Below are 144,179 nucleotides of genomic sequence, written 5' to 3' on the forward strand. Positions count from 1 at the left end.
CAAGAATACACACACTTGCCGATAGTAACGATTTCATAGTTGCAACTCACCAGACATAAAATCTCACGTAAATTGCATGATCAAATGTGGTTTTCATATAAAACTAATATAAAAGATGATTGATGTCATCATCTGGCTCTCTTGGCAAACCCGGAATAAAACAATGTAAGTGAAATTTTAACTGAGATGATGCTTTAGACCAGTGTTTCCCAACCCTGTTCCTGGAGGCACACCAACAGTACATATTTTGGATGTCTCCCTTTTCTGACCCATTAACTTCAGGTGTTGGAGTCTCTTCTGATGTCATGATAAGTTGATTCAGGTGTGTTTGATTAGGGAGAGGTTGAAAATGTGTACTGTTGGTGTGCCTTCAGGAACAGGGTTGGGAAACACTGCTTTAGACATAGTACAAGTCGATATTATTTGTCAAAATTTATCTACAAAAACATGCACCATCCAGTTGGTGAAGTTTGCTTTCTCTCATTGGCTGTGGATATCCAGTAAGAGGTTATCTAACCAAGAGTGATGAGAATTGTAATTGGCGAGACTCCAAGCAGTAAAATAATTAAGACAACACCAGACTTTAGAGGAATTTATGCAAAAAAAAATCTGATAATTGAAGTGTGCAAATCAGGCCAGAAATAGAGCTTAAAATCTTCAAGTGTGTATCAAGCCAAAATCTGGAGCCAATCAAAATGCTGACGTTTTATAAGGATCATGGATAGATTAAAAAATAAATCCGCATGAACTGAGCTGTTTAATCCAAGTCATCTGAAGAGAGACGATCACTTGATTGGATGAACAGATTTATATTCACATATAAACATTGATCAGCAAACATATACAGAAGAATAACAGTGCATGAGTGACTCATGAGAATGGGCATCATTAGTTCTTACAGTTGCTTTAATGTGGAGCGTGAAATGCAAGGATAAACTTGATTGGTTCTCACACGTTAAGCAAGCATGGTGAGCTTCTGTGATTAAATCCGAATGCTGTAAACATTGTTCACGGTAAACACTGTTTATATGTAAATAAAAGTCTAAATGATATCAGATAAAGCAATCATGTCTTTTCAGAAGAATTGGATTAAACTGCTTAATGCACATGGATTTATTTTTTGATCTGTTACAAATGTTTTAAAACATCATTTTTGGTAAACACTGTCAAAAGAGAAATTGAATCTACTCAGATTTGATTGAACCCTCTGACGAATTTGCAATAATAATTATTTTAACATAATCAACATATGTGATTTATTTACATCAGATACAGATAGTTTAGGTTACTGGAATGTTCACTCTATTCTTCTAGAGATCGCTATTCTTCTTGAACAGCCTCTTATTTTCATGGGAGAATTAACCTGTTGTAAATCCAGCAGCTGTAATTTCTCCACTTCAGCGTAGTCTAACATGGTGGCACCCATCATGGATCAAATAATATCGCACATAGCAAAATTTCTCTGGCCCAGCTCTGGCCCACAAAATTAGCTTTTGCATGGCCCACTAGCCGCAGTGAATTACGGTACATGACTGGACCAAGTCTAGCTTCCAGACAAGGGCCAAACATGGACCATATCTGGACCAAATTACAGCCAATTTAATAACCCATAACTAGGCATGAACTGGGCCAGATATGTTGGTGTGTCACAACAGCGATGAAATTGATAAATTCATTGTAAGAAAAAAATGAGGACGACGTAAAATATATCAATGAAAATGATTATTCAGCATAGCAGTCTCAAAGTATACAGCAGCACCCTGGATTCAGAATGAACCCTGAACATTTTTAAACTCAAACCTTCTATACTGTTTTATATGTTGCTTTTAGACTTGCCTTTAGATGTTAATGAAGTTGCTCCTTGGCTGTTGACACAGCTGTTCTCTCTATCTCTCTATGTTAATGCAGTTTCCACACTATTTATGAGATGGTTCTCCCACATACTCCTTCCCCATTCTACAATTGCTACCATTTGCCCAAGATGTAGTCACATCAAACAATGCAGAGACAACAAACTGTTGACTTATCTTTTCTCTCATAATTCAACCCTTTTGAGAAATGAGCATCAGCACACCATTTAGAGTGGAAGTTGGGTTGAGTCAGATTTTTTACACCATGAAGCATTGTGCTTTAGCCATGCTATGGGCGTGCTTTTTCTTAAAGCAACCTGATTGGTAGAATTTTTTTTCTTTATTCAAAAATAATAAAAATGTATTTTAAGTGTGGGTCAAAATAAGCCAAACTTACATGGCCCACATATCAATTATTAACAACTGGGCCAAATACTACATTTTACATCTGGCCCAAGTCTTGTGTGCCCCCTTAAAGACGGTGCCACCTCTGCCAAACCCGGGCCATGTTTGGCCCACAGGCTGTATGCCAGTGCGGAATGAATGCCTGCTGTGCCAGCTTTATGCCAAATCTGGGCCAGAATTCTTTGCTACCTGGGATATGATCACTACTAAGATGTTTAAACCACAAAATACATGTTCTTTCACATATTTGACAAATGGGGTCGGTGGTTTGTCACATGATACAATTCGAAGATACGTGTTTTAAATAATGGTCACTTTAAAAAAGGCATGCATGGGGGTCAGCGAGAGATTTACATGTAAAAGGGTTCAGTCAATGTGACTTGAGTGCAGCTGAGCTCCTGTCCAAGTTTAATTCCACATGTGTGGATGTTTTAGATTCAGTGGCTCCTATTAGATTTTTTAAACCCAAACCTAAATCAGTGCCCTGGATTGATGACAATATACGCTATTTAAGGCAGATTAGCAGAAGAGCAGAGCGTCAGTGGAAAAGGATAAGTTCCAAATTTCCTTATACTAAAAGATTCACTGTTTAGATTTCAAAAGGAAATGAGATTAGCAAAATCAAGGTATTTTGCGGCAATTATTGACACATATTACCATAGACCAAAAACTCTTTTTACCATTTTTAATAATGTTGTAAATCCAACTGTTGGTGTTCTCCCAGATGGGTCAAAAACAAGGTGTGATGAGTTTCTCTAATTTTTTTTATTAATAAGATAATAAGATCAGAAATATTAGACTGGGGATTTCACCATCTGTTTCTGATCCTTCTGTTGGTTCGGTGTGCTCTACTGTCTTTAGCCAGTCTGAACAAATTTCTTTACACAGCTTAAAGAAATAGTGTGTAAGTCAAAGCTGTCTGGTTCTTACTTAGCTATAATTTTACATTTATATTTGTTTTTTTTATCTGTTTTGATTTGTACTGTGCAGCACATTGGTCAACCTCTGGTTGTGTTGAATAGTGCTATATAAATACAAGTGACATTGACAAAAAATTGACATTTATTTTACTCGTGTTCAGAAGATCATCAAATGTCTTTGGGTTTGGACTGATATGAGGATGAATAAATGAATAGAGCTAACCAACAATAGGTCAACTTTGGGCGTCAAATAATGGCAGTAAAGTGATACTGCAAACTTGAGACTATCCTGTTGCATATGCAATAAGGTCAGATACAAAAACATTTTCGATATTCATTTTTGCTGCATGTCTATAAAATACTGACAGCAGTTTTTGACACCAACAGGGGTTTCTGCTTGTGCATGTTTTCAGTAAATCTGGCCCTCTTTCCATTTGCATCACTACCTTATAAACATTTCTGAACAAAAATGCAGCAAAGTCGTACATCTCTTTTATTTTGAATTCATAATTCTGTAAGTCTATCTTTCTGATTCAGTACTCCCACCCGTCTGGCCTGATTTCACGTTATACATTTCACATATCAGGTTTGTTAAAGTGAAATTTCACACTCTCACGTGTAGCTTATTCTGTTTGGCTCTGAAGTAGCATCAACACGTGAGGGAAAGAAGCTATTCTGAGAGGGTGAAGAGAAGAAGAAAAAGAAGAGAGAGAGAGAGACTGCGTCCCCAAAGATATCTCGGCTTCCCTGTAGCACAGAGAGAGAGATGAGCGGAGAATCATGTTTATTTTATAAGGCTCACGCTCTCTCTTTTATGTGTGTATGTGTGTGTGTGTGTTTGTGCGAGAGCAACAGTAACTTTGAAAAGGCGCTGAGCATTTGGAAGTAGAGGAGAGAAGAGGGCAAATGATGTTGTTGGTATCGTGCTGCCTGTGGTGTTTTTGGATTGGGATATTGAAGGCTCAAACAAATAATCTAATCTTTTTTCACAAAACACAGCTCAAGTTTCATTTCACATGAAGCACAGCTCAAATTTTATTTCACACGGATATGGAAGAGCATGACTCAACATTTATGTGAAATGATGTGAGAAACAGGAACATTAATCTCCAGAACCCTTTATTAGAAATAACTATGACTAGTCATGATTCTGTCTATTTCATTTCCATTAGCTAGAGACAGATAATTCCCCACATAATAGAAAGTGATCTCCTATTTCAGTTGATTCAATGATATTAAGTAGAAAACAAATTGAAACTTTCAGTTTTTATTTTCTGTATAAGGTATAGAAGCCTTATAGGAGCTTCAGTAGAGATCTTAGCAATATTTTGGCCACATTCTTAAATAAGATATGAGATTTCAAAGGGAGCACAATGCAGCTAAATTTGGTTGTCCGTTCACCTTTTTTTTTAGACACACAGTTGATAATTTATGGGAGTGATAATTGCATTCAGAAACTAAATTATGTATTGATTCATCATTGTTGCTAGATCTTACTAATAAATAGCTAATACGAACAAACCAATACTAAACTTAAACCCAAACACTATCTCCCGATTTCACAGACAAGGCTTAAGGCTAGTCCTATAGATAAATTGCTTGTTTGAACTGTCTTAACTAAAACGTGCAATGAAATATCTATAAAATACATTAGTGCCATTGTTTTGCATTTTCATAGAAGCTACTTAAATACACAAATTTAACTAATAAGCGTTAGTCCTGTATGTAAAGCCAGGTTTATATAAATAAATGGGACATCAAAAACATACATAAATATTACCTTTATAAACAGTACCATTTAAGATGCCTTATAAGCATCACTTTTGAGTGCATGGCAACATGTCAGATCCTTCTCTGTAAAGAAGCAAAACTCAACACCTCTATTGAAGATGATTTGGGCCCAATCGCAATTCTACCCTATAGCCCTTACCCTTACCACTACCCCTTGTTTTGTGCGTTCATGTGAAGGGGTAGGGGTGTCCCAATTCTCTTTAACCTGAAGGCATAAGGCTAAGGGGAAGAGCTAGATAGCATTTGAAACAGAGATTTTTCAGGACCACACTTGAAACCAAGGGTGAGAAAAAATCTCAAAATACACCATCTACAACGGCAGCATGGCTGCACACGGAAGTCAGAAGATGCACAAATTAGTATTTTTTGTCATCATCAACATTTTTACAACAAACAAGCTTATGTTTTAATATATTCATAACCGCGTTCATTTTTTACAATCATGCTTTAAAAAAAGGATTATAAAAAATGCTAAATTTGTCTATCTATAATCTGTAATAATAACTCCTGCATAGCAGTCCCACAACATACTTTCACATTTGACACTCGATGAGACTCGAATACCCTGTCAGAAAACTAGTGGTTGGGAATGAGCTTTTTACAGTGTCTGGTGTAACTTTAATGTTGTTTTTTCATGAGTTTACATGAATATGGCCACGATGAAAATCCACAGTACAGTTACGACCTTATTGCCACATTATATCGTTATGATAACATAATATCATTGCCTTTAGTGATATCCTGAAGATAAATACCAAAAAATAACTCAACTGGAAGAACTACAGCAGTCGCCATCATTGATCTCATATGAAGCAAGGTATGCTGTTCCGTTTCCTAGGGGTAAATTTGAAGCCGGTCTCCTTCACACTCTGTTTCAAGGGCCAAGGGGTAGGGGTAAAAAAATAGAATTTGGATTGGGCCTTAGTTAAAATCGTAGACTGAGACCATATGTTTTTGCTTTCTGCAATCTTACTTGGCTCAAATAGAAGATACAGTACAAATTCGTTTTTGAGTTGTACAACCCTCATATTAATTCGATGCAGAAATCTATAATACCTTGAAGTGAGATTCATGAGAGTTGATCATAATTGACATTAAATACATTGACGTTGTGTGTTAGTTTATGTCAAAATGCCGAGTTATTTTGCATACAGAAAGAGAGATGTTTCTTGAGCAGCGTTTGTTTGGCTTCTACCCTTTGTGCCTGACAGACTTAATTCATATGACTGTTTGGCCAGTGAGCTGATGAATAAGCTACTCTATAAATAATAAATGCCCTCTGCTACACTGTGCTTTGATTTCTAAATATATGTATACTTTTAATTGATTAAAGGTACAATCCAGTAGCAGTGATATTGGTCTTTGCAGAGGTTTTGATGATTAAAGGTATAGGGCCCTATCGTACACCCAGTGCAATATTGCAAAATTTGTTGCTGTTTTCAGACCAATGCAACAGCAATTTCATGTTTGCACCACTTTGTAGACTCATGACACTTTTCTTAAGACACACAGGATTTACTACAATACACAAATATCTTTACATATGAAAAAAATAAAGGATTAACATAATCTACATAAATATAAAAAACATTGCCTTCATGCTTCATCTCTGGGGGCTTTTTCAGTTTATTCATGACAATTTGCATTTGTATAATGTTATTATTAGTAGCAGTATTGTTTATTATATGCATATTTATATTTGTTTTAATAAAAACAAGTTTAGATTTGTCCACCTGTCGGGTTTTGGAGATGTAAGCATCACCATATGGGGGCTTAAGAATAGGACGTGTGTTTGGATATAATATTTTTTGACCTCATTTCGTTATTATTGTTCATGTTATTCATTTGCTGGAAATTAGAACTGATTAAGAAATAGTTGAGAAACAAGTCTTTGCGCTTAACTAATGAAATTAAATGTGTAGACTAATGGATGTCTTCAGTGGAGTGTGTTTCCACTGTTTCCTTACTCCACGAAAGTGCTGTAAAGAAGCTGAATGGAGGAGGCTTATTCTTTAATCTTGTGCTGGCAGATGGTCTCTTTAGCTGTTTTCTCGTTCCACTTACAAAGTCCGCCATGTAAATAGCAAATGTGCCATCACAGGACGCAACTGACTCTTAAAGGGAATGGGAGATGAGACTCTGATTGGTTTAATTCACGCTATGCTCAAAACACACCCATAACTCATGAAGAGAATAAGCACAACCCTGTTAGACCATGCACCAAGGAACAGAGTGTATTTTTCTGTCCTTAAAATAGCAATAGTGGATTCGGACGACCTTATTGCCTTTGTGCCATGCGCTTAGATCGTTAAAATCGAGCCCATACTCTAAAATCTGCATTTTAATGGGCAGTCAACCCAGAATGTGTGTGTCATTGTGTTACTCAAATGCATGCATTATTGTAAATCTACAAATGTCCACCCAGTATTCAACAATATATTGTTTTTATACAATGTTAATCTAAATATCACAATCGACCAGGAAATTTTGCCTAATTCTCTGACTTTTGGATGCTTGAAAATGCTTGTTTTTTGTGTGCATATATCATGGAGGGGCTGGTTATATTGTATGAGACTCAATCTGAAGTATTGCCAGCTATGAAATGCATGTAATAATCTTATTTTCCAACAGCAGTTTATTCTTTGGTGGCTTCTTGCACTTTGCAGGGCATTTTGGGGTTTTATTGGGCAGAGCAGACAGCAAGATCAGTGATATGCATAAAATGAATACCTCTTTTGTCCAGGATGAAAGACGGTTTTCTTTCTTTCTTTCATTCTCAGGTTGGATCTTGAATGAAAGGATCCAGTCTGTTATACTGAATCAGACCACTCTCACAGTCAAGATGGGAAATGCATTTCTCCTTATCTATAATTTGTGAAATTGCCTCTGTCTGCCGTTTTATCTTTTCTTCATCTGAAAAAAAGAAGAAGAAATATTTTTCTTTTGTGTGTGTGCATGAGATTCAGATATCTTTGATGTTGGTTTGGAGCTGTGAGTCATATGGGCTTCTCAGGTTTTGTCCATCCACACTAATCAAGCAAATGACCACTGTGATTTCACTAAATTCTTCTGCCAGCTGTGTTTGCAGATGAATAAAATTAGTCACAATACACAGTGCCAGGCTAGTTGAAAACTGTCAGTTCATAAATAACACTCACTCACTCATCTAATTAATTAATGCCTGACAGTTTAGTCAGTGTTTTTTAAATAGCCTGTTCTCTTAAAAATGATTGCTTCAACATAAAGTTGGATGAAATATACACAACCTATAGATTTGCAATAACAGTTTGAATTTGTTTACATTTTTACTCGTGTGTTTTCGTGATTTTACTTTATTTGTTTGTGAATGTGTTTATAGTTTTATTGTTTTAATTTGAGCTTTTTGATGAACTGAATTTAAATGAATTAAACATTTTCTAAATTTAATATTCTACCTTTTGTTAGTTAAAGAGAGAGTCCACCCGAAATTCACTCATCATCCCCTTTTTTTCCCCAGACCGGTTTGAGTTTCTTTCTTTGTTGGACACAAGGAAGATGTACTGGATAATTAAATAAAATTGCCATCGACTTCAAAAGTATGTTTTGTTTCTATTGTGGATATCAATGGCTGTTTGTTTTCTAACATTATTCAGTATACCTTGTTTGTGTTTTCCAACAGGAGAAGATTCCTAAAAGGCCTTAACACTTGTGTGCTGTTGGGGATGTTTTCATCCACTCTGGGGTAATTTTGGCCAAAATATTTTCTGTGTCTCAGCTTACAGAATGATTTTTGGTGGACAGATCTTACTCTGACACATATTTTGAGAAATTTTTTTGATTTATTTATTTATTTTTAAACTCAACAATACACTGAGCAAATTTACTACCTTTTGTTTTGTTAGGGATTAAAACATCCACTAATTTAAACTTCTGTAAAAATGCATCCACATAAATATTTTTTTCAATATTTTTTTGCACAAATCTGTTAATTGACCTCAGTCCTGATCAAAACTACTGAAATGCTTAGAAAATTACTGCATTTTAACTATTTAATTGCCAAATTCATAAAAGATGTCACTGATTTGGTGGAAAAAAACACCAAAATTGCGTATTTTCAATATAAAAGTGTAATTGGGGACTGGATTTTTTTACCTCTTATTAAAGTCTTGGACTGTGAAACAACATTCCAGTTGATCGCATTGATTTTGGTTAATTTTTCATTTTTCTTTCCCTAATTACTGCTGGTGGCTGTTTTTTGCCACATTGACTTCCATTATAACCACATTTTTTAAATTAAAAAAACCATGACACCCATATAATCATGCATTTTGATTGGTTGGTGGTTTTCTCTGTTGGGAAGAGGTCAAATTAGTAATTTTTACTGTTGATAATCAGGTGGGACCATTAACTCTTTAGAAAGGCCTGTGCAAAAAAAAAAAAAAAAAAAACTTAGTTTCTAGATTTTAATGGAGTATAACAGCAAAATTAAAGTGTGTGTAAAGGGACTTAGCCGAAAGAAAAATGAATAAAGTGTGTGTATGTGTGTCTGAGAGTGTGAGAGTGACCTTTACACACTTACCTTGATGTGTCTGAGAAAATCAAAATATACATCTCAGCTCTCAGAACTACATGGAGTAAACAAAAACAAAGACTGTGTATTTATGCACCATCAAATGTGGTTATAATGGAAGTCAATAGGGCCAAAAGAAAATTAGGGAGAAAAATTGAAAATCTAACAATGCATCAATGCCAATGTTGTTACTAATCGTTCATTTGTCCAAGACTGTGATAAAACGTTAAAAAAAACACTCCACAATTACATCTTATATTCGTCATTTTGTGTGTGTGTTTTTTTCACCACATCAGTAACATCATTTGTGAACTTGGCAATTAAAGAGTTAAAATCTTGTAATTTTCTGAGCAATTTGGTAGCTTTTTTCAGGACTTAGGTTGATTAACCAAAAACATTTGAAAGAAATAGTTATCTGATGCATTTTTTCAGCAGTTTAATTCAGTGGATGTTTTCATCCCGAACATAACAAAAGGGTAGTAAATTTGAACCGTGCACAGGGTTATTTAAAAATATTATTATATTGTAATTACACTCCTGTTTTTGATCCAGTGACTTAAAAGTTGGCATAAACATTTAATATATGCATTAATTTCTTTAGTAATCAAAACCCATACTTGTTCACAAATGGTACTGGAATGCATTTTGTGAATTGTATTCATTATTAATACAGTTTGTGATTTAATCAATCAATGCATTTATTGTAATTCCAAAAAACCTAAATGTTCGTTCATATTTATTTCACAAATTAACATATTTAAGCAATTTATTCAGTTTACTATTTACCAACATATTTAAACCACAAAAAAAATCATCCATCTTCAATCTTCCATTGATTGTGTTGAAACGTTCTCAGCCTCCTCATATTCTTACAACTGACTCAGAAGGACAAGCAGACGATGCGTCTCTCATCATCACATCTTTAACATCGGAAAAATCGATTCTCCCCATCATCGTCATCATCATTATCATCTTCCTTCCCCTTTCTCCGCCATCCAAGATGACGAACCTGTTGACTCATTCACCCCTTTGCTCATTCACAAACAATGCTTGACCAGGAAACGCGGACAGGTATAGGAGAAACACAGAGAGTGAGTCAGACGAGCACTGCAGCGGTTTCCCTCCGAGAGCATTAAAACAAACCCATTCCAATCCATCAAGCCTTCATTCATCCTTCGCCCCATCCTTCCATTCACACAATCAGAGCAGCGGAGAGGAGGAGGAGGAGGGATGGAGGAGCAAGAGAGGAGAGAGACCTGCAAATTTTGCTGATTTATATTTAACAGTGTTTAAAATAGAGGTTTTTCTTGCTGCCTTAAACTAGTGTAATGTGCTCTTTAATGCTACACTGTACAGGCCTGTGTATTTTTATTGGAGCATAAAGTGTTTTTAATATTGTGTTGGTGGCAGAGATGCTCTGATCAATCGGCCGGAGATCGATATCGGCCGATAATAACATTTCATGACTTGATCAGTACTCGCTGATCTGGTCAATCTCATGAACCGATCACAAGTGTTTGTGTTAGTTTGAAATGAGCAAAATGTTTGAATGGTTTTGCTTGTATTTAGTTACTTTTATATATAAGAACTGAAAGAACATCTGTGTTTTTGACAATATTGCAAGTTCACTTAAACCTGGCTGGAAAATTCTGTAAATAAAACATTAAAAAAATAAATTTTTTAACATGAATATTTAATATAACTTCTTTTAATATAATTATTGCAATAAACTGTAGTTTAAAGGCCTGTTTCCTTTTAGTAAAGAAGTAATGGATTTATAGGTGTGCATTTTAACTTCCTATGCATCAAATATGCACTGCAATTGTTTTCTCCATTGAGACATGTTTAATATGTCTTCTTCCATAATTTGCAGTGTTTCCAAATTGCATTGTTAGTAATTTTTCTAAATGTTTTTTTATTTGTTTTATTTTTTTTTCTGTAAAGCTGCTTCTGACCATGACATGTTTACATCTAAATGGCTATAAGATGAGTTTTAGTGTAGTTCATTTATCTCTATTTTTTAAGCTAGAGTGTTTTGCTGTTCTGTTTTAGTGTGGTTTGTTGTCATCGTTTTGGTGAATGTCTGTTTATAAGATAAAAAAGCAAGCCTTCTTATGAAAATAAAATATACTGTAGACTTGAAAACAAATTTATTCTTTTTCAAATATTTCCTAAGTGCTGTTTATTAGAAAGAAGAATCAACACCTTTTTAAACATAATAGTTTTAATAACTCATTTCTATAAAGTAATTGCTTTTGTCTTTGCCATGATGACAGTACTTAATATTTTGTATCGTTTTGCAAAATACTAGTATTTGCAATTTAAGGGCTTTATTAATTAATTAATTAGGTTATTAGGCAAGTCATTGAACAACAGTGGTTTGTTCTGTAGCCGGAAAAAACCCTTACTCTTTTCTATCTAAAACGTGCTGTTAATAAAAGAAATACATCTTCTTTTAATGCGTTTTGTCTCCTTTCATTTATAAATATTGTAATAAATTGTGGTTTTCTTATCCTATATTGCAGAATCGATGATTTCGTTATATCATTATCGTAGGCAAAATATCATGATAATATCATATCGTGAGCTTACCTGTGATTCCCACCCCTAGTGCATTGCATATAAAAACACATGCACACTCAATCAAATCCATTCAAACACACATTCCAATCATGCTCAAGCATCCTCATATCTTTGTAAGCCAAAGATGGATGTTAGATCATAAAAGAGCAGAAGTCTGTGTGTGTGTGTGTGTGTGTGTGTGTGTGTGTGTGTGTGTGTGTTGAAGGTCATTTTGAAGGGCAGTGGAATGTTATCAGCACTGGCTTTAATGCCAGGAAGACTTTCTTGACTTATGTAAGGTTGTACAATGGCATTCCACACACTGGACAATGATTGACCACTAAGCCTTCAGGAAACAATGAAGGGTCTGTGTGTGTGTGTGTAATATCCTCTGCATTCTTAACCTGATGCCACAAAACTGCAGGGAAGAGAAAGTAGGTTAAAATCCCACTTCAGGCTTTAAAATCTACAGATCTGACAGGTTTCAAGGAACTGCAAGAACGACGTGCCTGTGCGAGAAAAAGCGAGAGAGTTGTCGAAAAGATGTTCACCTCTGTCATTCATTATGCCATTAACATTACCATTAACTGTTCTCATTATTGGACAGTTTAGCCCTTTTTCATGAAAAGGCCGCCTGTGGAACGGCTGATTTAGAGTGACTTTGGACCAATCAGCTGCGAGACTGAGGTGTGTTTCTCTTTTTTTTCGGTAGTGAGAATCCAGGCCGGGTCCTTTGGGATCTCTGCTCATATCCAATTCACTTTAACACAAGCCGTCCTTTCTGCTCTGTCTCAAATTTATTGTTTTCATCTCTCTGACTCATCTCTCTCTCTCTCTCTCTCTCTCTCTCTCTCTCTCTCTCTCTCTCTCTCTCTCTCTCCTCTCTCTCTCTCTCTCTCTCTCTCTCTCTCTCTCTCTCTCTCTCTCTCTCTGCCTTTCTATCTTGGTTAAATATTCCCTTTGTACGGTCTTGTCTGGGTTGTGAGTGACTCCTTGTCATCAGTCATAAGCCAGTGGATGTATTTCCACAAATGAGCGTTGAAACGAGTCCAGCTGCAATCCTCTTACAGTCAACTGCTGTTATCTAGTTTACAAAAAGTTGCACATTCGCTGTATACTGCGTGCAAATCACATTTCAAAGTTCTGGCATGTTTACAGTAAAAATCTGTAAGAAAAATAGTAAAGTTGCAACAGATATTAAAGAAATAGCTGACCCAATAATGGATGGAAACCAGAGAACTGTTGGTGTGTTAAAGTCCTCCTGGAATGTAAATATCAAAATTACTTGGTGCAAGATGGTAATTTACTGGTCATTTCAAGTAATTTACCACCGTCGCATATGGAATGTTTTCTCAATAACTCTTCTTTAAGTGTGCTGTATGTAAGTTTTTGACTTTTCAAAGCATAAAAATGCCATAATATGTTGCCAGATATTTAAGAAACATGCCAAGTGAACATACTTGTTTATCTGAAAAACAATGCTAAAGTCAGATATTCTGTTTTGAAAATGTGTGTTACGTGCTGGACTATCTGTCTCTGTTTTGGTCTCTTTAATCGGCCCAATGCCAGTTTAGCCAATAATATTTCAGCACCCTGGGTTGCTTTGGTGGAAAACCACGTCTTTTATTCATTCAGTCAGGAAGGCTCTCAAAGCATGTGCCCTTGACCAAAATGCGAGCTCCGGTGGATAGTAGCAGACTCCGAAATGAGCCGCAGATTCAGAGTTCCACATGAGGTGATTATTAATTAGCAAATAATATAAATATTATGAGCGTAAACATTAGGTGAGCAGGTTACATTGTAACCGCGTGTCCTAACAGCATGCTACGTGATGAGAGTGATAAGCAATTTGGTTGTTTGCCCCAAACAAAATACAGTAAAAATTTAAATACTGATATTCAGAAGCACAGAATAGTGCACTCACTGCACTTCAGTGAAATGTTAAGGTTTACAATTTAATTTATACATATTACACTTTAACAATATAAATGTAAATGCTGAATCACCTTATATATGTTGGTTTACACTGAGTCACAGTTCTGAAGTTCAATTTTAAACAGTTTATTTTATTTTCAAGATCTGAGGTGAACTATCTGCTTTCAGTAGTATGGAAATAAATGTCATGTAAATGGTATCAAAACTCACATTATTAGCATTTAACTCTGAATAAAGCACATGAGGTGTACCTGAGGTGATCAGTTTATCCTGTTGTTCACCTGTGAGAAATAGTAGCCATTTCTACAATAGAAATTTCAGGTGTTGGTTAGGACAAAAACTGTATGGAAAATATTTCTTCTATCGCGTGCTGTTTCTTTTTAGTTAGAAAACGGTTTCAAATCAGCCTTAGGCTCGATAGCCAGGCACACTCACGTCAATCTGGCAACCTGCTGTTGCGTTGACTCGTCAGTGGAGGAGCCAAGTGAAAGTGTGTGTTTTAATCAAAGAGTGCAATACCTAGTTCAACCACTGGATGTCAAACCTACGTACTGCACCTTTAAGTGTTTCCTGTTTATGACTATACGGTGGAATTCATATCAATTCAACTTGTAAATACAATCTGTCCAGCTTGAGTTGAACACATCTTATACTGCCAATGCTTCTGCTTGTTTTTAAGCATAAATCTCCTTAAACAGCATCGTTGTTTTAACATATCTTTGACTTCTAATGTAACTTATATTTTATATTAGCCTTATAAAAAGCTTATAACATAGTTTTGACTTATAACATTAGTTTCATCCATTTAGCTTGGCATTTTTACTCAGTTTTATTTGTAATAATGTTTTAATTTCTTAGACCTCAGTGTATCATTAGGAGCCAAGAGGATAAATTTGATAAATATATTATAAGTAAATAATATTTAATTAGTAAAATATTATATTTTTTTACTCAAGTTTACAGATATCAACTATATGTATTTAACTAATAATCAAACCAGTTAAATGAGTGGTTTTAGTGTGAAGTACTTGAAATGCAAACACTGATTTCATAAATAGTCTTTTAAAGAAATTAGTTATTTAAATTAAATTAATTTAGCTTAAATATATTTAGCTTAAAAATAATTAATCAAGCTTAAATATACTATTTTTGAATCCAATGAATGAAGTTTTGTGTGATATTAATTATAATCTAAACTGAGACAATGACAGTTGAAGAGTGGAAAATCCTAGATGCATTTTTCAATATGACATTAAAGCTAAACTGTGAAAAGCTTAATATGGACTATACCAAAGTAATGGGATTCTCCTCGCAATATCCCTCCTGCTTAAAATCAGTCATAGTTTCCTTCCTTCCTTCCTTCTTTCTGTCTTATCTTGTTCTTTGACCTTTTCCGAAATGCTGAGCAGTTTAGGGATTTACAAAAGACATACACATGCCCTGACAGGCAAGTGTGTGTATGAGAGAGAGAGAGAGAGAGAGAGAGAGAGAGTGAGAGAGAGAGAAAAGGACAGATAAGAGAAGGTAAGGACTGTGCTGCAGCATATGTCTGTGTCTTTACCTCATGTCATATTTGACATGGTCACTTTCACGGTCTGCAGCATGAAATGCACTCAAACACACATGGTCTTCATTTCATGCAGGCTGTTGTTGTGTCAGTCAGGCCATAATCAGTCTGTCCCTCAATCATTCTGTCCATGTGCAGAGAATGTGAAAGTCAGACAAACAATCCTCCTGATGCTCACTGAGATAAAACAGCTGCTGTACGCATATGCTGACATTTAAGCCTGTCCAATTCTCTTCAAAATGGCTTTGAATGAGTGTCAATGGATTTTTATATTTGGAAAAGGCATCTAATCATGCCACTAATGTAAAGAATGTAGTATTATGTCAGGAAATATTTGGACATGCTTGCATTTGTGGGATCAAATAGGATGAGTAAACATTTTAACTTTAAGTTTTTATTTTAGTAGTTGTGTAGTATTATTATAGCATTTTGTAAATATAAATTTTTATAATGTATACTAATATATTAAATATTTATTTTAAAATATATTTTTTATTGATATTTGGAGGGAGGGGGTAATTTGTTGTTGTTTTTTTATGTTATTCATTCTGTATTTATATTTCAATATATTTTAGGTTTATTATTTAATTGCTGGGTGACGCAGTGGCGCAGTAGGTAGTGCTGTTGCCTCACAGCAAGAAGGTCGCTGGGTCGAACCTCGGCTGGGTCAGTTGGCGTTTCTGTGTGGAGTTTGCATGTTCTCCCTGCGTTTGCGTGGGCTTCCTGCGGGTGCTCCGGTTTCCCCCACAGTCTAAAGACATGCGGTACAGGTAAATTGGGATGGCTAAATTGTCCGTAGTGGTGTGAGTGAGTGTGTATGGATGTTTCCCAGAGACGGGTTGCAGCTGGAAGGGCATCCGCTGCATAAAACATGTGCTGGATAAGTTGGCGGTCCATTCCGCTGTGGCAACCCTGGATTAATAAAGGGACTAAGCTGAAAAGAAAATGAATGAATGAATATTTAATTGCTGAGAATATATATATATAATTTTAGATTATATTATTATAATCAAAAACAACATGTTCAGTGTTGGGTTCCAGATGGTAAGATGGAGGAGGCATTGAAGATGAATCCAAAGAATCTTGATGAACTCCTGCAAGAACCCTTTACTTGCCATTTCTAGATGAGTTTATTATGAAGTTATTTGAGCCATTGCAGAGATGTATGGATGCAGTCCTCTAAGCTCATGGGAGTCATACACAATATTAATTATTTTTCCACTGCACCATGACTTTATATTCTATACTGTACAGTATTTCTGTTAAGTGACAAGACTTTTGTCTGAGCAAAGTCAGACCTTACTGTCCTAATTAAATAATCAAAATTCAAGGCATGATCCTATTTTATTTTGGTAAAATAGGCATAATCTAGAGCCCTTTGCCTTTCATATAAGCTACTTCTGATACCAAATGATCAACTAGAAGTCAAGTTATTATTTGTTGTCCCTAAAACTTGGATAAGCAACAAGACTTTTGTCAGGTAGTGTTTGTAAAATAGTCAGATTTATAACAGCGAATTTGTTCAGATAATCCTTTTTTCATATGTTACATGATAAAATTAATTCTAATGGTTTTTTTGTTTGAGAGATATTTTGCTGATGCATAATAGGATTCATTCTAGTGGATTGGTTTATATTTAGGTCTTCTATGTAATAGGTAGAAAACTGGTTTATTCTAATGAATCCTTATCCAGTCTTTGAATAAACCTTTAGAAAAGTCTGATTTATTTTACTATAATTTATTCTTTCTGCCCTTTCTTAGTGTTGTATGTATAATTCATTTTAGTAAATGAGTTTGTCCTAAATTGTTACAAAATCTGATTAGTTCTTTATTGAGTAGAATAATTCAGATTACTTTTTAAAACGGGTTGTTAATAACAAGGGTTTCTGAATTTAGACATTTAGAGATTTACAGTAGATGAATATATGTACAAGTTATTAATAGCAACCTGTACATATATTCATCTGTTGTAAATCTCTGTTCAGAGTTAATACAACCATATAATGTTCATAGTATATCCATCTGTAAATATCACCATAGTTTTTCTAAAATTGCACTTTATAAATTATAACTCCTGGTTAGACCTAAACTGCATTTCGTTGCCTTGTACATGTACATGTGTAATGGCAATAAAGTTGAATCTAATCTAATCTAATCTGAAATCTATTTATATGTGTCTTTAGTATTGCTATACCCTTAGTATATTGCAGAACTCCTAAGTATACTATACTATATCTTACCTACTTGACTGCAAGTTTAATATTTTATTATTTAAAGAAACATTTTAAGTCTGCCCTTTTAAAAGTCACCATAGCCTGTCAAAAGGAGAAATTTAGAAATCGAGTCAAGTCTTGCACCCCTGTATTTGGAACAGCAAGTCAGTCTTTACACCCTTAAAGAATGTGAGAATAAAATTTGTGTGTGTGCATATGTGAGTGTCAAACACACACAAACACATTGCTTTCACAGATGCCCCAGTCGAAGCCTCATGATGCGTCTCAGCTCTTTCACTCCCACACTCGTCTCGTTTTTACCGCACAAGTCAGAGGAACACTGAATCCTGGGAGATTCAGGATCTTAATTACTCATCATACTTGAAAATCTGACACGCTGACACATACTGGCTGTTCAGCTAAAGATACCGCCCGTTTAATCACGCTAGGTGCGCTAAACAGTATGTATTGTCTATTTTGAGGGGTGCCAATGCATGCTCAAATTGGCGGATATTTGTGGGGTAGAAATTACATTTCTCATTTGCTTTCCTGTCAACAGCCTTGAATCCTTTCTATTGCAACCATTTATATACTACACACACACACACACTGAGCCAATGCATCAGTCATAGCTACTCCTCCCACTCCACCTGTCAACCTTTCATCCATGCCATCTCTTTTTCTTTTTCTCCCTGTCTGAGAGATATGGACCAGATTTACTAAACAACTCAAATTAATGCAATTCCACAATCCCAGTAGTGATCAGTGACACTGTAAAAATCCATTAGTGTACTTGACTTTTTAAAAAAGTGATTAAACCTGTTTTTTAGGCCAATGTTTGAGTAATAAAAGTGAGAAAACTGTTGACTCAAAATCATAATTAAAAGAGCTATGTGCATAATTATAAGTCAACTTAACAGTTCCAAATTACAACAGGTTTACTCACTTTTTACATATAGTAACTAATTGCTTTTTACTAGGATGCTCCGATCAGGATTTTTGCAGCCGATACGGAGTACCGATTCTTTATCTTGGTGATCGGTCGATACTGAATAACGATTCAAGCTTCATAATGCAAAAGCGCATTTTCCCTCTAAGTATGATACTTAAGTGGAGATCTCTCCTTATCTAAGAGAATAAATTAAGGATGCAGCATATAATCCCTTAAACACATCTCTTAAAACCGTTTAGGTGTGAGCATGTCATAACCAGAAGCAGCTTTACAGAAAATATTAAATAAAACAGCTCAAGCAGCTCAAAACCCTGAATATACAATGGATGCAACATACTGTAAACTGAGGTCGCTCCACATCTGTATTATAGCTGCAATCGCTCACACTTGTAAACTCGTAAACAAACACTTGCGATCGGTTCATGAGATCGGCCAGATTGGCGAGTACTGATCGAGTCATATATGTGATTATCGGCCGATACCGATATTCGGCCGATTGATCGGAGCATCTCTACTTTTTGCTGTGTAATAATAAAGTGGAGGTTTATGAACATTAGGGCTGCATAATATATAATTTCAGAATTGATATCGCAATATTATCATTTCGCAATAGGCACATTCAGAGTATACGCAATGTTGAGTCCGGATTATAATCGATCATTTCGAAGTGTTTTTTGAGGCCTGTGTGAGAGTTTTTAAAAGCAATAAGCCATAAGAAACTGTACTGTTTGCAACTTTTAAAAATATATTACCGAGCAATTTTATTGAATTGTTTTAAAACGAAGACTATGCAGTATTATTTTACATTTGATTATTCAATTACTGGATACCTAAATACAGTGCCACTACTATTTATTTCATTTGTATTTATCTTATGCTTGTAGATTGATATTTAATATTTTAGGCACTCCCCTACAGAATTATCCCAATCAATCTAAAATTTTAAATTCTTTCCAAGTTTATGTCCAATTCCTCTAGTGAAATTGTATTCATATTGCAATATACTGTATATCACAGAATAAGAAATATTGCAATGTTAGATTTTTCCAATATCATGCAGCCCTAATGAACATGACGCGGCACCTCATTTCCATAATCACCAACGCAATTACCCAAGAGCAGTTGAGTTAAAATTAATGTGAAAATAACAATGTCTAGTGGAGAAAATTCTCTTCTCTATTTCCTGTTCCTCCTCCCACACCAACTTCCACAGAATGTCAAGCACAAATGAAACCAAAGGGTTAGTTCACCCCAAAAGAAACATTCTGTTATCATTTACTCACCCTCATGTGGTTTCAAAACCATAACAACACTTTCCTTTATTTTGAGACACTAATGAAATGTTAAATTAAAATTTCTGTCCTCCCTGTGAAAATCCCTGGAAGCAGTAAACCAGGGGCTTTCAACATATTTCAATCTCTAATTTAGTCAAATTTTTAGTATGCAGTTTCTATGTAACTAGTATGCGAATCTAATTTGTATTTATTTGTATTATTTTAAATATGTAATCGTGCATATTGTACTTATTATCTCATTTAGTGACTTATTTAATCATTTTAGAATTTTATTCTTTTTGGATTATTTTAATCTTACAAACTCAAAAAATGACTTTTGCAGCTTGTTTAACTACTTATTTAAATTGAACTGAATCAACAAATTTCTCCCACTTTTGGGTAGACAACTTAATTGTTTTATGTTCAATCACTTAAAATTGTAAAAGCGATTAAGTTACTCTAATCAATTTGTGTTGCATGAAGGATTTGTGTGGCATTTTTGTAGATTATTTTAATTTTATTTTATTTATGAAATTAACTATTGATATTAATAACTATTGATATTTTTATTTAGTTTTACTTTTTTTTTATTTAACTCTATCTGACTCTCTAATTTTCCAACACACACACACTACACTATTCATCCAGACCGCAAGAATACACACCAGAAGAATACACAAGAATACACACACTTGCCGATAGTAACGATTTCATAGTTGCAACTCACCAGACATAAAATCTCACGTAAATTGCATGATCAAATGTGGTTTTCATATAAAACTAATATAAAAGATGATTGATGTCATCATCTGGCTCTCTTGGCAAACCCGGAATAAAACAATGTAAGTGAAATTTTAACTGAGATGATGCTTTAGACCAGTGTTTCCCAACCCTGTTCCTGGAGGCCACACCAACAGTACATATTTGGATGTCTCCCTTTTCTGACCCATTAACTTCAGGTGTTGGAGTCTCTTCTGATGTCATGATAAGTTGATTCAGGTGTGTTTGATTAGGGAGAGGTTGAAAATGTGTACTGTTGGTGTGCCTTCAGGAACAGGGTTGGGAAACACTGCTTTAGACATAGTACAAGTCGATATTATTTGTCAAAATTTATCTACAAAAACATGCCACCATCCAGTTGGTGAAGTTTGCTTTCTCTCATTGGCTGTGGATATCCAGTAAGAGGTTATCTAACCAAGAGTGATTGAGAATTGTAATTGGCGAGACTCCAAGCAGTAAAATAATTAAGACAACACCAGACTTTAGAGGAATTTATGCAAAAAAAAATCTGATAATTGAAGTGTGCAAATCAGGCCAGAAATAGAGCTTAAAATCTTCAAGTGTGTATCAAGCCAAAATCTGGAGCCAATCAAAATGCTGACGTTTTATAAGGATCATGGATAGATTAAAAATAATCCGCATGAACTGAGCTGTTTAATCCAAGTCATCTGAAGAGAGACGATCACTTGATTGGATGAACAGATTTATATTCACATATAAACATTGATCAGCAAACATATACAGAAGAATAACAGTGCATGAGTGACTCATGAGAATGGGCATCATTAGTTCTTACAGTTGCTTTAATGTGGAGCGTGAAATGCAAGGATAAACTTGATTGGTTCTCACACGTTAAGCAAGCATGGTGAGCTTCTGTGATTAAATCCGAATGCTGTAAACATTGTTCACGGTAAACACTGTTTATATGTAAATAAAAGTCTAAATGATATCAGATAAAGCAATCATGTCTTTCAGAAGAATTGGATTAAACTGCTTAATGCACATGGATTTATTTTTTGATCTGTTACAAATGTTTTAAAACATCATTTTTGGTAAACACTGTCAAAAGAGAATTGAATCTACTCAGATTTGATTGAACCCTCTGACGAATTTGCAATAATAATTATTTTAACATAATCAACATATGTGATTTATTTACATCAGATACAGATAGTTTAGGTTACTGGAATGTTCACTCTATTCTTCTAGAGATCGCTATTCTTCTTGAACAGCCTCTTATTTTCATGGGAGAATTAACCTGTTGTAAATCCAGCAGCTGTAATTTCTCCACTTCAGCGTAGTCTAACATGGTGGCACCCATCATGGATCAAATAATATCGCACATAGCAAAATTTCTCTGGCCCAGCTCTGGCCCACAAAATTAGCTTTTGCATGGCCCACTAGCCGCAGTGAATTACGGTACATGACTGGACCAAGTCTAGCTTCCAGACAAGGGCCAAACATGGACCATATCTGGACCAAATTACAGCCAATTTAATAACCCATAACTAGGCATGAACTGGGCCAGATATGTTGGTGTGTCACAACAGCGATGAAATTGATAAATTCATTGTAAGAAAAAATGAGGACGACGTAAAATATATCAATGAAAATGATTATTCAGCATAGCAGTCTCAAAGTATACAGCAGCACCCTGGATTCAGAATGAACCCTGAACATTTTTAAACTCAAACCTTCTATACTGTTTTATATGTTGCTTTTAGACTTGCCTTTAGATGTTAATGAAGTTGCTCCTTGGCTGTTGACACAGCTGTTCTCTCTATCTCTCTATGTTAATGCAGTTTCCACACTATTTATGAGATGGTTCTCCCACATACTCCTTCCCCATTCTACAATTGCTACCATTTGCCCAAGATGTAGTCACATCAAACAATGCAGAGACAACAAACTGTTGACTTATCTTTTCTCTCATAATTCAACCCTTTTGAGAAATGAGCATCAGCACACCATTTAGAGTGGAAGTTGGGTTGAGTCAGATTTTTTACACCATGAAGCATTGTGCTTTAGCCATGCTATGGGCGTGCTTTTTCTTAAAGCAACCTGATTGGTAGAATTTTTTTTCTTTATTCAAAAATAATAAAATGTATTTTAAGTGTGGGTCAAAATAAGCCAAACTTACATGGCCCACATATCAATTATTAACAACTGGGCCAAATACTACATTTTACATCTGGCCCAAGTCTTGTGTGCCCCCTTAAAGACGGTGCCACCTCTGCCAAACCCGGGCCATGTTTGGCCCACAGGCTGTATGCCAGTGCGGAATGAATGCCTGCTGTGCCAGCTTTATGCCAAATCTGGGCCAGAATTCTTTGCTACCTGGGATATGATCACTACTAAGATGTTTAAACCACAAAATACATGTTCTTTCACATATTTGACAAATGGGGTCGGTGGTTTGTCACATGATACAATTCGAAGATACGTGTTTTAAATAATGGTCACTTTAAAAAAGGCATGCATGGGGGTCAGCGAGAGATTTACATGTAAAAGGGTTCAGTCAATGTGACTTGAGTGCAGCTGAGCTCCTGTCCAAGTTTAATTCCACATGTGTGGATGTTTTAGATTCAGTGGCTCCTATTAGATTTTTTTAAACCCAAACCTAAATCAGTGCCCTGGATTGATGACAATATACGCTATTTAAGGCAGATTAGCAGAAGAGCAGAGCGTCAGTGGAAAAGGATAAGTTCCAAATTTCCTTATACTAAAAGATTCACTGTTTAGATTTCAAAAGGAAATGAGATTAGCAAAATCAAGGTATTTTGCGGCAATTATTGACACATATTACCATAGACCAAAAACTCTTTTTACCATTTTTAATAATGTTGTAAATCCAACTGTTGGTGTTCTCCCAGATGGGTCAAAAACAAGGTGTGATGAGTTTCTCTAATTTTTTTTATTAATAAGATAATAAGATCAGAAATATTAGACTGGGGATTTCACCATCTGTTTCTGATCCTTCTGTTGGTTCGGTGTGCTCTACTGTCTTTAGCCAGTCTGAACAAATTTCTTTTACACAGCTTAAAGAAATAGTGTGTAAGTCAAAGCTGTCTGGTTCTTACTTAGCTATAATTTTACATTTATATTTGTTTTTTTTATCTGTTTTGATTTGTACTGTGCAGCACATTGGTCAACCTCTGGTTGTGTTGAATAGTGCTATATAAATACAAGTGACATTGACAAAAAAATTGACATTTATTTTTACTCGTGTTCAGAAGATCATCAAATGTCTTTGGGTTTGGACTGATATGAGGATGAATAAATGAATAGAGCTAAACCAACAATAGGTCAACTTTGGGCGTCAAATAATGGCAGTAAAGTGATACTGCAAACTTGAGACTATCCTGTTGCATATGCAATAAGGTCAGATACAAAAACATTTTCGATATTCATTTTTGCTGCATGTCTATAAAATACTGACAGCAGTTTTTGACACCAACAGGGGTTTCTGCTTGTGCATGTTTTCAGTAAATCTGGCCCTCTTTCCATTTGCATCACTACCTTATAAACATTTCTGAACAAAAATGCAGCAAAGTCGTACATCTCTTTTATTTTGAATTCATAATTCTGTAAGTCTATCTTTCTGATTCAGTACTCCCACCCGTCTGGCCTGATTTCACGTTATACATTTCACATATCAGGTTTGTTAAAGTGAAATTTCACACTCTCACGTGTAGCTTATTCTGTTTGGCTCTGAAGTAGCATCAACACGTGAGGGAAAGAAGCTATTCTGAGAGGGTGAAGAGAAGAAGAAAAAAGAAGAGAGAGAGAGAGACTGCGTCCCCAAAGATATCTCGGCTTCCCTGTAGCACAGAGAGAGAGATGAGCGGAGAATCATGTTTATTTTATAAGGCTCACGCTCTCTCTTTTATGTGTGTATGTGTGTGTGTGTGTTTGTGCGAGAGCAACAGTAACTTTGAAAAGGCGCTGAGCATTTGGAAGTAGAGGAGAGAAGAGGGCAAATGATGTTGTTGGTATCGTGCTGCCTGTGGTGTTTTTGGATTGGGATATTGAAGGCTCAAACAAATAATCTAATCTTTTTTCACAAAACACAGCTCAAGTTTCATTTCACATGAAGCACAGCTCAAATTTTATTTCACACGGATATGGAAGAGCATGACTCAACATTTATGTGAAATGATGTGAGAAACAGGAACATTAATCTCCAGAACCCTTTATTAGAAATAACTATGACTAGTCATGATTCTGTCTATTTCATTTCCATTAGCTAGAGACAGATAATTCCCCACATAATAGAAAGTGATCTCCTATTTCAGTTGATTCAATGATATTAAGTAGAAAACAAATTGAAACTTTCAGTTTTTTATTTTCTGTATAAGGTATAGAAGCCTTATAGGAGCTTCAGTAGAGATCTTAGCAATATTTTGGCCACATTCTTAAATAAGATATGAGATTTCAAAGGGAGCACAATGCAGCTAAATTTGGTTGTCCGTTCACCTTTTTTTTTAGACACACAGTTGATAAATTTATGGGAGTGATAATTGCATTCAGAAACTAAATTATGTATTGATTCATCATTGTTGCTAGATCTTACTAATAAATAGCTAATACGAACAAACCAATACTAAACTTAAACCCAAACACTATCTCCCGATTTCACAGACAAGGCTTAAGGCTAGTCCTATAGATTAAATTGCTTGTTTGAACTGTCTTAACTAAAACGTGCAATGAAATATCTATAAAATACATTAGTGCCATTGTTTTGCATTTTCATAGAAGCTACTTAAATACACAAATTTAACTAATAAGCGTTAGTCCTGTATGTAAAGCCAGGTTTATATAAATAAATGGGACATCAAAAACATACATAAATATTACCTTTATAAACAGTACCATTTAAGATGCCTTATAAGCATCACTTTTGAGTGCATGGCAACATGTCAGATCCTTCTCTGTAAAGAAGCAAAACTCAACACCTCTATTGAAGATGATTTGGGCCCAATCGCAATTCTACCCTATAGCCCTTACCCTTACCACTACCCCTTGTTTTGTGCGTTCATGTGAAGGGGTAGGGGTGTCCCAATTCTCTTTAACCTGAAGGCATAAGGCTAAGGGGAAGAGCTAGATAGCATTTGAAACAGAGATTTTTCAGGACCACACTTGAAACCAAGGGTGAGAAAAAATCTCAAAATACACCATCTACAACGGCAGCATGGCTGCACACGGAAGTCAGAAGATGCACAAATTAGTATTTTTTGTCATCATCAACATTTTTTACAACAAACAAGCTTATGTTTTAATATATTCATAACCGCGTTCATTTTTTACAATCATGCTTTAAAAAAAGGATTATAAAAAATGCTAAATTTGTCTATCTATAATCTGTAATAATAACTCCTGCATAGCAGTCCCACAACATACTTTCACATTTGACACTCGATGAGACTCGAATACCCTGTCAGAAAACTAGTGGTTGGGAATGAGCTTTTTACAGTGTCTGGTGTAACTTTAATGTTGTTTTTTCATGAGTTTACATGAATATGGCCACGATGAAAATCCACAGTACAGTTACGACCTTATTGCCACATTATATCGTTATGATAACATAATATCATTGCCTTTAGTGATATCCTGAAGATAAATACCAAAAATAACTCAACTGGAAGAACTACAGCAGTCGCCATCATTGATCTCATATGAAGCAAGGTATGCTGTTCCGTTTCCTAGGGGTAAATTTGAAGCCGGTCTCCTTCACACTCTGTTTCAAGGGCCAAGGGGTAGGGGTAAAAAATAGAATTTGGATTGGGCCTTAGTTAAAATCGTTAGACTGAGACCATATGTTTTTGCTTTCTGCAATCTTACTTGGCTCAAATAGAAGATACAGTACAAATTCGTTTTTGAGTTGTACAACCCTCATATTAATTCGATGCAGAAATCTATAATACCTTGAAGTGAGATTCATGAGAGTTGATCATAATTGACATTAAATACATTGACGTTGTGTGTTAGTTTATGTCAAAATGCCGAGTTATTTTGCATACAGAAAGAGAGATGTTTCTTGAGCAGCGTTTGTTTGGCTTCTACCCTTTGTGCCTGACAGACTTAATTCATATGACTGTTTGGCCAGTGAGCTGATGAATAAGCTACTCTATAAATAATAAATGCCCTCTGCTACACTGTGCTTTGATTTCTAAATATATGTATACTTTTAATTGATTAAAGGTACAATCCAGTAGCAGTGATATTTGGTCTTTGCAGAGGTTTTGATGATTAAAGGTATAGGGCCCTATCGTACACCCAGTGCAATATTGCAAAATTTGTTGCTGTTTTCAGACCAATGCAACAGCAATTTTCATGTTTTGCACCACTTTGTAGACTCATGACACTTTTCTTAAGACACACAGGATTTACTACAATACACAAATATCTTTACATATGAAAAAAATAAAGGATTAACATAATCTACATAAATATAAAAAACATTGCCTTCATGCTTCATCTCTGGGGGCTTTTTCAGTTTATTCATGACAATTTGCATTTGTATAATGTTATTATTAGTAGCAGTATTGTTTATTATATGCATATTTATATTTGTTTTAATAAAAACAAGTTTAGATTTGTCCACCTGTCGGGTTTTGGAGATGTAAGCATCACCATATGGGGCTTAAGAATAGGACGTGTGTTTGGATATAATATTTTTTGACCTCATTTCGTTATTATTGTTCATTTATTCATTTGCTGGAAATTAGAACTGATTAAGAAATAGTTGAGAAACAAGTCTTTGCGCTTAACTAATGAAATTAAATGTGTAGACTAATGGATGTCTTCAGTGGAGTGTGTTTCCACTGTTTCCTTACTCCACGAAAGTGCTGTAAAGAAGCTGAATGGAGGAGGCTTATTCTTTAATCTTGTGCTGCAGATGGTCTCTTTAGCTGTTTTCTCGTTCCACTTACAAAGTCCGCCATGTAAATAGCAAATGTGCCATCACAGGACGCAACTGACTCTTAAAGGGAATGGGAGATGAGACTCTGATTGGTTTAATTCACGCTATGCTCAAAACACACCCATAACTCATGAAGAGAATAAGCACAACCCTGTTAGACCATGCACCAAGGAACAGAGTGTATTTTTCTGTCCTTAAAATAGCAATAGTGGATTCGGACGACCTTATTGCCTTTGTGCCATGCGCTTAGATCGTTAAAATCGAGCCCATACTCTAAAATCTGCATTTTAATGGGCAGTCAACCCAGAATGTGTGTGTCATTGTGTTACTCAAATGCATGCATTATTGTAAATCTACAAATGTCCACCCAGTATTCAACAATATATTGTTTTTATACAATGTTAATCTAAATATCACAATCGACCAGGAAATTTTGCCTAATTCTCTGACTTTTGGATGCTTGAAAATGCTTGTTTTTTGTGTGCATATATCATGGAGGGGCTGGTTATATTGTATGAGACTCAATCTGAAGTATTGCCAGCTATGAAATGCATGTAATAATCTTATTTTCCAACAGCAGTTTATTCTTTGGTGGCTTCTTGCACTTTGCAGGGCATTTTGGGTTTTATTGGGCAGAGCAGACAGCAAGATCAGTGATATGCATAAAATGAATACCTCTTTTGTCCAGGATGAAAGACGGTTTTCTTTCTTTCTTTCATTCTCAGGTTGGATCTTGAATGAAAGGATCCAGTCTGTTATACTGAATCAGACCACTCTCACAGTCAAGATGGGAAATGCATTTTCTCCTTATCTATAATTTGTGAAATTGCCTCTGTCTGCCGTTTTATCTTTTCTTCATCTGAAAAAAAAGAAGAAAATATTTTTCTTTTTGTGTGTGTGCATGAGATTCAGATATCTTTGATGTTGGTTTGGAGCTGTGAGTCATATGGGCTTCTCAGGTTTTGTCATCCACACTAATCAAGCAAATGACCACTGTGATTTCACTAAATTCTTCTGCCAGCTGTGTTTGCAAGATGAATAAAATTAGTCACAATACACAGTGCCAGGCTAGTTGAAACTGTCAGTTCATAAATAACACTCACTCACTCATCTAATTAATTAATGCCTGACAGTTTAGTCAGTGTTTTTTAAATAGCCTGTTCTCTTAAAAATGATTGCTTCAACATAAAGTTGGATGAAATATACACAACCTATAGATTTGCAATAACAGTTTGAATTTGTTTACATTTTTACTCGTGTGTTTTCGTGATTTTACTTTATTTGTTTGTGAATGTGTTTATAGTTTTATTGTTTTAATTTGAGCTTTTTGATGAACTGAATTTAAATGAATTAAACATTTTCTAAATTTAATATTCTACCTTTTGTTAGTTAAAGAGATAGTCCACCCGAAAATTCACTCATCATCCCCTTTTTTTCCCCAGACCGGTTTGAGTTTCTTTCTTTTGTTGGACACAAAGGAAGATGTACTGGATAATTAAATAAAATTGCCATCGACTTCAAAAGTATGTTTTGTTTCTATTGTGGATATCAATGGCTGTTTTGTTTTCTAACATTATTCAGTATACCTTGTTTTGTGTTTTCCAACAGGAGAAGATTCCTAAAAGGCCTTAACACTTGTGTGCTGTTGGGGATGTTTTCATCCACTCTGGGGTAATTTTGGCCAAAATATTTTCTGTGTCTCAGCTTACAGAATGATTTTTGGTGACAGATCTTACTCTGACACATATTTTGAGAAATTTTTTTGATTTATTTATTTATTTTTTAAACTCAACAATACACTGAGCAAATTTACTACCTTTTGTTTTGTTAGGGATTAAAACATCCACTAATTTAAACTTCTGTAAAAATGCATCCACATAAATATTTTTTTCAATATTTTTTGCACAAATCTGTTAATTGACCTCAGTCCTGATCAAAACTACTGAAATGCTTAGAAAATTACTGCATTTTAACTATTTAATTGCCAAATTCATAAAAGATGTCACTGATTTGGTGGAAAAAACACACAAAATTGCGTATTTTCAATATAAAATGTAATTGGGGACTGGATTTTTTTTACCTCTTATTAAAGTCTTGGACATGTGAAACAACATTCCAGTTGATGCATTGATTTTGGTTAATTTTTCATTTTTCTTTCCCTAATTTACTGCTGGTGGCTGTTTTTGCCACATTGACTTCCATTATAACCACATTTTTTAAATTAAAAAACCATGACACCATATAATCATGCATTTTTGATTGTTGGTGGTTTTCTCTGTTGGGAAGAGGTCAAATTAGTAATTTTTACTGTTGATAATCAGGTGGGACCATTAACTCTTTAGAAAGGCCTGTGCAAAAAAAAAAAAAAAAAAACTTAGTTTCTAGATTTTAAATGGAGTATAACAGCAAATTAAAGTGTGTGTAAAGGGACTTAGCCGAAAAGAAAATGAATAAAGTGTGTGTATGTGTGTCTGAGAGTGTGAGAGTGACCTTTACACACTTACCTTGATGTGTCTGAGAAAATCAAAATATACATCTCAGCTCTCAGAACTACATGGAGTAAACAAAAACAAAGACTGTGTATTTATGCACCATCAAATGTGGTTATAATGGAAGTCAATAGGGCCAAAAGAAAATTAGGGAGAAAAATTGAAAATCTAACAATGCATCAATGCCAATGTTGTTACTAATCGTTCATTTGTCCAAGACTGTGATAAAACGTTAAAAAAACACTCCACAATTACATCTTATATTCGTCATTTTGTGTGTGTGTTTTTTTCACCACATCAGTAACATCATTTGTGAACTTGGCAATTAAAGAGTTAAAATCTTGTAATTTTCTGAGCAATTTGGTAGCTTTTTTCAGGACTTAGGTTGATTAACCAAAAACATTTGAAAGAAATATTTATCTGATGCATTTTTTTTCAGCAGTTTAATTCAGTGGATGTTTTCATCCCGAACATAACAAAAGGGTAGTAAATTTGAACCGTGCACAAGGGTTATTTAAAATATTATTATATTGTAATTACACTCCTGTTTTTGATCCAGTGACTTAAAAGTTGCATAAACATTTAATATATGCATTAATTTCTTTAGTAATCAAACCCATACTTGTTCACAAATGGTACTGGAATGCATTTTGTGAATTGTATTCATTATTAATACAGTTTGTGATTTAATCAATCAATGCATTTTATTGTAATTCCAAAAAACCTAAATGTTCGTTCATATTTATTTCACAAATTAACATATTTAAGCAATTTATTCAGTTTACTATTTACCAACATATTTAAACCACAAAAAAAATCATCCATCTTCAATCTTCCATTGATTGTGTTGAAACGTTCTCAGCCTCCTCATATTCTTACAACTGACTCAGAAGGACAAGCAGACGATGCGTCTCTTCATCATCACATCTTTAACATCGGAAAATCGATTCTCCCCATCATCGTCATCATCATTATCATCTTCCTTCCCCTTTCTCCGCCATCCAAGATGACGAACCTGTTGACTCATTCACCCCTTTGCTCATTCACAAACAATGCTTGACCAAGGGAAACGCGGACAGGTATAGGAGAAACACAGAGAGTGAGTCAGACGAGCACTGCAGCGGTTCCTCCGAGAGCATTAAAACACACCCATCCAATCCATCAGCCTTCATTCATCCTTCGCCCCATCCTTCCATTCACACAATCAGAGCAGCGGAGAGAAGGAGGGATGGAGAGAGCAAGAGAGGGAGAGAGACGCTGCGATAGAGAGAGCATCATCCACTGCTGCAGAAAACAGAGGGAGGGAAGGAGAGACTGAGAGCATTAGCAGCATCTCTCTTTCTCCGTCCGTCTCATTTTCTTTCTAATATACACATAGTGAGAGAGCTGCAGGGATATGCTGTGAAATCCAACAGCATCACCATCATCAGGACAGACTCGCAGCATCAGCGCTGATAATAATAATAACAGGCTGGAACCAGAGAGGACAACAGCACAGGTATGAGCACAGTCACAGGCGTATGTTAGATGTTGCAAGACTATTTGTTATGTTTTTTTAAAGCGTGTTGTTTTCTCCTGGTGGAAGACGTCACGCTGGGGTCCGCAGAGTGTGCGGGCCGGACAGAAGCCATTAGGCTGGTCCATAATGCAGAGAAGCAGAGTTTCTCCTTTAAGAAGTGCTCCGCTTTCCAGTTCGTCAAGAGGAAGGTAAGTGCGTGCGTGTGATGAACTTGTGAAAGTGTCATTCAGGTGAAGATGCTGGTGAACATGTTGTGATGAATTGGAAGGTGGATGAACTTAGTTTGAGTCAGGGATCGAGTGTGTCTTCTTTTTTACTTCAATGAAATTTGATTGACAGCTTTGAGAGTGCAGAATTCTAGCAGTTAAAAGTATTTCTTGCAATGTGTGTTTCATTTGATGATATAGGGGGAGTTGACGAATTGTATAAACAGTTTGTCAGGGTTTAATATGCTTATGTTTTTCTCCGACAGGGTTGTAATGATAGTATCCTAGGCAATAAGTTAATAATTATTTAAATAACAATTTAAAATTCTGTATATACTGTATATTTTGTGTGTATACTGTATTTTTCAAATATTTCCTGAGCATTGTTTAACAGAGCAGGAAAATTTTCACAGTATTTTAGTAATAGAAAGCAACTTATACATTTAAAAACTTTTACATTTATTTTAATAATAATAATAATAACAATAATAATAATAATAATTATTATTATTATTATTGAGGCAACGCAGTAGCGCAGTAGGTAGTGCTGTCGCCTCACAGCAAGAAGGTCGCTGGTTCGAGCCTCGGCTGGGTGAGTTGGCGTTTCTGTATAGAGTTTGCTTGTTCTCCCTGCGTTCGCGTGGGTTTCCTCCGGGTGCTCCGGTTTCTCCCACAGTCCAAAGACATGCAGTACAGGTGAATTGGGTAGGTTAAAATTGTCCATAGTGTATGAGTGTGTATGGATGTTTCCCAGAGATGGGTTGCAGCTGGAAGGGCATTCGCTGCGTAAAACATGTGCTGGATAAGTTGGTGGTTCATTCCACTGTGGCGACCCCGGATTAATAAAGGGACTGGGCTGAAAAGAAAATGAATTACTTGGGAATTTTTATAAGCCCCTTATGAATGACTTGTTTAATTACCTTACTAAGTTAACCTTCTGTCACGATCACCAGCGATCTAGCCCTTGTAGTTTGCTGAAAACACTCACTATCACTGAACTACAATTCTGCCACCGAACTGCACCACATTTCCCATCAGTCACCTTACTCACACACCAGTTCCGGATCACCACTGATTACGTACAGACAGCTGGAAGCTCACCATGGACTGATATCCTGGACTATTTTATACACCACACTGAGTCTTGTTATCCTGTAGCATTACAAAACGTTCTCATGTCTATCCTTGCCTTATTTCCTGACCCTTGCCTTGTTTCTCGATTATGTTGTTTTGCAACTTGTATTGATCTCTTTGCCTGTGACCATGATGATGATTTTGGATTTTCTTCATGATACTGTTTGTTCATGTTTTGACTAGTGTTGGGCAAAGCGAGGCTTCATGAAACACTGAAACAGTCAAACAAATGTGTCGAAGTTTCAAAACGTTTCGAAACCTGTCTGTACTGTACAGTAACACGTAGTGGTCATTTTCATGTATTGCTCTGCGACGGCTTCAGCAAAGAAACAGTTTAGCAGATTGAGGTATTAAACCCCACGTTGTAGAGTTGAGGCTTCAAGTGATTTTGTGATGCGGTGAGAGTTCCAGACTAGCATGCTGAGATAATGGGTTCGATTCCAGGGTGATGCAGGTATAGATGTTTGTTTTTAAAGGCTCTGTTTTTGTAACATGGTTTTTTTTAAACATTGGTCATTTGAATGAATAAATATGTCATGTTTTGGTCATAAAAAGTAACATTAAAATACATCGTCACAATTTCAGGTTATTTGTACAAGTCGGGATTTGAACTCAGGCCATTTTTTCTAACAAAGTTACTCTGTGCACACGGTCCATTAGGCTACATGAGATAGAGGTTTTTTCCAACCCTGTCAGTCAAACGCGGATTTGCCAGGTCTTGAAATGTTTCTGAAATGACTGATACTTTGAATTGCTTTAGTCACATGACCTGGTGGTTCGAACCACCATAGTCACGTGACCTGGGTGTTTCGAATCATGCTTCGGTGCAGTGTTTCGAAACACTTGCGCTTTAGGATCTCAACAGTGCCAAAACATCAGTTTCACGTCAGCCATCCCAAGTTTTGACCATTGCCTACATGAGTTAATAAACTGCATTTGGACCTAGCCTTTAAATCAAACTTTAAGCTGAATATTAGGATCTTGCATAATAGCTAGTAAAATATTATATACTGTCATCATGCCAAACACAAACATGTTTTTATTAGAAATTATTAAATAATAATATAGACATATACAGTTTTGTTTTATTAATTACAGCATTATGTACAGTGTGAAACATGGATATACTATTTTTAACATATTAATGTGCAAAGATGGTCTAAAGGTAGAAAATAGTACAAATGAGCAAACAGTTAAATATCAAATATGAACCTCAGCATTATTATTATTATTATTATTATTTTGAGATGTGTGTTTACACAATGTTCTGTTTGTGTCCTAAATGTGAGATTGACGCCAGACGTACATGCTAAAATTAGGGATATTTCTGGATTTAGTGTTTGCAATAAAATAAATAGTGTTCAGATTTGAATTGTGACCGTTGTATTGACCACTCTTGAGTGTTTACTTAAATCGAATGTATTTGTTTTGGTTATAGATGAGAAAGTGTGTGTGGTTTGGGATTCAGTCCAGACTCCCACACACACACATGCACACGCACACACACACACACACTGAGAGCAGATGGAGTGAAGGAGAGAGAGAGTGACTCAGTGAGATGGTTTTGTGGGATTATTATGAATTTCTGTGTACACCAAAACAAAGAGAGAAAGAATCTTCTGGAGAGCCAAGGTTGATGTTTGTCTTTTGTAGGTCAGCTCGCAGTGTTGTCTCGTACGTGTGTAGCATTAACACAACCCTGGTTTGGCTCCTGTGGGTTTGTTAACTTGAGCAGCACACACAAACACACACACACAAACTGGTGTTTTTCTCCAGCGACTGAAGTTTGATGGAAGTGTTGCTGAGTCATCAGTAGAGTCGGTGTGTTTGAAGGCCTTTATTGAGCTGCTGCTGCTTCACCGTTTGATTCCTGTAAGAAGTGATTCATTTGCCTGACAATATACATCATAACAATAACACACTCGCATGGCTGATGTGTTGAAGGAGAGCATGTCTGATGAAGATGACATGAGATGAGATGTCGTGTGTGTGTCGTGTGTGTGCTGTTAAATATCTGGTGTAATTTTGCACTTGCTTGTTAACTAAAAAACTTGCACTTTTATTTGATTAGTAAAACTCTGTAAAATCAATCAATGTAACATGAGAATGTACTGACTACATGAAGTATTCAGTTGAAGTCAGAATTATTAGCCGTCCTGAATTATTAGGCCCCCTTTATTTATTTTTTCCACAATTCCTGTTTAACGGAGAGCAGATTTAACACATTTCTAAACATAATAATTTTGATAACTCATTTCTAATAACTGATTTATTTTGTCTTTGCCATGATGACAGTAAATAATATTTGACTAGATATTTTTCAAGACACTAGAATTTAGCTTAAAGTGACATTTAAAGGCTTAACTAGGTTAACTAAGCAAGTTAGGGTAATTAGGCAAGTTATTGTATAGCGATGGTTTGTTCTGTAGACTATCGAAACAAATATAACTAAAGAGGGCTAATAATATTGACTTTAAAATGGTGTTTAAAAAAATTAAAAACTGCATTTTGTTCTAGTCGAAATAAAGCAAATAAGACTTTCTCCAGGAGAAAAAATATTATCGGAAATACTGTTAAAATTTCTTTGCCCCATTAACTATCACTTGAGAAGTACAAGAGGGCAAACAATTTTGACTTCAACTGTATTTTTATAGTATAATGCTTATGTTTAGAATGTTATTTGTAACATTTGTTAGATGTTTGTATATTTATTTGGGTTTATTTTTGCTTTTTTAAAATAAAATTACTTACTGAAATATTGTAGTTTATGCAAAAATATGTTTAGATGTTAGGCCTTCTTAGATTTGTAAAAAATCTGTCCTTCGCTATGGCCTTCGGTCACAGGATATTTATTAACTGTCTGTTCCTAAAGTGTGGACTGAGATGTGAAAAAAGGCTTTTAAATACGCAGCACCTTTTCCATGGAATAATCTACAAACAAAGTTGCAGTTTAAAGAATTGATTTCACTAAATGCTTTTAAAAACAGTATAAATGATTTAGAAATTGAAACACAGGCTTGTAGATGTTTTGAATAGTTTGCTTGTCAATGTGTGATTCATGTTAACTGTTTAACAATAGTTTTTTCTTTTTTGTTTGTTGTCTGTTAGACCCATGTGACAATAATAATAATAATATATTTATATAACAATGAATGAATCTTGTATTTATATAGTTTATGAACATTTAGTTTACTTTAGCACTGTTTGTCTACTAAAATTACATTAATTTAACATGAACAAACAATTACATTTGATGTTATAATTTAAATATTCAAATAATGTAACAATATATTTTTTTATTTGTTTATACATTTGTTTTTTTCTATTGCTTCATCCATTTTTTTTTTTACCTGATATTGATGTTATTTCTTATTGTTTGTTTATGTTTGTGAGTTGCATCCAGGAAAAGTGCCATACAAATAAAATGTATTATTATTATTATTATTATTATTATTATTATTATTTTATAGCTTATAATTTCCTTACCCCTTTATTTTTTTTAGTTTTATTTTAGTTTACAACTTAAGTTTTATTTAAAACAGAAACTCAGTAGTGCTGGAGGAAATGTGGAGTACACTTAGCAAACCATTTTCACATCTTTTGCAGTTACTGGCAGGATGTAAAACAAATAATACAAAATATTTTTTTGTGATGGAATGGACTTCTCTTTTACAACAATTTACCTGGGGAATATTGTAAATATAAAAAATATAATAATAAAAAATATAAAAATATAAAAATAATATTTATATTTAATAATATTAAATAATATATTGGGAATATATTATTATTTTAGTGGTAAAAGAAAAGTATTTATTGAAAATATTTCTAGCAACCTGTAAGAAAACTGTAACTCGAAAGTGGCTAAAACTCAAAGCCCTTACAAAAATCTGAATGGTTGCATATTGTATGTAATGTTTAAAATATGGAGACTTTTTCTTTAAAACTACAACTTGACAAATACCTGCAATACTGGGAGAAATTGACTATACGTATGTCTTTACACAGAGTAAACTGATCTTTATATGTATTTGTTCATGTGACTTGTAGGGAAATATGTAACCAATATTGTGGTATATGTTTTATGGGTTTTTTTTTATTTATATTTGTATTTTTTCTTTTTCTTCTTTAGGAAAAAAAAGGTATATACGACTGAATATCAATATATCATCATATTAAGATAAATATCGTGTGAGAAAAAATAAACTAAACATTATAAATGAAAAATAAATTATATATATACATATATTCATTTATTTATTTAACTATTATTCTATCATAATTATTAAACTAAAATTACTTGGACTTTTAGTTGTTCAAATTTAATTATGTAACACTATTAATACATATCAAATATTTCAAATGCAGTAGATAACAAATATATATATATATATATATATATGAAGAGAAGAGGAAGGTCTTTGAAGTTTAAAGCAAAGAGACTCAGAGTGGTAGTGTTCTGCCACATTGACAACATATGATGACATAACTTTGAAAATCCCATCAAAGGAGAGAGAGGAGGAGACAGAGAGAGAGGGAGAATTAAAGATAGCATCCAAGTGAGCAGTGATTTGTTGTGATTGCTGACCATACATTGTGATTGTTTACGTATGTAGGACATTGGAAATCGCTGTTTTCATTAATATCAGGGATTTTCCAGCCATAGTTTTCATTATTGGATAAAAAACGACAAAGGTCTGATCATATAGATTTTGAGATTGTTTTTGGTCTGTGTATGGACTGCAGCGGGAAGTGGAAATCTGTCAGCCTGTGCTCGCTGTGAGCTCCAGGATTTCCTGGGGCCTAGAAAATTGCTTTTCACTCAAGGGATTGAAGTCATTAAATACATTGTAAACTACAAAGAAGACATATGACCCCGTGGCCTGCCTCTTTTAGTCAGTCACTGCTGGCGATGGAGGACGCCTTTCACATTTCATTGTTGAGCTTGTAAAGACTCAACCCAGAGACGCCGCTTGCTGTGTAATCTGGCGGTACTGGAACAAAATGCACCCATCCAAAATTCACATTCACAGATTTGCCTCAAACCATAAACAACTCAAGATGTTTCCACGTGATCTTTTGAGATGCTTTGAAAAGCGCGATATTTGACAGATGGACTCTTTTGCATAACGCAGTGCTCCAGCACACATGATGGAAGATCAGTTCATTTCTCCTAGATGAGATTAAGTTGTACAGTGAATATTATGCAATCTCACATTATGTCTTATTTAAAGGCACAGATCTCAGTGTCACAAAAAGGTTACCAAACTATTAAAGTCTGCTTAAAAAAGTGTAAGGTCATCAAAGAAATATGTTAGTCTTATAATTTTTTTACATTATTTTATCTAATTATGTTTTCAGTACATTTATTTCTAATTATTAGTTTTATTTAAATACAAATAAATTTTAATAAATATTTTTTTTTACATTTAAATCACATTTTATTTTTATTTTTTTATTATTTGATATTTTATTTTTATTCTTAATACCCATAATACCCCTGGTCCTTTTTGTTTATATTTAGTTTCATTCATTCATTCATTTTCTTTTTGGCTTCTTTCCTTTATTAATCAGGGGTCACCACAGTGGAATGAACCACCAACTTATTCCGCATATGTTTTATGCAGCGGATTCCCTTCCAGCTGCAACCCAACACTGGGAAACACCCAGGGCTTAATTTGTGCCATCTCTGAGAGTTTGTCCATCACCTCTGAGATCTGATCTGGCACCTCTTTTTACCAACCCCCCTCCTCAACCGCCCTTCTTCCCCATCTGCTGTTCACTTTCGCTTTCTTCTGCGACTCCCCAACCCTCTTCACTGTCGTCCGCGACACCCCCCGCCCGCTCAGTTTCGTCCTCAACACCCTTCCGCCATGCACCACACCAACACCCTTTTTATTTTTTGCATTATTTTTTTTTTTACATAATTGTTTGTTTAGCTCATTGATCTTGAGCATCATTTTATATTTTGTATTATTTACATCAAATTATTTTAACATGATTTAATTAATTTAATGCTTGAGTATTATGTAAAGTTTATAGAATATTTTACATTTTATTTTCCTGATTATTTTCTTTTTCCCCTTAGTATATTTTAAATTGTTTTATTTAAACTCTGTTCCCCAGTTTACCATTTTGCTTGTATTTTATGAATTATTTTATACTATATATTTTTTTACATTCCTGTTTTTTTATTTTTAAGAAACAATATTATATTATAAATCATATTGCTTAAGTTCACTTGTTATTTTTTTCTTAATGCTTCTTAGCATTATTTCTGTTTATATTTTATTTATTTTTATTAGGATTTATTTTTATTATTTTTGCTCCACATTTTTTTCACTTTGTCTTATTTTAACATAAGGGGCTCTGTTTTCATGATCTAGGCACAAAGTCTAAAGCGCAGGGTGCAAAAACATTAATGGCGTGTCCGAATCCACTTTTGCTATTTAAAAGACGGAAAAATCTGCTCTGCACTGTGGTGCATGGTCTAACAGGGTTGTGCTTATTCTTTTAATGAGTTATGGGTATGTTTTGAACAAAACATGAATTAAACCAATCAGAGTCTCATCTCCCATTCCCTTTAAGAGTCAGTTGCGTCGTGCCATGGCGCATTTGCTATTTACATGCCGGACTTTGTAAGTGTAAAAACTGAATGCTTTACTAGCAAGAAAACAGTTAAACAGACCATCTGCAGCACAAGGATAAAGAGCGAACTTCCTCCAATCAGCCTATACTTTCTCTTTCTCTCTTTCGTGGATAAGGAAACGTTGTTGTACGCACTCCACTGAACACATCCATTAGCCTACATAATTAATTTCATTTGTTAAGCGCAAAGATTTGTTTCAAAACTATTTCTAAATTCAGTTCAAATTTTCAGCAAACCAATAAATGAACAATAATAACGAAGTGTGGTTATATCAAAACACACATCCTATGCCCCGTATGGTCCAAAACCTGACAGGTGGACAAATCTAAGCTTGTTTTTAATAAAACAAATATAAATATGCATATAATTAATAATAGTATTATTAATAATAGCATTATACAAAAGCAAGTTGTCATGAATAAACTGAAAAAAGCCCCCAGAGATTAAGGCGGCATGCAGGCAGTGTTTTTATATTTATGTAGAAAATATTATTTTTTGTAGTGTTTTAATCCTTTAATTACTTTTCATTTGTAAAGATATTTGCATATTGCTGTACATCCTGTGTGTATTAAGCAATGTGTAAGCGAGGCACACAACTAACATGCTCTGCGCTGGACTTTAGACCTGCTTTCAGCTGGTCTATTGCACAGTCTATTTTAGTTCCTCAAAATAACAATGCGCCAACAATGCGGCTTAACACACCTTTTTTTCGAGACCGGATCACCCATGAGTCCACTAAGTGGTGCAAATGGATTTGCTATTTAAACAACGTGGCGCAAAACATGAAAATTAGAGTTGCGCTGTTCTGAAAATAGTAACATGTCATGGCACGTCTTGCACCTTATTGCGTTGGGTGTATGATAGGGCCCTAAATGTCTTCAGTCTCATTTGTTTTTGTTTTTATATATCCTAAGGAATTTTAAGCTAAATAAAGTAAAATATAAAAGAATATCATTAAATATCCTGACTTATAAGCACAATTTTTTCCTCCGGGAGTTCACATATTCATCATAAATGATGTTAGTTTTATTATCATGTCATGGAAATCATACAGATATTTATCAGTAGATGTTTTTTTTCTGGAATTAATTTGTATAACCCCAATCCTTCTGTTCATCACCACACAATTTCCATGCACCATCACCTATTATGTAATGTGTAGCTGTCAAACTCTGTCATGTTTTGCCTTCAGGTGCGCAGGTGGATGAGGAATCCCAAGGTGAATGTGGAGAAGGTCCAGGCGAAGGGCTTTCTGTCTCCCTGTCCCAAATGTCAGGAGGGTCAGGATCTGTGGTACACACACTTCCCCGCACCTTACGGTTGCTGCCACTACAGTCCTGGAGGATACTACCTCCCACACCCGCCCAGCCCACTCTGCCAGCCCTGTGCCCCCTGCACACCCTGCCAGCCGGACAAGAACAAGACATGCAAGGTCAGGAGACTGGCGCTTTATTAACCTCTCGCTCATCTGTTCAGTGTTTATTCATCCTACACCAGTGATTCTGAAGATTTCAGGCATCTTAAGTCTTGCTTGACTGCTTTACATTTTAAAAATAAATAATAGGAGCAGTTTTTTGTCAGTAAATAATACCAAAGTGCCTTTAAGACAAGTCATTTCACTCGTCGGCCATCATTGAAACGCCTCTATGCTCAGTATGCTCAGGCATTCTGTTTAAATGGGAAAACATCAAATTCTCCAGAATTGCTTGCCAAGCCTATGATTACATTTCATATTAGGAACCACCAATAAAACTAAACAACAACTGTCTTTTTAGTTTAATTTCTAAACGTTTGAATAACACAAAAATCACGTCTGGTCTGAGCCCCTCCCTCAGAGTATCGTCATTCTATATCGATCAATGATTAGCTCCTGTACTAGAAGGCAGGGCTTTATTCACCATATTGACCATTATACTTTTCCCCATTCAACACTATAGGAGTGACATGTCTTGTGTATTTTATAGTATATATTCTATGATAATACTTATAATACTGTTTTTTTCTTTCTTTTTTTTATGTTGAAACTGATGTGAGGACAGTACCGCCGCCACCTATTCACAGAGTTCACATGATTACATGTTCGAATGCAAAAACAATGGTGCTTTGTATAAAGTTTTTTTGTTTGATTTTTATTTTTAGTGGCTGTTTTGCATGTGCAGATTATAGATCTATTTCATAACAAAACTGTGTTTGACTTTATAGGAGGCACTTTTGTGTTTAGGGAATTTCTTCTCCAAAAAAAGACTGAAACTATCTTTTTCAAATCATAAGTCTGAAATAAAATAGTCCCAATCCATCAGACTGTAAAACCTCAATAGAGAATGATGTAAATATTTGGTCACACTGTATTTTGATGGTCTGTTTGTTGAATTTAAGTTACATTGCATCTAAATGCCAACTAGTTCTCATTAGACTATAAGTAGACTGTTAGGTTGGGGTTAGTGTAAGTTGACATGTACTTACAAAGTTTCTTATAGTCAGTTAAATGTCTGTTGAAGGAGCAGTATCAACAGATATTAAGTAGACAGTCTACTAATACTCAAATTGACCATCAAAATAAAGGGTTACCAAATATTTAGGTTCACTGACTAAATTCTTCAAGATTAGTGTTAATCATCAGCAGACTTGCATGTACTTTTTTCACTATGCATTTACTATAAATTTAGATACAATCTTAACCGCATCTTCCCTAACACAGTAACCCTACAAAACTTCTACTTACGTAAAATAAACCCTAACCCCATGATTTTGTTCTTGTGCAAAAAAAAACACAATAGCTTGAACAGTTGTCATTTCTTAACACTTTTAGACTTTTAAATGTCTGATAAATTAAGGGTGTTCTCCCCGCGTTGGCGTGGGTTTCTTCCGGGTGCTCCGGTTTCCCCCACAAGTCCAAAGACATGTGGTATAGGTTAATTGGGTAAGCTAAATAGTATGTGCGTGAATGAGAGTGTATGGGTGTTTCCCAGTGATGGGTTGTAGCGGGAAGGGCATCCACTGCGTAAAACAAATGCTGGATGAGTTGGCGGTTCATTCCGCTGTGGTGACGCCTGATTAATAAAGGGACTAAGCCGAAAAGACAATGAATGAATGAATTTAAGGGTGAGTTGAATATCTCCTGATATGAATAATTCTTACTCAATTGTTTATAATTTTTTCCATTATTCAAATTTTAATGATTTTTTTAGTAACTGGCAGATGAATAGTATTGGAATTGCAGCAGTAAAGCTGTGATCATTAAATCAAAGTTATTATAATGAGCTAAATCTAAAATATTTGTTGACCCCGGCTGGGTCATTTGGCATTTCTAAGTGGAGTTTACATGTTCTCCCCCTGTTTGTGTGGGCTTCCTCCAGGCGCTCTGGTTTTCCCCACAGTCCAAAGGCATGCGCTATAGATGAATTGAACAGAGTAAATTGGCCGTAGTGTGTGTGTGTGTGTGTGTGTGTGTGTGTGTGTGTGTGTGTGTGTGTGTTTGTGTGTGTGTGTGTGTGTGTGTGTGTGCGTGTGCGTGTGCGTGTGTGTGTGTGTGTGTGTGTGTGTGTGTGTGTGTGTGTGTGAATGAGTGTGTATGGATGTTTCACAGTACTGTGTTGCAGCTGGAAATGCATCCGCTGTGTAAAACATATATTGGATAAGTTGGCGGTTCATTCCGCTGTGGAAACCCCTGATTAATATAGGCACTAAGTCGAAGGAAAATGAATGAATGAGTGAATGAAAATACCTATTTAAGTATAAAAACATGTTAAATAAATAAATCTCATTTTCATTTAGTTTAACGTGGTGTACTAAAATGACTAAATAAATCTATAGACATCCATTATAAGTGACAAAAACACATAATTACTCATTTAAACAAGAGTATATGAATGATACTAAATAACACTGGATTGCTGTAACTTTGGATGACAGACTGCAGTTAAGAGCAAACGTGAAATGAATCACAACCATAAAAAGGAGTTTAGCAAGGGCTGCGGAATCTATATTTCAGGACCTAGAAAATGCCCTAGATGTAATTTCTCTCCATTTAGTTTGTTTATTCGGATCCCTTGCGGTGCAGGCTTTTAATCTTAGGGTGCCGTGGGGATGCATAAGAGGCTAAGCATGTTGTCTTTCCATTTAGCAATGCTAAACAGCTTCTAAGGGTTGGACTTGGTGAGATGACTAGCACTTTCTCCTCCAACTGTTTGACTGGCTGTGAGGGACAGTGAGTATTAGAAAGATGACACAGAGCTCAGAGGGAGTCTGTGTTTTTACAGAGATCACACATGACAGGATCTCTGCCCGCTACGCTTTATGTAACAGTCTGAAATGCAGTCCATTGTATGTGTTTCTATTGGAGGAGTTTTTTATGTGGCAAACTTAAAGACGCACACACAGGTCAGGCTCTGGTTAGTATTAGCATATCATTTGATTATGTCACTGCTTCATGGAAATTGATAGGATGGAAATCTAACAGGATGGAAATGAAGAGCTAAAGTTAGCCTTTGCTCAATGAGGAACTGTTTTTGACTTGCATGTGGGTGATGACTTAGATTTTCGATTAATTTAATATCTGTGGTTTTATCAAGTATGATGGTGTGGTTTACAGTAACTCAAAGCGGATGGCACCACAAAACATCACAGAATGTCATCAGTTTTGATTTAATCAACTATTATAATCATATTTGATGAGAGAGAGAGAGAGAGAGAGAGATGACTCTTTGCTCATTTTTAATGAAGCGACTTCCAGAAACTCACAGGAAGTGGCTGTTGTTTGGACTGTGCAAATGGCTTTCATAATGATCTAAATGGAATTTAGTTGCTATATTGGAATTAAAAGTGCACTAGGTGATCTGCCAAAATGCTAACCGGTTCGCATAATATCTTTGAAACACAGTCCAAAGCCCTGTCGTCCAAAGCCACGTCTCCTGAAACACGAATGTGTGCACCTTAAAGATTACAGTAGTCAACCTACTACGTTAGATCATGTCATTCTCCAGTTAGAAAACTTTATAGTACTTTATAATGCCATAGTTCTCAACGAAAAACTGTATTACATCTAGCACGTTTTCAGTTGTGTAGCAAGCAAAACTTGTCATAATGTGCAATTTTTCTTGCATGCAAGGATCTCTGGTTTCACTCTCTCATGCGCTCTGTCCTAAAGCGACTACTGTATGCTTGGTGGTTGGTCAGCGGGGTGCAGGAATTACACTTATTACTAAGCCATACTTAAATGCTATTTCAGACCGAATATTCAGAGTAGCATGGTATACAATATAGGGAGTGCGTCACAGGTTGTCATTGTTCAAAAATGTACCAATGTGAATATAAAACCAAATTCACATCAGTAAATCAGGCTTGGCGGAATAACACTGTTTACTGATGTTTGGTTGTTAAGCTAAATAAAAATATACATTATCAATGCTGTAAAAGGTCCTATATGAACTGAAAATAGTCACATTAATCTTTTGCCGGAAGATTTCAGTTGCTGAACAAACTTCTGTGCATATAACCCATTCATAACAACGCAATCTACATCAGCTTTGCGTCACTAAAATAGTTTTAAAACATAACATAACCTGTCTAAAAGAAATACTTCAGCCATTGTGTTGTCTTTCCTCCAGCGTGCAAAAGTAACTAGTTTTGGTTCACCATTTGTTTTTACCGATGTGCCTGTCTCATGTGCACATGAACGTGCGGTGTGCGTGCACGTTTAGACAGCAGATCTGCGTGAATGGTTGTGCTGATGTACAAATCTACATTTGTTGACAGACAGTCTGGGCCACTTATCAGAACTATGGGAAATGTCGGCCCGACAATATTTAATTGGATGAACATTTTTTAGTCTTATGCCTCACCCAGAATATAAAAATACAAATAAAGACATTTAAATCATTTACATTAATCAGTTCTACTGGAATGTGAAGAGACTTTCAACCAGCACAACAAAAAATGTTTCTGAAGACAGTCATCTACTGCACAGTTTTGAGTAAAAGTGGAAGGAAGTTCTTGATCAATTAAGGCAGTGATTCACATTTGTTTGCAACATTTGAATTAAAGGTCTTTTCACCAAAAATGTTTGTGAACATCACTGAAATTTCACCTCCATATTGATTTAAATCAGATATGTTAATCTTCGATTTTTCTGTGGCAATTTTGAGAGAAAATTAAAGTTTTGTGCAATATTTAAACAGCAAAAGATGGGTAAAAGTTAAAAGCATGATTCTAACCCAGTGGTATTATTCTTTGCATTAGACCACTGATTATATCTGCACGATATTGGAAAAATCTGACATTGCGAAAATGTATTTTTCTGTGAAATATGTTGCGATATTAATAGAATTTTAGCAAATGACTTGAATAGAATTAAGTAATTAAATAAATTAAATTTAATAGCTAGAATTAAATTGTTAATTTAGATTGATTGGGATCATTTTGTAGCAGAGTGAATCAAACAAATTTATAGCATATATAAATAAGATAAAAGATATATGAGAAATAAGTGCTTTATGGTTTTCCGTCAAAGTAGTCAAAACAATCAAACAGTCTGATATTCAGGTACAGTAATTAAATAATCAAATGTAATGTAAAATAACACTGTATAGACTTTTTGATCAACTACAATATCAACTCAACATAGCAGATACTGTGATGCGACTATTGTAAATGCACACATTGTGATATCGATGCTGAAACGATAAATTGTGCAGCCCTACCACTGATCAAATACCTTTAACTGATCAAATAAGTTTAACTGTAAAACTACTTCTAGAAGTGGTTGAAATTGGGCATTCTCGAAACATTTTACACCATTTACTTCTGTATTTAGTGTCATCCACTTATTGTTGGATTACTAAAAACCTGTCCTAATGAACAGTGTCTAATACATATCACTGTCTAAACTTGTAAGCATCTAAAAGTGGGTGGGATTTTGTGTGTGTGATTGATTTTATAAGCTCTTACTTCTCCTCTGCTTTACCACAGATAGATAAGCAGTTCTCAGATAACCACAATACTAATGCTGGCACTATTTTATTCATGAATTTTGTGTAGGAGCTACAATGGGTGGCTTGTATATTAAGGTTAAGGCTGGGTTAAAAATATATGTGTCCTGACAGGGAGAGCGGTAGAGGAGAAGAGGAAATATTATGGCAGAGAGAGAAAGCTAGAGAGATGACACATCATTTTGTGTCCGGCCGGTCCTGAGGGTGATGTTATGTAACCTAGTATATCTGGCTGAGAATGACAGAATCAGCAGCAGCAGCGACTATGAATGACTGAATTTATTCAGCAACCTGAGACTAATATATCATTCTGTTTCATCCTCATAACCTGCCTTCCTCATCATTGTCAGTGCAAGTCGTTCGCTAATCATTTAAATTATGTTCAAAAAAGTCTCATTTGTGTGACTTCATATAATTTGGCACACATTTGAATGGTGTTATTTCAACTCAACCTTGGTAAATGGAACCCAACAGCACCATAATATTATTATTTTTAGTTTACTTTTACATTTAGTCATTTCGTGGACAATTTTGACCAAAGCGTCTTACAATTGAGGAGGCATTCAGCGATTCAACAAGAAGAGGCAATACAAAAAAGTGGGGGAGTTTTGATCTTGAGAGTCCCTTGCAACAATGATGTTGGCTATAAAATACACAGGATCCCTATCCTTAAACAGCAGTGTATAAACAAAAAATCTTTAAATATAAAACAAATATTTATATAATTGTAACTAATATTACAAAGTAGGCTAAATTAACAAAGTACCTTGCTAAAAAGCGCTTGTTTTCCCATCAGTAACTTTCTTTGACCCTTGAAAATATGTTTTGAAGGATTTATATTTACAACAAACAACAGCAGGCTAAACAACAGAACATCGTTGTCTAATTTTATGCTTTTTATTTTACATAGGGCTATCAAATGTCATGGGATTTCAGTTTTCACTCCGGTAATATATAATCGCAAATTCAAAAATAAAAGAAACACCATTGAAAAGGGTTCCGTTTTATCAAGTTTACCTGCTGTCAGCTTAATTGTCCAACATGTTTACAGCAATGTCACAGTGTTTTAAAAATGAACATTTTATTGGCCTACTGTATAAAGCAAATAAAACAAAACCCAACGTCACATCATTTGCTTTGGAAAATGAATCAAAGTCCATATGAAAGCAGCTGGCTGTCAGTCTTTGACATGACTGGACTTTGCTCCTCAGCGCCCCCACACCTACATGCTCATGACAAGAATAGCATGTGTAGTTACCTTTTTTTTTTTTTTTTTTTTTTTTAAGTGAGGTGTAAATTGCCATCATGAATGTATGATATTTTTGCACTTTTACACATAATAATCCATGATCACATTACGCAATACTGAAACCACACATCAAAATAACACATTGCCAATATTTTTTGAGACCCCCAAAATTTCACAAATCATGTTTTCAGGGGAGCCCATGCCTTATTTAGAGGAGCCAGGCTCCCCCTAGCTCCTCCGTAGTTTGCACTCTGGGGAGTAGTATATTTGATATTTTTTATAGAGAGAAAAGTGTTTCTACAGGTGGTTTGTCAAGCCCACTCACCTGTATGAAGCACACTTCATAAATGCTTTTTTTGTGATTGTAAGAAAGTGTCTGGTGCAAATGTGCAAAACTGGTGCAAGTGTCGGTTAATGTGACAGCGAGATGAAAGAGTGTGTTTTCTACAGGTAGTTTGTAAAGCCCACTCACCTGTGTGAGGCACACTCAAAATTGCATAATGTTTTGAGTTTAGTCTTGTTGAATAAATCAATCTTAATCACTTACTTGATTGTAAGTGGGGTACAAGAGCACAGCATTTTTTAGAATGTTAACTCAAAACTTTTATTGAAACTCTTCTAATTGTCCAAAATAAGTGAAGAGTAAGCTAAATTTAAGATTACACTCTTAAAAAAACCCAGTTTGTGGTTTGTATTAACCCAGTGTTGGGTTCAAATATGGAGTAACCCAACATTAGTTAAATTTTTAAAATTAAATATAAATGAATTTTTTTAACCCAACAGTTGGGTTTATACATATAGTATTCGATAGCATTGGGTTAATATCCCTAAGATACATTATAGGAACTACACGTCCACTTCCCAGTTAGTAATGCCAACAAAAAAATGTCATCCAACACAAAATGATAAATTTAACAAAATATTTCACAACATTGTGTTATTTCATCTCAGTTTAACACGAAATTCAAACAAGCAGCACATTTTTATTTGTATTTAACAGTAGCAAGATAAGTTTGTAAAATGAAAAACCTTCCAAACTCTCTCTCTCTCTCTCTCTCTTTGTCATGTGTAATGAATCTGGATAGTATTTCATTGTTTTTTTTTAATAGGAAGACCATGATCGAGTTTACAGTAGATGCTGCCTGGAAGGATTTTTCTTTCACGCCCTGTGGAAATATGGAGAGCAGTGGGGCTCCTTCTGGTTCGGCGTGAGGGTTTGTGTGCTTGTTTGTGTTTGTGGAATTAATGTGGCTGAAAGATGCGAGAAGCAGGGGGTTGCATCGATGACTCATTGCTCATGAGGTCTAACACACACACACACACGCACACATATGCAGGGCCAGGTTTTATAGTGCCAGCTTTCACCGGGTTAAAATATGAGCATCAAGTCTGATTAACCACATTGCGCTGCCCTTTAGAATTGAGGGGGCTGTTGTAGTGTCGTGAGTGTGAAATAAGATCTTGTGTTTTCACAGTATGTCTGATAATATTTTTTTCTTCTGGAGAAAGTCTTATTTGTTTTATTTTGGCTAGAATAAAAGCAGTTTTTAAATTTTTTTTAAAAAAACCATTAAGGTCAAAATTGTTAGCCCCTTTAAGCTATATATTTTTTTCGATAGTCTACAGAACAAACCATCATTATACAATAACTTGCCTAATTACCCTAACCTGCCTAGTTAACCTAATTAACCTATTTAAGCCTTTAAATGTCACTTTAAGCTGTATAGAAGTATCTTGAAAAATATCTAGTCAAATATTATTTACTGTCATCATGACAAAGATAAAATAAATCAGTTAGTAGAAATGAGTTATTAAAACTATTATGTTTATTTCTAAGTGTTGAAAAAAATCTTCTCTTCGTTAAACAGAAATTGGGGGAAAAATAAACAGTGGGGCTAATAATTCAAGGGGGCTAATATTTCTGACTTCAACTGTATACAGTTGAAACCCCACTGATTTTAAATGCATGAACAAGAAATGTGAGCATATATTTTTGAAAATGTCTAAAAATGCTGAGATATTTCTTAAAACATCTTCATTTTTCTGCAGAACATCATCAAAAATACAGAAAATTTGTTGCTGTTATTTTCTGACTTGTTGCTCCTAAATAGAAATGACGATAAGGGAAACTTGTTGGAGACGTCTTAGATGTTTCTCATGTCTCAGCTGAACCTAAGAGTCAGTCAAAAGTTAACATTTCTCTATAAATTCTCCCAGGACTAACTGATCTGACACAAGTGAACCACAATAGTTGTGTTGCTTTACACTATTCTGTTTTAATTTATTTTAAGGAGAAACAGATACAGCATTGGTGGCTTCTGAGCATTGAAAGAGTGACTAGTGTGCTATAAATGTTGTTTTGTGCAAACACAACCACAAAAACACACAGTTCTCCATCGGCAGTCCACAATCAGCGTGTGTGTCATTAGTTCCAGTAAGCTCAAAGCTGTTTTGATGTCAGTCACTGGGATTCCAGAGCTTTGACTCAGATCTTAAAAAAACACAGATTAAACAAAGATTCTCCTCTTCCTGCTGAGATGTTGTGGACTTTTACTTGCACCCGTGTTATTTTACTATCACTGACAGTTTAGTAATTTTATTTGTTAAAACTGATCAATTATAAGCACAGTTTCTAGCATTAACAGTATGTTGTAGCGTGGACTAAAACAAGGATGTAAACAACAGGAAATGCTGTTTGTTTGGAAATGCTGTTTGATAAATTCATATTTATCCATCAAACCGTTTTAAACACCCACAATCTTCAGCAGTGCATGCAGTCTCTCTATGCGGCCGCTGCATTCTACATTCTAATGCTTTCCGTGCATTCTACATCTCAAATAACAAACTCGCAAAACATATGAGAACATTTCATGTTATTTATACATGCTTATTCTGAATATATGTGAAAGACTTTGTTATAGACAGATTTTTTTAGAGAGCAGGCGTGAGGTTCAGCTGTGTACTCTTTATTTTCTGTCTAGTTCAGGCAAGCTGATACGGCTGTTTACACAGTGCAAAAGCACATGCTTGTAGAGGCGTGATGTGATGAAGTGGAGCCAATCCGCGAATCACAGCACATTATGTTAGCTGACCAATCAGAGCCTCTTGAGGGCGGTCCTTTCAGAGGAACTAGGAAATATGACAGTCGTTTTCATGTTAGCTGAGTAGCTATATATAATCAAAGTAAGATATATGAAGAAATAACGTGATTTTCTACAATTGAAGCATGAGCATACATTGCTTTGCATCTTATGCACACAACCAAGCCTTAAAAATACACTGTGGACCATTCCTATAATCGCCTGCACCAGTGTAATTTTAGTACCGGTACTTTTATAGTACATTTATTTACATATATTTTTGACATTTTTAAGGCAGTTTGTTCTGCTGTGGCGACCCCTAATAAATAAGGGACTAAGCTGAATGATAGTGAGTGAGTCATTTTTCCAATTTTACATTTTAGTTATAGTACATCGGGTTAACCTAAATGAAAGAGTAAAATGTTACTTTGGTAATTATATATAACATGAATAGCTACTATGAATATAACAAATAAAATAATCACCATTTGCATGTTTTCAACTAGCACAAAACACCATTAATATCATGCAAGTCATTAAGATTATAAAAGAACAGTTTCAGAACAACAATGGACCAATTAGCAAGGAACTATTTTTATCTGTTTTGTTCATGCGTCTCATCTCTGGCTCTGTAACCCTTTGTCCCTTATGAATCTCAGCTCTGGGTTAATGAGGTTAATGGTTACTGGGTTTCCAGGGAAAACACACGGCACACAGAAGTGACAACAGCGTCGTCAGTTACGGTCAGACTTGATCAGCTGATTCATTATCTCTGTTTTGGGCCATGTCTTTCTGCAGCCCTCATCGACGCTGCTTCATGTTTAGCTCTCTGGTCCTCTGCCAGCCTCGGGTGGCACAAAGCCAAATTCTCCCTCACCGTCCAAGCGTGGGCCAACAGTGTCAGCTGGGTAGAAGTTCTTGTAAGGAAGTTTGTGACCTTCACCTGCTTTCTATATTTTTTCCGCAGTCATGTTGAAGGAGCTATTATATTTAACAAGCTGGTGCAGAAAAGGCCTGAATCATTCTCTAATCTTTCCTGAATCGCTTCACAATCCTTCTACAAAGAAGCACAGCGGCGCGCTGATAGGTTTTAGGAGGGAGGTAATACCATTTTTCTGTAGGAATGGAATACTTTCCTGGTTCAGAACGGCTTTAATTGTGCTTACAGGATTTAGCGTTTTAGGGCTTTACTTTGCTGTACTTTAGGGACAAAAACAAAACCAGCCACAGAGAACTGAGCTAAATCTCAGAAAACCTGCCTTCGGGGATGATCTCAAAAGTTAAATATGATTGATAAAGGTTTTTTTCCCCTTTATGGCATGGTTTGTTTGGGTTAATTTAAAATGGCTTTACATGAAAATAGCAGAGGTTTATAGTACTGAATGTCATTATTAAGATAGGTTGGGTTGGAGGGACAAGACTCGTACATTGTAAAGCACTCATAAAATATTTTTAGCTTTTATGGAGCAGATAAATGTTAGTTGATATGTTCATGAACTTTTTGTTAAATCAATGTTGAGATGTTTATATGAAAGGCCAAAGTCTAAATTATAAGCTATGGCTGATCTTTTTTTTTCTTTTAAAAAAGATTTGTTCACTTTTTGCCTCCAATAGTTTTGTATAAATTTAAATGGTCTTGTAGTGTAAAAAAGGTCTTATAGTAAAGTGTAAATATGTCATATTTTCTGTATAGAGTCTCTATGGGTGTTTCCCAGTACTGGGTTGCTGTTGGAAGGGCATCCGCTGCATAAAAAACATGTGCCGGAAAAGTTGGTGGTTCATTCCACTGTGGCAACCCCTGACGAATAAGGGGCAAAGCCAAAGCAAAATGAATGAATGAAGTTTGTTCAACAATGACGCACCAGAATATTATTTTGCCCATAATAATGCATGCATAGAAGATATTTAGTTAAGAATATTCTATTAGGTTCAACTGTGTACTCTCTATATTATTGATTTAGAAAAAAATCTGAAAAATGTATTAAAAGTATAAACTTGAATAAGTAAAAGAATATAAAAACCAGTTTAGTAAATGACTAAACACTCAAATTTGCTTGCAGAGTTGCTCGAATTTAATGCTTAGCAAAGACAAGCACATGTAAATGCATGTAATTTAAACCATTTGTCAGGAACATTTTGCATAGCGCATGACATCTGTGCAGACTTCCCAAAAGAATTTGATGTCAAGAGGGCGAAGGACTGGGGACTTTCAGTAGCTATCAGTAGTTTGTTCCAAGCTGTGTTTTCAAGATGCAGTGCAGAGGGAGTAAGAGAGGCCTTTTGGGAATCCAACATACAGTAGGCCAATCCCATACAAAAGTTTGGCTCTAATCTCCTCAAACAAAGCTCTACAGCATGATATTACCCACCCTGGTAACATATACACACACAAACACACCTCAGGGCTTCACAAATACAACGTCCTTGTATTGACAAGAAAATCTCTGCCTGGTAAATGCTGTCAAATTACAATAGCAGTGCAAAAAGCCTCGCGTGTGAAATACTAACTCACGGCGAACGGAGGGAAGAGTTGCTGATTAACCATTTTTTTATCTTAACATTTTTTCCTGTTAAGTGCACTTACATAATCGGCAGCTTTTGATGTTGAAATATTTGGGCCAGGCTTGAGCACAAGACTAGACCTTAAGATAGGCTGGTTACAGTTCCCGGATCACCTTTCTCTGGAATCTGTGCTTCATTCCTGGCATCAAAGAGCAAAGTGTGTGTCTTGCTGATTATTGTGGATTATAGACTGAGCCTGAGTCAGTGCTGTGACGTCTTTCACTGACCCTTGAGCTTTTATCAACAGTTACAGTCGAATTTAGATCTGTTCTGACCTTTAGGGGTGAACGTACTTTAAAAGACACTTCTGAAACTGTATTTTATCTGATAAGGAACGCAGTGCATGCTAATAACCATTGCAATTAACGTATTGTTAATTCTTCTATAAATCTTTGACGCCTGAGATGATGTATGCCTTTTTTAACTATTTATTTATTCACTGAGAAAAGCACATGATGATGGTAATGCAGCAAAATTTTTGATTCTATTTTTTCTGCTTTATTGTTTCACTCACTGTGTTGTTTTTGCATATCATGCTTACTCAGTGGGTTGTGTGACGTTGTGGTTAAAGTCCAAACTGCTAACTAAACCTAATTTTTTGTTGTTTTGAACTCCACGCTAGTCAGTTCAAAAACTATTATGATTATGGCCTTAAACAAGACACTTAATTGCAGATTGCCTCAGAGAGATTGTTCCTGTGCTAAGTGTACTGTGAGTCATTTCTTATAAAAACAAGAAGAACATCTAGTACATTTTTATAGTATATCAATAGCCTCTTTCACACAGTGATACCGGTAAATATCCGGAAAATTACTGGAACAATATTACCAGTAAATTCGAAAAAGCGCTGTTCACACAGGCATAGATGTTACGGAATTTTTCCAGAAAAGACCATTCATACATCTATTACAAAATACCGGTAAATTCTGACATCATCAATCAAAAATGGCCTCCTAACAGCTACGCTTGTATTTGTAAACACAGAAGGGGTCTGGCTTTTGTTGACGGTTGATGGTACATGGATGTGTGTCTGCTGGTGCTCACCAGCTGCTTCAAGTGCACACGCGTCAAGCAATTGAATCAGAGTTTAAAGGTAAACAAACAGCAGTTTATCATAAGCATTTTATCACAAATTTTTTCCACAGTTGGCATTAAGAATGAACATAGAAACGTTATCTGACCAACATCTAGCGGCTAAACAGTGCGAATGTGAACGCGTCTGAATGTTTTGATTGGCTGGAGTAGACGTCTCGTCTCTTTACGTCAATTTTCTTTCTGTGTTCACACAGCACAGCATTTTGGCAAATTACCGGTAATGTTACAACTTCTCTTTTTGGAGAATTTCCAGAACGAATTTACCAGTATTTTCAAAAAGGGCCTGTTCACACATGATTCCTGTCAGTAGGTCTGTATGTGTGAAAGGGGATAATGACAATAAATCAATGAAAATGTCACTTTTGATTATCAAAGAATTCTTTAAATAAGTAAAAACTCTATTTTTTTTATTTGAAAAGCCCAACATAGGCTTATTCCTCAAACGTAGGCCTATATACATTTCTGGAGATCTAGAATTATGTAGCCAGAGGTACGTATGGCTGCATTTCATCTTTAAAACGAAAGCTACGGGGAGGTATAATTGCGATCGCACTTACCAGCTGACTGTTTACCTCTGTATGGATGGCTCGTACATCGGCGGACTTAAGACGCAGAGAGGAGTTGACCATGATGACGGGGATTGAGCCTAGCGAAGAGCGGTTCCAGAAAGCGGGAAAGACAAAAACAGAAGCAATAAAATCAACAAGTAAATAACAGGGTGAGAATGTGGTAAAAGTCAGGCAAGGGCTGTTCTTTTTGTAGATTTCTTTTTAAAACTGTTGGTTAGGGTTTAGGGAAGTGGGTGGGTCGGTCAATCTGTGCTTTTAAAAAGACTATTGGCTGGGTTTAGGGAAGGAAGAGGGTGGGTCAGTCTGTTAGTCCAGTCAGTCAGTCGACAGCGGCCTCTGGTACATTTACATGAGAACAGCAGGTGTGAATGGCACTCGTGAGAGAAATTTGAGATCTGAAAAAGTGTACACAGTGACTGGAGCACCCAAAGGAAACCCAGGCAAACGCAGGGAGAACATGCAAACTCCACACAAAAGCGCCAACTGACCCAGCCGAGGCTTGAACCAGCAACCTTCTTGCTGTGGGGCGACAGCACTACCTACTGCACCACTGCGTCGCCCCCTGACCCAAACATTTGAATGATAAAAAATAGTCATTTGTTTTTAGCTGTAGTACAATAACAGTATAAACATTTATTTTTCTGAACAATTAATGTCATCTTTGTGGCATAAAACTGTGTCTCACAGACACAGGTCTTTATACATTAAAAAAGGAATATTAAGGGAACACTGTCATTTTTTGCTGTAAGAACTTAAATATTTTTTACCACACTGGGCAAATTTGCGTGAGAATAAATTTCTGCAGATGGTTTACTGACAATGAACAATCAAAATGATAATCTGGACACTCAAAGTGCTTTTTTGGGGGGGAATCTCCTCATCCACAACCAGTGTGCAGCATCCACCTGGATGAGACAACAGCAGCCATATTGCACCAGATCGCACACCACACACCAGCTGATTGGTGAAGAGGAGACAGAGTGATGAAGCCAATTATGATAGTCCATGATGGACAGATGGACTCATCCGAAAGACGTCACTCACTGAACATAGAGTCCACTTCACTATACTAGGGCGTTAAGACCCACACAGACAGCAGGTTGAGCACACCTGCTGATCTCACTACACCACTTCCGACAGCAACCTAGCTTTCCCATGTGGTCTCCCATCCAGGTACTGACCAGGCACAGCCCTGCTTAGCTTCAGTGGGCAACCATGTGAGAGTTGCAGAGAGCTAGCTGCTGGCTTATGATCAAACATAGATATATTTAATTTACATTTCCTAAAGCAAATAAAAATGTTATGTTGGACGATGTGTTCCTCTCACAAGTTGTTAGTATATATTTGGCCGTATGCCTGTTGCATCAAACAGGGGGCCTGAAAAAGTTTTTTTTTTGAAAATGATGGCGCTATCATCTCCATGTAAACAACCAAAGCAAAATTGTGAACGCGGTAATGGAATGAGCCATAATGGAATGGAACGAATAACAGTTCAGTCCATAAATATGCATGTCTACAACCAATACAACAACTGTGGCCTACAGGACTGCAAATGTCCAGACATATAATGTTTCTTTACAAACTGACAGTGCCGCCTACTGGCCTGGCATGCATATTACATCTATGTACATATATCTGTTTCAAATGGATTGTTTGAAACTTATGATTTGCTAAAGAAATTTGGTCCTTGCACATTTTTTCCCTTTTCCATCAGTTGTTGGTACCCTGTCCTACCTCGTTTTTGTTTCTCAACAGGTGAGAAAGTGGAAGATGCTCAGTCGACATCACAACGACAGTAAAGTGAAGGAGGTGGAGCCGGAGGGGCATGTGATCTGCCCCTGGACAATGTCGCCCCTGCTGGGAAGCCCTGTACTGCTGGAATGCTGCATTTGCAATGGACCTTTCATCACTTACGGGCATGAAGAAGCCTGGCAACCACGTCAGCGCACACAGGTCAGCACTAAAGCACTATCACATGCATATAAACAGAGACCAGCTACATATCTAATACACAAGTGCAAGAGCATATTTGCATTAGAAAACACAATATAGCTTTGCATTTAAAGTGTATGCTGTTAAACATTATGAATTTTGTTTCGGGGGTGTCCCATAATAAGAATAGATTCAAAGTCTGAAAATAAATTATTTACATTTTCTCATAATATATGCTATAGGGTGTCCAGATATATATATATATATATATATATATATATATATATATATATATATATATATATATATATATATATATATAATTGTAATTTTTTTATTTTATTTTTTAAGCCCAACAAAATTCAGCCCAAGCTAAATATTTTGATTGACAGCTTTTTAAAAACCCATTTACAGCCTGAAATTATTCAAGTATGTGCATGCAAAATTTTCAGACTTTGCTGTAGTTGCCGGTGCAACCAAAACATAATTGCCAGAGGCAAGCCTCTTTAAAAAAAGAAATGAAGCCCAAAGACCTTCAGCTCTAGATTGGACTAGTTACAGTGTGTGACAGGAACCAAATCCTCATTATCATATCTGAATTTCAGCTGCGAAGGCTTCCTCTGCACCTGTAAATACAGTTGCCACAGTTGAATGAATCGTCAACTATTCTGGCATATGTTTTAGGCAGCAGATACCCTTCCAGCCGCAAAACAGTGCTTGAACACACCCACACAATCTCGCATTTACACACTCTCATATACTACAGCCAAATAGTTCATCCAATTCACTTATACCGCATATCTTTGGACTGTGGGAGAAACCGGAGCACTCAGAGGGAACCCAAGCAAACACTGGGAGAACATGCAAACTCTACACAGAAATGTCAACTTGCCCTGCAGGGACTTGAACCATCCTGCTGTGAAGCGACAGTGCTAACCACTGAGCCACCGTGTTGCCCCCAAAAGCTAATTCAAAGTGGATTTTGCTTCACAGTGTAGAAAATTGATCGAAATAGATGGACTTTGAAGACCATAGACTGACTTCATGCAAATATGTTACAAACATAAATAGTTTTGTGCAACAAATAATACTGGATTTACTGAAGATCCTCTCATACAATTTAGAATTAGTTGTTTTTAGGAGCCTGTCATTTCATTTATCTGACGTGCACTCTGGTCTTTGAAACTTCATAGAACTTTTACTTAAAGGAATAAATTGTGCTTCTCGAATACGATATTTTACAAAAATAATTTTTTTTAATCATAAATCAGTAGATATAAAAAAGCACCACAAATATTTGGACGCACTAGTTGTCAAATGTTGTGAAACGCATGCAAACATTATTTGTTCAGACTGAGCACATTTTCCATTTGTCTTCAGTCTTTCTGGCCTGAGCTTGATTTAGCCACTTAGCTGTTTACACAAGATAAATGAGCAGCCTGATACATGGGCTGGGAAAGCTAAGCGTAGGTGCACGTGTGAAGATGTTAATACTGTCCCTCACATATTTCAGCATTCTGTTAGCTGGCTCTCCAGGGAGCTTATTAAAGAAGTGGCTTTGGGTAATTGCTCTTTCTGTCATTTTCTCTCAAGCTCTCGTTTGTCCTCTCTCGTTCACACTCAAAACTTGCTGTCTGGACACAAAACTGTCTGCCAGATGTCACATGATTTCGAGAAAGGTGTGACAGTCAGTGGTGAAAAGTAACTAACACTCAAACAACTGTAGTTGAGTACTTTTTCGCAGGAAATTGTAATTTACTAAGTAGTTTTAGAAATGTGTACTTTTACTTTACCTTGAGTACATTTTTAGTGCAGTATTGGTACTTTTACTCCTCTACTTTACTTCAACCTGCAGTCACTACTTTATATTTTTTTGTCTATGGGGATTATAAAAATCAGTCCTGTGATTCCTGTCCAATCAAATCGCACACAGAAGGTAAATTGCAGTATAATGGACTACCTCAAGATTTATAAATGCAGCAAACTGTTTGGAAGCATTAAGTGTCCAAAAGAATATTTCCAAAATCGTTACACACAATGACCCAGAGACTGTTTAAATGCATGTCACTGATGAAAAGATGACGAATGTTTACTGTATAATGATCGAAATGGCCTTAAACACCAAGCAGGCATAAGACATCAATATGACGTCAAATTGATGTTGTACCCCAATGTTGTGGGGACCTTGCATTTTGTTCAACGTCTTGCATTTTGTTACAGCTTGACGTTGTGTGGATGTTACCACTATGACATCTATCAGACATTAGATTTTGTTTGCCAAAGTTGACGAATAAATGTCAGTATTTGACATCAATATGACGATATGCTGGTTAATGATGTTAGCTCGATATTGAATTTTGGTCACTTTTTACCATAACCTAAAATCAACCAAAATATCAACGTCATTTGAAGTCGTTGTTGGACATCAAAATAACGTTGTCCTTAAACTCTGGCTAAACATTGAATTTTGGCCACCTGGTGTCACGACCTAAACGTAATATTGACATCTTATGGCGTTGTGTGCCTGCTGGGCAATAACTAAATGCACTACAGAATGTTACGTTTACTCACATCCACAAATTGCATGTAAATGCATCAGCTTTTTACAGCATAATACTACTCTTGAGTACTTTTGAAAAGGCTACTTTTTACTCATACTTTGAGTAATATTTAAAACAGATACTTTTACTCTACTTGCACTACATTTTTAGGCAAGTAATGGTACTTTTACTTAAGTATGATTTTTTAGTTTTCTTCAGTTCATATGAAACTCATAATTTCACTGTAATGAATGTGCGTGCTTGTAATAAAACTTTTTTTTTTACTTTCTGTTAGCAAATCTAAAGCACATTATTAATTGAGTGGAAGTCCTACTTACAATGTTCCAACAACAAGAAATGTAATTAATTAAAAATGTACCAAAAAACAAACAAAACAACAGTACTGTTTAAAACCAAAAAGATATTTAGAGTTGGTGCAAGCTGTTAATAAAGCTGGCCCTATGCCTGTCGCATCAACAGCATTTGGGGCACTGAAAATGTAAACTTTTGAAAATGGGTTTCAACATGCAAGTAAAGTTAAAGCATATTATTAATGAAGCAAAGTCCTACTTCCAATGTTGCTAGAAATGCAATTTTGCTAAAAACAAATGTAAAGAAACGCATCACATTTAATGATCTAATCTCCATAAGGACTGGATCCTCGTTCTGACTTTAAATAGGTTATAAGTCAGGAGAGACGCTATACTTGCACAACAAAAGAGTGTTTTCATTGAAGACACATTTCACTGACCTACATCTTTTTTCCCAGGCAATGGACCTCTACTACCATGGAGACCCCGAGTCTGATTATTGTTGTTCGTCTGACACCAGTAAGTTTGGCCTTTTTTTTTCAACCAGTTATTTTCTTTCATTCATGGCCTCTCTCTTCCTCCCTCTCTCTCTCTCTCTCTCTCTCTCTCTATCTCTTTCTCTCTCTCTCTCTCTCTCTCTCTCTCTCTCTCTTTCTTTGTATATCTTCTCTCATTCAACACTTTCAAGACCTCTCTGTTATTGCTCTACAAAGTTCTGTCTCTTTCTCTCAGAGTTGTTTTGTTTCTTCTCTCTGTGTTTATCTCTGGTATAAGCATAACCCATAATCACCTTGATCCATGTAGGCTTAGAGTTGAACCTTTAATAACTATTTTTAGGCAAGAGCTCAAAACAGCACTTCTGAGCATAAAACCCTCCTACACTATTCAATCATAAACACCCGATGCCATCTGATAATGGTACGAATGCACCACGCATTTTCATGAAATGCTTGTGAACGTGTCATTTGCTAAACTGCCCTTGACATTGATGGTGAATGAGGATTTACATATAGGGGTAATTTTTTTAATTAGGGCGGAGTGAACATGACACCGTTTTAACTAAAACAGAACACTTTGATGTAGTATTTACTTTGGACTATTCATTTTGATGACAGTAGCATTTCGGGATCCTAAAAGTTTAGATTTTTTATAATGTATTTGTAAATGCATGTTTTTAGAAATGATAGCATTGTGGTTAATACCAATACTTTCAGAAAGCATGATGTCATGCACATGTGTATGTCACCTTCAGTGAATAGTCGTGTTCATGATGGGTAATTCTTTAGTTCAGGTCACAATTCACGGTATTACCAAAGCGTTAACCAACCCTACAGGCTTAATACGCTACTAGTTGCTTATTAATAGTTAGTAAGGTAAAAGTTGGATTTAGGTTTTGGGTAGGATTAGGGATGCAGAATATGGTCATACTTTATAACTACTAATGAACAATTCATATCTTAATGATTGCAATTAATAAACCAGTAGTTAATAGCATGAATTGTGACCTAAACTACAAAAAAAAAAAAAGTATAACTATACAAGATTGTATGTGCGCATGCATATAGTGTTTCTTTACAAAGTGACATCAACTATTGCAATGTTCATGTTAATGAGAATTATGTTGACAGAATTGTCATCTATGTAGGAACCGTTTTAATAACACAATGCATCATTGTTGTACTTTTAGAGCAGGGGTTCTAAATCTCGGTCCTGGAGGTTAGGTGTCCTGCAGATTTTAGCTCCAACCCCAATTAGACACACCAGGGCTAGCTAATCAAGCTCTTACTAGGCTTTCTAGAAACATCCTTACAGGTGTGTTGAGGCAAGTTAGAGCTAAAATCTGCAGCACACCCGACCTCTAGGGCTGAGTTTGACAATCCCTACCATAGAGGAACCTCACACTGGATGATGCTAATATTAAAGAACTTAATATAATACATTTCCACTCTGTTTGCCAGAAATAATCTATTTTAGGCTTTTTTTAATGTTTCTTTTGTACAACATTTATGCAAATGTATTTTATGGTGTGAAAAGATATTGAATATAAAAAATATTAGTTTTTTTACGTATTAGATCGATTCTATACCTTTATTCAGCAAGAATGTGTTATTGTAGAATATAATTATACAACAAACTATTCTATGTTAAATAAAGGCTGTTCTTTTGAGCTTCCTGTTTATCACAGAATTCTAATTTCCACAAATATAAGATTATAGGATCGGATCATGCAATACTGATAAAGACTAGAGTAACTGAGAACTAAAAACAGCTTATTTGGTAACACTTTGTTTTGATGGTCCATTCGAGTATTAGTAGACTGTCTGCTTAATTTCTGTTGATATTGCTCCTTCAACAGACATTACTGACTATAAGAAACTTTATAAGTACATGTCAACTTACACTAACCCAAACCTAACAGTGTACTTGTAATCTAATGAGAATTAGTTGGCATGTAGATGCAATGTAACTTAAATTGAACAAACAGACCATGAAAATAAAGTGTGACCGTTTATTTTTCATGATTTCAATTACTCGGAATTGCCTCTAATTAATAACTTAAACAAAAATAGTATGCTATAATATTATATTATGCTATATCATACTTTTATTAAGCAAGAGTATATTATCGCAGAATATAATTAACAAACTATTCTACGTTAAATAAAGGTTATTTTTTTAAGCTTACTGTTTATCACAGAATTCTGGTTTCCACAAAAATGAGATAATAGGATCATGCAAGACTGATAAACACGAGAGTAACTGAGAACTAACAACAGCTTATTTTTCATGATTTTAATTACTCAGAATGGCCTCTAATTAATGACGCACTCATAAATGGTCTGATATAATATTTTCAAAAATGTCCTAACCATGACATGGTTGTATAATAACAGCCATTTAACGGCTATGATGATAAGCTTATCTGAAAAAAGGCACATGGGAAAAACACTAAAAATAATCGATTCATTGCTGTTATCTTATTTCTGTGGAAAGTTGTTTTTCCATTTATGTCCTGTCATAACTCAAGACTGAGCATATAAGACAGGTACAGAGAGCTGACAGTGTCCTGAAGAGTGTGAAATGTGTCCTGGGACTGACAAGCCAGATTAAATGTACTTTCCCAAAAAAATTATGGCTTTTGCGAGCGCTGATGTTTAGCAGTTTCATAATGGAGCTCAATCCCCCACGTAGGCCCTGAGAATCTGTAACTACATTACGTTTTAAATGTGTTTGTTTGTTGTTCATGCTACATTGCTCATACACTAAATCCGTCTACCTGATCTCATAACCCTCAGAGTGTCTTTTGGTGGAGTCACTGCAGGTGTGTTTGTATATATACACACTTCGGTATGCATTCATGTGAATGTGTGTGTCTGAGGGCAGTTGCATAATGCTCTTGAAACCAGTTTATGATTCAAGACCACATTAGTATGCCTGATGTTTTGGTCTTGTATTGAGTGCTTAGCCTCCTTTAAATGAGATTTTACGTAATCCTCATCCTCCAACATAAATAAACAAAGCGTTTGGACACTTAGGGCTGAAGCCCTGTTGATCTCTGTGTGCTCTCTCTATCCTCTCCCAGACTTCCATTCACTCACACACAACTTCCTATTTACACAAAGAATGTGAAACTGAAAGAGAGGATCTGGAGGAGATGAGCACAAGGACACTGAAGGGGAAGAGAGTCAAATGTGGGAGTACTTAACTGAGAACTAAAAGTTGAAAAGGTTTAAGACATTGCATAAAACGTTTGTGAAACTACAAGTAGTGTAATGTATAGTAATTGGGTTTAATTACACTGGAAAAAATTATTCATTGGATTTATGATTTTTTTTTAAGTTAAGCGGTTGCAAACAATCTATGTGGCCTGAATTCAAACAAACAAATTAAATTAAACATTACTACATTACATTTGTTTAAATTCAACCCATATAAACTTGTTTGTAACCACTTAACTAAAAAAATTGTAAGTCCAATGAATCATTGGTTGCAACACAGGCTCATTGTGAAAAAACGAACCCCCTATAAACTTCTGGAGTGTGAGTTATGTACCCTGTAATGTGATGGGCGCTGACAACAGAGTTGCCGATCCAAATGCAGGATTTATTATGAGTATGATCAGGCAAGCAATGATCAACACAGGAACAAACAGATGTATAAGGGCAATCCAAAGTGGTGGTCAATAAACAGGCAAATGGTCAGTACAGGCAGCAAGCGACATAAACAAACAAAACAGAGCGCGGGTCAAAACGTGGCAAGGCAATGCAAAAGAAACGCATTGTAATGTTCACAGTACAGATAAACAAGACTCAGCAAAGTCGTGTGTGTGCGCTGTATTTAAAGTCCATGTAATCAGTCCAAAACAATCCTGTGTATGTAAGCGTGTAATCAAAGTGAAACAGGAACTGGTGTGTATGAAGTGCATGACGGAATTTGTAGTTCGCTAAGTGACAGAATTGTATTCCAGGTGAAGGTGTGTGTTTGCCAACGATCTGCAGCCGCTAGATCGCTGGTGATCATAACATAGCCAGAGCTACGTATGGCTGTGTTTCGTCTTTAAAACAAACGCTATGGGGCGGTATTGTTGGTAGATTTACACGAGAACAGCAGGTGCGAATGGCACTCACGAGAGAAATTTGAGATGTGAAAATGGATACACAGCAGCCTCTGGTGGAATCGCGAAAACAAAAACTGCAAAAAACGTATCCCTGGGATGTGTTTTGCGATCTCCAGAAATGTATATAGGGATACGTATTAATAATGAGCCTGGGTTCATTTTTTAGTTGCTGCAATTAAATACATTTTCTGCTGATAAAGTAAACATTGTTTTTCATTTTAAGCAATGCAATTACATTTACTTAAAATATATCTGCCTAAAACACTGCATACATTCAGCTGTTCTGTTTTAATTAGTTCAGGGAAGCATAGTAATTAATTACTTTTGAAGCAATTTACCCAACATTGGTGATGGCATACAGAAACATGATGTTTGGGAGAAGAAACTGGGGCTTGTCACATAGAAAATGACGTGTTTTTCATTTTGTGACTAATTACAGTATCTTTGGCCCAAAATAAACAATAGCATAGCACAGCGCTATAGTGGTTATTTATAAAGATAGTGCCACCCCACTGAGAACAGCCCTCCCTCAGCCAGTTCTTCTGGAATTTGTTTTAATTGATCTATAATTTGTTCCAGAGCAAGTAGTTTTTGCTGTCAGAAAAAGTTTGATAACTTACATTTTTGGATATGCTGTATCAGTGTGCTGCCTTTTGTACTTTCGATTGTTTCGCAACCTCTGTATGGCCTGTGTAATTGCTGTTTATAAAACGTTGTTGCATAATGTTGTAAGATGTTCTCACACAAATGGGTTTAAAAGATATAATTGGTGGTTTATCATTTAAATACACTTGTGCCATCAAAACCTTGTATAAAAGCAATATCACACACAAAGTCATACGATATGGTTATTTAAAATAGGAATACAAGTGAGTGTGTGTGTAAATGCTTCTTGGCAGGCCTACTGTATATTATGTTCTGGTAAAAGTAGGTTAAAAGTGTCATAGAATGCATTGATTCAGTAAGATAAATTGTTCTCTGATATCTACAGTATATAGGAGGTACAGTATGTGACATAGGTAAGTTCATAACTTCTTCAGAAACAGTTTTATATGCTTATCTATAACCCCCGAATTTACCCCTAGAAAGAAATCCCATGTTTGACCATATTTGGAACAGTCATGAATATTGATGATGCTCTGCAGCTCACAAGTACCTGTTCTCTCACACATGCACACTCAAAATAATCATACCTAATTTGTCAAAAAGTAGTTTAAGAAATTGAGTCGATACCTTGTTAAATCTTTTCAACTTAAGTGGTAGAGAGGTTTATTTCAGCTAGAAGGAGTGAGTGAGCTATCTTTAAACCACCAGAGTAACCTATATTGAGTTGTGTTTTGAGGAAATACAGGCTAAATTTTAATCCTACTTGATAAAAGGGACCAACAGAGATGCAGCTTGAGTTGTAGTTTGAAGCTTTAAGGTATGGGTCTCAAACTGGATTCCACAGCTCTGCACAGTTTTGCTCCAACCATAATCAAACACAGCTGATCCAAATAGTCAAGGTGTTCAAGACTACTGGAGTCTACTAAGCAGGTGTGAGTTGGAGGTGGTTGGAGATAAACTATCCTGAACTGCAGCCCTCCAGGAATTGAGTTTGAGACTGCTGCTTTAAGGTATATGAAAACACAGGCAGGAAATAATCAATCTTTGCATAAACAGGTGATATTAATAAAGTGTATTGCCATACTTTCACTGAAGCTGAGTGATATGACACAGTGCATAAATGCATTAAACACACTCAACAGTGTACATGTGTTTGTTGCCTAAATGCAAACATGTTCAGCAATTTAATCAAATGTAGCCTAAGATATGCTTGTTAATGATCCCATAGGCAAAGTAACAGTCTGTGTTTTGTTCCTATGGGCCTGTTTTTCACTGGGATTTTACACTTATAGGATTTACATGAGAACAATCAAACAATGGTGTTTGAGCTCATGGTATGCTATTTCCATGTACTGACCTCTTATTATTAATGCATATCCTGGCATATCCAGATTTTCATTATATGGCACTTTTGAATAAAGGTTTACATTTTGTCAACCTATCTTATACAGTGTGACAAATAGCCCCTGTCTTTATACTGTGTGGGATCATTTTAGTCTTTGCATTTCTAATAAATTGTACATACTGGTCGGCGCCAGTAGCCTTGTGGTTAGTGCATCAACACATGGCACCGAGGTGTTCACGGCGACCCGAGTTCGAGGTCCTTTGCCGACCCTTCCCCTATCTCTGCTCCCCACACTTTCCTGTCTCTAAAACAATCTCCACGGTCCTATCACAATAAAGGTGAAAACCCATAAAAAATTATTATTAAAAAAATAAAATAAACAATTTTACATACTGAGCAAGTGTGCATTATAATGGGAGGGATATCAAAACAAAGGGACACACTCTCAGGCCTGTAGACCTGGGGTTCAGGTGGTTCACAAGACCCACTCTCACAAAGGTCCATAATTTGTCCCAAACATGAGCTCATTTGTTCCCTTTTGACTGCTATGCCATTATAAATTGTGAAAATAACCCAGCGAAGAAGGCTTTGACTGTTGCATCAGTGTCACTGTAGAAAATTGCATGTGCTGGCCAGTTTGTTATTTAAATTAATGCTATGCAATGACAATGTGCTAGTTTTTAATTTAAAATGATGTAGTAAATTTTTATTTAATAAACAAGTATTGTTCTCATATTTCTTCATTCTAAATCTTTAGGAAATGTTTTGGGTACATCAAAAAATGTGGTTATGATGACCATCCAACCAGCTAGTCCATCAAAAAAATAGTGCTAAAATGTCACTAAAATGGCAGCACTAAACGGTAGTGCTGTCGCATCACAGCAAGAAGATTGCTGGTTCGAGCCTCGGCTGGGTCAGCTGGCATTTCTCCATTTCTGTGTGGACTTTGCATGTTCTCTCCGTTTGTGTGGGTTTCCTCCAGGTGCTCTGGTTTCCTCCACAGTCCAAAGACATGCTCTACAGGTGAATTGGGTATGCTAAATTCACCATAGTGTATGTGTATGAATGAGTGTATGGGTGTTTCCCAGTGCTGGGTTGCAGCTGGAAGGTCATCCACTGCATAAAACATATGCTGGATAAGTTGGCGGTTCATTCTGCTGTGGCGACCCCTGATTAATAAAGGGACTAAGCCGAAAAGAAAATGAATGAATGAATGAATGTCACCGAAATGTAATTAAAACTTCCTAATTAAATAGAAAACGAGGCGAATAACTACAAAAAAAGGTCTACATTTTAAGAAAAATAGAACCACATCTTTCTCCAGGCTGGCTACGGGCCTGAATCTAGTCCTATTGAAAACCTTTCAGTTGTTCTCAGCATAGCTCAGTTGCACGAGCATATGATGCCCATTCAGGTAGGCAGCTGGCTTTGTTTCCACGGTCAGCTTCCAAGTTCATTTAGCCATGTCTCCGCATTCAGAGTGCAGCATATTGTTGGAGGGCTGGAGAAGCTCCGCCCCGTAGATCTCCGGTGTCAGATCAGCCCGGTGGAATGCGGCGGACTCACAAATTTCTTCTTTCACCTCAAAACTTCCTCATCGAGCCAGTGCGCGGCACCTTACTCTCTCCCTCACCGCTGACATGTAAGTTAAATCTCGCCGAATTAAGCTCTCGCGGAAATTAACGAAATTGTTTTTGACTATTACAGTCCGCTGTAGGTGTCCGCTTATTACCGGAGACATAGGCGCATCACCTTCCGGGCAGTGACCCGGTTTTAACACTGTACTCGTATCTGGGCTATATTGATACAGTCTGATGATAAGGGCACTTGGCTCTGCCTTTATCAAACATATGAAAAGTCACTCTCGGCTTTCAGAAGTCACTAGTCTAGGATTAACAGCACAATGAGAACTTCAGCGGAACTTAAAGGTTTGTACTTTTCTTGAACAGAATATTACAATATACAGCTAATATGGATTAATGGCTGCACTATTTGCAATTATAGTATAACGATGTATTAAACGTGGATTATAGTAAGAACTTTTAAACGTTACGGTAGTAATATAGCACAAGCAGCGCTAAAAATACACATTAAATCAAATGTTGTTTGATTGACCTTGTTCATGTTCTTTCAGACTCGCATATGTATTGAAAGCTGGTGTTTTGAACGTTTTATTAGCTTTAATGTTTTCTGCTCAATTCCACGGTCTACTGTTTAAAAGAGATACTACTTCAGATACTATTATAGGTAATAAGTGGTTAAGTCAAAATGATTTGTGTCACTACCCAACCATTTATGAGTTTACATGTTTTTGCGGCTTATGTTCTCAGCTTTTATTCTAACTTATTAAGTTTCATGATTGGCACAGTTAATTAACCGTCTGCTGTTTTTTGCATTGCATAACTTTGTGTAATAGGGCATTTCATAATCTTTCGTAAATTCCCTAACATGCTTTGTTTGGCAAGGAAACAATGCAGAAGTTTGATATGTCTTAGAACAGAGTTAATGAAGTGGAGTCTGACTCAAATCCGCGAATCGATTCTTTCGAACAGTTCGATTCGAACACCCGTTCAAAAGAGATTCAATTTATTCACGTGACATTGTGGTGTAGGTTATATTGCTGTAAACGTTTCGTATGCATGCCCATAATTACAGATTATTTCATTTTCATTTTGCACATTATAATAAGATAGCTATTTGTCCCACTAATTACTTTTTGACCAATTAGTTAAATCCTCTTGCCTTATATATTAATAGAGTTATATGACACTAATGAATAAGAGGGACTGAGGTGAGTGTCAGAAATGGAACCCTTTATTTACAGAAGATAAATAAATAAATAGATTGATTTTAAATACAATACCGATGAGATAAAGTAAATCGTTTAATGTGTGGTTTAGTTCAAAACAGCAACAACAATTTTATGTGTTGCATATAGCCTAAATGTCTGTTTAAAACCCCACCAAAAAGCCTCATTTTAGGCTACACTACAGTCAATATTAATATTTTAGATTTATTTGTAAACCTACTGCGTTTTAAAATTGCTTTTCACTTCTTGTCCTTGCTTTATTTATCAAAATAATAATCATTTTACGTTTTAATCAATTATGGCCTTTGATTTTTTTATATGGACTGAGAATGCTAATGAAAGTCTATGAAGGGGTGTATTTTGCGGCAGTGGTGCGTTTTTCGGTACAACACCGGGATTGAATCGTCCAACGATTCATTGAAATAATCTGACACAAAAGAACGATTCTTTCAGCGTTAATCCAGTCAGTACTTTTCCAGTGAGTGCTCAAGTTTGGCTCAAGTTCCCCTTCTTTTGTCTCATTCATGCGTCATCTGTCACAATGTTTGAAATGGGACTTTGAGGGGAAAACGTGAGGTACAAAGCAAGAGAAAGTTGTATAGGGTATCTATTGTTACTGACTTCTGCACCCGTGGATGGCAGTGGGCTAGCTGTAGAAACCGTTTTCTTTTGTTTTTATTTAATCTCCACTGCTGTTATACTGAATGCATTATTCAATCTAAAGTAGCTTTGGTTAACAACAAGACTGGGATGTCTGTATTATGACTATTCCAAGGAGGAAGGCAGGTTTGTTTGTAAAAGAAATGTACAGTACTATTTAGATCAAGTTTGCTCTGGTTTTGATCGTTCCTCTCAACAGAACATGCAGTCCTGCGCTTATTAGATCCGGCAAGATCTTGTTTTCAACTGTTAGCTAAGTAACATAACATCAGACTTTCGGGGCGTGCCGAACTGATGTTCCCTTCACTCACAGTTGGCCCCTCAAAGACGTCACGTTTGACACTGCTGAGGAACATACACAAGGCCACGCCCCCTCAAACAGACATTTGCGTCAAGAAACGCCTCCTCTGCGAGAACACCACACAAGCCACGCTTATTACGCGATCCATACGCTCCTCCTCCGGTGTTTTAAATAGTTGGGACTGTAGTGTAGGAGTTCAGTAGCGCTTTGTGTCGTTTTGGTCTCGGGCCCGGAGTGGAAAACTACAGCCATGACAATCCAAACGCAGACGAGCGTTTCAGCTCCAGACTTGACCTACTCTAAAACAAGAGGACTAGTTGCTAATCTGAGTGGTACGCTTTGTTTTTTTTCGGATGAATGGAATCTATACAGCCAACTTTTGTGAGGGAAGGGAAGAATATTAAGTGATGCTGCTTTTTAAATGGAGGTTTTCTTTCTCTGTTTTGTCTTTCATGTGCAGCTTTTATGAAGCAGAGAAAGATGGGACTGAATGACTTCATCCAGAAGCTTTCCACAAACTCTTATGCATGCAAGCAGTAAGTTTATTTGATGTAAATATTGAAAGAAATAGCGCACATGTAGAACAATTCAGCAATAATAATATACCTGTATTAAGTTTTTTTTTTGTAATTTTATACTTTTATACATTTGTAAACATGCACATTATTTGCAACTTATTGGATGTTTACAAATGTATTTCAGAAATGAAATTACAATAAATAGAACACAGGTATATTATTATTACTAATTTGTCATTTTATTCAAATAGTTTTATTAAAACATGCAATTATAACTTTTTATTGTATTTCAACTATTCTTATTTATTTTTAAAAGCAATAAAAACAAACAATTATATATATATTTGTGATTAAAAATATATTTAAAATAATACTAATTGTTTAAAAAAAATTGAATATTAATTTTTAACTTATTCAAACTATTTATTTCTTATTTGTTTTAATAATAATAATAATAATAATAATAATAATTATTATTATTATTATTATTATTATTATGTATTTATTTATTTTATATTCCAGGTGTTTTATTTATAGATTTGTCCTTGTTTGTTTTCTTACTGTGCATCTCTGATTTGTTGTTCTTGCAGTCCTGAGGTTCAGTCCATCCTAAACCTGACACCACCACAAGATGTGGAGCTAATGAACAGCAACCCTTCCCCTCCGGTAAATCTGCTTGTGTTTATGTTGTTTATAGCAGCAGAAAACATGTTTATATGCAGCCTGCATCTCACTCCAAAACAATGTCTGAATCCTATTAATCCAATGATATCTCTCTGCTCCTCAGCCAAGTCCCTCTCAGCAGATAAACCTCGGCCCTTCCTCAAACCCCACCGCCAAACCATCAGACTTCGACTTCCTGAAAGTCATCGGAAAGGGTAGCTTTGGCAAGGTTCTCCTGGCTCGCCACCGGAGCGACGAGAAGTTTTATGCGGTGAAGGTGCTTCAGAAGAAGGCCATCTTAAAGAAAAAAGAGGTACGAGATCACACACAGCTATTCACTTCTCAAGCTTTTTGTCAAACAGTAAGTATGCATGACCTCTTAACCTCTGACCCTTAGGAGAAACACATAATGTCCGAGCGCAATGTGTTACTGAAGAATGTCAAGCATCCATTCCTGGTGGGCCTGCATTACTCCTTCCAGACCACCGACAAACTCTACTTCGTACTGGACTACATCAATGGAGGAGAGGTGTGTACTGAAATAAGCGAGACATTACAAACAATCAGGATTGAGGACAGAGAGAGTGACACAAAATAGAGACAGCGAGGTAGATGCAGACAGAAAAAGGGAAATCCTGTCATGAGAAGAGCGCCTGGGCTCTGAATAGGAAACTCTCATCAGGAAATGGCTGGGAGGGAAAGTGTGTGAGGTGGGAGAGCCAGATTTAGCAGCTGCGGTGGTTTAGACTGGGTCTAACCCAACAGACGTCTCTGAGGGGCTAGGAGGAGGGGGTGACGTTCTCATTTCCTGCCATTGTTCAGGATCGCAGAGAGTCTAGAAAGCTTTGATTAAGTATGCCATTCAGGATGTGGAACTCACAGTCTAATCTGTCTCCTCTTTCTCTTTGTCCTTCCATAGCTGTTTTATCACTTGCAAAGGGAGCGATGCTTTCTGGAGCCGCGCGCTCGCTTCTATGCGGCGGAGATTGCCAGTGCTTTGGGTTACCTGCATTCACTGAACATCGTCTACCGAGACCTGAAGCCCGAGAACATTCTGCTGGATTCTCAAGGGCACATAATACTGACCGATTTTGGCCTGTGCAAAGAGAACATTGAGCCCAATGGAACGACGTCAACCTTCTGTGGGACGCCAGAGGTGAATACTGGGCTTTTATTGGTTTACAGAAGTTTGTTTTAAATACTGCAGCTGAAACTAGAGTCAGTATGTGAACTTTTATTAAGGTTTTTCTGTTTGTCTTGCAGTATTTGGCACCAGAGGTGTTACACAAGCAGCCCTATGACCGAACAGTGGACTGGTGGTGTTTGGGTGCAGTGCTGTATGAAATGTTATATGGCCTGGTGAGTGGATGATTTCTTTAATGCATATAAGTGAAAATTCTAGGCCGAAACCAAAAAATCTGGATGCATTAGACCGAAAACCCAAAAGCTTTGTTATAATTATTAAATTATCTAGAATTATTATTTAAGACTTTTAAAATTAAACCAGTGTTTCCCAACCCTGTTCCTGAAGGCACACCAACAGTACACATTTTCAACCTCTTCCTAATCAAACACACCTCAATCAACTCATCAGAACATTAGAAGAGACTCCAAGACCCAAAACGAATGGGTCAGATAAGGGAGACTTCCAAAATATGTACTGTTGGTGTGCCTCCAGGAACAGAGTTGGGAAACACTGAATTAAACTACCATTAAATAACCATATTTTATTGACAGTGAAATTGTGTTGACAGTGTACGAGTGGAGGAAAGTTTACCATTTTTGTTTTTATCACGATAATGTTCAGTGGCCGAAACTTCAGCGCAGCCCTGATTTAACTGAACATATTTAGCTTTATTAGCTAAGCTGACTTTGTAGACGATGGTTGACTGTTTTTATGCTTTCTCCACAGCCTCCATTCTACAGTCGGAACACAGCAGAGATGTACGATAACATTTTGAACAAGCCACTGCAGCTGAAACCCAACATCTCCAATGCTGCCAGACACCTGCTGGAGGGCCTGCTGCAAAAAGACAGAACCAAAAGGCTGGGCTTCACTGATGACTTTGTAAGAGTTTTTGAATTTTAGTGCACATATACACACACAATGTTTATGAAATAAATGATGAAATGATTTGATTAAATATTATAAATAAAATACAAATATATATATATATATATATATATATATATATATATATATATATATATATATATATATATATATATATATATATATATATATATATATATATATATATATATATATATATATATATATATATATATATATATATATATAATATAAAATGTTCCTATACAGTGCTCAGAATGTACGAGTACACCTCCCTTATAGATCTCTTTTAAATGAATAGTTTCTACAGCAGTGGTTTCACATAGTGGGGGTCGAGAGACAATAAGAGAAAGTCGTTTGGTGATTTGCAAAAATCAAATTCATTTTATTAAACTATTAGAATTACAATATTTTATCCAAAACCTACTGAAGAACAAAATAGTAGTTAATAGTAACATTAACATAATAAAAACACAACATACAAATAAAAAGCCATCAGCCTTTCCATTTTTTTCATGACCCCTGGGGGGATTACATGATATTAAAGACACAGCATGTCGATTTGGTGGCACCAGGATAAACTTTCTGACACCTTTACGGCACTCAAGTACATTAAAAATAAATACAGGCCACATTTGAATATGGAGGCTGTTTTCCGAGTGGCATTTTCCAAAATTAAACGATGAATAGAAGTGGGCCTATTGATATGTATGCACCGTTGTGTGAAAGGTTTATATATTTATAACCATCTCAGAGATTATTGGGGGCCGCGATTCACTTGCAATGTTATTTTGGGTGTCGCAGGCTGAAAATTTTGGAACCCCAATATTTTATTTGTGCTTCTACATTAGATAGGTCAGTACTGAAGCCAAATCTGGAGCTAATCTAATAAAGAACTGAAGATCACAGTCCAAAAATTAGTTCACCCAAATTTATATGATGGGAAAGATACTACATATTTTAAAAAGAAAAAAATATCAAAGAGGAAACAAAAATATATATAAACGTTAGTTAAAATTTTGTACTTCGTAAAAAAAAAAAAAAAAAAAAAAATTGCAATCTTTTGCTTGAATTTAAATGTATTACCTTTCTATTTTGAAAGATGTTCAGTGACTAAAATATTATTTCAATAAATATATCTGTTTTATTAATTTGTTTTGTTAAAATGCACCAAAATATAACTTATATTCACTGAGAAATGCATATAAAATGTAAATTTTTGGGGTGTACTTGCGTATGCTAAGCACTGTACATATATAAAATGTTATATAATAATAATGATAATAATAATAATAATAATAAAAATTACTCTTTATATTATTATGTTTGTGTTTTGCTATTGTATCTAATGAATCTTCTGTTTTACTTGTGTAGACTGAGATCAAGAACCACATGTTCTTCTCCCCCATCAATTGGGACGATCTAAACGCCAAGAAGCTTACGCCACCCTTCAACCCCAATGTGGTACGTCACACTGCTCTTCCTCTTTGCTGACTTTGAGTTTTGAGCACATTGCACTGGATGTGAGATAAACGTCCCAGTCATGCTGGCCGCTATGCAAATATTGCACCTTCTAATCAATGTCATTTTGACATCGTTCTCTTTCAGACGGGGCCTAACGACTTGCGACACTTTGACCCCGAGTTCACCGATGAGCCAGTGCCGAACTCAATCGGCTGCTCGCCAGACAGCGCTCTGGTCACGTCCAGCATCACTGAAGCGACCGAAGCTTTCCTGGGCTTCTCTTACGCCCCTGCTATGGACTCCTACCTGTAGCCCATTTCCCAGAAACGCCATCCCATAGACTCCTACCTGTAGCTCATTTACCATGGAAATGCTGTCCCATGGAATCTCACCTGTAGTGCATCACTATGAGAAAAGCAAACCCCCGTCTCATTTCCTTGCCTCCAGATCGGGGGCATTTGCACATGGCGTACGGCAGCTCGAAAGGCCTTTATTGAAAGGCCTGAGTTTTACACGTTAAAGAAGAAGACTCATCCTCTTCATCCAAATGCACGATTTCTCCTCCGCTTTCACCCTGGGTTGTGACAGATGGGGAAAAAGAGAGAGAAGATTGATGCTGATGGACGTTTATGTACTAGATTTATTTCAAAGCTTATTCGCGTTTCGTTTTTTTTAGACGTCATTGTTTTGGATGGATTGAATGCGCGCGTGTGCGTGTGCGTGTGTGTGTGCGTGTGTGTGCGTGTGTGTGCGTGTGTGTGTGTGTGTGTGTGTGTGTGTGTGTGTGTGTGTGTGTGTGTGTGTGTGTGTGTGTGTGTGTGTGTGTGTGTGTGTGTGTGTGTGTGTGTGTGTGTGTGCCTTCATTTAACACCCCGTGCAAATGTTTGTTTAGTCTAAATCATGTGATCTGGCATGTCAGTCCACGTCAGATATAAACAGTCATCGTGACACTAAAACCACTAAAATATATCAGCATCTGATGTTTTTGTGACCTTTCAGTTACGCATCTGGGATCAAATTTTGCACATTTATCTTCCTAAATTAAAGAGCACTTCCTTTTATGTTTCTTGTTTATGACTTGAGTGGAAGGTGCTAGAAGGATGTGCTGCTAATGTGTGTAGAAATGCTCACTTTAGTCTTCCAGCCTCCTTGGATGTACAGTAATCCAGAAACGGGCCAGTCTGTCTCAGCAACACATTCCATTGAACAAGACTGTATGGTTATTTAAGTTTGTATATTTTAAGGTCTTCTGTGTTAGTTTTAATGTATATGGAACAAAAATTTAAAAAGGTATGCTTATATGTAACTATAAATGTACTGTAAAATTGTAAAATGTTTGAATTATGTGACCTTGTTTGGTTCGCAATAAAACTTTATGGTTATTTTTCCCCTAAATTGCCTTTGTGTTTTGCTGTGGATGACGAAACTTTGTGACCCACAACACATTGGAGCATATAAATGTATTCGTTTAATAAGCAGTGTCACACGAGTAGCAGTGCGATGTGGCTGTATCGGCACAAGTGGGAGGTGTGCGAGTGTCCCATCAGTGACAATATACAGCCACATCGCACTGTTACGAGTGTGATATTGCATTCATACAACAGTTCGACAGCATAATCGTGAGTATAAAAAAAATCAAACATGGAGAGTCTCAAATGCTTTTGTAAGAGGAACTACTTTCTTCCGCCATTCATTCACATCTGCAGCTGAAGTCAGACGTCACTTTAGAGCTAGTATTTGAATGATTCTCTGGCGTATTGTCTATAGTGGTGACAACATAAAATGCCATTAGTCTACAGAGATGCTTATTATGTTACAGGGCTTATTATGTGGTCTCTGTCGCCATCTTGTAGATGGACAACGTCAATTGTCTTTGGTGTGCTCAATGACAGGCTAATGGCCACTGTCTCTCAGAAATTATAAGGATAGTGCCTTTTTTTTATATATTTTTAAGTAAACTGCATAGTTGCAATATAAACAAATACATTTTCAAGTAAAGAAGCCTCAAAAGTACATGTTTTCAACAGCATATGTTCTTCAACAGCATCAATATTTGTCAAACTGTAGAGTGTCCTCTGCTTGTTGCTGTATGTTCGCGGAGTAATACGCAAGGATGAAGTTATTTATTTAAGTTATTTAAGAATCCTGTTATTTGCCCATCAGCCCATCAGATTCAAGAAACAGACAGAGCTGTTGTATAAAAGCCATCACACGCTGTGAAACGTCATCAGACGTCACCTCAGCTGGTCAAAGGTCGCTTTTAGGACCGTATTGTGCGTCATTTGTTTTGTTCCCAGGCCAGCGGTCACGCCAGCCTTGCACACTGAACTTTCAACCAGCCATAATTTCATTTCTCTGGCATCTGTCAATGTTTGCATGTATTAACTGCGGCTCCTGGAAGGGCTTTTCTGAGACCCAAGGTAATGTTCTGAGCAAGTTCACCAGAGGCGTTAAAACTAGGTCACGCATCAGAGATGTGACTGGTACTTTGTTTAAAGTAAACTTGAAAATTGGATAAAAGGGGTTTCAAAGACAGGAGGATATTTGTTTTGCTCTCAGCAGACTAATGGTTGTGTGACAGTCAGCGGTTACTATAGTACTATATAATAAAGCAAAGCGAAAACTTGCCGAAAATCATAAAATATGAATTTGTTTATCTTATATGGAACAACACTGCATTGCAATAAACATTGTGGAGATTATAGATAGATAGATAGATAGATAGATAGATAGATAGATAGATAGATAGATAGATAGATAGATAGATAGATAGATAGATAGATAGATAGATGGATGGATGGATGGATGGATGGATGGATGGATGGATGGATGGATGGATGGATGGTTGATTAAATAGATTAAATAGAGCAATGCAGCATGCCAATAACTTACAGAAGCGCATTGACGCATTAGGAAGAATATCTGCTTCCCTAAAGAGCTTTGTAATGCATATTTCTTAAAGTTGCCATATTTGTTTTATTCATTAATTTTCCTTCGGATTAGTCCCTTATTTCATGTTTCCTTGAATGACATTTTTTTTCATTAACCAAATAACTTTTTCAGAGTACTGAACTTTCTGTGCTTAGTAAAGATGCTTTGGATGTTGGACGGATGGATGGATGTCTGAGATCTCATGATCAACTAGCGCCACCAAGTGTCACCTTTTAAAACTTTTCCACATTTTGTAACCAAGTTCTTGATTAGAGTGTAGCACTCTAATTCATTCATTCATTCATTCATTCATTCATTCATTCATTTTCTTTTCGGCTTAGTCCCTTTATTAATCAGGAGTCGCCAAAGCGGAATGAACCGCCAACTTAGCCACCATATGTTTTATGCTGCGGATGCCCTTCCAGCTGCAACCTAACACTGGGAAACACTCTAATACATACATGAATATATTATATTACAAAAAAGTACTGCTTTAGTATGGTATACTGTAAAACTTTTACGTTTTGGCAGTTAAACTATGTCAAACTATGGTTAGTGCAACAGAACCGGGTTTAATTTCAGGAACATTTTTCTGTCTTTTAAATTTGTTTCATTTTCGTAAGGGTAATTTCTCTCTCAGTTTAGTGTTGTGGAGAGATTTGAGCTTGCACTATTATGTGGAAACGTTTTTTAAAATGTATTTTTCTAATTTACTTATATTTATTTGATTTTCTTCTACTTATTGAATATTTCCACATGCACTTTGTTAATTTGTGAAAAACACCGCCTTGCCAAGCTGAGTCACAGGCCGACATTCACAGTCTTTTGTGTAATTGCAATTCTCTGGCCGCTAGAGGGCGCTATACCACCAAGAGAAACTTCTGCAGGGAAAAAAAAACTAATCATAAGGGGAATAAATATTACATTAAACTACCTGGTGCTGGTGCCATATTATCCACAAAGACATGCCATGTGGATTCATTAGCAGTGCGTGGAACTACAGTTATGTTGGTGTTTGGAAAACCACAGCTGTAATTCAGCCATTGTAAGTTTTACACCACAGAAGTTCATACAGCAGACTGCCAGATTTCTTGTCAGTGGCCTTATCAGACTCATAAATTAACTTTTAATCAGAATAAACATTGTTAATTTACACATACCTTACAGAATCCTGTTTGCATATTTATTTTATTATACATGATTATGAAAATGAGATGAGATATTCAATTCAATTCAATTCACCTTTATTTCTATAGCGCTTATACAATGTAGATTGTGTCAAAGCAGCTTCACATAAAAGGTCACAGTAAATAGGAACAGTGTAGTTCAGTTTGTAGTGTTTAAGTTCAGTTCAGTTTAGCTCAGTTCAGTGTGGTTTAATAATCACTACTGAGAGTCCAAATACTGAAGAAGAAATCCAACGATGCGCAGCTCTACAGATCCCGAAACATGCAAGCCAGTGGCGACAGCGGAGAGGGAAAAAAAAACTTCACTAAAGGCGGAAGTGAAGAAAAAAAACCTTGAGAGAAACCAGGCTCAGTTGGGCACGACCATTTTAATTTCTCCGCTGGCCAAACGTTTGTGCAGAGCTGTAGTCTCAGTGGCGGAGGCTGGAAGCTGGCCTCAGCGAAGACTCGTCTGTCTCTGGAGCGTCACAGGAATCAGTCTCATGTTCTCCACTCCTCCATGACCATCACAGAAGCTGCTCAGGATTCGGCCAGGTCCAGGATATAAAAAACCTTGGGATCATCTCGTCGTTGGTCTTGGATCGAATCAGTGACTCTGCATAGTCTGAGGGCCTCGGGAAGAGTATCCCCAGGTGGAAATGGAGAATAAAGAAAATAATTAGCGTAGCTGATGTTCACAGTGTATATCAACAAGATGCATAACCTGTGTGGAAGCCCCCAAGTGGTGCACTAAGTGTATGCTTTACTGAACAGATAGGTCTTTAATCTAGTTTTGAATTGGGAGAGTGTGTCTGAGCCTCGGACGTTATCAGGAAGGCTATTCCAGAGTTTAGGAGCTATAAATGAGAAGGCTCGACCTCCTTTACTCGACTTTGCTATTCTAGGTACTACCAGAAGCCCTGAGTTTTGAGACCTTAAAGAGCGAGTTGGATTGTAGCGAGACAGAAGATTGGTTAGATAAACAGGAGCTAGATTATTTAGAGCTTTATATGTAAGAAGCAATATTTTAAATTCAATACGAAACTTAACAGGCAGCCAGTGTAAGGAGGATAAAATTGGGGTGATGTGATCAAATTTTCTAGACCTGGTAAGAACTCTGGCAGCTGCATTTTGTACTAGCTGAAGTTTGTTAATAGAGGATGCTGGGCAGCCAGCAAACAGTGCATTACAGTAGTCCAGCCTAGAAGTCATAAAAGCATGGACTAGCTTTTCTGCATCTGAGATGGATAGCATACTTCGTAACTTAGCGATATTTCTCAGATGAAAGAAAGCAGTTTTTGTGACATGGGATATATGATTTTTAAAAGTTAAATTACTGTCTAATATGACACCCAGATCTTTTATAGTAGAGCTAACGCTAACTTTGTATCCCTCTAATTGTAGGTCGAGTTGTGAGATCTGCTGTGTACAGGATTTAGGCCCAATAAGTAATAATTCTGTTTTGTCTGAGTTTAAGAGAAGATAATTGTTGGTCATCCAGTCTTTAACATCTTTAATACACTCAGTTAGCTTGGACAGATTAGACGTCTCGTCAGGTTTAGTTGAAATATATAATTGAGTATCATCTGCATAGCAGTGAAAGCTGATCCCATGTCTTCTAATAATGTCTCCCAGGGGTAGCATGTATATTGTAAACAGCAAAGGGCCTAAAACTGATCCTTGAGGCACCCCGTATTTTACTGGGCTGATTTGTGAAGGCTGTCCATTAATATTCACAAACTGGTAACGGTCAGATAAGTATGACTTAAACCATTGTAGGGCATGTCCCTGGACACCTGTAGACTTTAAGCGATTAATAAGGATACCATGGTCAATAGTGTCAAATGCCGCACTAAGATCGAGTAGAACTAATAGCGAGATGCACCCTTGGTCAGCAGCTAAGAGTAAATCGTTGGTTATTTTCACTAATGCAGTTTCTGTACTGTGATGAGCTCTGAAACCTGACTGAAACACTTCAAAAACATTGTTGGTCTGCAGAAAGGAGCATAATTGAGCAGAAACAACTTTTTCTAGTATTTTAGATATAAATGGAAGGTTTGAAATAGGCCTATAGTTAGTTAAGTTGCTAGGGTCCAGTTGTGGTTTCTTAATAATAGGTTTAATAACAGCTAACTTGTAAGGATTTGGAACATGGCCTAAAGATAAAGAAGAGTTGATAATGTTAAGAAGAGGTTTTCCTATAACAGGTAGCAATTCTTTCAGTAACTTTGTTGGAATTGGGTCCAATATACACGTAGCTGATTTAGAGCTATTTATAATTTTGTCTAGCTCTTCCTGTTTTATGATTTTAAAGCACTGTAGGTTATTTAGATTCAGAGGCGTGTTTACTGGATCTGAAGTATAAGGCGGTGCAGAAAGTTTAATGTCTCCTATTTTCTGTCTAAAGCCTTCTATTTTATCACTGAAAAAATTCATGAAGTCATCACTACTAATTTGCGATGGAACGTTTTGTTCCAAAGATGACCGATTATTTGTTAATTTAGCAATGGTGTTAAATAAGAATCTAGGATTGTTATGATTATTTTCTATCAGTTTGCGGAGGTGCTCAGCCCTGGCAGATTTTAAAGCCCTCCTATAGCTGGACATACTGTCTTTGTATGCAATTCTAAAGACTTCTAAATTAGTTTTTTTCCATTTACGTTCCAGGGCACGGGTTGCTGTTTTGAGAGCGCGGGTTTGACTATTATACCACGGTGTAGTTTTATTCTCTCTAGCCTTTTTTAGTTTGATGGGTGCCACAGTATTTAGAGTGCTAGTAAAGATGGCATCCATACTGCTGGTTACTACATCAAGGTCATTTGCGTTTGCGGGTGCATTTTGAAGTAGAGAAAGATCAGGTAAGTTATTTATAAATTCATCTTTAGTGGATGGAACAATAGTTCTACTAGGGCGATATATTGGAGCAGATCTGCTAATTTCAGGTAAACACAGCTTATATAGTAAGAGGTAGTGGTCTGTAATATCATCACTTTGTGGTATAATGTCTACATCAATGACCTCAATTCCATAAGATACAACATATATGGCCTATATGTAAATGTAAATATGGCCACACTATGGTAGATTAATATATATTAGGGTAAATTATATATTGGAATATATAAAGATACTTGGACTGTGACAACTGTTTCACATTGGTGTTGATTCAGCTGTATAGGTCCACATCAAGTCACAATACATGCTGTATTTAAAACGTTTCTGCAATTCCCAAATTAAGGCTAAAAGCTTCATATGTTCTGTTGTTGTTACACTATAATACCTCTGAAATTCAACTGGATCAACCATTGGTGTGTGTGTGTTTAGGTAGGTTTTGGCTGACACTGCAAAACTTAATAATAAAGCATGACCTGTTACATAACTGACTAGTTGATAATAGCTTATTTTTGTTTACCAGACAGTTCTGTACAGTTACCTATTGGTTACAGAAACAGAACATCCTGAATGTTCTTAATTGGTTTCCAAAAATAACCTTAGGGGAACATTCTGTGTTTGCAAGGATCAATTGCTTTTATAAGGGATAGTAGTACACCCAAAACTCAAGAGTGCGCTGACTCTGTTTGTTTACAATATTTTTATAGGTCGCAGCATCCAGGATAAGCACATGTACCATTTTGATGAACAACAAGAACACACGTGTCCTCTCTTTCCTGTGTAAACAAACAGCATCAGCAAATGTCTGAATTTGCCGTATCGTCACCTTGGAATTATAAGGTTCTATCTGCATTCTGAATGATTTTGAGATATAGAGCTTCAAAGTTTTTGCATTCCATAGTAAACAGTATGTGTGTAACATTTTTTTTTTTTAAATAAAAAGTCTTAAAATGTAAACAACTTATTAAAAAAACACCCCATAATGTAGATAAGTTGTTATTTAAAAGAATATGTCAATTTTTCTCTAAATAACAGTTTTTAGCATAACAAAACTATTAAAGCTGTAGGTTCAATTGGGCTGAGGACAAGGACAATGAAAGGGTTTGTACATTTGTAAAGTGCATTTAATAAAGAACAAAATCTGAGCTAAACGAATGACATATTCCTGTACCGAACAACTCACAGAAATAAACCATCAGTTCATTTTAGACATTTTTGGGATGAAATACTTTTTATTCACTGTACAGGCCCATAGCCTGGGCCAGGGGTGGTTCGGGTTGTTCGAAAGACCCACCCCTTACTGACAAAGCACGAGCTCATTTGTCATATTTTGACTGCTACGCCATAATAAATTGTGAAAATAACCATCAAAGAAGGCTTTAAGATCTGAATGAGGAAAGTTAAATGTGTTGCCGGTTTGTGTTTGCCTAATAAATGACAATAGGCTAGTTTTTAATTTAAAACTTAAACAGCATCTTTTTTTTCAAATAATATATGATGTAATAAATGTTTATTTGAAAAATAAGTATTATTCTAATCTTTAGGAAATGTTTTTGGTACATGGCTAATCCAGCAAAAAATAGTGCTTAAAAAGTATTTAAACCTCATAATTAAATAGATAATAAGGAGAATTTTTGCAAAAAGCTCCATATTTTAAGTAAAAGAATCACCTCTTTCACCAGGCTGGCTACTGGCCTGCTGTATTTATGTTTTTATTTCAGGGACAAATAATGTACATTTCTGGTAGAATGTCCCACAAATAAAACAATCAACAACGAAAAAACAATGGTTAAACCTAACCACAAAGTCACAATGATTTTACTACACATTTACAACAGAACTATGCTATTTTTTGGGAGATTTCAGATTTCATCCCTATCCATTTTTTTCTTTATGTAAATTAGCACATTTTGATGCTAATTCATTAGAATCACTTTACCAGTTTGACATTTTACTGCATTTTATATTCATCCAATTACAGCAAAATCAGAAGTCTTTTTTAATAAGTGAATCCATTCTGATGAATGTTGGAAACCAGTAACCACTGACATTTCTAGTAGGAAAGTCAGGTAACCATTGACATCCATACGAAAAACAAATCGCCTACTATGAAAGTCAATGGTTACCGGATTCCAACAGCAGAAGAAAGAAACTCAAGCAGGTTTGGAACAAGTTATACATGAGTAAATCATTGACAGATTTATAGTTTTGGGTGAACTGTCCCTTCAAGATTTAGTTTATTTCAAGCCTGTAGCTATTTTTTTTTTCGATAGTCTACAGAACAAACCATCGTTATATAATAACTTGTCTAATTACCCTAACCTGTCTAGTTAACCTAATTCACTTAGTTAAGCCTTTAAATGTCACTTTAAGCTGTAAAAACGTGTCTTGAAAAATATCTAGTCAAATGTTATTTACTGCCATCATAACAAAGATAAAAAAAATCAGTTATTAAAAATGAGTTATTAAAACTATTATGTTTAGAAATATGCTGAAAAATATTCTCTCCGTTAAACAGAAATTGGGAAAAAATATAAACAGGTGGGCTTATAATTCAGGGGGGTTAATAATTCTGACTTCAACCGTAGCTTGTCGAATGGTTATCATTACCACACTTTTTTTATGCAACAAAAATACTTCCTACATTTTTGTCAAAGTGCGTATTATACTATTTTTTTGTATACAAAAATGTGTTAATTTGCAGTTATTACAGTTTTGTATATAATGTAATAAGATTAGAATTTTAGAAATATGAAAGAATACTTATTTTTAAATGCTAATTTATTATCCATCATAAAAACAAACCAATAAAATTTGGGAATCTGTTAAAACATAAAAAAATATTTAAAAAATAAACTAAATTAAAAACTGTAGCCTATAGGCAAATAACAAACTTGCCAGCTCATTCCCTCAGTCAAAATTTGTCAATTTGAATAACAGCCTTCCTTTATTGGTTATTTTATTAGTTATTCTACTTAAAGCCTTCTTTTATTAGTTATTTTCACAATTTATAGTGGCACACTGTCAAAAATGGGACAAATGTTCTGGACTTTGTCAGAAGGTCTTTCGAACCACCCGAACCCCCTGTATTTAATTTTTTTTTATTAAAGAGGAAGAACAAATACAATTGCATACATAAAAATAAGACAAATAAACAAAAATATATACTCAAAAACAAATAAACACCAGGGTAACAAAAATAAAAATAATTTTTAAAAGTTACCCCTTAAAGCATAGGTCTCAAACTGGATTCCTGGAGGGCCGCAGCTCTGCAGTTTTGCTCCAACCCTAATCAAACATAGCTGATCCAAATAATCAAGCTGTTCAAGACTACTTGACTATTCAGCAGGTGTGAGTTGGAGGTGGTTGGAGTTAACCTATGCAGAGCTGTGGCCCTCCACGAATTGAGTTTGAGACCACTGCCTTAAAGAGACGCAAAGGAGAATATAAAGATAGTTTTGGATTTAAAAAGTCTGGATAGTTTCCAAATCTTGGTCTAAGTCACATTCGAATACATTTAGAGTCACTAAACTTTTTATTTAAGATTATAAAACTTGACTAACAGATTTCCCTTCAAGATCATTACAAAGCTTCTAGCCTAGTGAATCATTTCGGTGATTCAAAGATTCGATTCAAAAGCACTGAACCGGACGAATCGGACACCGCAACAGCTGACAACATTGACTTTGCGCAGTACAGAAAGTACGGTAAGTTAGTCACCACCGAATGTCTTTCAGTCCAAACCATATTACATAAAACAACACATTTCACAGAGCGTACAAATGCACATTAATTTATGAGCACAGTTCTGACAGGGCGCAGTTCCGTTTATTCAACTCCTTCTGCTTACTTGACACTTTCAGTCTCGCTGTTTTGCATTGGTTCTTGTAGGCGGGGCTTCAGTCACAGCAGCTTCCAAAACAAGAAACGTGCACAGACACAAGGACAGACAAGTTACAGGCACCCGGGAGGAGAGAGTCAGAAAGCTGCGATGATTTTAGACAACATTCCCCTTCACTGACGTTAAAGAGGTAAAGGCAAATTGAAACGCTGACGCTGTGTCTCAAAGATCATATTAGTTGCGAACGCTTTTACTTGTTGATCTGCGCCGAGAGAAATGGCACTGAGAAATTCAAGATGGTCAGTGGCTGTGCAATCCTGATTGGGACATTCTGATATACTTTTATATGTATTAACACAATTAAATAAAGTTGTTGATGTAGGTTTTGCTGTTCCTGATGGTGGCTTTGCTTGTCAGCTTGATCTTCTGTGAGCTGGAGAACCAGCAAGTGTGTTTTTAAAGTGCTGAATGACTGTTTGTTTATATGATTGATTAGCAGGGTTGTATTTAGATGTAGATCTTATTATGAATGTTTGCTTACTATATTATCCAGATTAATATCTCCAGTATTCTGGAAGTTTCATGGTAAAGGTCTAGGAGAGCTGAGAAGGCCCATTCAACCTATGTCTGGACCTTTTCTTAAAATAAACTGTATTATTTCTGGTGTAATGCATTGTTGCCACATAGATTATGAATGTTGTTTATTGTTCATCTTTTAGTTGCACCACAACGCCTGAAGAACATGGATACACCTGAAGAGTCAATAAGGATGACGTCTGATCCCCAAATCAAAATATGTGTGCAGAATCCAGACACACACATACATCTAGAGCAAAGCCCATCGGCAAAATCAGGTTAGTCATTTAGGAACAGGGGAAGAAAAGCTTCCATATTTTCTGTTTAGGATGTCAAATCTCTATTGAGGTAAAGTTGATTTTATATTCGCACTTTCAGACTTTTTGCTTAATATCATTTCAGAAAAATATTATTTGCTATTTCTAAATATGGAAATCATATTAGCAGCAAAGGACTATCAAAGTGCAACACTGTTCACAGTGTTAAATAATGCTAATGTCATTTTGAAGTCATAATCAAATGCGATTTCAGACTGAATGTTCAAATTGGTGTGGTAAACAATATAGGAGCCGTTAAAATGGAGAAATGTGCAAATATAATACCAACTTTACCTCAGTAAAATCTCTGGGTGTCCATCAGATATTGCCAGAATGTTTCTTTTCTGAAATATGGCTACTCTCTTAACTAAAATAATTGACTTTACCAGAAAATGGTTGCCTTCCCACACAGAAAGAACCTATGTAAACCTATATAAAAATATATATTTTTAATATAGGTTTTAATATATGTGACTATGTACATACAGTTGAAGTCAGAATTATTAGCCCCACTTTGATTTTTTTTTCTTCTTTCTTTCTTTTTTAAAATATTTCTCAAATGATGTTTAACAGAGGAAGGAAATTTTCACAGTATGTCTGATAATATTTTTTCTTCAAGAGAAAGTCTTATTTGTTTTGTTTCGGCTTGAATAAAAGCGGTTTTTAATTAAAAAAAAAAACATTTAAGGTCAAAATTATTAGCCTTTTTATGCCATGTTTTTTTCGATTGTGCACAGAACAAACCATCATTATACTATAACTTGCTTAGTTAACCTTATTAACCTAGTTAAGCCTTTAAATGTCACTTTGAGCTTTATAGAAGTGTCTTGAACAATATCTAGTAAAACATTATTTACTGTCATCATGGCAAAGATAAAATAAATCAGTTATTAGAAATGAGTTATTCAACAGTATATACAGTAGTTGTATACAGTATTCAACTGTATATATGTGCATACATGTACTGTACCTATATAGGTACGTAGATACATACATACATAGATACGTACATTCATACGTTTTTTTGCATTTTTGTTTTAGGTAGTTCTTGGTTATAGCATTGATAACAGAAAGTATAAGCTAGGCATCATGTATGACAGTTGCCAAAGTGAGATATGAGCTATATACAGTACATATAGGGCTTATATGTGGAAATAAAAATATAAAAAGCAATACAGGAAACCTATATGGCCAATTGCACCTCAATTTTGCCTATATTTTGCATATTTACAGATATATGCAGTATGTATATATAATCATATATGTGCTTATGAAGAGTTCAGATGCAAAAACCTCTAAATTGTGTCTGAAATGTTCTAAAAATGTTTTTATCTGGCTCCAGTGTTTGGGTTCAGTAATTTCACTTTTATGGCAAAGAATAAGTTCTTTTCATTGTTTTCAAAGAAAAAAAAAACTCATCGTAAACAAAGGAGGCTGAGAATAATTCTCATTTTTGATGGAAATTTCAGACAGCACTTAGAGGTTTTTGCATCTAAACTCTTCATATATATTACTTATAGGTTTCATATATGCACATATATCTTCATATAGATTCTTTCCATGTGGGTTAAATCACTTAGGTTGAAACTAAACAGCCATTTTTAAATTAATATAGAACTTAAGTTTCTATGTAGGTCTATGTTCATTTAGGGCTGTTTTAGTTTTACGTGAAACTAAACAGCCCTCGTTGAATTAGCATATAACGTGGAACTAAACAGCCCTAGATGAATTAACATAGAACTTAAGTTTCTGTGTAGTTGTATGTTAATTCGACTAGGGCTGTTTGGTTTCACCTTGTGTAAAAACCTTGTGTAAGTGGTTTAAGGCAACTGGCTTGTCAATGAAGCCCATGAAACATTATGCATAACAAAAGAAAAATCAGCCCAGGCTGGATTAAACATGCATTCACAGACAACATTGCACTACTGATGATGGTGTGATTCATTTGTTACATGTAGACGCTCTTTTGGTTATAAAGGATTGGAGCATAATTCAAATGAATAAGTAATAACTAGTTTAGATTTAGAAACGATAAAATGATTTCAAAACAAATTAGTTTTGGGTAATCTGCTAAAATTAGTGTTTCTCTTATCATTAAGTTTCAATGCGTGTGAGTCAAATGAACTAGTAATAGTATGAATTGTAACAAAAATGTAACTTAATTTGTATTTCTTGACTGGTTTAGTAGAGTAACAATTATGCAATACAGGATATACTTTAATACATTGCTAATACTGGATATTTCCTGTGATAGCTATGCAGTAATCATATCAATTTAATAATTATATTCTGATGGGTCTGTATATTGTAGTTAATTATAGGTGATTAGTGCGCACAAGGTTTCATCATTTATCTGGGAAGATTATATGGTCTGCGATTATAGTAATTTGCTAGTGTTTACTGCATAACTTTTAACTGTTATACTGCATAACCGCAGCACGGAATAACAAACCTCAATATCCAAAGCCTTGTAAGCCTGTGTTTGTGTATTGGTTGCCGTTAACACAATCAGTCTAGTAATTCTAAAATGTGATTACTTTAATTGCATAATTGTATATGCATTATATCATGCCCTAGCTGTATAACATTTCAGAAATCATTTTTATTACAAGATTGAGAAGGTTTTGGTTGCTTGTTTCCTTTCCAATTGCATTTGAATCAGCATTTACTGTAAATTGAGCTGCTCATGATTTCCTGATGAATCTAAATATCATTTTGAGAGGAATGAGTGACATAATGGGTGATGTATGATGTATCTTAATCAGAGTTGGAAGGAGCTTTATTCGGCAAAGTGTGCGCACACACACTTCAATTTGCAAACACAAATATATAATGCATTATTCGGATAATATAAAGTTTGATAGTTTGTTAAATATATATATTTTATATACATATTTACTCATTTAGCAGATGTTTTTATCTGTCTCTGTCTGTCTGTCTGTCTGTCTGTCTGTCTGTCTGTCTGTCTGTCTGTCTGTCTATACGGTATGTCTGTCTGTTACCTATTATTTCTTTATCTAAGTTTGTAAATATTAGGACTTTGTGCTGAGATGTTTCATACACATTTTTATTCTTTTATCAATATTTTTCCAAGTGATGTTTTTTCTGAAGAACTAGTTTAAAGATCAGTATTATTAACCCCCTTGAGAGAGAGAGAGAGAGAGAGAGAGAGAGAGAGAGAGAGAGAGAGAGAGAGAGAGAGAGAGAGAGAGAGAGAGAGAGAGAGAGAGAGAGAGAGAAACAAACAAACATCATTTGGGAAATATTTAAAAAATAAAAAAATAATAAAATCAAAGGGGGGCTAATAATTCTGACTTCAACTGTATATACAGTTGAAGTCAGAATTATTAGCCCCCTGAATTATTGGCTCCTGTGTTTATTTTTTCCCCCAATTTCTGTTTAATGGAGAGATTTTTTTCAACACATTTCTAAACATAATAGTTTTAATAGCTCATTTCTAATAACTGATTTATTTTATCTTTGCCATGATGACAGTAAATAATATTTTACTAGAGATTTTTCAAGATACTTCTATACAGCTTAAAGTGACATTTAAAGGCTTAACTAGGTTAATAAGGTTAACTAAGCAGGTTAGGGTAATTAGGCAAGTTATTGTATAGCGATGGTTTGTTCTGTAGACTATCGAAAAAATATATAGCTTAAAGGGGCTAATAATATTGTATTTAAAATGGTTTAAAAAAATGTAAACTGCTTTTGTTCTAGCCAAAATAAAACAAATAAGACTTTCTCCAGAAGAAAAATATTATCAGACATACTGTGAAAAATTTCCTGCTCAGTTAAACACTCTCTAAAGCACTGTCGCCTCACAGCAAGAAGGTTGCTGGTTCGAGTTTGCATGTTCTACCTGTATTTGCATGGGTTTCTTCTGTGTTTTTCGGTTTTCCCCACAGTCCAAAGAGATGCGCTATAGGTGAATTGAATAAACCAAATTGGCCATAGTTTATGTGTGTGAATGAGTGTGTATGGATGTATTACATATATACATTTATTTAGTTAAGTCTTCAAATTGCATTTAAAGCTGAATAATGGTTTTTTGTGAAAAAACAAACAAAAAACAATGTACTGTCATCATGGCAAAAAAAGTTATTAGAAATTAGTTACTAAAACTGTTATATGTAAAAATGTGTTATTATTTTCACTAAACAAAAATAAACGACATTTAAAAAAATTCAAAGGAGTGCTAATAATTTTGGCTTCAGTTGCATGTAAAAACATTTCATACCTTCAAATATGTTACTATGAGCAATTCCATGCAAATGTCAACCTTGCCAAAAAAAAAAAAATCTTCGTCAAAATATCGAAACCATTTCTGCGTTTTTTGTCTATGCAAGTATTTTACAGTGTTTTAAAAATACTTAAAAAAATGTCTCTGTTAATGTTTTCAAACTATTATATTTGATTTACCAAAATCACACAAGTACCAATTTCACATTCGTCACATCCGTAACGGAGATAACGAAGATTTTTCCTCATAAATGCAAAAAATGTCAAAAAATAAAATAAAATCAGTTGGTTTTTGTTCTATAGAGAGCCAACTCTTATGCTTTTGATGAGCATTATTTCTTTTGGGTTGTGCAATTTAATTCACAGAATTACTACAAAGTATGTTGTATACTGTAAACTTTTTTGGTCACATCCATAACGCATGTTTATTTTCCTCATTTAAAGTATAAAAAATGTTTACAGATTGATATTTTTCTGCTCTTATAACTCTGTGGTTAGTTGTTTTGGCAAATATAAACAGATGTTTCAATATAATGTTAACATGTACTTCCTCTATGAATTTATGTTTTGAGATTTTACTGCAAATGTCACATCCCTAACCCTGGAATTGCTCCTATATAAATGACAACTATTTTAATTAAATTAATTACTCCATTCAAAAATCACTCTTTACTTGATATGAATGAAAGTACTTCATGGTGAAAATGTTGAACACCATTTTCTCCTCTCTATGTGTGTTTCTGCAGGCAATGGTGGAGCTCTGGTCTTGTGCTCTGTGTCTGTGGCCTGCCTGAGTGGCTTGCTGATGGGATATGAGATGAGTCTGATATCTGGAGCTTTGCTTCAACTCAGGGACGTTTTGACTCTCTCCTGCCCGGAGCAAGAGCAGGTCGTTGGCTCTCTTCTGCTAGGAGCCTTCCTCCTCTCCCTGGGCGGGGGCACCATCCTGGACCACTACGGACGACGCTTCACCATCATCCTTACTGCGCTGTTGTGTGTGTTGGGAACTCTTCTGAGTGTGTGTGTGGTGTCGTTTTGGGCGCTAGTGATCGGGAGAATATTGGTTGGGATGTCAGTGGCGCTGTCAGGCACGGCGTCTTGTTTGTATGCAGCAGAAGTGGCACCAGCCGCCTGGCGCGGGAGGTGCGTGTGTGTGTATGAGTTGATGGTGGTTTTAGGGATGCTGTTGGGTTTTGGACTGAGCTGGGCGTTCGCTGGGATTCCGGATGGATGGAGGTTTACATTTGGTGGCGCGCTGCTTCCCGCTTTACTGCAAGCTGGGGTTATGCCACTTTTGCCAGAAAGTCCGCGCTTTTTGCTCACCCAGCAGCGCGAAAAGGAAGCTCATGCCACTCTGCTTCGACTTCGTGCTGGGATCAAAGAAGTCGAGCCAGTGGAGGACGAGCTCCGGGCCATCCGTTTGGCAATGGGCGCAGAGCGTCTTCATGGCTTACTAGACCTCTTCCAATCCCGGGACAACATGCTTCAGAGGCTTCTTGTTGGCGCTGCGCTGGTGTTCTTGCAGCAAGCCACAGGACAGCCTAATATTTTAGCATATGCATCGACTGTTCTCAGTAGCGTAGGCTTTCATGGGAACGAGGCGGCGACTCTTGCATCTACAGGGTTTGGTGTTGTTAAAGTGGGCGGAACCATTCCTGCAATTTTTCTAGTGGACAAAGTGGGCCCTAAAGCTCTTCTGTGTGTTGGAGCGGTTGTCATGATGTTGTCAACAGCAACGCTGGGGGCCATTACTATGCAGAGCCACACACACGTTTCCAGCCTATGCAGAGGCCCCGGTAATACAGCAAACGTTACGTTATTTGAGATGGGAGATGAGACTGATATCCAGACCAACACTCCACTGGGCTTATACCAGCCTTCTCAAAACAAGCTCAAAACAAACGCTTTTCTCACGAGCATTAATGACACTAGAGAGCATTGGATTTTAAACTACACCTATGATCATCGGACTGCTTTTATGGAAACAGCTGAGGGTTCAGAGAAAGACAGTGCAAAGATTGCCCTTCAGTCTCTTCACGAAGTGTCGCCCTCGCTGAAATGGATCTCACTGGTCAGCCTGCTGGTGTATGTAGCTGGATTCTCCATCAGCTTGGGACCAAGTAAGATTCAGACTCAATTCAAACAAATGATATCTGTTTATACTACAAATTAAATTCTGTCATGAATTAGTCATCCTCAGGTCATTAATTAGTATGACTGACTTGCTGCGTTTCAATTCACATACTTATACTACACCCTAAAAGTATGTACTTTTTTGTGAAGGAACAGTATATACTTTTGAGTGTGTAACAGAAGAGTATTGCAAGCTTTGGGACATACTACTTCCTCGTTAACAAATTGTTATGTTGCTTAGTTACATCCCCTGTCAATCATCTAGACACATCATCCACATGTCAAGAGTTCACAATTGGCTCACGATTTATACATAGCTTGTTTGGCGTGCTGTCCCGGGAGAGAGCCCTGAGCTCAATGGATCCTCGAGCCCAGGGCTCCCTCCTTTCACAGGGCGAGGGGAGACTGAGCTCAGGTCGATCTGAAACTCCCCTGCTACTGAGGCCAAGGTGAACTTCCTGAGAGTAAGACATTAGAAAAAAGATTTAGGCTTATTTTATCTATAATATAGAGCACATTTGGATGGTGGGAGGAAACCAGGGAACCCGGGGGAAAACCACGCGGACACGGGGAGAACATGCAAACTCTTCACAGAAACACCAGATGGCCAAGTGAAGACCCAAAGCCATTGGTATTCTTGCTGTGAGGCAACAGTGCTAGTCACTGGGCCACCGTGCCGACCATTCTGGATAAAGGTGGGAGGAGGGGGGTTTCTTCCAGACGAAGATAGTTGTAGAGAGGAAATGAGGATATATATAGTGACTTGGGATCCTTTGATTGGAGGATCATGATTAGCTAATGTGGACCAGCTGGGTCAATCATGAGCAGATGCTTCTCTCGAAATTAGTTTAAAATTAAACTTCACTTCTTTCATATTTAATTTCCTACCCTATTGGAGATGCAGCAGCAGGATAATCTGCCATTCGGGAGTCTATCATGCAGAGAAATCTCCTCTGGTGTTTGGATAATTATGCATTCAGAAGTTAATGTACAAACATATCTTGATATAAGTTCACTTCGAAAAAAGTCATTCTATTTTCTAATACTATTTAGGATGGATAGTATGCGAATTGGGATGCAGCAACTGACTTCTGTTGATCACAAAATAAAAATAGGGTGTTGAATTTGTGTAGTCAAAATATCCCATGCAATTGCACAAAACAAACCAGTCTGTTTACAGAATGATCTTAGTATAATTAGCCTCAGTAAAATGTGAGTTTAACTACTATCATCCAGTAAAGAGATAGCTCACCCAAAAATGAAATATTTATTCAGTTTCCTCATCCCCAAGTTGTTACAAACCTTTATGAATTTCTTGAACACAAAAGAAAATATTTTGAAGACTGTTAACTATTTGCGTTTATAGTAGATTAAACAAATACTATGAATGTCAGTGTTTACCATGGTTAACATTTCAATGGTCAATCGTAAACATTTTTCAGAATAACTCCCCAAACAGGTTTGGGACAAGTGAAGGGTGAGTATTTTGAGTTGTGTGTGAACTATCCCTTTACCGAGAAATTAAACTCATTTTGCTGAACAAATCATTTAGAGAAATATACTGAGAGTTAACTTCCCACTGATGGGTTGCAGCTGGAAGGGCATCCGCTACATAAAACATATGCTGGATAAGTTGGCGGTTTATTCTACTGTGGCGACCCCAGATTATTAAAGGGACTAAGCTGAAAAGAAAATGAATGAATGAATATTGAGAGTTCAACCTCATATAATGATTAGTTCACATCAATATTCAGACAAATTCATAGTGAAAACTCCTAAGAATTATTCATTCATCAATTGGGTATGAATACTACTACTACTACTACTATTCTCAATGACTGTGACCAGATAATTGAATCAATGAGTTGAATATTAAGTGTAAGTAAGCACGATCGCGTCACAGCAAGAAGCTCGCTGGTTCAAGCCTTGGCTGGGTCAGTTGGCCCAGATTAATAAAGGGACTAAGCCGAAAAGAAAATGAATGAATGAATCATAAGTATTCTGATTTGTAAACAAACAAATTATTGAGATCAAAAAACTACAATGTTTAGCCTAAAAAAAAAAAATATTGCTCTCATCTGTTTATTGTTGAGAGAGAGTTATTCAATTAGTTACTTAACCCAATTTGTGAATAAATCAGTTAAGAAACTGATTATTTCTTAAAATAATCAGATTATTTTATCGAACTTTACAACTCCCATTCTTCACGCAAGCTTCAGACACCATTCACTTTCATTACTTAACATTTAAACCAGGGTGCCCAAACTTTTTATTATGAAGGGCCAAAAACCAAACTTGATTGAGAGCTGTGGCCTGAAGGTAAATATATCAAGCTGTATAACAAAGTTCCCATGCATAATGTCCTCATTTATTTCAAAATTAATAAAAAACATGTCTTTAATCAGATTAAGTAATTAAAGTAATATTTTTACACTTTATAATGAACCTATTTTAATGAAATCATAGGAATTCCATTTATAACACAATAGAGTTTAATGCTGAATACACTAGTCAAGCTGCACCTCTCTTTGCCTTGATTTGCTCATTGAGGATTTCATTACAAAAATACGTTCATAGGGACGTTCATTACAAAAATAATAATAATTTACAACATATAATTAAAACATTTAACCAAAGTGAGTTTTTTGTAGCCTAAAATAAAACAAACAAATGAAAGGTTACGTTAAATTAGAAATGACAATGTGTATTTAAGGTATTAACCCCAACCCTCCCCAAAATTCTCCCTCTCTTCTCTGATGGGATAACAGGCCAAATCAAAGCTTGCCATGGGCCAACTTTGGCCCGCGGGCTTTAGTTGGGGCTTCTTCGATTTAAACAAACGGAATAATCTTTAAACAAAGAAAATGTTTTGTTCTATGAGAAACAAAGTAGTCATACAACTTGACATTTTTAACTTTTTTAGGTGTACTATCATTTTAATAAGTTGCTTTGTTCAATTCTCTCTCTCTTTTTTTTTAGTGGTTCATGTGGTTTTAAGTGCAATCTTTCCAACTGGCATCCGGGGAAAGGCTGTATCTGTCATCTCTGCCTTTAACTGGGCCACAAATTTGCTCATATCGATGACCTTCCTTACCCTGACAGGTAATACACACACATACACAGATAGAGAGGGCTTTTTTACAGTTATGAGATTAGTAGATCATCATGATTCAGTTGTATTGCAGGCTACAGTATTTATCAGTATCTGGCTTCTGAAGGTCAGCCGATAAAACCATGAGGACTGTGACTGTCTGTGTTTAGATGAGTGGATAATTTGTCATTTTAATGGGGTCAAACAGCTCCTGTTTAATGTTTTGGAGGTGTTTTTGGTTCTTTGTGGAGTTTGCATATTTTCCCCGTGTTCACGTTCACCGGGTGCCCCTGATTTCCCCACAGTCAAAAGACATGCGATTTAAAGGTGAATCGAATAAACTGCACCGATCCCGATACTTGGATTGGATATCGGTTCGATACTGTCATTCTTCATTCATTCACAATTCAAGCTGCGTGCTGCATTCATGACAACACAAACTCTCCTAGACCATTTGTTTTCTGTTTGTTTAAATAATTAGTTAATAAATGGATTTAGTTTCGCATTATATGGGTTCATTTTGACCTGCAACAAGGAGTTCATTGCTGTTTCTAAATCATCTTGTGCTGTGTCTGTTAGATCAACAGATCGCAACTCTGGAGTAGAGAAGGTCATTACCTGCTCTTCACAAACAAAGTAGGCCTACCTGAAATGTTTAATTAGAAAAGGCTCAATAATACATATTGGACAGATCCTCAACGCACTCATTTCTTCCCTTTGAGCTGCTGTTTTGGAAGTGTCCGCAGATAGTGAAGGGCTGCGCACTGTGACTCAGATTCATCAAGTGCTTCATTCACACACCGGCTGCTCAAGCGCGATGTGCCTCGCTCCGTAAGATTATTCTCACAATGAATTTCTGTTCTCTCATCCTTCTGACTGAGTTTATTCCTCCGAGGGGAATACTTTAAGTGTTGCGGATAGTTTGTAAAGCCTGGCTCATTGTGGTCAAAGTAGTTGATTAAATTAATAAAAGTAAAACTAATAGGGGCATATGGATTGTCATTAACAGAAAATTATTTAGCCCAATATAGGCTACTCTGAAACTGAATATTGTACTGTAATTTTATTTATATTAATATTTTATTTGACAGACCAGCATATAAGCAGACCTTGTTTTGAACTTTCTCCGTCTCATCAAGGTGAGATTTGGCGAGGGATTTTAAGTAAAACTGGCCTCAGACAGTTTATTTTAGTCTGCATCAAACCTGCAGGAAAATATCAGGCTTTGCTAAAAGGCTGATTATTTTACCAATGGTTAGTGTCAATAGTGATAGCCTATTGCAGATGTCAAAGAAAACATAAGGAAACATAAGCTGGACCACAACAGATCAATGTCATAATGAATGCTCAAATAATGTAGCCAGCAAGCATTATGTTTTAGTTAGATTTGCTGTCTGTCATATATAGACCTATAGGTCTGTTATTTTTACCAAAGAAGATATATTATTTGAGTTTAGCACCAGAGCTACAGAAACTGTATTATGCTTAAAAGAAAAAAAGGCACAGTATCTGGATCAGATTTGTATCGATGGATACTCAGAATTTTGGAATCGAGATCGGATCGGTTAAAAAAAAAATGGTATCAGTGCATCCCTACTAAATTGGCCATAGTGTATGTGTGTTTTCCAGTACTGGGTTGCAGCTGGAAGGGCATATGCCGTGTAAAACATATGTAATGAGTAAAAAAAAAAAGTTGTCAGAAATATAAAAACTGAAGTACTGATACCTGAAAAATTGACTTAAGTACAGTAACATTACTTCTCATCTCTGCTCACCTGGATAGGAAAGTTGACCCCAAAAATGAAAAATGGTTGTTAAATTACTCATCTTCAGGCCATCCAAGATGTTGGTAACTTCATCAAAAGTGGTCCTGATTAATATTTTTTTTGTTTGTTTTCCATTAAATGAATCCTCTAAAAAAAGCCTCTAATTTTATTTACAAATGTTCTGGAAAAAGTCCCCTAACCACCTTCATTATTTTAGATTTTTGAGAAAGCTGACCAAAACATTATTATGTAACCTGTCGCTTACTGTTTGGGGTGCAGACATGAATGTGTTTAAAATCCTAAATGGAGTCTGACACACACCATAGTGGCCCTTCAGGAGTTACACAAGAGCAAAGTTAATTTGGCCATCGATCATTAACTAACAAGGTAAAAAGTGTGCGTAACTTGTTTTGATCCGAGTTACTATTCTGGCAAAAACAGTGGATCAATTATTAATGCTAGAATTAAACCCAGCATGATGTCTGGACAACATTATATAAGTCAAATGTTTTCAATCTAGGATGTTTTGAATTGTGTAATATTTGATATTGCAACACAAAATAGATGTATTTATGACTTTTTTCTTACATATATTTATATTATGTATCATATAAAGCATATTATCGCTTTTATAGTTTAAAAAGAGTGTCCATAGCAATGAAATCATAACTTTTGGCCATTCTAAAGTTTATCAATAAATAAAAAATTCTAGATAGACATAGAAGTAATACAGTACATTAGAAACATAGTTTTATTCCCTGAAACGCATTACCAAGTAAGGATTGAGTTAGGATTGTGTTTAGAGGCTGTCCGCCAAACATTCATTTGCCACCTGTGGGGATGTTCCTGCAGAGATGGAATGAAAACACAAGGAAACACAAACTTACAAGGTTTTGCACAGAACAACAAACAAAATTTTTTTTTTTCTGTAGAAAGGAGTGCTATATTGTGAGGTGATTTACTGTAATGTGATGTGGTTGTAGAACGGATTGGCCTCCCCACTGTCATCTTCTCCTACTCTGCTATGAGCTTCCTGTTGGTGGTGTTTGTGATTGTGTTCGTGCCAGAGACCAAAGGCAGATCGCTGGAACAGATCTCAAAGGAACTTGCCATGAAGTGAGTGGACACACAGACTGGTTTTGATGGTTTATGAGGACTCTCCATAGGCGTAATGTATTTTAAACTGTAAAAACACTTATTATATGGCCTTATCTACTCCTAAACCCAACCCTCAAATTATGAATGTAAAGGCCCCATTAATTAGGATATTTAACAGTTTTGTATTATGAGGACACAAGGCATGTCCTCATAAACCATTGTACATTGGAATACCGAGGCCATATCCATGTCATTGTACAAATTGGTGTCCTCGCAAAATACTAAAACCAACACACACAAACACACAAATATGTCAGTCGCTGGAACAGATCTCAAGAGAACTTACCATGAAGTGAGTGGACAGACTGGTTTTGATGGTTTATGAGGACTCTCCATATGCATAATGTACTTTATACGGTAAAAACACTTATTATATGGCCTTACCCTACACCTAAACCCAACCCTCAAATTATGAATGTAAAGACCCCACTAAGTATGATTTTTAACAGTATTGATTTATTTAACAGTTTTGATTTATAACCTATGCGCATACACACACACAAATATGTCTCATTTGAATGGGTTTGTGTTGTTCTAAAATTAATTTATCTTTAAGGTGTTTAAGCTGCCAAGGGAACACTGTTTTTATTGCTTATTTAAATATTTAAATGTGGAATTTAAGGTTGTGTTATTAATATGATACGTTAATATATGATATGTTACCAGTTTTATCATTTAAAAAACATATACAGGGAGGTCTACAGGCCAGTGTATCAGTGAAAAATGTATATTCTGTCACCATTTACCCACCCTTTACTCGTTCCAAACCTGTTTTACAGTCTTCTGTTGAACACAAAATATTTTGATATTTTGATTAAAAAAAACTGGAAACCTGTAACTATTGACCTCCATAGAAGGAAAAACAAATACTATGGAAGTCAATGATTACCGGTTTCCAGCTTTCTTCAAAATATCTTCTTTTGTGTTTAACAGAAGAAAGAAACTCGTAAATGCTTGGAACCACTTGAGGGTGAGTACATTTTCATTTTCGGGTGAACTATCTCTGTAAGACTGTAATGAGCTATCAGTAGACTTTGGCAAGATTATGTTATTAAACAGCTAATAATAAGTGCGTGCTTATGTTACACAATGTTCGTGTTCATACAACAACATCAAACACTTTGAACATCATAAAAGTCAGTGGAGGTGATAATATGGTTGGTTACGTGTTTGTAGAAAACAGGCCACTTGGAAATGCACTTTTGATTCTGCCTTTAGTAGACTGCAGTTTAAAGTCTCCATGAACTGGAAGCTGCGACCATTATTTTTTCATATTGTGACACAGTTCCTAAAGAAACTGAATATAAATGCGTAAACAGTGGGCGTGGCTTTTATTTATTTTTTGTACTACGAGCTGAATGGATGTAGTCAAGTAGGCATTTCATTCAGTGATCGGGGAAAGGGTTTGGGGAGAGTTATTAATTATAACCTAACAGACACCTCCTGCTCACCATTTTTGTTGTTGTCAAAACTGACAGTTGGAGGGGCGTGGTTAAATAAGCTAGCCATGCCCAATTCCTAAGATATACGTAATATAAATAAACTTGCCTATATAAATAAACTTGCCTTGCCTTGCCTAATCTGACGATTTGCCTGAAAAAAACAAAACATTTTTGTTTTCTTACTGCCATCACAGATGAATTGTTCACCACAAAACTAGCAATACAAAACTCATCAAATGATTAGTTTTGATTTCTTGTGGACTTTAAAGAGAAAAGTATAAGGATAGTTTAAAAGTAAAGTTTTTCTATAGATTTCTAGCTACATAATAACGTGAATGGGACCTACTTCTCACAGACTATTTAGCCAGTCTTTTAATGGTTTGAATATTAATATAAATGGCAGATTATGTGTGGAATGATTCAGTAAGATGCACTCTAATACTATGGCAGTTGTAAAGTTGTTGATTTGATAAATTTCTCTTTAAATATATTAAAAACATTATAACACATTTTCTTTAGCTTATGATCCTACTAATTTTGTGTTTATTGTTTTTAAATTTTGCATTTAATTTTCTATTGATTTCTCTATACCAGGCGTGACCAACCCTGTTCCTGGAGATCGACCTTCCAGCAGATTTCAGTTGCAACTCATATCAGACACACCTGCCTGTAATTATCAAGTGCTGTTCAGGTCCTAATTAATTGGTTCAGGTGTGTTTGATCAGGGAGCTGAACTTTGCAGGAAGGTCGATCTCCAGGAACAGGGTTGTGTACCACTGCTCTATACCATACAGTAGGTCTAAAACTCGATTCTTGGAGGGTCGCAGCTTTGCACAGTTTTGCTCCAAACCTATCAAACACAGTTGATCCAACTAATGACTCTTTTGAACACCTCGATTATTTGGATCAGCTGTGTTTGGTAAGGTTGGAGCAAAAATGCAGAGCTGCAGCCCTCCAGGAATCCAGTTTGAGACCAATGCTCTATACCAGGGGTAGGGAACCTATGGCTCGGGAGCTACATGTTGTTCTTTGACCAAAAATATGTGGCTCTCCAGCTGTCTCCCTTCAATAAAAAATTAAACTGTCACTAAAAATCTGTTTCCTATTGAAAATACAATTAAAATGACCTTTTCATTGTATATTTTTACAGCAAAATGAATAAGAATAAGAATAAAAGGACGTTTCAACCGATGCGCGTGTGTGGCGCTGTGGATTAACTAATCGCGACACCAATAAATGCTTACCACTTACATTTCTACGGTTACTTTGCGCCATAAAATTCAAACAATGTTCATGAGTAGTGAAAAGAAAGAAATTGTATAAATTGTCCTTTATTATTAACTTGCTCAACATGTGATGCTTCATGTATATCCCTAATGGCTCTTTATAAAAATGCATTTGCCAAAAAAATCCGAAATGGCTCTTTGCTGAAAAAAGGTTCCTGACCCCTGCTCTACACAAAGCTCTTTGGTCAGCCTGGTGGCTTTTGTAAATGTGCTATTTAAATAAAATGAACTGAAATAAAACTAAATTAAACCCACTGTTGTTTAGTTCTAAAGCAATTTAAAGTAATAAAAAGTCCCATAGATTTACAATGATGCAGAAACTTAAAGATTTCCAGAATCAATGAGCATTTTTCCCTGCAACCTGTTCTGCAACACAAAAAAAGCCAATACTATCTGAATCTGCGAGACAAAACCCAAAAACACTTGTAGTTTTCCAATGCTTGGCTCTTGCCCTACTACACTGCATGCATCAGGGAGTTTTGTTCTAAAGTGCAACGATGAGACACGTGTCTTGTTTTGCAGGAATCACCTGAGAGGCACATTGCTGTGTCACAGAAGAAAACACAAAGCTACAGCACAGCCTTCACAGGAGGAAAAAGCCCTCGCAACAGTTTGACTTTTTACCTAGATGAAGAGTGAAAGAGCAACAGATCAGACAGCTGAACCTGTGACTGCACCAATCAGAGAATTGAAGATATCTGCCTGATTTATGTTGTCAGGGTGAAAGCAGTGCCTTCCCAATTTAAGAAAAATGTAACAAGCCAATCTGTTTCATTGTATTCTTCTTTATGTATTTTAAGTAAATCTGCATTTATATGGAGCTTTTACCACTCACTGTTATGAAACTCTGGAGGGAAACTGCAATCATTAGCATAATCATGCCATGGCATGTCCAAGGCAAGTTCTGTGGCAAAGTCACATATCAGTGTTTGTGTGCTGAACATTACCATAAGTAACAGTTTAAGTATGGCATGAGATGCCTTGTATAATCATGTTACACAATTGTGAATCAACATGTTATGTAACATTTCAAAATTATATTGTTGGTTGTTCATAAATACATATGGCTTAAGCCAAAACAGTTGTTTGAATGGTTTTGACTAGAGAAAGTGTATTTCGTTTCATGTATTGAAGTCGTTTTATGGAAATGTTTAAATGATTCCATAGAAATATGTAGGGATGTCCTCATAAACCATTGTAAATTGATATACAGAGGCCATACCCATGTCATTGACAAATTTGTGTCTTCACAACCCACTAAAACCAACACACACACACACACACACACACACACACACACACTATTACACACAAATATGTTGATCGCTGGAACAGATCTCAAAGGAACTTGCCATGAAGTGAGTGGACAGACTGGTTTTGGTGATTTATGAGGACTCTTCATAGGCATTATGTACTTTATACTGTAAAAACACTTACTATATGACCTGAAACCCAAAACTCAAATTATGAATCCGAAAACCTCATCAAGTAGGATTTTTAACAGTTTTGTCCTTATAAACAGTTGTACATTGTAATACAGAAGCCATACCCATGCCATTGGACAATCCTGTTGCCTCACAAACCACTAAAACCAATACACACACACACAAAATTATGTTTTATTTGAATGAGTTTGTGTTATTCTCAAAATAATTTAATTTGAAGGTGTTTGCTAAGGGATCACTTTTTTATTGCTGATGAAATATTTGAATATGGATTAGGTAGTTTTATTTGTATGAAAAATTAATCTGTCATTTAAATTATAATTGTTTTGTGTATTTGAAATGTTATCAATTTATCATTTTAAACCTTATACAGGGTTCTCTACAAGCCAGTGTATCAGTGATGATTCAATTTATGAATCACACTCTTATGATGCAATACAATTTCTAGGAAAGTGAACATTCTGTCATCGTTTACTCACCCTTTGATCCAAACCCGTTTTAACTTCTTCTGTTGAACACAAAAGAAGAGTTTATGAAAATAGTTAAATGATTCCATATAAATATGTACATAAATAAAGTTTATATGGTCAACGTAATTAACATAGTATAAAAATGCTTTTCTCTAAATGATTAATCATGGCAACATACTAATACTTATTAAATGAACTTGAACTTTTTTAAAGAGAATTCAGTGGAATTGAATGTAACAAGTTAAAGTGAACTTTAAAAATTATCAAAGTAAATCATGTAATGTTTGTACAGTGTGTTGGTGGCTTTTTAAATGCTTAATTACCATCCAGGTGACGGCGTCATGTGACATCTATCACAACAAGCCGATTCATTGACGTCTTTTGGTGTTTGAAAACGGCTATTTGATGTTTACATGAAGAACGAAACATTTCAGTAAGTTACACTTCATCTTAAAAACTCCTGATGGTTTTTAATTGTTTTTTTTTTTTTTTTTGTATACATTACTTCTATGGATAAGGGGGGAAATCTGTTTACTTCTGTTTAGTGCTTAAGTTTGCACTGAGGCTGCTAGTTTGCGCTAGGCAGTGGTATCGCGCCACAAAAACAAGTCAATTTTGGTATTTTTAAAATTTTCGCAATAGAATTTACAATTAATAATCCTGAAACTCATATAAATCAAAACCATTTTGTTTTTCTTGGCGTGTAATCGCGTTTAAAGCGATTCGTTTCAATGGAGGCGTCAAGGACTAATTAAGTACATCAGGCCTACACTCATTTGTGGCGTTGATGAAACGAAAGTAATAAATGTTGCAAAACGAGTACAAACCACGGAATAACGTTCATTGTGCCCAGATTTGTCAATTTACCAACCCTCAAGCGGTTCCAAACCTTTTTTGAGAAAAGTGCTATATTGAAAACATTTCAAAAAGAAAACATTTAAAGTGATAGTTCAATCAAAACTTAAAATGTTGTAATCAATAACTCACCCGTACATGGTCACAAACCTGTTTGAATTTCTTCTGTTAAACAGAAATTATTTCGAAAAATGTTGCAAACCTAAAGCCATTGACTTCCATAGTATTTCAGGGTGTCCACTGGGTCTTATAATGTCTTAACTTCATTGAAATATTGTGTTTTAGGTCTTAAATCATTTTAAACAGGTCTTAATTTTGCTTTGTCTAAGTAGAGCTACTATCGAGCCAACATCCATCCAATCACCAACAATCCATCTCAATTTACAACAGCTATTAGACATTTTTACAGCAAATTCCTCATTAAAAATGAAAACAAAAAATAATGATATGATTCCTCATGATAATCCTGATGATAAACTGATTAAAAAATAAAAACCTTGTACAAGTCTAAAATTTATTTTTTCATGGTCTTAAAAAGTCTTAAATTTGACTGGATGAAACCTGCAGAAACCCTGTATTTGTTTTCCCTACTATGGAAGTTTAAGAAATTTTTCAAAACACCTAATTTTGTATTCAACAGGAAAAACTAAAGGAAACGCAAAGGTTTGGAACCACTTGAGGGTGAAGAAATATTCCTTTTTTTTGGTGAGCTATCACTTTCACAAGCTTTGGAAACCAGTAACCATTGACATGCATAACAAAAAAAAACAAAAATGCCATGAAAGTCAATGGATATAGGTTTTCCAACATTCATCCCTTTAGTGTTCAACAGAGACAATAATCTCAAACAGGTTTGGAAGAAGTTGAGCTTGAGTAAATAATGACAGAATGCAAATATTTGAGTGAAGACCCATGGGCCTACCAGGGGCGGACCAGGTATGGGACCCTAGCACTGAAACTCAAAACACACTCTTTCTCTAGAGATATTTTTTCTCTGTAGATTCGTTTCTTAATGTTAAAAATATATTTAAAAGGAACCTTTATCTTCTTAATGTGAAATTGAAAACAATAAATTCACAAACTAACTACACAAGTTAATTAGCCATATTTGTGATTCGATTTTAATGTGCATGTGCAGTACGAAAGGAATGTTCCACTATTCATGGGGGCCCCTGGTTCTGAAAAAAAGTAATGACGGTAAAATCAGTCAGATTTGATTGAACATATGATAGAAAATCTATAAAAGAGCTATATAATTAATATTAGTTTCTTGGCATTGGCTGGGGCCTCCTAATTCTCAAGGGACCCAAGCGGCTGCTTACCTTGCTTATTGGTTAAGTGCGCTCCAGGGCCTTCAAATGGATGTTGGTATATTGCAAAGACACACAAAAATAAGTGACAATTATGACTTAATATAGAGGTTATTTTATTTGTTTATTATAAAATACAAAAGTTTTTTACATATTACATAAACATATGGACCAAAGACTCCTCCACAACCCAGAGTGTTCCAGTCCACAGCGTAAACCAGAAATACATCACCTGCTGTTGAAATGTGAAGTGTTTGTTTGCCCTTTAACCTCTCGCTTCTGATTTATAGTATCGTTAAATGAGCCGTAAAGACGTCACTAGAATCAACATAGCTAAAACTTCCAAGACGTTTCATTAAAATGCGATCCTTAAAATGTCTCTGCTTGCCAGTTTTTGCTTTGGTGTCCATGCATTATAATACAGTTAATTCAAGTGTTTATAAACTACACAATGTCAGCAACACAATGTCAATGCACTAATGGTCCTCTTCTGAGCTTTAAGAGGTCGTCATTAATCGGCGTGGGGTCCGAAAACACCAAAGTCAACGTTCAAAGGCATGACTCTGAAAACACACGACCCAGACCCGCTTGGACGTGAAATGGCAAAAAAGCTGCCTTGGAGACACATACAGTACAACAGTTACAAGCCTTAAAACATTCAATGATAAGGTGCTTTTCATTTCAAACCGGTGCCTACGTGTGTGCGTGTGGTTTATGACAGTGTTTTCTGACACTCAAACAGCAGAGGATAAATCTGCTCCACGGCAGACGCCACAGTCTGTACATTTGGTCCTGGAGAGAGGAAAAGAGGGTCATTAATAATAAGATTCAATTTGAGTTAAGCTTTTCTTTATGTTATGCTATAAAGCAAGCTCTCAATAACAGTCGGTCAAAATCCAAACATATATTTCTCAACATTTTACTGTTTGATAAAGTTCTTATATGTAGCAATAATAATTAAACAATAATAAATCACATGCATTTTTATTCCATGTCAAAGACAATGAGGCAGAAAATTAAAGCTATAAAAGTTTTAAACGGAGCTTTAACTTTTTACGCTAGAACAGAGATCCTTTGATTTGGCACACCATCCCATCTGAGAAGAGATCGACATTTCTACATTAACATAAGCTTCTTTTGTTTGTTTGTTTTATTGCTCAGCTACAAAAAAGCCAGCTGAAACTAAATGTTTAAATTAAATGGATCTGTGAATGAATTTGATTTCTTAATGTAAATATCGTCACTTGACAGACAGAAATCAATGCAGAAAACATCAGGGAGCAAATCAAAGCAAAAACAGGTGTTCCAGTGAACTTCATTCTGTTATAAATGGTTTTTAATATGATAAGTTTATTATAAAAATATAAACAATTAAACTGTATTAGTTAATATGAAGCTGTGTTTTTTTAGTATGATTTAATAATATTAAATCATAGGGCAGGGCGATTTGGCCTAAAATCAAAATCTCTATTAATTGAACATTTTAACTCGATTACGATTAATAAATGATTATTTTAATTGTTTATTTTTTGCTTTCATAGTTCTGTTAAGTTTTGTACAGTAAATAAGCTCACATATTACAAGTGAGAGATTTTTGAAAGAAGGGTGCATTACTTGATTTTAAAATAATTGAAGGAAACACACACTATCTACTATTTATGGTTATTTATTGAACATCAACGTTGAACAAATAAAATTAAAACACACATTGCCTACAACCACTTTTTTTCTTATAAATAGTGAAAATAAATAACTTTTGTAAACAAAATTAATTATTTTTAATGTTATTTATATTAAAAGTAGAAAATAAGCAGTATCTCTTCTAAATAAAAATAACTCCTATATATTCTGTAAAGCAGTGTTTCTCAACCATGTTCCTGGAGGACCACCAGCTCTGCACATTATCCATGTGTCCTTAACCAAAGACACCTGATTCAGATCATCAGCTCATTAGCCTGAAAGACCTGTAATGGGTGCGACAGACAAAGAAGACATCCAAAACATGCAGTTCTGATGGTCCTCCAGGAACGTGGTTGAGAAACACTGCTGTAAATAATATTTTAAACAGTGCATTTCTTGCATCTTCTGTAAACAAATATTTTAACTTTAATAATAATGGTTAACTATAATTCAGATATAACATTGCATATCTTGCAATGTGATTATTTCGGATGCATACTTTGTGACTTCGATGCTGAAACAATATATTAGTGGATATAGCAATTCAAATGATGACAAAACACTTTCACCCGTATTTTCACATTTTAGATTCAGATATGCATTTAATACTCTGCTGTCTATGTATGTAAAATCAATTTTGCATGATTCAATTGTAGACAAATCTAACCCATACATTTGTGTAAAAATGTTTTCATGCAGACAAAAATGGAACAAACTCTAAAATATATAACTTAACACAAAACTTATATAAATGAAAATAATTTTAAAAAGCCAATTAAAACTGACTCTTTTAGGATGAGCTGAAATAGATATAAATATATATGCAGATGTTTCATGTACATATAAAACACTTGGAAACAGTTACGAGTGACTTTTCCTCAGTACTCCAGAGCTACACGATTCCTGTGGGATGCCTTTAATGTAATGTAGCACAGCAATCAAGGAATAATTCTTTAAAGTATGTGGCTAATGCAGTAATCTGTATGAGCCTTACAAACCCTGATTATGATAGCTGGAAATGACATTGAGTGTTTTACCTGTAACAGTGATATTGCCTGTGGAAAACACCTGCACTGTACTCCTGAGGTTTTTGATTCTGTATGACGCAGCAGGATGAAGCTCGGGCTCATAGCTAAAAATACACAACATAAACACTGTGTTTGTCCATTTTAGAAGAACATGTTGCAAGATCGCTAAATGCCACATACGCCATTTCACCACTAGAGAGCACTGTTCCCCCTTTTTAGGCTCTTTTGGTTCCTATGGAGCTGGTGGTTACAGTTCATCTCTTGCAATCCAGTCATAAGTGGCCATGCGAGACACATTACTGTTCACAGCTGGTATTAACATGCATTTCAAACGTGTCTCCTGTGACCACTTGTGACTGAATTTCATTGCAAGGAAGGTCTCCGATATCAACATCACTTAACTTTAATATACATCAGTGTACTGTTAAACGCTAGATTTTTAAATATAAACCATTGTTCACACCAAATTTAAATGGTCGTATAATGTTTAACAAATGTGCATCAATCTATTAGTAATCAAACTATTAAAATGCATAGCACACTGAAAATGTAAGATGTACTTGTGAAAAAAAAAAACCATAACATCTTACCTGGCAATGGGCCGGTTGTTCTTAGTGAACTCAATGAGACGGATTTGAAAAGGCATGGAGCACACCGCCAGCACATTGACAACTTTAAAGTCCGAGAACCTCACCTGCAAATGGGAAAACACCATTTGCGTGTCATTCAGAAGCTCTACAAAGCAGTTTATGAAATTATCTGGTAGCTTTAGACACCTTAAATCCCATCTTCTGTAGACAGCGGGCTAACCGTCGAGCGCCTAGTTTGGCTTCTTCCTCACTAAAGAAAAAGACGCATGCATGAGATTTCCCAATAACCAAAAATATAGGATATATCTGCATAATATATTGTTTCAGCTATGACAAGGCAATGTGCACATCCGCAATATTTTAAAATGCATGTAATTTGTATAATAACTGCAAAGTTTACACATTTTTTTTCTGTTACTATGTAAACATAAGTGATCTTAAAGAATTCAGGGGCAAAAAAAGAGCATTTGTAGCTTTAATTAAGATAAATTGCATTTAATTTATATAGTAAAGACTGTAAAGTGTTCAGATTTCCCAATTTATTTAGTTTATTATATGTTATGCAGATGCAGTATACCACAAAATCACTGCAACCATTCTAAAATAATGAATGAAGTTATTCAAGCAATCTTGTGTAAGATTTCATATCACAATATATATATGGCAGAAAAGCAAAAATAATGCAATATCATGCAGCCCTAGTATATTTACATAACAATTAAGCATTACAAATAAAATTTATTTTCCTTGTATTTTTCATGTATAGACAGTCAAGATGCCAACATTGTCAAAAAAATCCCCATTTACACAAATACACTAAAAACAATGCATTGTGTATGCCAGGCCAGTAGTAAAAAAACACTACATGCTTGCACACTTAAAGCCCTATAGACAGTGTTGTTTTAGTTAAGTCTTTTGTGCATGCCTATAACTGAACACTTGAAGCAAATAACACATAACCACATTTTTGTAGTTTACACTGAGACGATAATGGTGTAGATTTGGAAAATGTACACTGAAACTGCATGAAACACTTTCAGTTTCTATTTGTGAAAGGTTCTGTGTAAGCACCCCATTAACAGACTATTTTAAATACAATAAACTAATTGGGGCTTATTGTTGTGAGCGATTTTAGTGAGACCTTGTTGCTCCAGTGCAAATAATTTTCCCTGATGACCATATAGAGGCAGTGATACGTGGTTTCCGCAGCTTCATCAGAACTTTCTGGAGAATAAAAACAAGACAGAAGCAACAACAGGCATTAATGATTGGCCATAAACTGATTAATACTGATGTTGTCGAGCAGAGGGTGAAAACAACATTTATTGCATCAATTGTTTACAAGTGTGCATGATTTTGTAGTAAACTATTAGACACAATAAAATTAATGTAATACAAAACTAGCATAAGTTGCTCATTAAAAAAAATTACACAATTTTGAACTTTAAACACCGTAGTGGGATGTCACGCAAATCATCTCACTACTTCTACTTACTCTACTTTTGTCAGTTGTATTCATCAAGCTCATTCATTCAATTCTGATTATTACTGTCAGATATTTAAATAAAAATAAATTAAAACATATGATTCATTATTTATTAATAATTGGCAGCTGTTATTTTTATTTAACACCACTGGCTATAGAATGAAAAAAGGCTGATATTACAAACTTATAGTTACTATTTAACTGAGTAAAGTTGTATAATGTCTGTTTCATAAGCTTACCCTTTTGCTAGGCAAAATAATAAAAAATGTGCCAAAGTTAGATTAAACATGTACAAAAAGTTTGTCAGATAATAATGTTGGCCTGTTAAATATTAAATGGACAAAATGAATGATTTGAGGATGCTGCTGTAAACTGCCAATTTAAAACATCATCAAAACAAAAAGTCTTTCATTCACTGAGTAGGAAATTTACAAAACATTAGTAATGACTAAAACCATATGTATGCAAAAAGCTGTTAAAAAACTTAAATACTGCTGGTATTGCTCGATAGTTATTAAAATCTGTATCAAAAAAAATCTAAAGTGAAGTGTTAGTGTTTCCCTAATTTATTTAATTGAACAATTTTCAGCATTGTTACTGTTAGAGGGAAAATCAACTTTGGAAAATGGTTAACTTCATTTGATTACAAAATTAGACAGACCCAGTTTTTGAGGTGTATTTAGACAAAACAATAACTGGTTTCAAGGTTTACCATAGTTTAGAATAGTCAAATTTTCTGTTATACTGTTCATGCAGTATATGTAAGTATTTATAAATTTTTTATTTATGTACTGTCAAAGACTACTTTATTTATTTAGCACAGCAATCTCCAACAGCAAAGGACCATCCACATCAAAAGCTGGTCAGCCCACGATAGACTCTTTTCACACTTCCGGGTTTCTCAGTAGTGGAAGTCGTCATAGATGGGACAACTAAGTGCGCAGTGAATGGGCCAATGCAACAAAAAATTGTTTTACAATCCTATTTGCTAAAATAATAATAAAAAAAAAAAACTCCACGATGATGTATAAAGATGTCTGGTGGTGGATGAGAGGATTCCCTCTAATGTGCAATGTGTAAAGCGTTTTGAGTGTCCAGAAAAGTGCTATATAAATGTAAGGAATTATTATTATTAATAATAATAATAACATGTTCAAAAAAAAGAAAAAAATTGTGAAACTGATGATGACAGCCAGAGGAGAGAATAACATAAAATCTACTGTCCTGTCCCATAGACGCTGCATTAGAAACCCCTTGCACACGCAGTAATTTGTTTTCTGTAATTTGACACAAAGATGATATACTACATTTATAAATACATATAAATGTTCATACATTTTTAAAAAAAATTGAATATTAAAAACTTTAAAGGATTTAAGGTGCTGATGACCGTTAAACGTGTCTTGTGAAAAAGGGTCCATTTAGCAAACATTTGAAAAAAAATAAAATAATATATATAGCTTATGCATCTACAACCGAGCATGCTATGAGCCTGAACAATGCAGTGGTTTACTTTATATGCAACAAAAAGTAGTTTTTACCAAGGCATTTAAAAAGAATAATCACAATACCATAACATTTTTATCCAAGGCTATCATACTGTCAGATTCTGCTATCTCAAATTTAGTAATAGGGTATTGATGACTTGTTAATGCTATTATTAATTTCTCCATGCTAAATGTACATTAATCCATTCCAGAGCAAAACAACTCCTCTCCAAAGCTCTTACTTACTCCCACTTCAGGCTTGTAGATGACATTTGTCCCCTCCAGGCCGATGGTGCGCAGGTTTAGATGGCACCTGGTTCTGAAGACTGATACGACATTGGTAACGATGATATCAAGCGCAACATCATTACTGGGTTCCATGGAGCCGCTCTAGATGTTTTGCTTAGCTTGTCAACCCCTTTACAGATGCATGTCAATTAGCAAATACAACCTGCAAAAACACAAATATTAACGTTAGATGAAATTAGAAAACAGAAATGAGATGTTTAAGATGGCAATTTCTAGATTTAAAACCCACAATAGTTGGTGTCTGCATGTTTGTGCCAGGTGCTATGGCTATTTTCATGGTGAGAAAATGATTAGTTGAATTATATGATGTTTATCCACAATAGTTCCAGGGATTCATTAACTGTGACTATTGTGCTCCAAACAAAGGCATTTAACCTCAGCTTTTGCATGGGGAATGACCCCTGTAATAAATGCACAGCAAGATACTATGAATAAAACATTAAATGTTACAACTACTATTTGCATGTACAAAAGTGTTCTGCTTGAGCAGTGCAAAAACTGCAATTATTGTACGTCTTTAATTCATTTTGGGTGCAAACTAAGGTTTCCATAAATATTGGCACAGTTTGAACAGATCAAGTGACAAAAACGGCCTGCAAGACGTTGTGCTTCCTTAGCACCAATTCCTTACAAATTCCGCTACATTGCATCGTCAAATGCTCGATTTCAGGATCGTTTATTAATCTAATAAACACGCGTATACTAAGTAACGTTAACAGAAGAAATTCAAAAGCAGGACACAATAACATTAAACCTAACGTTACATGCAAGTGATTCCAGTCAAACAGCTAATAAACGAGCCGCGCTGTTTATCAAACAGGAGTCAACGTCTATTCACGGGGATGTATTCGGTTTAACAACAGATCCAGAGTTTTAGTTAACAACTAATTGGTTAGCAAACCCACTGAGCTAATAAAACTTTCACTCACTTGACTGGTATGAAGCGTCAAATAGTCCGTTTCAGGTAATTTTATTATGTGATGTAGTAAGGAGTTGCTAAAAGAAGGGTGTAAAGTTTTAAAGCACACGCATATGCGAATAAAATGAACGTTGTGACGATCACGGAAAGTAAACAAAAGCGTTAAGACGCAAACAACAGACCACCGGCGATTGTTGTCAAGGATGCCTCGGTTCCTGCGCGAGATGAGAAACTTTCCGGTCAAACGCACTGAAGCGCCTCTATGCGGTTGGGAGGAAAATAGCGGCAAAGTTTAATGGTGGGCTTTAACAGAGAGAAGTCTAATGGAAATGTTTGTACTTATTTTATTTAATTAATTAATTATTTTTTTTACTTATTTCTTTTTATAATTACAAATTTTGAACACAGAATATACAAGTGAAATAACATCATTATATTGACATAAAAATAAATACAATATAAAATGAAAAGAAAAAAATTACAACAATTATTCAAAGACAAAATTTAAGGCTTTAAGATAATTAACAAGTTCTTTTTGCAGTTTTTTTTGTTTCTTTTATTGTACAAAGGTAATGACCTATTTCTATTTTAAAGTGAGTAAAATTAGTTTTTTTTACTGCCCATTTACAATTATGAATAAAAATGTTTCCATATATGAGCAAATTAACAATATACCAAATTTTTAAGTCGACTATATACTTTTTATTCTTTGTATATCTTTTATTTTTTGAATTCCAATGCAATATTTGTTCTCTGCTTAACAAAAAAGAAAAGATCACAGCAAAACAATTTTGTATAAATACAATCATAAAATAAATAAACAATACTCTCTTCTTTTATCATTACAAAAAGCACATTTTAACTCAACATCTCTACAAAATTTTGCAATTACCTGTTTTACAGGATAAATACAATGAACAGTTTTAAATGATACCTCTTTAATTTTATTTGTTATACAAAAATGTCTGGAAATCCTAACAGTCTCGTTTCAGTTGACATCTTGAAATTGTGATCCTAAAAAATGACTGAAGAAACACTGACAATCCGGCTAATCATTCTAAGATAATTATGGTAACATATTTTTTTCTTTTATATTTATACCTTTCCATTTAAGACTAAAATCTAAATTTGTATTTTGAACTATATCGTTTTCTAATAATTTATTAAGCTCTGAGTGAATACCATTAATTACCATCATATACTCTTTGACGGGTATATAAAGGGAAAATGTTTCTAGAAACTCTAAATAGGTAAGCACATGACCATTACTATTTAAAAGTTGTATTTAACAGAGAGTAGTCGATGTACATTTCTCATACTCCACTACTAGTACTACTACTAGTGCCAATAAATAAGAGTTTTTGTTATTAATCTATTTATTTTGTTAACTTTATTTTTCACAAGTGTTACATTTCTTACAAAAGACAATGTTTTATAAGGAGGTGAAAAATTACTTCTGTACTGTAACATAGTACTAATAAAAGCAATTAAAACTGTCCATTTGTGAACTTTTTAAATATTTCTTTCATGTAAAGGTCATCCTTGTAATAATATAATTATTTGTTTACTTATTTTTTTCTGGGTTTTTTGTATCGATAATATTGCCTTTTTTCACCATTGCCTTCTAATGTTTCTTCTATTGTCATGTATTTGTTGTTTAAAGCATAAAAAAACTACTACTAGTGCCATCTTTGGATTAAAGAAATGCTTATTTTAGCAATAGGAGTAGTGAATTTTAAATAATATATCTTGCAAAACATAATATTGAATTTAATTTTAATTTAAAACATACCCCAGTATTAATATTGTATAAAATATATGTCTTAAAATGTCTTACAGCATTACCTACCATAAGCCGGTTGCAAAGTTATTTATTTGTTTCAAAACTGGCTATAACTTTCTAACAAAAAAATATGTTGAATCCAAGGGCGTCATGGTCATCGCCTCACAGCAAGAAAGTTGCTGGTTCTAGCCTCGGCTGGGTCAGTTGGCATTTCTGTGGGGAGTTTGCATGTTCACCCCGTGTTCATGTGGGTTTCCTCCAGGTTCTTTGGTTGGCCCCACAAGTCCAAAGACATGTGGTATAGGTGAATTGGGTAAGCTAAATTGTCTTGACTAAGTCACTAAGTGTGTATGGATGTTTCCCTGTAATGGGTTGCAGCTGGAAGGGCATCCGCTGCAGAAAACATGTGCTGGATAAGTTGGCGGTTTATTCTGCTGTGGCGACCCCAGATTCTTAAAGGGACTAAGCCGAAAAGAAAATAAATGAATGAATGAAAGAGTTAATGAAGTTGGCAGTTCATTCTGCTGTGGCAACCCCCAGATTAATAAAGCGACTAAGTCTAAAAGAAAATGAATGAATGAATGAATTAATGAATGTTGAATCCAAGGCTGATTACCCCTTGCTAGTTAACTGCTAGCTGGCCAAGCTAGTTCTTCTTCAGAATCTTAACATGGTTAACTATGTTTATGCAACTGGCTCCAGATGTTTTTTCTTTTTTTTTAAACAGAAGCATTTCCACCAGAACACAATACTGCAAATAAACAATTAATCAAATTTAAAGGGATGGTTCACCCAAACCTGAACCTTTATACTGTAGGTTTCGTTTTTCCCATTGAACATGAACTACGATATTTTGGAGAAGTTTGGAAAGTGGTAGCCATTGACAAAGAGAGTAAAATAAAATACTCAAGTCAAATGCCAATTTTCAACATTTTTCAAAATATATTTTGTGTTCAACAGAGAAAAGAAACAGACAAACGGTCTTGCTCAAATGACGGGTGAGTAAATTATGACAAAGTTCACCCCAAATTGTAAACAATTTCTTTTAAAACACAAGAAATGTATTGATAAACCGAAAGTCAATAAGACCAATTAAAAACGCATATAGCTTGTGTATATACTTTTTTCATAACATATTTCATTAAAAAAATCCTCCTTCTCTCGTTTTGTCCATACATATTTTTTTAGGCAGAATCAACCTTCATCCTAAAGGTCCACTCTCCATTTCACCTGCTATCAGATTAACAGCATCAGAAGACACAGGTAGGTTTTATAATTTTTAAGTTACCCTGCTTAATATATTCATAATCATAAAGCATCAACTTAATCACACTGAGATGTTCATAATTACTTTAGAAAGTCCAAACAGCTGCTGTATTAAATATAAGGGAGACACTAAAAATGGTGGTTTTGCAAACACTGCCAATTTCCTGGTTGTTTTGACAGTTGAGTTTGAAGTTTAATATTAGTTTAAGACCATTGTGTAGTCTCTTTATTACCATAAAGTAAATTACAGGTTTATGATATTTGTTTTAAAGCTTTGACACTTGTTTTATAACTGATGTTGAGTAATAGACAACATTTAGTAAGACGATTTTTGTGAATCACTCTGAACATGTTGAACCTCCATGATTATTACTTGACACTTTAACAGTTATATATCGGCCATCTGTTCGTGAGCCTAGCAGTATCATCCAGCATCGCATTGTGTCTTTTTTCCGAAATATTATTCACAGATTTTTATGGCTGTGTTTATTTTGTCCTGTCTCAGGTCCAGGTTTAAGGCGGTCAGCCACTTTTGTCTGAAGTGGACACATCTGGACAGAATGCATTGTTAGCTTTTTCTTTTTGCATTTTCTGTAAAATGCAGAATTGAAGTAGCCACTCTGGCATGACTTAGAAAAGGATATAACTGAGAGTTTTCAGCTGTCTGAATGAATCTTTAAGGCTTTTAGTGAATTAACTCATGACACCTAGATTACACGCTGAACCAGCCTCAGATAAATAGCCCTGATTTATCAGATGTGATATTATAAGAGAGATTTTACTTTCATCCGTCCCTAATTTTTCTCATTCATACATGTTTACCCAGTCATTCTGATTTTACTAATTTGGGCTCGTTGAACTCTGTTGCACTCCAAGACCCTTGGCTCTCCATCCAAACTGGCCGTTTCCCAAGCAAAACAGCACAATAGCTTCAGAGTGATTCAGTGCTGTTGTTTGGTTCCTCCTTGGTTACCAGATAGGCTTTGTGAAATCTCAAGGGCCTCTCTGGCAGAAATATACTGAAGTAAATAAAATAAATTGTGTGTGGAAAGCCCTGCAGAGATGTCCAGAGCTGTTTACTATAAAGCCTGAGATTTAAAGCAGGTTAGAGCCGTGTCAGACCACAAGCGACGTCCGCCGCGCCCCCTGCCCGACTGCAACTTCAGAGACTTAAGTGTGTTTATAGACTATAAAATAGACCTTAGCATCATTGAAATTCTCTTCCTGAGAGAAATAATGCGCCGTTCATTAAGATAGAAGATACATAAACAGACAGAACAGGCAGAGTAAACACGTTCTCCATCACTCCCTTGCTCCTCCGCGAGCCCTGCCCAGGCCCCGACCACCAAGATCCTCTCCGATCTTCTGTTCTTCTATCCGCTCATCTTTTGGATGGGGAAAAAAAACAGAAACAGTGAGTCGATTCCAGAATCATCATTCTTGTTTAGGTCAGAAAAAGGAAACGCTATCGCTGTTATCTCCTCTGCCAAACGGCATAAACATGGCTCGATGGCTTAATATCAGCATGACGCAGCATTTGCATATTGTACTAGTAAAGAAGACATTCAAGGTTGTTGAGGTTAAGGAAAGGTCGGCTTAGTTGGAAAGTGTTTGGGGTTAGATGAGGGGAACTGGACAGGAGGATTCAGGAGAGAGGAGAGTTCTGGAACCCTTTAGAACCCTTGTAAAAGTGAAATCAAATGCATCTGGACGCCTCCGTGTCGAGTTTGAAGGCAGACGCTGAAGCGCCATGTCATATTAAACATTGTTTGTGCTGTTTGATGTGTTGCTGAGGTAATGAGGCTGATTTGTAAACAAAGATGGGTGGAGCATGACCTCCACTCTGTGTTTACATTGGGAAGGAATCACAGGAACCAAACACTAGGATTGCAGTGCTACAATACTGCATTCTGGGTAGTAATACACATTGGGGAGCAGCCATCTCAGATATTCTGTTCTTTACAGATGAAAATACTCTGTCTTTGTTTTCACAGCTTTATCGCAAGGGTTTTCAGGTAAATAAATGATGTCATGTGACTAAAACCACTTCCAGTAAGCAGGTCTTCCTCAGGACACTATAACAGGAATAGGCGTAGAGCAGCAGATCAAGTGGGTGAAGGTGATCTGTTAATGGAAATGTTTGTACTTATTGTTTTAATTTAGCTTATTGTTGGTGTAACACATTACAAGTAATGCGAGTTGCGTAATAATGTTACTTTTCTAAGTAACAAGTAAAGTAACACATTTAAAAAATAAGTAGTTATATTTCATTTACTTTTTTGAAAATCTAGCGCGAGTTACTTTTTAGTTTAATTAACTAGCTTTTAAAAATAAATTGCTTAATTAAAATTAAATTACTCTCAATGAATCAGGCAGTCAATGACAGAATGTGTTCATTAGTTTGAATGCATCAAAGAAAACGTAAAAGGGATTGTCTCGATGGACAGTGATTTTACTTAAGGCAAATAGTACAAAAGTAGCAAACACATTGCTTTAAACTTTCAATAATCTATAACGTAACGTATTACTTACAATGAAAAGTGACTAAGTAATGCAACTAGTTACTTTTTTGGGGAGTAGCTCAATATTGTAATGCATTACTTTCTAATGTAACTTTCACCAACACTAGCTATAAAAGACCCTAGACATAAGGGTTAGTAATAAGATGTAAATATGATCATAAGGGTCACATTTTTATAAAGGAGATTTATACAAAATCTGGAAACTGAATTAATAAACTTTGTCATCTGTAGACTAGTGGTCAATCCGCTGACATATAGCGCAACTGCACTGTGGGCGTCCCAAGTTCAAATCCCAATTTGTGAACTTTTCCTGACTCTGTCCCCCTCTCTCTCTCCAACTTTTTCTTCCTGTAAATATTTACCATCCTAATATGATAAAGACAAAAGTGCAGAACTTTAAAAAAATAATAATCCTTAAATTAGCTTTACACTGATGTATGGTTTTTAGGATAGGACAATATCTGGCAGAGATGTAACTATTTGAAAATCTGGAATCTCAAAGCTAATATCGAGGCATATCCTCTTTAAATGTTGTCCAAATAATTTTTTTCACAATGTATATTACTAGTAAGCAATTAAGTTTCGATATATTTATGGAAAGAAATTTACAAAATATCTTCATGAAACATGATATTTACCTAATATTCTAATGATTTTAGACAATAAATAAATAAATATTTGACCAATACTGTGTACTGTTGGCTATTTCTACAAATGTACCTATGCATCTTAAGGCTACATTTGTGCTCCAGGGTCACATATGTAATATGTGGTGACCAAAGATTTTTTTTAAATGTAGTTTTCTATAAAATGACATAATTTTTTGTGAAACTTATTAATGTGAAAAAATGGAGGCATAAGACTTCCATGTAAAAAGGAAAAAGTGCTGTTTACTTTTATCTCATGAAAAAGGCAAATAGTGAGAAACAAATTACAACAATGTGCTTTTTCTTTTGTATTTCCTACTACATGTTACCCTTTCCTTGATATCGTTGCAAGCATATACAGTATAAATCAGCCAAAATGTGGTGTTTCCTGAGAGCTTGTAAATAGAGAAGCAATTTATGGAAAAACTTCCCAACTGTGTTGTAAACTCAGAGAGCAAGAGCGAACTCAGATCTCTGCATCTTTATCACATCTGGCAATGCAGAAAAGCAAACCATCCGAGTCAGCGAGCAGAGAGAGAGTGCAGGACTGATAAAGTGAAATAAAAATGAAAGGGACTCGACCACAGTCACAGAGAAAGAGACACACACACACACCTGCTCTTTGCACTGGTTTATTTTCTACAAGTGATTTAATGTCAGTAGATTTATGCACACTGTGTCTGGTGTTTCAGCACTGAGTCATAAAAAAAGAGCAGACGTTGGGTGTGTGTGTGTGTGTGTGTGTGAGAACAGACCATAAACAAAGATCTGGGAACTTCCATGTGTTTACACCATCCATACTTAACATTTAAAACACAACCACTGACACATACTGCTAACTTGTTTTGAAATCAATATAGTGTTCAATTGTGTAGTTCAGTCATTTGCATAGAAAACAGATTCTTATTCTGTTCAATTTACTTAGAAATAATTTAAATAGTTAAAAAAAGTGTGGTGTGTAATTTCTTCGCCATAATTTCTTTTACCAAATAGAATTATTGGTTGGTCAAACAGATATTACCTCCTCAAAATGGCACCGTGGAGTGACCCAAATAATGCCATTGTTTAACCTTGTGGTGGTGCTCATGCCACTGGTTGGCCATAAGTTGTTATTAGTGCTTGTGAATTTAAGTATGACAATGTGTTTAAATAAACAGCTGTGTTAAGTTTCAGGACCTTAAATTACAGTCCGCTGCAGTTCAAGTCATTAAAATGCAAGCATTTGTAAATTCAATATATTATATTTTCAGTTAGTGCTATTCGACTTTTAATTTTTTAGCTTTTAATTTAAATACTTTTGACATTGATTTTGTTTTCCATAGTTGTGCACATGCATTTTAGGCACAAATAATGTGGTATGCATGCAATAAAAGTTGTTTCCCTTTTAACTTATTTACTGCTTGTTGGGTTTGAGTACAAAAAATCAAAAAAGAATCGCAACAACACTGAGGAATCAATTCTGAATGACATTGTTAAAACTCTAGAAGTGGGAATCAGCACTGGAACTGATTTCAGCTATTTTGTAACTAGTTATACCTCCCCAAACTCACCATTGGTAGACCAGGGCAAGCCACCGGTTGGTCAAAAAGATGGTACCTTTTCAAAATTATGTGATTTGTTGATTAGTCAGATGCAAAAGACCTGAACTCACACCAGTGGTTAACTATCCCAAGTTCACACCACTGGATGGTCGAACAGATGGTACCTCTCCAAAATCATGCCACTGGTTGACCAAACAGACTCAACCTCACACCACTGGTCAGATAATGCCTTGTCTGTCACTAAAGATATTTGGCCTGGGGCACAGCACAACGTTTTGCTGCAGCATCCAAATTGAATAACATAAACAGAGTTTGATATACATTTTCTCTTGTTTGGTGGTTGTGTCAAAAAAAATGTCAGCCTAATCGAGAGGTGTCTGGATGCAGACTGGGTGCAGTTGCAAGCTGAGCTGCATGCAATGCTTTTAATGCTCACGCCTAACCCCACCCCTAACCCTACCACTCACAGTGACGTCACTAGCTCCATTGAGTGCATTATGTCTGACATTTCAAGTCTAAGATCTCAGCTTGCAAATCCAAGTCTGCATTCACACTCAAAATATAACGTTTGCTGTTTGTTCAAAATACTTATTTAAAAAGGGTTTGGAACAACACACAATTCTTGAGGGTTTTGGGGGATGGTTTAATAGTTTTATGTTCAATCCACTTAAAATTGTAAAAACTAAAAAGTTAACTTTAATTTCTTCAAGTTGTCTCAAGACAAATTGATTGTGTGGAAACCGGCATTACACTTCTTTTACAGTGTATATAAACCATGTGGTATTAAAGAGAAAGCTTGCACAAATTGTCCAAGTTAAGTCTGTTAAACGCATATTTATACTGATTTCATCAGGCTCTGGAAATTTTGCCAAAAAAAGCACAAACACTGTAAAAAAGCCGATAACCAATATAATATAGCTGATAAATATAGATATTTCAAAATTTTATGTTTTTATACAGTGAACAACTGATTTTATTTTTAAAACTTCAGAAAAGTTTGATCTGATCTTATAAACTGAATAGCCAATTCAAAGCAAAGAGCAATAATTTCAAAATTGCAAGGTGATTATATAGATATAGCTACGATTTCACATAAATCAGCATACCAAAAATAAATTATTTCCCTTTCTTTGCATAGCAAAGTAACATGCAACTTGACCTTTGCATAAAAATTATAGGTCTAATAACAAAATGGTTTTTAATTAATAAACAAGTAAAATAAATATATTTTAAATAAAATGAAAGAACTAAGAATTGAAACCAGCTCAAATGTTCTTGAATAAAATGCGTTACAGTAATGTAGAAATATGAAATGTCTGAAAAGCGTTTTGAGAGGTGTTTTTGACAGTTCAGAGCCACTGTACAAACGAAAAGCTAAATACAGATAGCATTACTTTGGAAAATGTGGCATAAATTCATCCCATTTAGTGTTTTAGATTGTTTTGTAGGTGCTGCTTGTCAATCAGACAACACTTCTATGTTCGTTCTTGCTGTCAATTGTGGGAAAAATGATCAATGAAAGTTTTTTAATAAACCGCTTTGAGTGTAAAACTGCAGGCACCGTGTGACGCGCGTGCACACGAATCGGAGTCCAATTTTGATACAACACATGAGCATTGAGCACAGATGACTTTATGACAAACACATTGCATCATATAAAGACAGAATGTGGTTGACAGTTATGTTTACACATGTAATAATTTTCCTGAGGCGACCTGAGGCACAATGACACTCTATTAAACATATCTACAACGATAAGGAACATGGTTACTTACTGAGATATTAACGCACAGCAATATCACATAAAGAAATTACGGCCTTCGAAGGAATAAACAATGTAAGGAAAGCTCCATTACAGTGCACTAGACAAGTTATAGCCACGCATGCGCGATACAGGCAGTTCTATACAATTACGTAATCTATCGGCTTAAAGATGTCAACCTAATTTTGACATCAGACCGATAATGATAACATTAGCATTTATCAACCAATAACGATATGGCCGCTGATATATCATGCATCCCTAGTTGATTCAACTCATTTTAAATAAGTACTTTAAACAAGCAGTAAAAGTAAATTTTTCAGTTAAGAATGGCCTTCTCAGCTGCCATAGTTGCAACTCTTGTGTCATCAGAACAGGGTGTTCAAGGCACCACAGTTTCCGTTTAAATACTTTTGCATTCAGTCAGGGCTGCATTGGTTTTCTTTGCCATTATACAAAACTTGCCATTAACAGGAAGTTCAGGCTTGCAGAGGAACTGGCACAGGTGGTGATGGAGGGCAAGAGGTCGGCTGGTTTCAGCTCCATAGAGATGAAGTGCTTGGGTGTGGCGATCTGACTGTGTTTGGATTGAGCAAGAAAGCCAGTGAAGATGTGTTTATAAAGACGAGCCTCTCTCATCACAAACACCTCTCTCTTCTTCTCTCTGCCTCTCTATCTTTCTCTCATCCTCTCCTTGAGATAAATAAACTGATAAAAATCGAGGGGAAAGGGCATGACGTCAGGCGGGCCCCTAAAACTGTGAGTGATGTCACAGCTCTCCTTGACCTCTGCTGTCACTCAACAGTTCAACAGCTCGAAAAGTAACAGAAGGGGACACGTTTTGTAAATCTACTACACATTGCATTGTTTATTAAACAGGAGTATGTGCCACATATGCATTACTAAGTTTTGCATGTGACAACCAAAGTAGTTAATGTCCTGTGTGTGTGGATGAACTCCAAGAGTTACTTCTATTTCCCCAAACTCACATTAGTAAGCATTGGAAAGTTGTATATATTTGTTATGAGTAGGCATGGGACAATAACCAGTTTTAAAGTATACCGCGATTTTGAAAAGTCAAGGTTTTAAAACTGCTCAGATTTTCTGCAATACAGTTTCTATGGTAACTATAAGTTTTGTTGTTGTTGTTGTTTTTATGTGTTTTTCAAGACAAAAGTATTTCCAAATTAAGAGTTACTGTTCAGTCTAATTTCAGTTCCCTTTCGATGTTTTTCCATTGGAGGAGGAGGGGGGGGGGGTGCTGGTTCGAGCCTCGGCTGGGTCAGTTGGCATTTCTGCATGCATGTTCTTCCTGTGTTCGTGTGGGTTTCCTACGGGTGCTCCGGTTTACCCCACAAGTCCAAAGACATGCGCTACTGGTAAATTCCCTTAGTCCCTTTACTCATCAGGGGTCGCCACAGGGGAATGAACCGCCAACTTATCCAGCTTATGTTTTACGCAGCGGTTGCTGCTCTAGCTGCAACCCATCACTGGGAAACACCCATAAATACTCATTCACACTCATACATACGGACAATTTAGCTTGCCCAATTCACCAATGCCCAATTTAGTACCCAATACCCAATTTAGTATTAAAAAAAAATGTATTTTATATATTTTTATTATTTATATAATTTGTACATATTAGTAATCATATAATCGAATTTTCCATTCACTAGATAGATTTACATGTTTCCAACACATCAAGCAGCACTTGTTTTTCATAGTTAATAAGAAGAAAAGATTTTTTTTTTAAAGGATAACGATGCTAAAAGATTCAACTTTTCCATTTCAGGAATTATTTATTCCTTTTGCTTTACACTGCTTTATCAGAAGTTGCCACAATGGAATGATTCACCAATTAATCTGCCACATTTTTAGGGGATGTTTTTTCTGCCACAACCCAGCTCTTTGGGTTACTTTGTAGTTTAACCCCCATTTCTGGAAAACACACACACACACACACACACACACACACACACACACACACACACACACACACACACAAAGAGGCAGTTTACTTTATCTAGTCCACCTATACTGCATGTCTTTGAACTGTGGGGGAAACCAAAGCCAGGGCCAGATTTAACCAATAAGTAAGGTAAGCAGCCGCTTACAATATCTAGAAGTATAAATTATACCTATGAACTATATCTAATATAGTTTTTTTCCATATTTGGTATGGTGAGAGCTAAACAAATATAATTTTAATGTAATTAAATATGATTAAATATAAAATCAAATATAATATTCTCATAACAATATAATGGTATGTAATAATAACAATATTACAAAAATAAAATGTCATACCACAGTCCCGCAGTCAAATTTATCAAATAAAATGTATGTATTATTTTTTGTTGTAAATTCATTTTAGGAAAACGATTCATTTAAAATGTAGAGAGTGATATAAAAAAACAGCAATATAAATGAATATTAAATAAAAGTAGAAAGAGTACATTTCAGGGCTTGAGCCCTATGGCTAGAATGCCCAAAATTACAAAATCTGCCCCTGAACCGAGCGCCAGATTAAACCCAAGCAAACGTGGGATTGGTGTGAGGTAACCATGCTAAAAACTGAGCTGCTGTGCCTCCCACAAAATGCACAATTAATGTTTTTTTTTTTTAATATAATTTTTTACATAACTACAGTCTAACTGTTTTTAATCAAATAAACACAGCCTCTGTTAACATATTCCAAAGCCCAAACCTTTGGACTTTTTTTCGGTTGTGTGTGAGGTTAATAAAGTCGACAGGAGGATAAATACAGCATGTGTGAAAAAAAAATCTAAGTGGGTTTGACTGTTTAAATGCAGCTTCACAAGTTCACTCTCACAGATATTTGACTGAATAGAATATGCGTATTTGGCATGCTGTTCATGGAGAGGGCTCTGAGCTCGCAAAGACACCCTAACTTGTGTTATTCCCTTTATCAGGTTAGAGAGAGATAGGGTCCAAGCGCAGTGTCTAGCCTGGCTCCAGAACTCTCCCCCCTCAGATTTAGGTTGGTATCGGGTTTAAAAGTTTGGAGTTGGGGTGGTGGAGGGATGCTGAAGTCAAGAGAAAACGGAGGTATGACATGTTTGACTAGAGGTTTGGTCTTGAGCTGATTGGATAATAGAATGATTGTCTGTGATAAATTAGCCTCTTCAAAGACTGATCGTGCTCCTCCCAAAATTTGTTTATAAAACATCACTTATTAATGGTTCACTTCTGCTGCAATGCTGCATTACTTCAAAGTGTTGTGATTTGTAACCCTTGGTTAAAAGTAGTACGTACCCTGTACTAACACTGATGTTTTTACAGTATTATCCAAAAGTTTACCCTGAGTTAAATGTGGTGAAAAATGTTTGTGTACACATCCCAGCAAACAATTTTGTGTTTAATAAATGTCTAATAGACAACTAAATTGAGACAGCTTGGCTAAAACAAGGCTAAATTTGGCCTGTCTGTAAAAATCTAATAGACGTCCAAGAATAGCCCAAAACTAGACTAGTCATCAAATAGACAGATTAGACAGACTTTATATGTGAAGTCATTCATTTCTGTTTATTTGATGACTAGTCTAGTTTTGGCCTATTCTTAGACGTCTATTAGATTTTTATAGACAGCCCTAATTTATCCTTGTTTTAGCCAAGACAAACAAAAAATGATTTCTGATTGTGCTTAAGCCCACAGAAGAGCGAGGATTTAGCAGCAGTGTGTATGTGCTCAAAATTCAACATCAGTTTTAGTCACAAAGTTGACAGTATGTGATTACACACATGAAGTGTGTGTCAGGGATTGTACAAGATGTCATATTGTTTGAGTATCAGTGGTGTGAATCCCCTCAGTGAGTGACCGAAGAGGTGAGACAGTACAGATAAGAAGGTGAATGACTTTCTGACCTCAGACACATACGTCACTGTCTGCTGTGGTAAAGTACACACATAAGAAAAGTGTGTTGTGCTTTTGCAGAGTAGTGTGTTGGAGTTTTATCTTTTGGATTTTTTAATTAATGATTCAACTTCTAATGAATGTTGGTCATGCTTGCGATTTTATTTTTAGGTTTCTGCTCCAGTTTGCAACCTTTTTGACTGTCTCTCTTTGTTTATGTGTTTTTTATTTGTGCGTGTGCGTGTTTTAATGTTGGCCTGCGAGAGTCAGCCAAAGGCCGAACCGATTTAGGAAAAGAATTCCTAGAAAAGAATCCTTCATCTTTGTCATGGCAGCCCTCGTCAGAAACTGTAGCGATCCTGAGCTTAACGAACATAACAGTCAGATGACACAACAATTCACCTCTTAGATCTAAGGATGTTATTAAATCTCGAAGCCATAACCAATAAAAATCTGTCAAATCTATGACTGACCCCAGCAGAGGGAGATTAATCATCAGACTCATTCACATGAGAGTTATATTTCTCCTCTTGAGTTTCATATCCTGCTGCAATGCGTGGGTGCCTGGATGAGTTCAGCAACCCGCACTCAGCCTTGTCTCTCTCTCTCTCTCTCTCTCTCTCTCTCTCTCTCTCTCTCTCTCTCTCTCTCTCTCTCTCTCTCTCTCTGAGAAATATACAACCTCAAATCAGAAAAAGTTGACTTGTATTTCATTGCAGACAGTATGAACAGAAGATATTTCATGTTTTGTCTGGCCAACTTCATTTCATTTTGTAAATGTACATCCTTTCCTGTCATTCATACCTGCAACACATTCCAAAAAAAGGTTGGGACATGAACAGTTTAGGGCTAGCAATCAGTAAATTGGTTAAATAATGATGTTATTTGAAATGGGTGATGTCAACAGGTGATTGTGTCCAAGAAAGGTCTAGTCCTTTAGGATCAAAGATGGGCTGAGGGTTGCCAGTTTGCCAACAAAACCATGAGATAATTATTGAAATGTTTAAAAACTATGTTCCTCAAAGAAACATAGAAAGACCTTTGGATATTTGGCCTTCAACAGTGCATAACATAATTAAAAGATTCAAGGAATCTGGAGGGATTTCAGTGCATAAAGGACAAGGGCGCAAGCGTAAGCTGAACAACCGTTATCATCATTCATCTATAAGTGATATTTTACTTTAAAGCTTGGTCTCCTAAACATCAGGGACCTCATGTACGAAGACTTGCGTTGAATATTGCGTTGAGATGTATGAAACACTGCGTACGCTGAATCCCTCCCTCCCTGCCTCCTCCCCTGTATGGATATGCTAATGACTCTACTTTGGCAAAACTAAAGGAAAAAGCAATGGCAAAAGCAAGCAAAAGGGGAAACTTTGAACAGAATGTGAATTGGAGGAGCTCCTATCAGAGGTAGTGTATTAAGCGCATTTGAGCATCATACTTTATTTGCACATTTATTGAATAGAAATGTTTCTGATTCATCCAAATTCATCTTCAGATGGCGCCTTTATTGCAATGTGCGTGCATTGCGCTTTGATTACATTGGGAAAACCGGCGATTGCTGCAAATTGTGCTTTAAAGGGCACCTAGGTTAGCCCTTTTTTCAGATTTAATATAAGTGTTTTGCGTCTCCAGAATGTTTCTGTAAAGTTTCAGCTCAAAACACCCATCAGATTTTTCATTATACCTTTTGCAAGATTCTGTTTTATACATTTTTGACCTAGGGGACTGTTTTGTCGTACTGCACCTTTAAGGCTAGTCCTCCCCGCCCACCGTTTCTACGTGCCTTTCTGCGTGCCTTAATCTCCTCCCTCGGCTGCATCAGACAACAGACAGACTTAAAGGAAGCAGATCTCATGTAGCGTTTGTGAGAAATACTTGTATTTGTTGTGCAGTTGCATTGAGTCACACAAAGTTCACGCGCACACACACACACACACACACCGCAGCAGACACACACACCCAGAGACAGTCAGAGCGCATTTAGCTTTGCACTCTTTTTGCACGCAAATGTGTCAGATTACAGGTTAATCTAGTCTGCTGTATGGATATTTGTTATGTTAATGTACAAAATAAACCTGATTTAACGTCCACAAACCGGGATTGAAGCGTCTTCCTTCATAATTGTTCTGACACGCAGGCTGTGCTGATGAAGTGAATCTGAAGTAAATAGCTGTAATTCATTACACACATGCACTGTTTTAAAACATTTTAAACCTGTAAAACTCACTCTTGATCGCATTTGATGATGATTGATGATCCGTGCAAACTGAACAGACCTTTTATTCCCGGTTGCTTTGCGCACGTCTGGTCTTGTTGATATGATTATACGTGACTACCGGGGCATGTTAAAGCGCGCAGCTGTCAATCAATTCGGTGGGCGGGGGGACTGCACTGCTACGTAAAGTTGCGGTCGGTCTGAAAACCGCTCCAATTGGTCCACCGTTTTTATATTGTTAAATTTGAAAAAAAAAAGGGCTCGGTGTGTTTATATCACCCCAATATGATGGCCTATACACCATACATGCACATATGTCTGTCCAAACAGCTTAAAGTAGATTTTTCACCATAGGTGCCCTTTAATGTTTGGCTGGTCAACTGCATGGTATGGAAACCTTATAAATCTGCTAGACATGCGGATGATTCCGTCCCATACAGCTGGCATTGCACGGCTCAAAGATACTTTGTAGTGTGCAAACTAACATAATTGCCTCTAGGAGTCGCCAATGGAAATAAAACAAACACACACAAGAAATGCATGTACGCCAGACTTGAAGTTGGCATAAACCAATGCACATTCTCACGTTCATTTCATCGTTAGTAAATCCAAACGTGAGCGTGAAATCTGGCGTAGGCAAAGTTTTTGTGTCTACGCAGCGATGATACATGAGGCCCCAGGTCACTAGCACCTAAATCTCTTATTATAAATTAAATAATAACAGACAACAATCTAAATGCACTCTGTCTCACTGAAACCTGGCTGAAACAAAATGACTATATTACTTTAAATGAAGCAACTCCTTCAGGATTCTTATATAAGCATGAGGTCAAACTGGTCGTGGTGGTGGAGTCGCGTCAATCTTTAGTGATATTCTTAATGTTAATCAGAGAAACGGACATATGTTTAGCTCCTTTGAAGTATTGGCGCTTGATATTATGCTTCCCGATATTATGAAAAAATCTATTATGTTATCTCTCGCTTTAATCACCATATTTAGACCCCCAGGACCCTATGTCAATTTTCTAAAAGAGTTTTCTGATTTTATTTCTGACTTACTAGTTAAAACTGCTAAAATACTAATTGTAGGAGATTTTAACATCCACATAGATGACGCTAACGATACATTAGGGCTCGCGTTTACAGATTTACTAAAGTCACTTGGAATAAAGCAAAACATTGTTGGTCCAACCCATCGCTAAAAGCAAACATTAGATCTAATTTTGTCTCATGGAATTGAGGGCATTGATGTAGACATTATACCAAAAATAAAACATATTGAAATAGTTCAGTATATATTTTGAAAATGTATAGTTTGCAAACGTATTTAAGTAAATTATTGCTCATTTAAATAAATAAAAAATGTAACAATTTTTTTTTAATATAGTACAATTTTTTTGTCTTTAAAATATGCACATTTATTTTACCCCAGTATTTTTTTTCTTTTTTTATTGAAGGAAAAAATGTTTTCATACAATAAAACAATAAACATTACAGTGTCCTTCTTTCTAGTTTTTTTTATGGGTTTTTTGTTTGTTTGTTTGTTTTAACCCAAGTCCCACTCCAAGAACTGAACATCCAAAGGCAGTTTAACACAATAACTATAGAGTCAAATACAGTAATTAAATTCATGCATGTCGAGACAAAACAGTGATGATGGAAGAAAGAAAAAAAACTATTACAAATAACAGGTGAATAAAAAAATTAATAAATAAAAAAATCGCAGGACAATTTAAATTTTAAGACAAGAACCATGAAGTGGATACAAAGAGATATACAGATTATTTAACTGCAGGTTAATTCTTTCAGATTTAAAATATGATAGAATAGGTTCCCGTCAACGGCGTTAGTGTGTATTTAATCTTTTCTAGTTTTAGAAAAGACATCTTCAAACCAGGCTGTCACAGATGGGGGTCTTATTATGTCCAGTATAATAAGATTCTTCTGCAGGCTAATAAAGATGTATAAGCAATAATGCCCTTCTGAGTAGCTGATAAAGTTATGGCCACAGTGTCACTTGGAGTTCCAAATATACCTATTGAGGAACAGGGCAATAATGTCACCCCTAGGGCCTCACTAATACTGTAGATTTCAAAATCAGTGTCCAATAATTATTTAAAGAAGGGCAGGACCAAAGCATATGTGTCAAATCTGTCACAAGACGCATCTAATCTAGGGTACATTCCTGCCAGCCGTGCCTTACTTAAATGCACCCTGTGTAGCACTTTGAATTGTATGAGCCTAAACCGACTTATGATGATGATGCATAAACATTTCTGAGTGCCTCCTCCCAAAAAGTCTCTGATAGTTTTACACCCAGTTCTTCCCATCTAGATTTAATTTTATCCACATTATATTCTTTCAAGAATATGAGTTTAGAGTATAATATGGAGATCAATCCTTTATTAATGAAATTAGATATTATATTAATTTGAATAAATATAAAATAAACACATTTCCCCAGTCTTAAATCCTGTATATTTATCTTATAAATATATTTAATTAAATTACAAGCATGCATAAATCTACCACAAACATTTTTTTTAACTTAAACTCATACTGTATCTCAGCCCATTCTTATACTTTTATGCAAATCTTTGCTCTTACTGCACAAACTGTCCAAGAAAGTCTATAAATTAATGTCACTAACTCTAAAAATGATGTGCTGTAAAAGTTACCCCAATGCAAGTGAAAGAAAATACTAATATTTTTATTCCTGTATAACTTTGAACAGCTCTATTTTGATGATATCGGAGGCATATCTTTTTGCTAAACAAATTCACCTGCGCATTTTATTATATCTTTGTGCTGGATTAATGCATCTGTATAAATGTCATCGGGAGACAAAACAGCACTCTGTTTTTACAAGCCTTGATACAACACAATTTTCTCTCTCTTCTCAGTTACAGGAGATCTTCCCTAGCTGAGGTTTTGTTTTAGGTGACTAAAATAGGCTAAATAAATGATTCATGTTCTCTGCTTTCCTTAGAAACCTTTTCTAGATGAGAACAAGATGTTTAGAAAGCAACAAATGGAAAAAAGATGATTATAAAAGTTGGATTTTCCAAATTTAGCCTCAATCAACGCCAGATCTGTAGTCTTAGTGTCTTTGTTGCTTCCTTAACACCATCTCTTTTACCTTCTCTCTCATGTTGAAGCTTTTCTTCATCTTTTAAATGAGCAGAACTGCACTCTCCTAGCCAAGCGTCTCTCATAACTGATCCATCATGCTGAATGTATGTGTGGGTTAAAAGTTATCTGCACAGCTGTGTATGGATGAGAGACTGCGCATATGCATTAACCCCTCTCAGACACCTGTGTGTGTAGACGAGATAGATGAATGAGACACTGTAAGGAAACAGACTCAGGGGAAGCGCATGTGCGTTTATTATCACGAGGAAAAGAGATAAGAACCATCGTACTGTCAGTAAAATGATACATTGAAAGCTTTCTTGCACAAATACACGCGCATGGAGACACACACCACATCCAGGCCAACTGTACTGTATAACTTACCTTATTTCCTTTCAAACACTTCTATTTTGTGTCAAACAGGTCTTGTGTGCCAAACTCATCTATACAGATCTATGACCAGATTAAAATAGCCAATATTTCTTTATTTCAAGATAAACACGAGCGGCGAGGCATAAGATGCAGAGCAGGATGAAAATAGACATGCTCTGAGAGATCGTTTGACCTTTGACTGGAGGAGGTTTCCTAAGAAGTGTAGTTCAAACACTCAGCTTGTTTTCTTTCCGCCACAGACACTCGGCCTGAACTCTGTCCGCCATCTTGACAGGAAGACTTGACGCATTTTGGAGACATTAAGCATTTTTGTGCTTGTTTGGAAAAACTCTGACCGGCTGCGCTTTGAGCGAATGTGTGGATGAATCAGATAAACTAAGTTTGAAATCTGGCCACGATGCAGATTTACTGCGCAAGTTATGCAGTGACAGTTATCAAAATATTTGGCGGGAGTGCCTCGCGCAAACCGAGGTTATGCTGAAGAGAAACTGGAGTGATGTTTGAGGGGAAAAATTCACGTGTTGGCGGGTTATTTGATTGATTTTTGTTGGTGGATTCATTTTAAGGTGCAGAGCTTTTTTTTGGAATGGAGCAAATGGTCGCTCTTGAATCTTCTTTGAGCTCAAACAAGTTTAGCATCAATGTGGGATGGTCACAAGTCGGGCTGGGATGATAAATGATATCATATTGAATTGTGATACAATTTATAATGGTAACTACGATAGCCTCTAGACCAGAGATGCCCAAAGTACGGCCCATGGGCCAAAGTTGGCCCATTGTAACCTTTGATTTGGCCCACCATCCCATGTGAGAGGAGAGTAAGAATGATGGAGAGCATTGGGATGAACGCCTTTAACACAGAGATTGTCATTTCTAATTTTACTAAAACAAAAAAAAACTAACAGATATTAAATATTGTAAACGAGTCAGATTTTTGGAACTGTAAATACTGTCACTCAATGGATAGAGGACTATGCAGAAAACATCGGCGAGCAAATCAAGGCAAAAACTTGTGTAATTCTGTTAGAAATTAAATTGTTTTGTTTTTACTGTAATAAGTTCATTATAAAATGTAAAAAAAAACTCTTGTTTATATTAGTTAATATAAAGCAGTGTTACTCTTGTTTATATTAGTTAATATAAAGCAATGTTTTCTGGTCATTTTTAAATATTATTAAATAAATAAGAAAATTTGGACATCACGGTGGCACAGTGGGTAGCACGATCACCTCATAGCAAGAAGGTCACTGGTTTGAGCCTCGGCTGGGTCAGTTGGTATTTCTGTGTGTAGTTTGCGTGTTCTCCCCATGTTCGCGTGGGTTTCCCCCGGGTGCTCCAGTTTCATCCACAGTCCAATGACATGCGGTAAGGGTGAATTGGGTAAGCTAAAATTGTTTGTAGTGAATGAGTGTGTATGGATGTTTCCCAGTGATGGGTTGCGGCTGGAAGGGCATCCGCTGCATAAAACATATGCTGGATAAGTTGGCGGTTCATTCCGCTGTGGCGACCCCAGATTAATAAAGGGACTAAGCTGACAAGAAAATTAATGAATGAAATTGGGAAATTACCCATGGCAACTAAGTATATTTACCTTCTGCCCAATACCCTCAATCAATGTTTTTTTTTAAGAAAAAGTTTAGGCACCTGTGCTCTAGACATTCTTACTTGATATGAATTCAACTGAAAGCCAATTACAAAACATGCAACAATAGCCAATCAGTGTGCTTTTAATCTACCTCTTAGAGACAGACATTATTCACTGTCTTCCTGGCCAAAAAACCTGTAAATGCTTTACATATTGCGTGCACTTGCCAGTTGTATAGTTTTCATTTTGAACCCTGCACATTTAATCAACTTCTTAAAGCCAGACACTGTTTAAAAAATTAATTGTGGACAGATGATGCTTAGAGTATTGTTTGTTTATATTTTACTCTTGTTTACCTTCTTTTGTCACAAGTTTTGTTTTTTATTGTGTAATCTGCTTCTGTTAATCTACTTTAAAATGTAACGAATGAACCGTCAATTTTTGTGGCTTCAATGTTAGGATAGTTGTAGGGTAGCGTTAACAATTCAGCATAACAATTCAATTCAAAAATATTTGAGATTACATTTTTGCCATATTGCCCTGCCCTATTAACAAATTACAAGAGGACTGATGATGTCATTGACTTCAAACCTGCTATGGTATTTCTGTTTAGATGTTCATGCTTAAAAGGTGATGTATGTAAGTTTTTGACTCAACTAAAGCATAAAAATATCATATGTTTGAGGTATTTAAGAAACATGCTAAGTGAACATTTCTTATTTATCTGAAAAACGATGCTAAAGTTAGATATTCTGCTTTGAAAATATGTGTTACATGCCGGAACGCTGTCTTTGTTTGGGTTCTTTTAACCTGCCCAATGCCACTTTAGCCAATTATTTTTCAGCACTCCGGGTTGCCTTTGTGGGAAACCAGTGTATATCATTCATTGAGTCATTAAGGCTCTCAAAGCATGTGTCCGTGACTGAAAATACAACCTCTGGTGGACAGTAGCAGACTCCGAAATGAGACGCAGATTCAGAGTTCTACATGAGGTGGTTATTAATTAGCAAATAATATAAATATTACAAATGTAAACATTAGGTAAGGGTGTTTTATTTTAAAGATCTGAGGTTAACTATCTGCTGCTGCTTTCAGTAGTATGGCAATAAATGTAATGTAAAATGGCATCAAAACTCACATTATTAGCATTTAACACTGAATAAAGCAAGCATAAAGGTGTACCTGAGAGGATCATTGATCACCTATGAGAAATGGAAGCTGTTTTTAAAATAGAAATTTTAGGTATTGCTTAGGACAAACCTTTCCTTTAGTATATAAATATTTCTTCTATTATGTGCCATTGCTATTAGTTAGAAAATGGTTCAAATCAGCCTTTAGGCTCGATAGTCAGGTACATTCATGTCAATCTGGCAACCTGCGTTTGCATTGACTAGGAGCCAAACGCAAATGTGTTTTGATCCAGGAGTGCAATACCTAGTTCAACCACTGGGTGTCAAAATTACACACTTCACCTTTAAGTTACATCCAGAAACAAATACGTTTTTAGAGCTAAAGCTTCCTAAAACTACAATTTTCAGTAGGGTTTTGTGTTTCCATAGGGTGCTTTCACACTAGCACTTTTGGTCCACACCAGGGTTCGTTTGACATCAGAGTATGGTACGTTTAGCTAGTGTGAACGTGTGTTCTGAAATCTGGTGTGCACCCACGAACCGTACCTGAGTCCACCTAAAAGAGGTGGTCTGGGGTACGGTTCACGCAAACTTTGGTCCGATTTACTTTAGGCATGAATGCAACCCTACCAAATAATGATGATAGTAAAACGCCAACAGTACAAAAAATCGTTTTCATAACGTTCATTCGTGTATGTGTATATCACGTACTGTAACGTTACCTTCTGCTCATCTCCTTCAAAAACAGCATCTGCAGACATCCTGATTTGTTCTGAACATTTATAATATTTTTGCAGCAGATGGACGCGAGGCGCTTTCTGTATGACCAAAACCAAAAGATTCGGTAAAAGCAGAATGACCACGATGTGCATATGTCTTTCTATTTTGGAGCTTTGCTTTCGTGGCCGTCTCCTGGCTACAGTTGTACACAAAACAGCAGCTCGATATCGCAAGCGTGCCGAGGTTCAGAAGGTTAAAAAGACAGTGTCAACACAAACCAAGCAAGAAGGTGGCAGGGGGGGATAATCGAACTTGGGTACGGTCCAGGCAATTGAACCAAGTGTGAAAGCACCCTTAGAGAGGATTTCACTGAATGTTTATAGTGTGATAGTCATTTTATTAAGAAGCTTTTGTTTGACTATAAGGAGCCTTTGTGGATTGGAAAGTTTTCATGAATGTTAATTGTTCTTAGAACCATCAGTGCGAAAAACAAAACTATAGTGTTTAAAAAAAGTCAGAATTGTGAGAAATAAATTTACAATTACAAGAAAAGAGTCACAACTCCAAGAATTCTGAGAACAACATTTCTGTTTAATGACAGAAGCGAGATTAAATGGCAGTTTTCACTTTTTATGCAAACTGTTTCTTTAAGTGAACACAGCTACTTTCTAGGTGTGTGTGTGTGTGTGTGTGTGTGTGTGTGTGTGTGTGTGTGTGTGTGTGTGTGTGTGTGTGTGTGAGTATGAGTATGAGTGTGAGTGTGTACAAGAATGTCATTAGCATGAGTGTTACTCCACACTGTATGAGTTCAACTTCATTCATCAGCTAAATTCTGTCATGTTTACAGAACGGGAGAAGGATGAAAGGACCGTGGGGAGGAATCGGAAAATGTATAAGGTGATTATATGTATTCGTGTGTGCGTGTTTAACTGCGAGTAAATGTGTATGTGAGTTAGAGAGAGACTCATTATACATGAATCACTCAGTTTTGGCGTTAAATAAAACGCCTCAATCATCAGTCATTGCTCACCTCATCTCTATACAACAGCGCTTAAATACCCAGTGAATGTAGCTTCAGCTCAATAGAGAGAGTGTTAGGGGGATTGTGCATGGACGTGTCGCAGAACGCCTACAGCTGGCCTCTCGAGAAGCAGACATGCACTTAGCACTATGCTAGACGGACAATAAACAAAGATAGAAAACATAAATACAGCCATCTAAACAACATAGTCAAGAATTTGTTCAATGTAAGAAAAAATGAAGCATTGAGGTTTTTTGGGTCAATTAATAATTTTATATTTCATAGCCAAAAATCGATCAATGTAAAAAGGAGAGGACTAAAGGCACAGAAAAGTGTTTTAGGTTGTTTTGTTCCATTAAAACAAACACTGGTGTAATGACTTTGTTAGTGCTGTTTATTTGAATTACTGCAATGCTGCCTAAATTAACCTTGTTGCGCACCAAACCTTTGGCCCGAGACCACTGAAAACATGGGTCTTAGTCTGCTTTCATGCAAACTCTGGTGAGGTTCAACTGAAATATGAATGCAACAAGGATCAAAGACATCTAAACAAGTCAAAAACAGGATGCGATGTCAGAAGGTGCAATGATTAAAAGACAAGCAAAGCTGTTTTTTTCTCTTTATAGTTGCAATGTTCTCCCCAAGTTCACATGGGTTTCATCCAAGAGCTCATGTTTGTACACATGCAGTATAGGTGACTTAAATAAACTATATTGGCCATAGTGATGTCGCCTACCCTGTTGTTGTCTATTGGAAGGAATGCCTCAATAGAGCCGCCATTTTAGTACAGGGTAGCGCTCTGAAATGAATGTGGGACCAAGGTACAGTGCAGGACTGGTCATTTGGAGACATAGGTATGTAACCACATATACATATATTTACGATCAGGGGTTTTCCCAGTGGTCAGTATGCAAATATTATTTAAATTACGTATATTATAATTTTACATCATTTTTCTAAATCAATGATAAGTAACCGCATGGGCATTGCCGACAAAGAGTTAATTCTAACGGAGTGAGCGATTCATTTGTGAATGAATCTCCTTTATGAACGATTCATGTGAACCATCAATATCCTGCGTCTTCATTATGTTTTTCCTAACTTTTGATCTAAATGGTATATATCATTTGTAATATTCAATAAATTAGGGTGAACAGTATGACTATTGAGGCGCAGGCACTGTTATGTTATCAGGCACCCTTATACGTTACTTCAAAAACTTCACTTAGCCGACAAAAAATACACTTCTGGCACTAGCATCTCCTGGTCATATTTCATTAACATTGTTTGCTGATTTTATTCAACAAAACCAGCATGAGCCTAGTATTATTGCCAGTTGGTGCTACTTTGGCTTATGGTCAGTGCAATAAGAGACTGTATCATCATCAATAACATTACTTGTTGAGCACAATTTTGTAACATGCAAAAACCTAAACAAAATCTTACTTATGAAATGTGATGCCTTTATGCTTTGTTTTCATTGTCTGCTCATTACTACACCCGTACGCAGCGCAAAACTCCGGCATCTTCACATTGGTTTTAGTCTTGACTAGTGCGGTTGAATGACATTTGTCCTGGCAGCACTGTACAAATGTGGCTGCTGTATTGACGCACACTCAGGGTCTGTATACAATATCTAGTGTATACATCTATGGTATGAGTGTTTCCCAACACTGTGGGGTTCATGAGAGGGTGTACTCTCAGTGCTGGGTTGCGGCTGGAAGTGCATCTGCATCATAATATATAGGCCAGAGTAATTGGTGGTATGTGGTAACGCTTGATAAATCAGGGACAAAGCCGAAGGACAGTGGGTTAGTTAGTGAGTTGCAATGTTGCCCATTATGGTTCAGAAAATGCATCATAAATGGAGGATTTTCTGGTGCTGTTTTGATTAAATGTGTACTTTGTTAGGATAGGACAATATTTGTCAGAGATGAAACTACCTGAAAACCTGTAAGAGTAAAAAAATCTAAATACTGAAAAAATTGACTTTTAGCTAATAGAAATTTTGATATATTTACTGTAGAAAATACTAAAAAGTTTCATAGGACCTTTATTCATGATGTTTACTTGTTATTTTAAAGAAAAATCTATTCTTTTTAATGTACTTTTGTCTATATCTAAAATATACCTGTGCAGCATAAGACTTTAAGACAACATAAGGTTTTGTGGTTCAGGGTCACATACAAGAGAAAAAATATATACAGATTACAGTTGTGTATATATTTCGTGTATTGTATGCTTTATTTCAAATAACGAAGCTTCCATTTTTGTTTTTTACTGTTCTCAGATCATACTTATGTCAAAAGATCAATGCGATTTCAATTTTACAGTTCATGACCCCTTTAAACCCTTTAAAAATCTGACCGACTGTGTGTGTGTGGTATGCAGAAATTAAGTACATTATTGATTGATAGACTTTGGTGCTTACTGAAACATCTCCTTGAACCATTGCCTGCTTTGATGCACAGGTTTAAGGTTCACACACAGAAACACACACACACCCTAGGGACCACTTCTCTCTCCTCGTGTTCCTTCCTGTAGTAACATCCTTTTGGAAGACATTAGAGCGCATTATACCAAGCCCATCTGACAGAGTGATGAAGGATTTTGAAGTGGCAGTTCTGGGGGTTCAGTCTCTGCGCTGACCCTTAATCCATTTTCCTCCCAAGATTTACAAATATTGGAGTCTGTGGTAAAGAGCTACAGGTTCAAATCTGACCAGTTTAAATGTGGTTTTAATGGAGTAGTTTACACAGAACTGAAAATGATATATTCACCATCAAATGATCGATTCTTTTCAGCACAATTGCTCTGAACTTCCTTAAATGGCTAATAATAACTTAAAAGCAACATGAATGTATTACGAAAGTGGATTATGAAATTTTGTGTGATTTTTTTTTTTTTTTTTTTTTTAGTATTATTTTTTTTTAATTCACATTTTAAAGCAATAACAATGGATTTTAAAGAATTTACACGAAGATTTAAGGACTTAAAAAGACCGTGGAATCGTTTGACAGTGATTTATTTGAAACACTCAACTAAAGTTATAGGCTGAGTTAGGAGTAAAAACTAATTAAATGTGGTATTTTTACATGCTTTCAGATCAGCAGCAACTTAAAGCCATAGTTTTCTGAGATGTCAAGCAATGTCTGTCAAATTGTAGATTGATTCTGTTTGATTTCAGGATTGTGTCAGTAAAATCTTCAGCAAGATTTTGTGTAGCTTGTCAGTGGACTGTGGGTCTGTGTCAAACCCTGCTCCATCTAAAAGAAGCTTCTGGAGTTTTACTGCTGATAACAGGGCTAATTTTTCTGACAAAATAGACATGAATATCGTCTTTTATTAATCGGCTAGCCCTACAAAGAAACAAAATGATCTGTCCATTAGGGGTGTCAAAATTAATTGATTCTGCGATGCAATGCAGATGCGCACAATTCGATATCGGTTTAGTAATAGATTATAACCGGTTATTATGTACTGACGTCATTTATCTCCTATGCGCTATGTCGCTGTAGAATACTATGGCGAAGGAGGGGAGGGTAAATAACTAGATAAGCAGATATTTATGCACAATTCACTGCTTGTGAGTTTGCTGGACAGTCTTTTACTGTCACTGAAGAAGGTACAGCTAAACAGCTACGCTATTTCACTACTTGGGAGAAAATGAAACTTCATCTCTGCCTCTCTCTTACTTTAGACATTTGACCTGCTGGCGTGTTTGTGAGGTAATTTTTCCTCTCCTCTCAGCTGTTAAAGCACTACTTGTGGATCCAGACATGAGCGTGTCTGTAGTGCGAGTTTTCGCCACCGCATCTATTACGGATTACCTGTGGTAACTGCGCATTTATTTGTGACCGCGGCTGTTCTTGCCACGTCACTCATCGATGAACAGCGCTGACAGTTTTAGAGCCAATCACAACCCTGTCTGTTGAGCGGATGAAGACAATGACCACTCATAGTGTAAGAAGTCGATCGACTAAAAAAGCTAGCGGGATAATATTTACATTAGTTCATTAGTTTATGACAAAACAGTATTACAAATAATATATAACTATAAATATATTTATAGATTTTAAAACAATTTTTTTCTTGTGTTGTGAAGACTAAAATCTAATTCGGGATGGCAAGCATCGTCAATGCACCGGGATATCGAATTAAACCAAATCGATGGCATGATAATCGTAACCAAAACGAACCATGACGAACCATTCTATTTTGCATAGTGCACTGCAGTTCAGTTCAGAAGGGTGCAGTTCACTTATTGACCACCGGCATCACTAATAACAAGGACTTCTGGATTCTGTAAATTGATACACTTCTGGTATGGTAAGGTTAGGCACTTCTCAGCTCACTTTGGTTCAGATTTGCTAAGCTTTGCATTTCTGAGTGTGCATTGCAGTTTAGTATCGTGGATGAGATGATCGCTGAAGGCAACTGGCTGTGACATCATTGAAAACGTGTCATAAACAAATGTGTGACACAAGCCAACACAGAAGCAATGGATGCTACTGGTGGAATTGGTTCTTGAGCAATGACTTTAAATATAGTGGGTTTGGTGTCTCGTGTCATAAATCCAATAGTGCTGGCATTGACTGGCAATGTGTATACAGTATGTTACATTGTGTTAACGTTTTGGCTCGCTTTGAAACTCATCTGAGGTGGTAGTAAACAAGTACTGGGTATAGAAACAGAATGCAGCCCCGAAAAGCCCAAAAGTGAGCTGTACCTAACCATATCACGCTATACCTTGCAGTGGAAATGCACCTTTAGACATCAACACGCCGTATTTCTTAGAATCCAAAAAAATAAAGGTTTGAAAAATATCAAAACATTACTAATACTACTATTGTATTAAGCATATCTTCCATATCTGAACTGATAGGGCCCTGTGGATGGGACTCTATAGAAAGTAAAGAAAAAGCCATGTGTGTTTGTGTGTGAGAATAGGGAGGCAGTCATGTGTAGTATCATAACGGAGGAGTTTTGAGACACATTGCATTAGAGGCAGTCATCGTGTCCTCTCTATCAGCGCTGTGATAGGACTTTTCTCCGGCGGACTCCAGTCTGCCTCTACAACCGGTTATCAGCTCCGTGCCGTGAGCTCAGCATTGCTGAAGCCCAAGAGAGCTCTGTTTGAGCCATACTGATATCGGGGCTTCCTGGGAGTGGGTCGGAACCAAACTCCGAACCACTCATTACCATAAAGATATTTGGCCAGCACTGCTTTCAGACTCATTTTTGGTGATAAGACAGTGTGAGGAGTGAATGTGGGAGCATATGAACACATTGAGCCTATCACATTAAACAGTAGGCATCAAGATAAAATGTTACCGTTTGTCTGGGGAACCTGACCTTTTGACCTTTGACAAGGAGAATAAGTGCTTAACATATTCAAATTTTTCACTCCAGCATCTCTATCTTATATTTTTTGCATGATATTAATTCCTGTTTGCAGACATAAACAAGTGGTGTCAGGCTTGTCAAACAGACTGATGGAAGTATGATGCTGGACTATGAGTTAGTGTTAGTGTGTTTGTAGTGTTTGAATCATGAGTCACAGATGCAGCATTACGAAACCAGCAGCACAGAGCCAGCTCTCTCTCTCGTCCTCTCATTATCCCACTAATGGACCGACTGGCAAAAACACAGCCACTAATGTTCGGGAATAACAGACAATACTGTATGTGTGAGAGGAAAACAGAAGTTTGTGCTGTATGAAGTAATTGAGTGTTGTAATTGAGGATGATTTGCATCAGATAAAATATATTGTGTTTTTTCCCACCTAAATTCTGTTTCATTTAATTTCTTTCTGTCTTAATGGATTTTGTTGACTTTACGGTTTAACGGTTGAAATCAGTTTTAATAAATAAATTTTCTGAATTACCCATTTTTTTTAGTAAATGCTTGAAGCTTTTCCAATTAACTGAAATCATAAAACTTTTTTCAAATTCAGTTTGCTTGTGCTTGTGATGGAAGTTCAGGTGGATCAACTAGTTTGTCTAATGTTTTTTCATCGGATATGGGCTTGAGCTGATATCATAACATTGGCATAATCCATACAGCATACAGTGTTTACAATCACTGACAGACGAATCCTGTCAGATATGGTAATGAGCATTTTGTTTTTATGTAGACCAATCAAAATCTAACCAATCAGAGCAGGTTCTTGGAAAGGATGAGCTTAGAATATACAGTTGACCTTCGGGTTAGTCCCTTATTTATCAGGGGTAGCCACAGTAGAATGAACTGACAACTATTATGTTTTAATAACTACTATCATTAAAACTAGGAAACACCATATAGCCTTGCATTCACACACACATACCCATACACTACGGCCAATTTAGTTTATTCAATTCACCTATAGCACGTCTTTGGACTGTGGGGGAAACTGGAGCACCCGGAGGAAACCCACGCGAACATGGGGAGAACATGCAAACTCCACACAGAAACGCCAACAGGACTCAAACCAGGAACCTTCTTGCTGTGCCACCCTTAAAGTCAAAATTGTTATATGTAATTATTATATTTTTTATGAAATGTCCAAAGTGCTGTTTAAAACAGAATTTTAAATATTAAAAAGTGTTAATTATTTTAAAAATAATTAAATCCCCGGTTTCCTCCCACCGTCCAAATATGCTCTTTATTATAGACAAAATAAGCCTAAATCTTTTTTCTAAATGTCTTACTCTCAGGAAGTTCACCTTAGCCTCAGCAGCGGGGGAGTTTTGAGATTGACCTGAGCTCAATCTCCCCTCGCCCTGCGAACAGGAGGGAGCCCAGGGCCCAAGGATCCCTCGAGCTCAGGGCTCTCTCCCAGGACAGCATGCTAAACAAGCTATGAATAAATCATGAGCTATGTGTGAAATCTTGAATAGTCTACTAAATTTTGAAAGACTTAATACTTTTATCTTTGCCATAATCACAGTACATAATATTTTACTAGTTATTTTGCAAGATGCTAGTTTTTGGCTTAAAGTGCCATTTAAAAGCTTTATTAGGTTAATTGGCTTAACTAGGCAAGTTAGATTAACCAAGTTATTGGACAACAGTTG

At 35.9% G+C, this 144,179-nt stretch overlaps 3 protein-coding genes across 6 annotated transcripts; 2 read left to right on the plus strand and 1 right to left on the minus strand.

The window, feature by feature from the left end:
- The first annotated feature begins 31,523 nt into the window (after window positions 1-31,523).
- sgk1 (serum/glucocorticoid regulated kinase 1) lies at window positions 31,524-76,494 on the plus strand. 4 transcript variants are annotated; one of them, XM_056448959.1, is made up of 14 exons: window positions 31,524-31,707; window positions 31,795-31,916; window positions 40,910-41,149; window positions 57,014-57,211; window positions 60,500-60,560; window positions 70,841-70,916; window positions 71,489-71,564; window positions 71,686-71,874; window positions 71,959-72,090; window positions 72,481-72,717; window positions 72,825-72,920; window positions 73,474-73,629; window positions 75,010-75,099; window positions 75,244-76,494. In XM_056448959.1, the coding sequence occupies exons 3-14, from the start codon at window positions 40,922-40,924 to the stop codon at window positions 75,409-75,411; spliced, it is 1,707 nt and encodes a 568-aa protein (XP_056304934.1). In that variant the 5' UTR covers window positions 31,524-31,707; window positions 31,795-31,916; window positions 40,910-40,921; the 3' UTR covers window positions 75,412-76,494. The 4 variants fall into 4 exon arrangements, with proteins under 4 accessions (XP_056304934.1, XP_056304937.1, XP_056304936.1 ...); XM_056448962.1 differs by lacking the exons at window positions 31,524-31,707; window positions 31,795-31,916; window positions 40,910-41,149; window positions 57,014-57,211; window positions 60,500-60,560 and adding an exon at window positions 68,244-68,252; XM_056448961.1 differs by lacking the exons at window positions 31,524-31,707; window positions 31,795-31,916; window positions 40,910-41,149; window positions 57,014-57,211; window positions 60,500-60,560 and adding an exon at window positions 68,342-68,538.
- A 9,229-nt stretch (window positions 76,495-85,723) lies between these two features.
- slc2a12 (solute carrier family 2 member 12) lies at window positions 85,724-103,899 on the plus strand. Its single transcript, XM_056449340.1, has 7 exons — window positions 85,724-85,795; window positions 85,980-86,119; window positions 86,649-86,783; window positions 91,814-93,187; window positions 96,180-96,302; window positions 99,041-99,173; window positions 102,466-103,899. The coding sequence occupies exons 3-7, from the start codon at window positions 86,672-86,674 to the stop codon at window positions 102,557-102,559; spliced, it is 1,836 nt and encodes a 611-aa protein (XP_056305315.1). The 5' UTR covers window positions 85,724-85,795; window positions 85,980-86,119; window positions 86,649-86,671; the 3' UTR covers window positions 102,560-103,899.
- A 2,223-nt stretch (window positions 103,900-106,122) lies between these two features.
- tbpl1 (TBP-like 1) lies at window positions 106,123-113,734 on the minus strand. Its single transcript, XM_056449990.1, has 7 exons — window positions 113,533-113,734; window positions 112,541-112,745; window positions 110,463-110,545; window positions 109,508-109,571; window positions 109,322-109,425; window positions 108,741-108,835; window positions 106,123-106,815 (listed from the first exon to the last, which is right to left on the minus strand). The coding sequence occupies exons 2-7, from the start codon at window positions 112,673-112,675 to the stop codon at window positions 106,736-106,738; spliced, it is 561 nt and encodes a 186-aa protein (XP_056305965.1). The 5' UTR covers window positions 112,676-112,745; window positions 113,533-113,734; the 3' UTR covers window positions 106,123-106,735.
- Window positions 113,735-144,179: the final 30,445 nt, after the last annotated feature.

Source organism: Danio aesculapii, chromosome 23 (genome assembly GCF_903798145.1).
Source record: "Danio aesculapii chromosome 23, fDanAes4.1, whole genome shotgun sequence".
Taxonomy (NCBI): domain Eukaryota; kingdom Metazoa; phylum Chordata; class Actinopteri; order Cypriniformes; family Danionidae; genus Danio; species Danio aesculapii.

Coding starts and splice junctions, on each gene's coding strand:
- sgk1 (XM_056448959.1), top strand. CDS start 40,922: ATGAGGAATCCCAAGGTGAATGTGGAGAAGGTCCAGGCGAAGGGCTTT. Junction 70,917..71,488: donor AACTCTTATGCATGCAAGCA/GTAAGTTTATTT, acceptor TTGTTCTTGCAG/TCCTGAGGTTCAGTCCATCC. Junction 75,100..75,243: donor CACCCTTCAACCCCAATGTG/GTACGTCACACT, acceptor GTTCTCTTTCAG/ACGGGGCCTAACGACTTGCG.
- slc2a12 (XM_056449340.1), top strand. CDS start 86,672: ATGGATACACCTGAAGAGTCAATAAGGATGACGTCTGATCCCCAAATC. Junction 86,784..91,813: donor AAGCCCATCGGCAAAATCAG/GTTAGTCATTTA, acceptor GTGTTTCTGCAG/GCAATGGTGGAGCTCTGGTC. Junction 99,174..102,465: donor TCAAAGGAACTTGCCATGAA/GTGAGTGGACAC, acceptor CTTGTTTTGCAG/GAATCACCTGAGAGGCACAT.
- tbpl1 (XM_056449990.1), bottom strand. CDS start 112,675: ATGGAACCCAGTAATGATGTTGCGCTTGATATCATCGTTACCAATGTC. Junction 110,546..112,540: donor TCTACAAGCCTGAAGTGGGA/GTAAGTAAGAGC, acceptor TTTATTCTCCAG/AAAGTTCTGATGAAGCTGCG. Junction 109,572..110,462: donor ATTTGCACTGGAGCAACAAG/GTCTCACTAAAA, acceptor CTTTTTCTTTAG/TGAGGAAGAAGCCAAACTAG.